The sequence below is a fragment of the Pelodiscus sinensis genome, chromosome 2 (genome assembly GCF_049634645.1).
Source record: "Pelodiscus sinensis isolate JC-2024 chromosome 2, ASM4963464v1, whole genome shotgun sequence".
NCBI lineage: Eukaryota > Metazoa > Chordata > Testudines > Trionychidae > Pelodiscus > Pelodiscus sinensis.
Genome location: NC_134712.1, coordinates 82,870,644 through 82,999,247, shown reverse-complemented (window position 1 = coordinate 82,999,247; position 128,604 = coordinate 82,870,644). Strand labels below are relative to the sequence as shown.

General features: G+C 42.0%; 2 protein-coding genes across 6 annotated transcripts; one reads left to right on the top strand and one right to left on the bottom strand.

Annotated features, from left to right (window-relative positions):
• Positions 1-47,263: 47,263 nt before the first annotated feature.
• On the top strand, positions 47,264-55,340 carry TMEM200C (transmembrane protein 200C). 3 transcript variants are annotated; one of them, XM_006138992.4, is made up of 3 exons: positions 47,265-47,811; positions 49,789-49,889; positions 50,685-55,340. In XM_006138992.4, the coding sequence occupies exon 3, from the start codon at positions 50,728-50,730 to the stop codon at positions 52,273-52,275; it is 1,548 nt and encodes a 515-aa protein (XP_006139054.1). In that variant the 5' UTR covers positions 47,265-47,811; positions 49,789-49,889; positions 50,685-50,727; the 3' UTR covers positions 52,276-55,340. The 3 variants fall into 3 exon arrangements, with proteins under 3 accessions (XP_075777060.1, XP_006139054.1, XP_006139053.1); XM_006138991.4 differs by having other exon boundaries at positions 49,785-49,889; XM_075920945.1 differs by lacking the exon at positions 49,789-49,889 and having other exon boundaries at positions 47,264-47,811.
• Positions 55,341-75,690: 20,350 nt separating this feature from the next.
• Positions 75,691-127,710, bottom strand: LOC142827113 (uncharacterized). Of its 3 annotated transcripts, none has more exons than XM_075920942.1 (7): positions 127,544-127,710; positions 110,428-110,505; positions 105,799-106,814; positions 99,268-99,404; positions 92,278-92,435; positions 87,039-87,151; positions 75,691-78,842 (listed from the first exon to the last, which is right to left on the bottom strand). In XM_075920942.1, the coding sequence occupies exons 1-7, from the start codon at positions 127,632-127,634 to the stop codon at positions 78,273-78,275; spliced, it is 2,163 nt and encodes a 720-aa protein (XP_075777057.1). In that variant the 5' UTR covers positions 127,635-127,710; the 3' UTR covers positions 75,691-78,272. The 3 variants fall into 3 exon arrangements, with proteins under 3 accessions (XP_075777057.1, XP_075777059.1, XP_075777058.1); XM_075920944.1 differs by having other exon boundaries at positions 75,691-76,744; positions 127,544-127,708; XM_075920943.1 differs by lacking the exon at positions 110,428-110,505.
• Positions 127,711-128,604: the final 894 nt, after the last annotated feature.

Here is a 128,604-nt window from a genome sequence, read left to right as displayed (position 1 = left end):
ATGAATGCCACAATATTGCCAATCCTCTTCTATTTCCCATCCCATTACATCTTCACCCAGATGGAGTCTGACCCATCCCTGTGGTACAGTTCATTCATGTTAGGACCACATCTTTAGTGAATCTCTAAGTTCAAGCTTCACCTCCACAAAAACCTTTTTCCTTTTATGTAGCTTCCTTTCCGTACCCTGCCTGTGCACATGCCTCACCTCACTAAAATTTTCCTGTAGCTGGACTTTTATTACATACCACTTTTCATACAGAACAGGAGAAATAATATCTGCTTGAGATGCTCGCAGTTTATATAGGATTGTTTGCAGAGAGTCAGTGATCCGCATGTACAGATATAAAATGTGGCATAAAATGGCTATATCTTTTTTTAATAGAATTGTGTTTTCTTTTAAGGATGTGAACATCCTTTCTGCTGTGAAATTATTCTGTGCTAGTCCTCAGTGGATTGATTCCAAAATATATTAGTTATAATCCAGGCATCAGTTCTTATAGACATTAGATGAAGTCACTAATTTGTTAAGATTTACATTTGGAGAAGGGCTGGAACATTCCAAATAAGTGAAGAAAGTGAATCACTGTCATTTATTCTGAAATCTTCCTTCATAACCCTGATTCCTTGTCCAGCCCTGTTTGCAGTGTGATGTAAATTAAAGGACAGATTAAGGAACATATTGCAACAGTTTTTACTCTCCTAGGGTGCGGTGCACTTAGAGTCAGCAGATTTAAGATAAAGCAATGGCTGAAAAGTCTCTTTTGAGGTGTGTCTATACTGCAGTGTAAGCCCAGGGTTAGTAGAATTTGAGCCAGCAGACCCTGAATTCATTAACACTGGCTTTGATACTCCTGGTTAGGAATCATTTAATCATGGGTACCAACCTGGGGTTCCAGCATATACATTGTATTATACAGGCCCAAGTCCAGCCACTCATAACCCAAATTTTCTAATGCTCTCCCCAAATGTCGCCTTCTCCTCACGGTGCAGTGCAGTGAAAATTTCACTGTCCACCAAATTTGACTGTGCAAAGGACAAATGACAGCTTGTGGGATGCTTTCAGAGGGTTCCTAGACTGAGTCAAGTGGAGCAGCATATACTCTGCAAAGCAACAGGGCTTGAATCCCGGGTCCCAGCTTAATTCAGGCTCAGACCCTCTACTCTCTGGGGTCCTGGGATACAGGATCTGAGCTCTAGTTTAATGTATAGATGGAAGCTCATACTGCAGTGTAGGCAAAGCCTCAGTCTTGGGGTGGTTATGTCAAGCTGTCTGAAGGCCTAACAGCCAAGTTACAGTCCACTATACCCTGGTGTTCCCACATCCCCCATTCAGGCAGAGGAGGGTGAAAAAGGGTAGGATGGCTCAGGGCCTCCCTCTATATTAGGGTCTTCTCAGGGCCCAAGGAGAAAGGGGCAAAGAGAGTCTCAGCCCCCTCTAATGGTACAACAGATCACTTCCCATAAGCCACTTCCTCCCTCCCCTGATCTCAATTCAGTCTGGAGCATGGACATGGCACTCCTTTCCCCTCTCAGCTGTAGATTGCTCCCCCAATCTCAAGAGTTCAACAGACAGTTGGGTCTTCTCAGCTCATGTCCAGCTTGTTCCCCTTTGCCAGGCAGAAAGGGGTCAGGCCTTTGGTCTCCTGATTGGGTCTCACCAAAGTCTGGTCTTTTTTTCTGTAGGCCCCTCTATCCCATATGCTGCTGCCACTCTCACCTTCACCCTCTCCCTGCTTGCCTGTCAGAGTCTCCCTTTATGCAGGCTCCCTGTTTAGACATTGTTCTGAGTAACATACTAGGGTATTGTACAAAAACCAGTGGGAGACTGTCTCACTCCTACCCTACAACCTTGGGTGCCTTTCAATGCCTTGCCAAAGAAGGTCATACCAGGATAGTCACAAACAGCTTTCCAGCATACAAGCCACACCCTGTGTATAACTGCAGCATGCTTTGCATTGTACTCTGGGTCTCACCAGCGTGGGTTATACTGGAAGGAGTCCCCAATACATCTCCAGGCTCAGATGACCCCTCCCTCTTCCCTGAAATGTATGTTGTGTACACAGCAACCCTCATGGGATAGTACAAAGAGTTTAAATCCCTTATTTTTTAAAGGGACTAATATTCCCCCTTACTTCAACCAGTTATTCAACTGCTTTTGCGGAAAAACTTGCCAGCTGTCTACGCTGGCCGCTTGAATTTGCGCAAGAACACTGATGATCTAATGTAAGATTGTCAGTGTTCTTGTGCAAATACTATGCTGCTCCCACTTGGGAAAAAGCCCTCTTGTGCAAATGCTTTTGTGCAAGAGGGCCTGTGTAGACAGCTAAAAACTGTTTTGTGCAAAAAAGCCCCAATGGCGAAAAAGGTGATCGGGGCTTTCTTGTGTAAAACCGCATCTAGATTGGCATGGACTCTTTTCCACAAAAAGTGCTTTTGCGCAAAAGCATCCATGCCAATCTAGATGCTTTTTTCCACAAATGCCTTTAACGGAAAAACTTTTCCGTTAAAAGCATTTACGGAAAATCATGCCAGTCTAGACGTAGCCTTTAGGTTAAGCACACTGGAACAGATACACAGTATTGTACATTTATTAACTGTGTTCTTCTTCATCCAGAATAGATAGATTCTAAGTGATTATAAATAATGAGGCATAAACATCTGAAATGGTTAAAGATAAGCCCTTTCTAATTCCTAACTTAAACTATGTTAGATTAAAGTTTCTCACCACATGTTCTAGCAGACAACTAAGCAAACTCAGGATCCCTCTGCTAGGGTCCAATGAATGCTTCCTTTATCTCTTTAGGTGCAGTGATTGTGCGAGGCAGGGAGAAGCCTTGGAGTGTTTGTCCCTCTTTTTTATAGTTTCAGTCCCCTTCTTGAAAAACATTTCCCGATGGGCACTAGGTGGCAGGTTGTCTGTGTGGAAGGATGCTCCCTGCTGGCTTTTTCTCACCTGCTTGAGTTTCCTTAGTTTCCCTCTCTCCTTGATGACTCTATAGCATGAATGCAAAGTAAGGCAAACATACATTCTTTGTTAAGGTCAGACCTCTTTGTCAACCTCTATTTGGGCATGGTTGTGGGTTTTGGAACAAGAGTTAACAACACCATACGGGAGAATCTTATAATTTCACATATGATGTTGCCACACATATTTCATCAGGACTATAGTAATCAGCAAATTATACATTTTAAAACGATAGCAAAAAAGGCATACTTCATCCAAAGATTATTACCTCATGTAGAGGATGTGAATACAGGAATATATTCTATCATACTCTGCAGCTGCTAAATGGTGGAATCTTCTTGGCCCAGTTATCCCTCCATTATCCCTTCCATTTTAGCGAGAGTTTGTAAACCATATCAAATCCCCACAAAAGCTAATGGGAAATTGTACTTAATAGTTAGTGGTAGTATATAGTGCTTTAATTACTGAAAGCCTGATCTTAAGTGCTCAGTTCCCATTGTTTCCAAGAGGCGCTGAAAGTGTTCCCTGCTTTATAGAACTCAGTCAGTACCGCACAGTGTTAGATTCTTCAACCAAAACTGTGTTAAATATTTTTAGACCATTCCTTTTGGTCATTGCAATTCAATCCAATAAATCACTCACTTCACTTTCCTAGAAGTGGAAACAGTATGCTGCAATTTAGGCAGAAATCTGCTGGTTTTGTTTTTCTCCCACAGAACAGGTAATGCTGACGTCGTTCTTTCCTTGGGTTTTTTAACACAATGTATCCTAGTCCTACAGGTATGGTTTTTAAGAGGAATCAATTGTGCTTGATGCTTGGGTGCTTTTCATGGGAATTACTACAGTTATGTTTCAGCTTCACTTTTTTATTTGCATCAGTATTCTGGAGTATCAGGGCATGTTATGAGGTTAATTAGATAGTTTAGGCTATTTTCCACTAAACTTGTTTATGTCCTCTTTGAATTTCCTCCACACGTAAATACATTTGAATCTAATAAAGGGAATGATCAGTATATACTGATATCTATCCTATTTACACATAGTGTATTTTTCATTTTCACACACATTAAATGAGAAAGTGCTAGAAATTTACTTTCTAGTTTGAATTATATGAATTCTGTATTCTGACATCTGAGTTTTCACAACATTATCAATGTATTTTATTTTGCAATAACTATTAATATAAAGCACACTTAAATGTTCCACTAGTTTAAGAACTTCTATTAATTCCAAAAATAATGTGAATCCAAAGCCCTCGAAGTCAATTTAGAGGTTCATGTTGAATTCAGTGGGATAGTATCAAAACCAGAGATCCTTGAAAATGGAAAATTCTGTGAGAACCAACAGAATCTTCCAAAGCAATGGAACATTTTAAGGACGTCCACTGTGCCTTTTTTCAGTGAATGCCAAAACCTTCCATTTATACATTCTGATATTCCTCAAATGTGGAAGTGCTCATTTCATACCTCATAATAAATATTCAATACAAATACATATATTTAAATACAAGCTATTCTATCACTCTATATATGTATACAGGCAGTCCCCGGGTTACATGGATCCGACTTGCATCAGATCCCTACTTACAAACGGGGTGAGGCAACCCCGCACTAGCTGCTTCCCCCCAGCAGACCGGGGAGACGCGGAGCGGCTTTTCTCAGCAGACACCTCAGCTTGAGAATAAAGGACTGAGGGAAGTGAGGTGTGGGAGAATAAAACTGAGCTCTGGAGAAATGTTTGGCTAGAGTTTCTCCTATAATATGTACCAGTTCCAACTTACATACAAATTCAACTTAAGAACAAACCTACAGTCCCTATCTTGTACGTAACACTACAACTTAAAATCCTCTTTTAAAACAAAGGACAAATACTGTGAAGCAAGGCAATACATGTAAATAATCATAATGGAAGGCTAATGGAAATATCCCAATACACTGGTTGCTTACTATAACTGGCAGGGTAATTTATGGGATTACAGAAGGCTCTTTTCTCTGTGTATCTCTCTTTTCCTCATTATCCCTTTGTTGCTGTAAAAAAGGCAATACTGAATATGTAGGAAAAAATAAGGGTGGAGAAGAGGAAATGAATGGTGATGAAACAATTTTAAAGTCCCCTTTCTTGGACATAAAATAGTTCCCTTTAGGCTGGTAATCATTAAGAGATGACAAAAGAATTTCTCAGCCTATTTTCAAGAATGTTGAAAAACCTCAGGATGATGCTGAGAGGCCAACAAGACTGGGGAAAGGGTACAAGGTATAAAGGACACTCATGTGTGCTTCTGTCTCTATCAATGAAGCTGACTGAACAGTGACATTAGTTTCACCAGTGATATGAAAACAAACTTCACGGAACAATTTCAGTGTCATTCAGTGAGATTTGCCAGAGGGCAAAGATACATGGGAAATAAAGTAGAAGAATGTTCTTAGACTCTTGTGTATATCTGCCAATGATGTAAATTCCACAGACATAATTTCAGACTGATATCATTTGGTCATAAAAAACAAAATGATTATGGCCTTATTTTATGCTGTACTGATGCCTGTATATATCCATGTACAATAAATGCATGTAATGGGATTAGAAGTTCCTTTTGACATTGCTTCACTCCAGACAAGTGGCAGCAAAGACTATATTTAGCTTGTTTAGGAACTAGAGGGCCTTGTCTGGACCCAATAGCCTGAACCAGCACTATTGTGTGTGTATGTCTGTCTACCACACATATCTGTGCATGTATTTTACTTCATACAGTATAATAGGCAGCATTAAAATCTTAACAATTATTAGAACCCCAACTGCAAAGTACTTCCAAAAGGAAAATATATAAACTAAAAAAGGGAAGGAAGGCCAAATTTTGGAAAGGGCAGCCAGCTTATGCTTTCTGGCAAATGTTAACATTTTGAAATATATGATATTCTAGTGCCCTAGGCATAAAGGGATCATTAGCTATTCTGATGTAAGAGTTTTAATTTACTGTTTAAAGCTCCTGTCCTCAAAATTGATACAAATGCACTTATGAGCAAGTAAATGTTATCAATAAAGATATAAAATCCATAATAATCCACTTAGAGAATACACAAGGTATTATGGGTAATGCTCAGATATAATGCATAGTACATTCTAATAGATTTCCCCAAAATGAAACTTAGTTTTTGCAAGCATCATGCAAAAGAGGATTGTGAAATTCACACTGTAATCATATGGAAACATTAGATTATGTGAGTGATAAAGAAGTTAAAATGTCCTATTGGTATGATGCAGTGGACGTTAGTATACCACAATGTAAACAATACATTCAGGCAGGAGAGCCAACCGCTTGTATGGGACCCGGGGTAAGGTGTGTGTGGGAGGCGGGAGGCTCGGCAATCCTGGAAGTTGTAGGGCCTAGGACAGAAGGGGTGGGGTGGGTGCAGCCAGCTTTCCATTCCACACAGAGCATGACACATCTCCCCCCACACACACACCCTCCCTCAGAGATGCACAGAGCGCACAGCGAAGTGCTCTGGCAGAGATTTAAAGGTCCCAGGGCTCTGTCCACTGGCATTGCCTTGATAGCAGTGGTGGCCCTGGGCTCCTTTGAATCAGCAGGCCCCAGAGAACCTGCCCCTTTGCCCCCTCACCCATCAGCGGGCCTGAAGTCAGGGGAATTTATCAATTAACAGGGACATACAACGAGCTAGTGAAGCCATTTACACCGCCACAAGCCAGTAGCAATTGATATTTCAATTTGAGGAGATACAAAGATAAAATGAAGCCTAATAGTGATGGCCAACCCTGCTGAGACTCTCCAAAAACCAATATCCATCAGAAGTATAAAATGAAAATAGAATTGCACTTGAATATTCTAGTAACAAAATAATAAACAATTTTTACTCTCAAATATGGCATGTTTACTAAGAAGGCCTTGTGCATTTACTAGGTCTTGTTCCATTGTCACTGAATGAAACAAAACTTTTCTACCAAAAATTCAACCCAGCTCTCATCCTGGTACATAATATTTTTGCAGTGAATATCCTTTGCAAATTGGAAAGAAAAAACAGAGGTTTTTTTCAGTGCATTAAAAAGAGCATGTATATTGTTTTATCATCAGCAATATAAATACCTGGTTCTTTTTTGTGTGTGTGAATTCTGCCCTTAGGATATTTTTGTTAAAGAGGTAAATATTGACTTTTTTCAGCTGTTTATTCCCATGTGGGTGACATTTTCTCTAGTGCCATTGCCACCGGAATTAATAGCAACACTGACTGCGCTGTTGTTATTTGTATCTGCTGTGTCTATATATGCTGAAAATACAATTGGAGAGGTCTTGTTCACTTGTAAAAAAGATAAGTGCAATAACCTGGCATTTGGTGAAACGATTCAGCTTCCTCAGTGCAAGGGCAGAGCTCCCATAATTGGCCATAAAGAACAATGCACAACATCTGGCTTTGAACATGAAGCATCTTGTAATTGCTAGAAAACTGGGGAAGGGGAAAGAGGATACAGCATGTATTGTCTTATAAACCATTATGCTTTACCTGCTAATAGCTTCTAACCTTTTTATTTTGAGGCTTTTAGGTTGGAACTATGGGTTTTTTACAGGATTGTTCTTCTCTTAAGAAATTAAAGAGGAATGTTTACTATAAAATCTGACTTGAAATAAAATCATGCTGTAGTGCCTAAGCTAGTATAGAATCATTGACAGAGTCATGTCTCCATTGCTTCTCCAAAAAGGCGCTAAATGCCCGTTTAGGAAATATTGGAGATTTTTGCTTTGTATTCTGGGTGTCCTATCTGGATTCTTTCCTTTGCTCTTGGAAAAACACTTATTAAGAAAATCATTCCAGTATAATTTCCCAAGAGACCAACCCTTATTGCCCAATTTCCCAAGAGGCAAACCCTTATTTCTAGACAAAGGCAGAGTATGGGATGCTCCAAGGAGAAAAAGAAACTTGTTCCCTATGCATATAGAGTACTAGCAGAGCTACTCTGCAGCTGATACTACAGCCCCAGTGGCTGTGGTAACCCTTCCATTTGTTGCACTCTCATTACCGTAGACAGAGAGATATCCTGAAACTCTCATTCACACACTTCTGCAAAGTCTTTAGGAATGGCAGGCTGGTCCCTTATCAAATATCTTTAAGGGTGGCTGTCTATTCCGACCCCACCCAATACCAGTTTGTTTGCCCTGAACAATTCTAATTGTGTCTCTCTCTGAAATGTCTAGCATTATTCATCTCCAAACCAATAATGGGAGTTGGGTCAAGCCTTTAGCCCCTTCATTTAATCTCACATCTTGCTACCTTCTCCCTATACCTCTGCATCATTCAGGTTTGCCCTATCCCCCATTGCCTCCATTTATTCCAAGATCTGTGATATAATCTCAGACCATGACATTCTTTTACCTCTAACCTCGGCTTCCTAGAAATCCTTCCTGTTCCTCAGTCCAAAACATTTGGTAGGAGATCTCAGATTTGTCAACCAAACGCATCATTTCCTAGAGACGTCTAAACACTATTTAGTATTACCAAATAATATGAAGAGTTTTAAATCATTTTGTTATCTCCAGAAGCTGGCATTTTAACTGCTTAACTTGTAAAGTCCTCCTAACTCTGTAGATATTAATACTCAAAAATCAAGAAGCTTGATTGCTTTCTCTTCATCATACTTAGGCGCTTACTGAAATTATTAAAATTAATGTAATTTTCAAAGTGATTAAAACAGTTTCACACCATAAGAGACACTGAAACTTCAGTTCTCTCTGTATACTTGTATATGTCATGATTGTAGGTTTATAATTCAGCATTTTCATTATGTTAAAACAGCTCATTTTTTTCTTTCTAGCTACTGTAATTGCCTAATTTACAGCATTTATTTTTACGTTTTAATTGCAAAGAGAAACCTGAGTAGGATTTAATGTGAGCTAATGTACTAAAGGCCCATTCCAAAGTCAGCTAGAAATCTGCTGCATCCTTTCCATTGTTTTAAATTGGCTTTAAATTAGGCGCTTATACCTCAAGGGGTTGAAACTAGCTGTGGTTTGTTTCAGACCAAATCCCGAATCACGTCTTACTTGTGACACAGTGGCTAAGCATTACATTCAAAACTTCTTCATCTATGGGGTTATTCTGCATATTCCAGGCCCAATATGGTATTTTTTTGAAGTAGCTATTTCAATATGATATCCCACTTGTACAATATGGAAATAACAGTAAGCGAACACATGTGGTTAGTGACTAGTCAACATCCCTTTCCTACACCCCACTCTTTACTTGCATTAGTCATCTTCACATATTGTAATTTCCTGACAGTACTGACCTCTTGAATCAGTACTTGAAGGTTTGTCTTCATATTGTTCTGAATGGCCATGAGATGGTTTTGCTCTACATGTTGGCTATTTTTCTCATTAGTAAGGAAGCTGTATAGTGTTATGAGAGCTTGGAGAACACTACAACAACAACAGTACTGTTAAAATTAAATGCTGTCTGCTTCTCAGTCTGGACTTATCTTTAGGAGGAATTTATGAAATTAAACCATGGACACTAATATCTTCTGCACTGAAAAGTGTCTCTGACCTCCTGTTTACAAAAAAACAAGGTGATCAAATAACCTCATGCTGTTGTTCCATGTTTCATCTGTTATAACGAGTATCTTCAATTTTTTTTCTTGGAACAAAATACTCACACAGGCTTTTGGAGAGTTTTATTTCTTGGAGGGTTACCCCATGCAGAGTCAGCTTCAGGTTTTGGAATCCTACATTTACTGTATGAGCTGTCAGATACTATGGGCTTAGTGCCTCTAGCCAGGGGAAGTCTATAAAATGGGTTGACTCAAGAATTTATGTCCTCCAAAAAAACCTCTCTTCTTTCTTCTTTCCACTCCTATCCCCATCAGATGCCATTCTTGTCAATATCATCTCAAGGATCCTCAGTGTCTCTGCTCGGTCCCTACTGGAGAGCTCTTTCATCTCACTGAACAGCCTTCCTTCCCACATATGACAGCATTCACAAAGCTTGCGGCTTTTCTAGGGAACTTGGAAGAACCTTCATCTAATTAAACAGATGGCACTAAGAAACTGAAACCCTGAATAAGAGGATTGATCCAATCCCCATCAATGTCATTAGCTTCTGTGGGTACTGTATCAGACTTTAAGCCCAGAGGAAAGTAAGGGTATGTCTACACTACAGCGTTATTTTGAAATATCTAATTTTGAAAGTTAATTTGAAATAGTTTATTTCGAAATAACACGTCTACACACAAAATGCATTTTGAAATAGCATTTTTCTACTTCAAAATAGCGCATCTACACTGAGTGGACGTTGAATCACATTTAAGGCTGGTTGGGACCAGTTCCAGCAGGGCACCAGGTCAGAAGTTACCTTGTGACCAGGGCGGCCAGCAGGGCACCCTGGGAAGGGCTGGAGGCTCCCTATTTCAAAATAAGCATCTACGCAGCGCTTATTTCGAAATAATAATTTTGAAATTGGCACTATTTCTTGTGGAATGAGGTTACCAATTTTGAAATAAGCCCTCTGCTATTTCAAATTAATTTTGAAATAACGGAATGGCTGTGTAGACACTAGAAAAGTTATTTCGAAATAACTGCTGTTATTTCAAAATAACTTTGCTGTGTAGACATACCCTAATACACCATAAAGTTACACATAGTGGCTAAGAATCTTAGAAATAGTTGCTACTTTGCTAAGCTAATAATGGTTACTCTGGGGAAATGGTGCAACACTGCATGTGCACAGAATGCATACCCTCCCCCCACACTGCAGATATCTTTGCTTCCTTACAGAAAAATGATTTTCTGAGGGGGAGGCTAAGAGAAGACACAAGAAAAATCCTGCATCCCTCCCCAGCAGTGCAGGCACATCATTATGGGTGCACCCCTCAGTGAGATAAGTCAGTGCAGGGAGGAGGGCTGAGGATGCACCAACCTATGTCTCCTTCCCTGTGCCCAGCTCAACTGCTGTTCTAAGCTGGGCTGGGGGAGGGAGAGGATGGGACTCCCTGCAAGAAGCAGCTGCAGCTGGGTCAGATCCAAACCCAGAAGTCACTCATGGCTGAAGGAAGGCCCATAAAGCACCCACACATTTCCTGCCTCTGTCAGTCCTCAGCCACTGGAGTAGTGTGCAGGGAGCTGCTCCCCCATCCACCCAACTCCCATACATCTGAACCTCCCATACCCAGAATCCCCCACAATCATCCCCCTGATTCTTGCCGAGCCTCAACCCCTGCATCTGGATCTCCCCTGCATCCAGATCCCCCCACTGAGCCCCAACCACCTTCACCAGGGACCTTCCCTCCCCCCCAAGTACCACTGCCCCAGTACCTGCACCCCCCTGCTGAACTCCCTAACCCAGACACTGCCCCCACTGAGCGCATCCGTCTACACCCAGGTCCCCAACCATCTTCACCTAGACTGCCCCACAGAGTCCTATTGCATCCAGATCCTCCCTGCTCACCCGTTTTCATGAGTCATTAAATCCTCTCAGTCTTTGCTCCTGGGCTGTGTCTACACTGGCCACTTATTCTGGAAAATTAGCCGCTTTTCCGGAATAACTTGCCAGCTGTCTACACTGGCCCCTTGAATTATGCTGCTCCCGTTCGGGCAAAAGTCCTTTTCTGGAAAACTGTTCCGGAAAAGGGCCAGTGTAGACAGCACAGATTTCTTTTCCGCAAAAAAGCCCCGATCGCGAAAATGACAATTGGGGCTTTTTTGCGGAAAAGCGCGTCTACATTGGCACGGACGCTTTTCCGGAAAAAGTGCTCTTCTGGAAAAGCATCCTTCCAATGTAGACGCGCTTTTTCCGGAAATACTTATAACGGAAAACTGTTCCATTTTAAGCATTTCCGGAAAACGGTGCCAGTGTAGACACAGCCCTGGAGTCATTTCTATGTTACACATAAGGATTATGCAACCCAACGGGGGAAGAAAGGTCTGATTTCTCAACATAAAAGAGTGCAGATTTTTTCCTCTTATGACTGGAAGTCAGTCAGAAAGCATCTGCATACAGTAAGCAAAGTCTTCATTAAATTGCATTTTATAATCCTATAACACTACTCTATTCTCTATGAAGAGATCATTATATGGAAACCGCAGCACTCCTTTAAAGGAAGATATTGGGGATACAGTAATAGTCTCTCTTTTCACAAATAAAATGCTCTAATACACCTACTTCTCTTCAATTATTTGGGTGGGTATATGTTTTGATTTGAAATATTGAAATCTAAAAATAGAAATAATTTATTTATAATCAAATATACCCTCCAGTAAGATTCACAGAAAGAGGCTAGATTTAGCTGGACATAAACTACAACATCAGTTATTCAAGAATCCCAAGCTGATGCAGGTTTGTTGTTCAGGAATGCTCAAGACACTATTGCATGAGTTTCTGCATCAGACAGAGAAGGCATTGACGAAATATGGTGTATTCCTAGTCATCCCGACACCAAGCATTTACATTAGCAAGTGATGAATAGACAGAATGCATATGCTTGAGTTTCTCCTCCAAGCTTTGGACATCCATACTTGCCTAAACAAAACCTCTGTCCTTTGTATACTTCAAGAAATTTTGCTGATCGAGTGCCAAGAATGAGTTAGGCCCATAAATATCAGTGGTCTTTGGTGGGGTCTTTTCTTTTTTGATGTATCACCATAAAAAGATGCGGAGGATTCCATATAGATGCGTATTTATTCCCTAGCCAAAGAAGATCTACCATAAAGGAAGTATTTTACATTTTACATGAGAAAACCCTCAGCTGGTTGAATAATAGAGGAGCAATGTTCATAAATATATTCTCCATGTTTTTATCAAGATGACATCTTTGCTTGGAATTGCCATCTGGACTGTGATGAATCTTTAGTCATGTAATGCAAAAGATAGGAAGGCCCTGTACTTTAAAAAGAAAGCATGTCAGATTTTTGTGTACTTAAAAAAAATAAAGGCATTCACACTTTCCTAAATAAAGCACATGCTTTCGTGATTCACTGATTCCCCTCAGTCTCTGCTCCTGGCGTCATTTATCTGTTACACACAAGGATTATTCTACCGAAAGGGGAGAAAGAGTCTGACTCTTTCCAACACAAAAGAGTGAAGCTATTTTCTCATAAGACTGAAAGTCAGTCGGAAAGCACGGGCACACAGGGAGCAAAGTATTCATTAAATTGCATTTTATAATCTGGTAACACTCATATCTCCACAAGGAGATATTTACATTATGGACACCACAGCATTCTGTGCACTATTTTAAAGGAAACAGTGAGGCTATGTCTACACTCGCAGCTTCTTGCGCGAGTAATATGCAAATGAGGCTAAGCGTGGAATATCGCCAAGCCTCATTTGCATACCTAATGAGCCACCATTTTTTTCAGAAGAGGCTCTTGAGCAAGAAGGAACGTCTACACTGCCCCTTCTTGCACAAGAAAAACCCTCTTGCACAATGCCGTTACACCTATTACTTTTCAGGAAGAACAGCATTGCGCAAGAGGGTGTTTCTTGTGCAAGAAGAGGCAGTGTAGAAGCTCCTTCTTGCACAAAAGCCTCTCCTGAAAAAAATGGTGGCTCATTAGGTATGCAAATGAGGTGCAGCAATATTCCACGCTTAGCCTCATTTGCATATTACTCGCGCAAGAAGTCATGAGTGTAGACATTGCCTAAAAGTCTCACATTTACCCAGATTCTAATGCTAATTACTGTTCACATCTACTTAGTTCTGTTTTTTTCCTTTCAGGTTTCATAATATTTGTTAGAAGCAAAATGAAGCCTAAGGCTATCTGTGGGCAGTCTATGGAGAATTAATCATGCTGCAGTTCATTTGGAACAAAATTTTCAGTTATGTATATCTGGTACATAAATAAATGGCTTCATTATCAGAGGGGTGGGATATCCACAGCTTCTTATGCTCATTGAGGCAATTGATAACTGATGGTCAAATCCTGCAAATACACAGTCCTTTCACTTCTGCAAGCAGCCCCTGGTTTGTCGTTTTAAATTGTGTTTGTCCAAAACACTAAGAACACTGCCATGTGTCATTGTGGATTAATCAATACAGGCTCAGCCCTGAAAACACATATGTATGTAACTCCACTTGTACAAACAGTCCCATTGACAAAGCAGTTGAATAGATCCACAACAGTTTAGCTTTTATGTACATCTTTGCTTTATATTTGTGTGCTGGTGCTTTAGCTACAGGAACCATCATCACATCACCATCATCCTTCCCACATCTGTAGGTGCATAATCATACCTATATAGGCTCTTTTCTTTTGGTCTTCTATATTCAGATGGTGCTTCAGCAGTTGTTATGCTACAGAATGTTCTGGTCATCTGCTCCATCTCTTGCCAGGGCATCACCAAAAAAATGCTAGTTTAAGCCCGTAATTCGGCATTCTGAAAAAGGTGTTTAGTTCTTCTGCTGTACTACTGGCATCCATTGCAGGAACTCTTTGCTACTTTTCTTGTAAAGCCATTTTACTTAGAATAAGAACTACATTTCTTCTCCCAAATACTTTGAAAGGTTGTTTTTTTAATGGTTATTCTTCTAGCAGGAAACAGTCCTAAGCATCCTCCTGTATAGCTCAGAATCTCAGGAACATAGTAAGTCAGTCCATTGCAAACTGAACAGCATTTGATGCAGGCGTCTATAGACTTTTCAAAATGAAGTGACAGATTGCACTGTCTTAAATGCTATGGTGAGGTAGCTATTAGCAAATCGATTTTTTCATGCTATCAATAATGTTTAAGGATGCTTGGGGTTTTCTTCCCCCTTACATGTTAAATATGAATGTGTTGTGCAGGGGGGAGATGAACGTGAACCAGTGAATGACAGAGGTACATTTTTACTGTGATCTTTGTGTTCTCTTGTGTTGGACACTTTAACTCATGGAAATGAGCTTTCTGTGTGCTACTTCTCACTAGATACCTATGTTGATGAAGGATTGGGAGGAAGGTCAGAACAGTGACTTGACTTCTGCAGGCATCACTGAATGTGGTGGGATTAGTAGTTGTAGAACTTTGACACTATTTTGTTTCTGATTGCTCAATTGCTAATCGCACAAGAAGGGCAGTGAGAGCACAGTGGGGCACTATGGCAAACACAAACCATGGCCATGTCAGTGCTAGAATTTGATTCCTTGCCATTCATCTATGCAGAGCACGTCTTAATATGGGGGAGATATGTTTTCTTTCTGACACATTAAAATTTGATTATTAGACTAGAAAAAGTTTAGGGCTTTTGACCATCACCTACTTCTATTATCACTCCAGGAGGAACATATATTATGACATTGCACTCTCCAGATATGTCTACACTGGGAAATTATTTTGAAATAACTCCCATCATTACTATTTCAAAATAGCACTTCCATACAACAGGGAAGCCTCAAAATTAATATGAGGCAGGCTCTCTTAATGTGGACATGCTACCTTAACTTAGAGCCCCAGAAAGCATTGGAGAGTAATTACTTTGAATGACTCTGGGGAGTAGTTATTTCGAAACAACAGCAGCTGAGCATCCACACTAACATTATTTTGAAATAATTTCATAATAAGCATTATTCCTCTTCACAAGCAGGAGGCATTATTTTGAAATAACAAGCCTGTTATTTTGAAATAATTTCACAGTAACTGGCTTGCTGTGCGGACACTAGCCTTGTTATTTCGAAATGTGGATGGACATGCTCTCCATGAATACAAAAGATTTGAAGAGAGGCAAAGCAGGCGCAATTCCCCTTGTACATATAAGGAGGAGTAATGATTTAGCTCCTTTACAAACTCCTATAAAGAACATGGATATACCTGGAAACTCCTAGTTAGGATTCTTCCTAATAAAACATTGTGGTCACATGACGTCCTCACCCTATGGTTGTAGGCAAATGCATGACACATAATACTGGATCAAGAAACATATTGAAAATGTCAATCTCATATTTCATTTTAATTTGTGACCATAGTAAGGTCACAACTATGACACCCTTCCGCTTTTTCTTCTGTAAATTAGGGCACTGAATGGAACATTAAAGGTAAAGAAATATGAGACCAGATCCTCACGTGCAAACTGACATAGTCCCATTGACTTCAACTTACACCTTAAACCAGCTGAGGATCTGGGTGATGATCTTTTGTTGGTGCACTAGGTGATGTTACAAGGACAAATCCTACTAATCAGGTAAAGTCCATATAAACAGGAGTATGCAGTGAGATGTATGCAATCCTTTTCCCTACCACGGACTATGGAGCAGTAACCACAGGACATGTTTATAAGCCTGCACTCCAGCTGGGGGTACAGAGACTCTGCAAGGCAGTCTCCAGCCAAGATGTGCTAGGCTGTAGTATCTGGACTTCAGAATGATCAAGCTTTGTTTGGAGAGTTTTACTCTTTTCTTTATAGGCGGTAAAGTGTGCATCAGATTTACCATTCCAGCCTCAAGTTTAAAAATCTTAGAAAAAGACAAATAAATTGTCTCCAGTTAGAGGGAGAATTTGATTGTTGGTTACAAACACTCTAAGAAGATGCCTCGCATTTTCAGTTGAAAATACAAGTACTCCCCACCCCATCTCCACTGCCAGTTTGGTGTAATTAATACTGGAGAAAGGGTGTGAACATGGAAGCCCTTTGCAGTTTGAACAATAGTTTCCATAGCCCGCATGTTGTCGCTGCTTGTTAGGTGACAGTGCTTTCAGAAGACATATCTATACTAGGATCTCTCTTTTCAAAAGTATTTCACAGTTAGCCAATCCAGAAGTATGCCAATTTCAAGAGGACATGCCCCGCTCAGGCTTTATGGCTAGACATTAAACACCTCCTAGCAGCAGATCAAAGGGACATAGGGAGGTGGGCAGAGGCAGTCAGAGTGGGCACTGCAAGGGAAGTGTAATGGAACACACCTCACTGGTGCCACAGGACTTCTAATTGTTTATGCAGATTCAGACTAATATGGCTACCCATCTGGTACAGAATATCAATATCTAAGGGTGGTCTACCCATTTAACAAACAGGTCCGAAACAGATGCGAAGAGCCGCACCAAGATTGTCAAGCAAAATAAAAAAATAAAAAAGGGAGGCTTCCCCTTTAAGAAACAAGTTTAGGCTTTTGGGCCATATCAGGCTCCCATCGACAGCCGCCATCTTGGGCGCCATTTTGAATTGCTACCCTGGTGAGCACAGGGGAGCCGGGGCGGGAGGGAGCTAGGGATGTGGGCCATTTGGGAAGGGCATAGGAGCGGCTTCGCGAGCCGATTATTAGGGGAGAAGAGCAGGATGTCGCTCGCAAGCCACGGGTTGGCCACCCTGCAATATCTATTCCCTTTCTTTGTGCTTGCATAGTTAGGATTATATTCTATACATAAGTGTGAGCACACATACACTCATCTAAACATCACATCATAATAGTGTTTTTGCCCATGTTGCATTTTCCTGTATAGATTTCAAAGCATTTTACAAAGACACACTAAAAACATCATACTGCAGAAGGTGAAACTCAGACATTGTGAGGTGATTTGGCAATCACCCAGCTAATGAGTGAGAGGGTTGAGAATAGGCCCCAGTTCTCCTTGCCTCTCACTCTAGTATCCTATGCACTGGACTACCTTACCACAGACCACACACATGCAGGAATACAAAGCAGCAGTCTCTGATCCCAGGAGAATCCCACCAGCTGGGAATCTGGCCATACCCAGGGATCATTTGGTATCTATTGCAAAATGTTAGTAACTGCAAAATTCAGAGTCTGTGCCCTAAGTACAAGAGCCAAGAAGGGTGGAAGTTGACATATGAAGTTCCCACTGAATTTATATCAGATTTGAAGTTCCCCCTCTCCCCTCCCAGCAGCATTCTTTCCCCTGCTGCGCTCTTTCCTCAATGTCTTTGACTTCCCACCACTCTTTATTTTTGCAGCCTTTCCTCTCCCTGCTTATCAGCTTTCTTGGGCAGGGTGGGTTATGTATGCTCCCCTTTTCCACTGCCAGCTCTTTACAGGGATTTTCACCATAGGTCCATACACTTCAGTTGCTAGATAAGAGGGGACTGGGGCAAGGTGTTTTGAGGGAATCACTAGCTTTGAGGCTGCTGTAGCTGCTATTTGAAACAGAAATATAAAAGAGACCCCCAAACACACACTTTATTTACAACAAGGCCATCAATAATGCCATTCTACTATTTTATCAGAGATATACATACACTCAAGAAAGGCATGGTCCCTGCCCAAAAAGTGCTTACAGTGTAAATTTTACTCATGACAAATCAAACCAGTGACAAACAGAAGGGAAGGAATGAGGTGGGGAAGCAGGATTGTTGCAGTCTGATCTATATTTTTATGTATAGGTATAAAGTCAACAGGATATATATAAAAACACACACAAAAATCCACATGACTAAATGAGTAACTGTGTGATTGAACTTCTACAGCCCCTTGTATTTCCCCACATTGTTGCTTCCTTCCATTTACTACTGGGACTTGATTTATCATGTGTAAAATTTAGATTGCGAGAAGTCTAGTGCAGGGACCAGGTCTTTCTATGTCATCCCAGTGGACCATAACACACTTTTGGCTGCCACAAAATAATAAATCTTTATTTCATGTGTAATAATTGAACCTGTTACATATTTACAGAGTCCAGCTGTATTCCTATTAACATCCATGGACCATTGCCTTCACTGAGAGCAGGAATGGACTCACTGAGGCTGATGAATGAGAACCTAGGTAAATAAATTCCATGTGTGTTTGCATCTCTGCCAGACTAGGAGAGAAGCACGTTTTACCATCAGTATGATGTCCACAGACCTATGTGCTTTGGTCATCTAGCACATATAATAATACCATATGACTCCTTCCCACTGTGTAGTAAGTAGGCAGCCTAAGTCCAAAGAACAGAACTAGGCCTTTAGGTCACTTTGTCTACAGGGATGAAGCTTCAAGAGACAGAACAAAGAACTCTCCAGATGCTTACCATCAATAGCAGATACTGGTACGAGCTCAGAAGGACTGGGGCATGACATGACAGCTCTTTAAGCACTGCAATATGTTTAACATCAGCATATAGTAATGTAATGCTGCCACAAACTTTAGTTTTTATTTCCTGAAGTGGAACGCCAATTAATTTCAGTTATTACTATGCAAACTATTGCCTGGGAGAGCAACTCTACTTCATTTTCTGTAAGAACCAATTAAGAAAGGGGTGATCAGAATTTTTTGTCTGTAACTGATTTAAATAATCAATAATACTTAACAGATTCATTAATGTTTATCTTAACAGTTCACCAATAAGAAGTATGTACAACTAGAGCTTTCTGCGTACATATATTTCGTGTTTAAAATCTGTTTGCAAAACTCTTTTCTGTTTACTTAAGGGCAGATTCTGATAACCTTACTCACTGTGAGTAGTGCCTTAGTTTTCAGATAGTTGCACTGAACTCACTGAGATCCTTTGAGATGTAAGCTTCTGCTCTGTCAAGTATGGTAGAAAATGCTCAGAGTTGACCCTAAGTTCAGAAGCAGCCTCTCCTAGGAGATCAGCACAGCATTGGGCACACATGTACAGTCACACAATTTGTTCCTGGGAGACGCCGCACTTTGTTTGGTTTTGACTTGCTTTCAGTTTGTATCCAGACTGAGCCCCACCCTAATGCAAATCAAGGGTAAACGAAAACTTTTTCATAAAAACCTTCCCCCAAAATGAATGCTGAAAAAGGAAGAAGGGGGTGGGGGTGGGGGGAGAAATGATCTACCGGCATAAGGTCACACGCTCCTGCCCACCCAGAAGGAACAGAGAGGGCTTTTGTGTTCTTTGTGTAGTGATTAGGTCTCTCAGGGACAGGAGATACAGGTAACAGGCAATTGATTTTTCAGCTCCAAATGGTATTTCACACATAAAATATTTGCCTCTAAATAGCTTATGGAAAATAAAAATTGTTATCTTTTCAATTTTTTTTACACAGTAAAATAGCATTTGTCACTAAACAAATGTGATTTAATCTTATATGTAATTTCTCTTCAGCCTTCTCAGCCACCTTCATTAAGAACCATTATTTCCCTTACAAGGCTACCTATTATCATCCCTTAGAAGTCATTTAAAACAAGTTTCACCATACATGTAGGCACTCAGTAAGCATACTGTCCACAGACTATTGAAAAGAAATAAAACATATTAAGGAACTAGCCAAAGTATTAGGAAACGTCATCCTAACATCATCCTTTATTTTGATTTCAAGTCATAATTATTCACTCACTTTCTCATAACATTAAATCTCTCCAAAATGACAAATTTCTGAGATCCTATTATGTCCTGTTTTCAACAAGCCATCCTTTAAAGATCTCATCCTATCCCTGTCAAATGATGCTGAGTTAAGTTCCATCATTCCCACTGATTTCCATAAACCTCCACCCCAGCCTGTACTTGCTACTTTTGCCAGACATTATCAAAGAACCCTGAACACCCGTGGAGTTGCTGAGTGTAGAAACTATGGTATGTTACCCAATCCTGCCAAAACATAACTATATATTTGTCACACTACATCCTTTCCATGTGCCACAGCAAACTGTACAGAAAGAAATGGTTAAGAGCAATGGAGTTCAAGGAGAAAGAATGTAAGGCAGTGCACTGGTGCACAAGGGATACAGGAAAAATGTGTATAGTGGGGGAAGGGGTGTGAACAGCTGCTGATACAAAGAGTAAACCCAGTGTATAATGAAGGTTACTTCAGGCCAGGGGATGTGACAGCACCCGTAGTTGTAGCACGGATGAAGGAGTATTGCTAATGGAGATCTGTGCCACTAAGGGTTGAGCTTCCCAGGAGCTGGGGTCTGAAAAGTTCTTTCAAGCAACATAAATGCTGACTAATCATTAACCATCTCTACCCCTTGTGATGTTCAAAACAACAACAACAGAAAGCCTACCCCCTTTCCTCCCTTGCACACATATCAAGCAAGATGGACAACCTGACACTGCCACCACACAAGGACCGATGAACTCTAGCACCCAGAATGGCACCATAATTTCTATAAGGCAGCCAGGACAGGGTGATGCCCATGGTCCATTCTTCTTCATATTGCCCAGAGGTGTCTACACTGCAGAGCTGAGTCGGAAAAACAGCCATTTTTCTGAAAAAACTTCAATTACATCCACACTGCAATCGTGTTCTTCCAAAAGAAAATCGAAAAAACAGAACGGTTTTTCTGGCATTGGTAATCCTCCTTCTAGGAGAAAGAAGCCTTTTCCTAAAAGAGTTCTTTTGGAAAAAGGCCCGTGTGGACAGGGAAAAGGGAGTCCTTTCGAAAGAAGAGGAAAGAGGAAAAAGCACAGGTGTCCTGGTGGCCACTCCATCCATAGTAATCACAGCTTAAATGCGAGATAGTGTCCATTCTGTGTGGACACTATCTTTCAAAAAAGCAGATCGCTTTTTCGATGCGCTTTTGTGTGTGGACGCTCTCTTAGGAAGAAGTTTTTTCGGAAGATCTCTTCTGAAAAAAGTTCTTCCGAAAGAAGCCTGCAGTCTAGACATAGCCCACGTGAATTGAGCCGGCATGGCGAGACTAATGCTGCACCCTGTAAAAAAGTGTAGCTACTACTGTGTGGCCTTTGCCAGAATTAGGCACAACTCTGGGGCGGATATAGGGCAGGGCGAACGGGGCGGCCGCCCCGGGCCCCGTGCTTCAAAGAGCCCCGCGCATGCACCGTGGTGCCGCTGCGCATGGCGTCACTGCGCATGCACCGTGGCAAAGGGGGGGCCCTACGGAATTACGCTGCCCAGGGCCCCGCAAAACTGTCATCTGCCCCTGGCACAATATTTCTGTGAGTTTCTGCCAAGGGCAAAGGTGTCTTGACAACTTTTCCCCTTACTCAGACACACACACACACAACAGGCTGCAGTTTAGATTGAGAACCAACAGCTAGCCTTTAAGTTTGAGCATAGTCATAAAAAATCCTCTGGTGTATCAAGAGAGAAGTCATACATTTTTAATGGAAAGAGCCTTTACCCAAATCATGGTGGATTTTCCATCACTGAAATTTTTAAATCACAATTAGATGGGGAAATTCTGTGGCCTGTGTTATCCCAAGTGTCAGAGTAGATCACAGTGGTTCCTTCTTGCCTTGGAAACTATTAATCTAATTACTCAAAGAAATACCTTATAGTTGAATTGCATTTCTACAGTACATTCCACTGAGCATCTCAGAGACCTCTTCAAATATGATTATGCTGACCCTCCTCCACCCCCCAAAAAAACTACTCTTGGTGCCGATAATCATAACTACATCACAGCTGTCATGTTGCTGATGAAGAAGTGAAGAAAAGCCATATGACTTGTTCCAAGATCACAGAAGAAATGCCAGCCATAGCTAGGAATAAAACCCATATTTGTCAGACCTCTGCCTTAACACCAAGAAAATCCTTCCTCAGCCCTTGACCGTCTCAGGCTCAGTCCTCCAAAGATGTACTACTGGCTGAACTAACAGTTTCAGATCCTTTATGTTTATTAAAAAATGGTCTTTATGAAAAATTAAAAGTTTCTATTTTTAAGAAACTTGAAAAATGTTCAGTTTTCATTTCTCCTCACTACTCATTTTTTTCTACTTCTTTAATTAGCAAAATGGAAAAAAAATAGAGAAAGAAGGGAAAAAGGAATGGGGGGAACTGAAACAATGAAAAATGGATTTTTATTGAAATTTCTCACAAAGTTTCAAGTTAAAGAAAAATATTCTTTTTTCAAAAATGGATTTTTTCATTTTCAATTTTTGTGACCTGTCTTTGCCAGTTTTCAACATAGCACAGTGCTTGCCACCTTGAGTAGTCTATGTAGCAAACTGTATGCCAAGCGAAAAATCTTTGCAGTCTCAGACCCTTATGCATTAAGTGAAGGGAGAAAATTGTGGTTATTATTAAATTGCTACCTGAAGCCTTTGTCACAATACTACTTGTAGAACTAAGTGATGCTCGTATACAAAGCAAAATTAGCTAAACTGAGGTTTGCTTTATACGAGGATGACAAATTCCTGTTCCGCAATGTTCCTAGTTTCTAATCCAAAGTGACTATTTTGGGTGAGTGAAAACAAAACTCACACAACAGCAGGGGAAGGGGGAAGCTGAAGATCAAAGAGCAAAATTCCTGTTGCTGTGTCACATTTTCAAAGGTTGCCTCATACTCACATGACTGAGAGTGTGCACAATGTACAAGCACTGAAGAGGAAGGGATCCTACACAGGCATCTTAAGGAGGACTGACAGCTACTGCTAAAATATTCCAGTAAATCTCTGGGTAGTTTAACTTTCTCTTTATGGTTTTCTAGACTAGCAGAGAAAATAAATGAGCACATTTTCCATTCTCTCGTAAAGACAAACCTTCCATGAGAGGAAGGATCTATTTATTTATCTGTTTGAATCCTTTATAATATCTTTATCAATGTGGTATGTGAGTACCTCAGTAGAAGCATCAACAAATAAAGGGAAAGGGAAGGGAATAATATATTCATTTAAAAGAGGCAGTATGAAAGACAGGAATGGTTCACTGCACTATACTTATTTAGATTTATAAAATCTTTTAAATGCACCCACCTTATACTCCAATATCCACCCCATGAGATAATATGAGGGAAAATAAGCTGAAGTTTGTTGTAACAAGATGCTGAATCAGGAGCTGACTGAATACCATATCACTCAAATTGCCACCAGTATAGGTTAATTAGGACCTAATTAGAAGATCAATTAATAAGTGGTGCTGCAGAATGATCAGCTAATTATGGGGGAAGCAACCCCAAGAGCTGGAAGCAATGAAATGGAGATAAGGAAAGCAGAGAACCTGAAGAGAGGCAGATCTAGGCACTGTTTTAATACTACTCTCTTCCCCCAGAAACAAGCTGCGGAATTTGGTGAGGATGTGTTAACTATGTAAATAGTGCTACCAGTGGTGTCCTGCTGGAACAGAATAAGAAAGCACTGTGGTGGCAAGGAGACCTGTTGTGGTGGAAGTCTATACCTAAAGTAAGAAAGGACTCCCAGTGGATGATCACTTAACACTTGTTCAACTCTCATCCCAGCAAACCTGGGAAAAGGCAGGCTTTTTAGCATACTCAACAGGTTAAAAAAAAACATTCCAGGTGCTCACATCCCAATGAGATGATGAGCATTCCAAGGTCAAAGTCCCCGCAGAGAGAGTGCATGTGTTAAACTGTGCTGGAACTGCACAGGGCACAGCTGGGTATGAGTCATGCAGATTCTTATCCTGTTGCATATTTCTGCTGAAGTCAGTCCCATGTCTGAAAAAAGAGGGTGCAACAAGCATTGAGGTGTTAGCTTGAAACAATTAACCCCATTACTGGATTTTAGAGTGGCTGACAATGAACATTATTGTTAATCTGCCTTGCATGACTATGGCCATTTCATCACAACATTAACATTAAATTTACAGAAACAAAAAATCTGATTGGCACTCAGTAGTAATGAATTGTTTGATAGTACTCCTCTAAAAGTATTTGCCATCTAAGGAAACATGGGAGGAACTTAGGAAGATAGGAACTGACAAACTGGATGAGTTCAGTAGCTCAGCTTCAGAGGAAGATGTTATAATCAAAGTAATGGACGGTTAGAGAAGTGGGAGCTTTATTCCTAATTCCAGGCAATTAACTTGTTTATACCCTGAATCAGAAGGAATTTTATTACTTATATTTTTATACTTAGGTAAATGTGGATGTTGTCATTACCAATATATACATCTAATCCTTTTGTGAATCCAGCTATGCTTGAAGAAAGGGGAATTATCCCATTTGTTGTTTCTTTCCAGTATTGGTTTCAATGCATTTTGAAAACTTGACCTCTAAATAGATGTAAATAAAGACTGGAGTCTCCTTGGTGTGCCTAGGTCTTGTCTGCCCCATCCATCATCAGCGTCTTGTGAATAGATATGACAAGCTAGAGGGTAAACACATAATTCACCACTTGGGGTGCTGGGTTTTGCTTTTCTCCCAATTTTCTTGCTTTGAAAGCATAACCACACCCCTCCTTGCACCATCCTCTCTTAAATACCTAGCTTCGCACTGTTCCACTCCTCAGAAAATTGAATATCTTTTTCATGTCATTCATGTTTATGAGCAACACTAAAATGCCATGAAAAGACTGAAATTCTCTCCAAATGAGGTAATATATACACATCAGAATATACAGCATGAGACGGCAAAAGCACCAGTTTCAATAAAGTACCCATCTTTCTGTTTAAAAAAAAGAACTTGATGATAAATGTGAGGAGGCTGATTCATAACTATTATGCAGTGTAAATCAAGAGTGACGCTAATGAACTCCCTTTGTGTCACTTGGAAAACTAGTGTAAGATGAAAGAGAATCAGATCTACCAAAGCTTGTACAGGAGGTGTAATTTATACCTCCCTGTACTATTCTGCATGGTAGGAGAATTCGATCCTGAAAGAGAGCAGGATTGGTACTGATTTGCTTCTACAAGGCTTTCCCCTGAAAGGAAGGATCAGTTTTCTGTTAGCATCATGGTTCCCTAGGCACTCTGCCCACAGAAGCTGCTGAAGGAATGTGCTGACATAGTGCATTTGCCAATTCCTGGCCATAATATATCCTTGTCCAGAAATGCCCACTTCGGGGGCTTTACTAGCTCTTATAGCGCTCCCAGCTCACTGTATGAAAGATTACAGCTGCTTTTTGGTGACATAAACTTCCTCCTTCAGGGAAATGTTTTGCTATCAGGTAACTCTATCTATAATAACATTGGAAGCTGGCGTAGCCACCATTCTGAATTCATCCCCCCTCCTTTTAAAGAGTATAAATATTTTTGTTCTAATGTCACTGGTATTCAAATACTGAGGCAGGTGATTTTGTCATACCTGAAGTTCTCACCACTGCTGCCTGAAAAAACGAAAACAGGTTAACAAAGGAAGACAACATTGAGTAAAATGTGGAGAATGCCGTCTTTTCTATTTTTGTCCCCCATTTTGAGCACTGAGTGTTACCAAACTCTGGGAAGAAAGCCAAAGTTCAGCATTGTGCTGATGGGAACATGAATTATGTATGAAGAGATGCTTCAAATAGTGTATAAATTCTGAAGCACAGTGATGTCTGAAGAGGCTACACTCAAGGCTCTGCAGAAGTTCTTACAGGAAAAAAATGGTTATGCTGAAAGGATTTCTAACCTTGTCCCACAACATTCTTCTTCAGAAAGAGCCAGCAAATGGCAATCTGAGATTCCTCCTTTAAAAACAAAAAAACATTGCTGCAGCAATCCACAGGACAACATGGGAGAACCTGATTTTAGACCTGCAAAGGGCCTCATCATAAGAGGGGAAAAGGAAAGAAGAATACCTACTTATTTCTACCGAAAGGAAGCTGTGCTATGCTGGTATACACTAAAGTGACACATAATGATGGCTAAAACTCTACCATTTAGAGGTTTTGTTCTGCAAAGCTCTCAACCATTAGGAAAAGTTTGAACTTAGATGAACCTTCCGAAGTCTCACATTATTCTCTTTCCTTTCTTCTTTCTTTTCCTGGCCACCTCCTGATAACTCTTCTCTTCTCTGACCCTCCATCCCAAGCTCTGACACCACTCAGCTACTCACTTCCAAAAGACTCCGGGTCCCTATCATCACAGGCTTCAGCTTCTAATTTTCCCCAGGAGTGCGCATCCCCACTCTGCTCCCTTCCCCCAAGCTCCCATTTCTACCCTGCCTCTGCTTGCCCCTGACCCACCCCCATTCCACACCTTCCCCCAATGCCCTACCTCTTCCCCACCTATTCCCACTCTACCCCATCCCCATTCCCACCCCATCTCTGCTCCTCCCCCTCCCTCCCAATGTCCCCTGCACACTGCTAATCAGCTGTTCTGTGGAGCACGGGAGGCACTGGAAAGGAGGAGGAGGAGTTAATCAGTAGGGGCTGCAGGCAGGCAAAAGTGGGGGAAAGGGACAGGAGCTTGGCTGTTGGTGGGTAAGAAGCATCAGCTATTTTTTTCTGTGGGAGCTCAAGTCCTAGAGTACCCACAGAGTCAATGCCAATGCCTGTCACAATTTTAGACCAACTGCACCTGTATCCCCACCTCTATGGTTTACTCGGGCAGTGCCCAGTCAAGTCTCAGGTCTCTAGCCAACATCTGTCTCTGGGCAGGGATCCTAACTCCACTCCCTTCTGACTGGGGACGAAAGAGGGGATTAAGATGCACAGGCCCCTGTCTTACCCTGTGATGTCCCCAGCAAGCTAGTTATGCATTGGCTTCTATCCATGGGTATGAATAGCATACTCTTTAGTAGAATCCAGAAGTTACAGGTCACAACACAGCTCTTTCTTAGCATGCATATTAACTCTTAAGGTAAAAGCATTATGGAGAAAACCTCATGAAAACCATAAACAGACCTATATGTACTAGGAGTCATCCATCCTACACATGGGGAATCTGATGGGCCAACATCCCTTCCCCCCTCCAAACAGAGTTGAGGCCTTCCTTGAGAAGGAGGATCATGCCCATAAGTCAGTTTAAACCCAGGCTTTTTATATCTAAAGTCTTTTCTTTTGTCAGTTGGTCCCTGAAAAATACAGTTTGAACCAGTACATGCAAGCCTTGTGAGGATGTGGTACCTCCCTGGAGGTGCTTATAACCTAAGTTATTCGCCTTCATTACTCCCCATTGTTTCTGGCTCCTGAAGGAATGTCCCCTTTGGAGTTGCACAGAAGACCTGGCCCACAGTGACACATAAACCATTCAGAAACTTAATACAATAAGGCCCCCAAACATATCACCTGGAGTTGCAATATCTGTCACAGTCCTCACCAAGCTCCTACGTTAGGTGATAAATTCCATCTGCTGGGCCCTAGGTAGCTACTCAATTTAATTCCTGTGACCTTCGGTGCTTCTGTGTCAAAAATACCAGAGCGCTTTTCCAGCCTCCTCCACATACCCTCAATCTCCCTGGAATATGTCAGATTTGAGGACAACAGCAAAGACTATCAGACCTGCTGAAAATCCCAGAAGGAAATCACAAAGGTAAGAGGCCTCTTGGGAGTTGAAATAAGGAGGAAAAAATCTTATAAGGAACTGACACTGATCTCAAAAAAGTCATGTCTGGTTGTTAAAGATTTGGCCTCAGTTATTCAAGCTAGTTATTGTTTCTGATTTATTTTTCATACCTGATATTTACTGACTAGCAATGAAAGTCTGTTCAGCACAGTATAGACAATAAAAGAAGACAAACTTCCCTTCCCTAAGGAGAATGCCACTTACTTCAGACACAGACATTACAGCTCAAACATATATAATTGATGTACATTAAAAGTCCAAATACGAGATGCTTATAAATATGCAGTATTGTGAAAGGACACGCAGGAAATGTGCCTGCTTGGACAGAAAAGTGTGAGCAGTGGAAGATAAAATCCAGAGTCAGAGTTTACACAGGTCTGTAAAACAACAAAAAACTCCAGGAAAGATTTGGAAAACCTGGGGGTGGAACCTCCCCCCAAAATCTAATTATTCTCCTGATTACTGCTGTGCTACTGTACTTCGTTACAAATGCTACATGTCGAGCTTGTGAGGTACAATGGTGACACTCAGACTTTGCATTGTGGGCACACTATTATACCAGATTTGACAGATTTCATCGGACTGCTCCTGACTGCATGTCATTGCTTCCTGGGGTAAAAGACTGATTTGTATTAACCACCCATGAAGGGAAATAAGAACCAGTACCTACTCCATGTCCCAGGCTAGCCACACCTTAGGCCCAGGTATGCAGGAATAAGCATAATAGAACATGTGGATGGGACATGGGAGGAGAGGGCAGGGAACTGACAACACTTTGGCTCATCCCCACAATCCATTAGCCAACACAGCTGATAGAACACAAGAGGAATTCTAGTTTGTTGCTCGATGGCCAACAGATCATTGCTACCGCCACTGGAGTAAGGGGGAAACATATTGGAAATTGTGCTTCAAAAAGGTATGTGGCTGGCACAACACGTGATGGAGTCATGCTTGGGATGATGCTTTGCACAGAGCATGATTTAGCTCTCTGGAAATAATTATAAGCAATGCTGTGGCCCTTTGCAAGATATGACACAGAGATGACAAAGGCAAACTTCATCACTGCCGCAAAGTGAGGCTTGGAAAATGTTCTGAAATCTGAGAAAGCAAATGTGTTTGGAACTCCCAAACCAATATTTGCGAGTCAGAATGAATACTGTCCAATGATACGGCATTGCGTTCACGGTGCTATAATTGAAAACCAGGAGCCATTTCCTTTATAAACAGCGCACTCCATCATATTGCTATTCAGCTGTTTGTGTTCACTTTGGAGGCTGAAACTTGGCATTCATACCTTCAGGCCCAATGCAAGTCTGTCTGTAAAGTGACTTAAATGTGTTAAGCCAAATTTAGTACTGAAGCAGTAAAAAAAAAAAAAAAAAAATGGTGCAGGTTTCATGTTGGCTCACAATAGCAATACTATTCTTTTGAAGATTTTAGAACTCTAAAAGACTGTAGCTGGAGAATGCCTAAGAGACACACTGTAGACCTTGCACATCACATGCTAACAAAGAAAAATAACAACAAAACAACATTAAAAATAACCTTAAGGGTCAAGCCAACTGCAATAAGGATCAGATTCTACTACCCTTACTTGATATATAGTACCTCACTTCGCAAGTGGCCCCATTAAAAAAGAACAGGATTACATGTAAAATAAGGCACTACTTAATATGATAACATTGGGTCCGAAAGCAAGAAAACAACTGCATCACATTCTTTGTGAATCCTTGCTTTTGTCATATGAATGGGTCCAATTGAACAAAATAGACACCCTGCTTCCAGTGTTGCAGAAACCTCTTGTCAGTTGCTTGTTTCTGCAATATAAAAGTAATGGGCCTGGCCTTTCTCTCATTTAAACTAATGTAAATCAGGCATAACAGCATTCAAGTTGTAGGAAAAAGCTGTGAGCATAGAATCACATCCAAGGGTTTTTTGTTTTTTTGTTTGTTTTTTTCTCAGCTAAGTTTATAGGAGGCCTCTTTTCCCTATGGTATGTTGAAAAGCATTTGCACTAACAAAAGACATACTATTAGGAGGCTTCTTATGAGATCCCTCCTTTACCGTCATTTTCAATACATTGCTGGAAAATAACAAGCTCCTGGAAACATTTATTAAATATTAATAAGATTTTAATCAGGCCTCCAACAAGGACATTTACATGAGAGGGAATCAACAGAATAATGTAAAGTACAATGCCGTACCTACTGAAAAACCACCACCTTTTAGTTCTGCTATCCAGGGATTTACTTTTATGGTCTTCATCTCCACAGCATCTGAGTGCTCCCTGACATACATAGATTTACGCTCACAACACTTTTGTGTGACAAAATGAGTGTTGTTATTATTTTCCCCATTATATAAAGGCCTAACTGAGACACAAAGAGATTAAGTGACTTGCGCTAGGTCATATAAGAAATCTGTGTCAAAGCTGGGACTTGATCCTGAATCTCCAGTGTCCTCTCCCCATGATTCTCAGTGTCAGTGAACTAACAATGTAGGATGGAGTCACTATAGAAAAACAGTTTCTGTAGAGAGGCTACACACCTCTCAGAATACAAAAATGGATTATTTTTTCCCTCTATAGCTACACAACCTGTGATAAACGACCTGCCTGACTGATTGCTCATTTTGAGTAAAGCATAAAATCTGAAACCTATTCTGTTCCATAGGAACAATTTAATATAATACCGTATATAGCACATTCAGCAGCTAAAAATATGTTTGTCAGTGTTAGAAACACCAGCCAACAGATTAGATTTCTAAATGTAAAGAAACTGAAAGGCAAATTTGCAAACTATCACATTGTCCTATTATCCAGGATGGCACACATATATCAACCACTAGCTCATTTGTAGATTGACAGGAGGTTAACTGTGGGCCAGATGTCAATTAATTTCCACAAGTAAGACCATATTCTATTAAAAGAGCAGCGTCAAACTTGTTACGATTTTTTTAAAAATGGCTTACCTTGGCAGTGTACCTCTTATTCAAGATCTGACCTTCAAGATTTGTTCCTTGTATCTTTTTTTTTTTTTTCAAATAGATCCACCTAGCCTCTGAAAGTATGTTTAGTTACCTGGTGGGCAATATAATGTTAGACACACATTTTTAAAAATAAATGGGTTCACTTAATTACTACTGTAGTGTGTTTATTGCGCATCAAATCAAGTAAACACACACAGAAGGGCAAAAGTGAGACAGATAATTGCACAGCCAAGACAGCAATCACCCTTTTGGGATGGGTGAGTTTGGGGCTCCGGGTCACACACAAACTAATCCTGTGAACTGTGTAAGGGAAATCATTCTTCTAACTTGCAAATGGCCCAAAGTCAACAAGGAAATCTCATGAATTTAGGGCATCTGTGGGGAATGGTACATTCATTCAAAAAGCCCCGTCACTCTGTGCTCTCCTTCCTTCATAGGAACACAGTTCCCTAACTGGATACAAAGGGTCTTTTTTCCACCCCCCACTCTTCACCACTTGCATTTGAAAGCATGCTGTATAACTCCATTTACATAACACTGGCATGGGTCAGAACTTGCATAATTAAATCCCCACAGAAATTCTAATACCTATGTCACTCCTCATCCTTCCTGCCATGGGTCCTAATATTGTAGAGCCCCAAAACTATAGTCAGAACTTCAGTAACTTTGCAGGGAGAGGAGATGCAATGCTTAGACTAAATCCCCTTTCTTCTGCAATACATTGGACCATTTCTGAGAGTTTCCTGCTGTCTTCTGTCCCTATACTTTAGTAGCAAATGTGGTTGTATATACACATGCAGAATATGGAAGGCACACAATGAAGAAGATAAGGGGCTGCAGGCAGAAAATTGACTGTCTTGCAGTCAAGGCAGGTGAATGTCACCTTGGTGAATTGGACTCTCTAAGAATGTGTGCAAGGGGACCAAACAGCAACTAATCACTCAAAGTCTCTCTTTAAACCTCGCTTTCCTTTACTCTTTGCCTAATGGTTGCCAATCTCTGTCTCAAGCATGTATTTAAGGAAATCATACAATGAAAATTATTTTATTTTATTATGCTGGGAAATTAAACAGCAAGGGGCAAAATTAGAAGAATTCTAGGTGCACTCCCTGATGTTTTAAAAAGAGCTCAGATACTTCTCATGGTGAATGGCCAGACTAAACACACATTCCCCCCCAAAACCAAATTCTAGCAGCTCAGTTCTGGCTGCGGGTAATTTAGTTAGCAATCTTCAGCTACATTCATCCTCCCTGAAAGTCATGTTGGTGATATTGACATTATACAGAATATATAGCAGCGAATGTGTAATGAAGTTATTAGGAACCACAGCACATCCGTACTGGATCTTTTGGTTGCTTTTTTCTTTTTACCATTCTTTGTAGTTTACAAAATACAAAATTGCAAGTGATTGAAAAGCTAGAGCAAGTTTCTGTTCAAAATCAACACTTAAATATTTTTTATTATTGATTTATATAAGATACAGGGCTCTCTGGGCTCCTCTTCTCTGAGTGGAAGGAGCTAAAAACAACAAAGTGGAAGGAGCTAAATAAAAACAACTGGCTTGAGACTGGAAGATGGAAAGTGCAAGTTTCATGACATGCTTCTCCAGTCCCCGTGTGAGATTCTTCACGGATGCTCTGAAGAGATCAGGTAGGTTGGGAAAGGGCAGGCTGGGGAAATAGTCCCTCATCATTGAACCCTCTACTGCTTCTCTGATAGCACCTGAATAAATGAATGGTGACCTAAATAGCATTAATTTACACAAATTCTTCCATGTGGCAGAGGGCTTGGGGCCAACAGAGACACAACTGGAGGACAAATATGCTCTCATGGAGTATTAGGAACTTTGTGCAAATGGATCTGTGGCTCACCAGAGACAAATCCCTTATTCATTCAACCTGGACATTGAGAAAGAAGCAGCAAGTCTAAGATGGGTTGTCTAGATAGACTCAAGAGTTTCCAGTCCCCTGTGTCCATACAGGGGAATTGTTTCACCCATTATTAATTTGTACTGCAGAATTATCTAAATTAAATTGACCTCGTTTTATTATTATCCCTATACCTATGTTGGTGTACATGTCACATGTGAGTTTAGAACTCTAATAAGGTGGTGTGCAAATTACACAATGACTGACATGCAGCCTTTTGAGCTATATTATGTGTCCGCTAGGTAAAGTAAAAGAGTGAAGCAGCTGTTGCAAGGAGTAAAACAAATGGCACCACAATCTGAGATTCATTCATCTTAGACACAAATTGCCTGATTTTGCCCTCAGTTACACCAGTTATATACAGCCCTTGAAAACTATCAAGTAACTCCAAATTTACACAGGTATAATCAAAAGCTGAATTTGCCCAATTATTTTCCACACAGAGTAGCCAAGAGTTAACATAAGAAATTCTACGTGTTTCATTACACAGTTCACCAACTCCTAAATCACCATTCTGTGAATGCTAGACATTTCATTTTTATCAGCAGCAATAAAATATTTACACAAAGCCCAAAAGGAGTGACTTCCATCATAGTATCTTGTCACCATAATGCTATGCTGTATGTTTTGTTTGTTCACACCACATCTTGGCTTCCTGGTTTTCTCAAAATAGACATTCACAAGAAAGATATTAGTCATGGCCACTCAAGGTTGGTAAATGAAGCACCCACACAGCTGCTGCTCTTTGCTTTTAATGAATCTGTGTAATGTTTAATGAACTGTTACATGTATTACATTCCCACTTCTGGAATCTAGCCATAAAACTTGTCCAGTGTAGCCCCATTGCTTTAGTTTCTGGCCAATTAAATGGGAACTTCAGCTAGCCCACAGACTAGTGGGATTTGGAATGGACCCTGCCTCTTTCGATGTGTGGAAACAAAAGAGTATCTCCTTGTACTCCATGTTAAAAATCCCTGTCCAAATACCACCTACACACCCTTGCCTCAATCTTTCCTAGACTTGTGCATTGGGTTGGGATAAGCAATGGCTTGTAATATTGAAAAAGAAGTGCATTGACTATCACTAGTCAAGAATTTTTTGGACAAACATTTTTTACCAGTGTGACGGCGTGTTGGGTTTTCCCGTCTCCTGCACCCCCGTAATGGCACAGACAGACTCCACCAGCCAGTAGAATATAGGGTGTTTATTGATTCTCCAGGATACAGCACAGCACAGATGTAATCTGATTACAGGGCAGGCCTAGGATGCCTCAGCCCCCCTTGAGATGGGGGAGACTGGGCCCCTAAATTCCAGCCCCTTTCCCTAGGCTGTCTCCTCCATGCTCCCAGACAGAAAAAAAAACTCTCTTCCAGCCCTGCCCCCCAGCCAGGGGTGGCATTCCACCTTCCTTTGTTTCTCTCCCTGGGGGGTAGCTGGTTGGACAGGTTGAGAGACCCTTGCCTAGTGACTCTTCCCCTGTCCTGCTGGGTCGTGCTACAGACAGTAGCCAGTGGGGGTCACCCACAGCCCCAGCATAGAAACCAGCAAGGTACCAACACTACGTCACAACCAGAAAATGCCACTTTGTTGAAACTGAAAGTGTTTGCAGGAAAGGATCATTTTACCTAAATTTCTCATTTTTAAAAGTTCTGGGGAGGGAGAATTTCAAAGTTATCAAAAACTCTCGCTTCAGAACAAAATAAAATCTCTGTGTGTGTTTTTTTCAAAAAGGAATAATAATAATAAAAAGGAAGAAACATTTCAAAGTTATCAAAAGTTGTCTCCTTTCAAAATTTTTGCTCAAAAACACGCTTGAGATGTGAACACTCTAAGAGTTTTTGCACAAAAACAGCCATTTTTGCACAAAAACTCTGCAGTCTAGACGTAGCCTGATTGACAAAATTCTTCCCAGCCCAAAAAGTGACTCAGCGGAAGCCAGAAGTTTATCAGGAAGCCTTGTACTATTGAAGCGCAGTTGTGCCAACCAAAATAGAGACAGGCTGTAATGTAGTTAAAGCAAATGAAAATACAAATTGTGGAAAGCAGAATGCACTCACAGCCCACACCAGGTTTTTTTTTATCCCTTATAACTAGTGGGAAGGAAGTAAAACTGTAACGTACAACTAGGGCCAGAGAAAAATCATACCAAGCTACTGTCTGTCAAAGACACTGTCTATATGCACTACGCATAGTTCAGGGTAGCAATGTTTGCTCCCCTGAAGGCATAAAAAGGCATTATCCCTATTATAGAGATGCAGATGGCCTATGCCTAGAACTTCATCACATTATCAATTGTATTTATTTTTTTGTGCAATCCTCACACATGCAACATTCCCACGGACCTCAATGGAAGTTACATCCTTACAAAGACTATAGGAGTGGGAGCCAGATCCTGAAATCCCGATTCACTCTTTATTCCAACCAAACTAATGTTGGTGTCAAGTTTCAAGAAGACTGGACATTTATATGGACCATCCTAAGACCATATATAGGAGAGCTCGCATAATTAATGATCAACATTTAGGAAGGGACATTACAACTCACACTTCAGGCTTAAACCAGTCTTTAACAATAACAGATCACAATGAAATTTTGTGTGTGTGAGCAGAAAGGAATGAGTACATTATCTCACAATGCCAACTGTGAGGTTCTTCCTCCTTCATTTCGAACAACTGGTACCAATCCCTGTTGAAGACAGATTGGACCTCAGTTCTGATCCAATATTGCAAAGTTCCTAATAGGAGTTTTCCCCCAGCTAGGAACTAAGAGCTTCCCCACTTTGTAAGCAGAGAGAAAAAGCAGAACTCCTCCCCTCCTAAATGTCTGGGCCACAGGAATTAGAGAAGGGACACACTCCCCGCTGTCCTTGGCAACATAAATGTTCAAAAATGTTCTTCTTTGGGGATCCAGTTCAATGGGTTTTGTGTATATGGGTTGGGGGAAGAAAAACTGGGCATCACAGGGCTGCTTTCCAAGGTATGTTTCTCCCAAGTTCCTATGCAAAACAGAGGACTCTGCAGTCAGCCAGTTCTCACTCTGTGCTATAGAATACCTCTCAGGAAGTTTCTGAGGCAGTTGCAACCACTCATGGGAGCCCTTGTAGCTGAACTATCAAGAGACATTGGTAGCAAGTGACTGTGCAGAGGCAGTGGGCTTTTGTATGGATTACCCTTACCTCCATCAGTCTCTCCATTCCTGGAAAACTGAATCCTTGCCTCTTCCAGGGAGAGACAAACCTTATCACTTGGCAGAAAAATGAGGGTACGTCTAGACTACATGGCTCCATCGACAGAGCCATGTAAAATAGCTTACTCGGCATAGTCAAAGAAGCGGGGATTTAAATAATCCCCGCTTCATTAAAATAAACATGGCCGCCGCTCTGTGCCGACGATCAGCTGCCGTCGACAGAGCCATGTAATCTAGACACACCCTGAGAGGAAAACTTCTTGGGTTTTACCCCCTTATGTGAAAATGATCCAAGTAGGGGACTTGGGGCCCTGAGTAAGGACTGCATGAAGATACTGAATTGGGTTTTTTTCCCCCTTGTGGTCTTCTTGGTTGATTGGCTTTATGTTAAACAGGCAATTCCTAGAGCCTCTTTCATGTTTACATTCCTGGTTATGTCTGTGTAATAAATGAGGGGGAAGGGAAGAGAGACCCTTTTTAACCCGTGTAAATGACATGCTTCATTGCATTCCCAAAGTGCCCAAACAAAAGGCGTATCTAGTAGCAGGAAAGGTCCTCACCTCTCTCCAGTGAGCAGGGCAATCTATTCACAAATAAAAGGCAGAAAAACAAAAAGGATGGCATGTTTGTTTTCAGAGCATGCCCTCCAGGGTACTTACTCTCTTTCAACCCACTGGTATCTGTAAATAAAACTAAATGAAGTGATTGTTTAAAAATATGGATATTTTAATATAGAATATGGATATAAAATCAAGTGGCTTCCACATAATGCTGTGCAGTATGCATTTGCCTTCCACTCACAAAATATATGCATCCCCCTTAAGAACCTGCTTAAGGCATTCTCAAGATTCTTAGGTTGCTTTATGAACTGTACTGGCTGGATTTTGCATTTGAGGCCAAATCCTGGGGTGCTTTATACATGCAGATATTGCCAGGATCATCAGCAGGCCAGGTTTTGCTTTCGGTATCACTAACAAAACTCTAGAGTGAGTAAATTAATAGACATCAGTGTAAATATACGGACGCAGCTGGGTCGTGACCTTCCCCTGTGGACTAGTCAGTTGATTAGTGCAAGCAGGATTTGGACCTTAATTATAAATCATTTTAGTCTGCACAATTTAAAGTCACTTATTTTTCTCTACTTAAATTTAAAGGAAGGAACACTGAGATTAGAAGAAACAGAAGGGCTGTGCATAGGGCTGGTCCTAACCAATTGGCGGCCCCGGGTAAATTTCTTTTTGCGGCCCTTACATCAATATGCCGTATTAGCCCGAATATTCAAAATATGTTCTTTGATCCTTAAGTTTGCATACATGGTAATGAAATATTTTAAAGAAGCATTTTCAAATTATTTTTATAGATATATTAATTATTAAAGGCAGTTAAGGTTTGGTCTCGGCCTGAGCAACAAAATTCCTTGCTACGGCAGCCTCAGTTCAGGGCAGAGCACTGGGCAGAGTGGGCGGGGAAGCTTGTGGTGCTGTGAGAATGCAGCCCAGGGCTGCAGTGACACAGAGACAGTCTGGAGCACACGCTGTGGGGAAGGTACTACCTAGTGCCAGGGGCTTTGCTGTAGCAGGGACACTGCTGATAGATGGAGACAGATGCTGGGTCCTGCTGCTGGGAGTGGGACTGGCTCTGTGGGGCAGCATCTATCAGGGCTGGATCCTGAACCGTCCTTCCTGCTGACTGAGAAAACCAGCCTTTGACTCCGCTTTGAGCTTCCCTGGCACCCTGTTTCATCTATTGATTGCTCATGCAATTTTTCCCATTATAAATACAATTCATTGTGTTACATTTCAGCGGCCCGTTGAAAATGGTGGCCCCAGGTGACTGCCTGGCTCACCCACCCCTAAGACTGGCTCTGGCTATGCAATGTTGCCATGAATCCCTTTTTAATTATTCTGTTTTTCTCTTTTGTGATAATATTTCTACATTAGTGAAAACTATTCCTGGTGACTTCCTGCTGTGAATGTATCCTAGCTTGGGCAAAGATAAAGTTTTTACTGTATGTCTATAGAGTTCCACAAATCCCACAGATATATCAGCACTGATAAGGAATGTAGAGAGCTATATTTATGTATTTATTTAAATCAAGGTCAGCCATATAACTTGATACCTTAATACATGGGAGCTGAATTAGAAGAATGATACAATACTGGGCATTTGACTAATGCTTCACTAGAAAGGAATTATTCCCTACAGTCATATTATAAAATAAATTACAATCACATGTATGTGTATCATGACTACCAAAGGAATAATGGTCACCTTCTTGACATGAAGTGTTGTAGTACATCTTCATTGTTTTAATTAAATGGCATATAGCTTAATTAAAGTATCCACTACCTAATTCTGGAAATGATTTAATTGTTTATTCGTTTTAGCTTTTACCAGCTATTGACAATTATTTGGTAACCATACTGAGACTTAAAACAAGTTTGACGGCTATTAAGTTCCGAGAAGAACTTTTGTTTATGTTTGTTAGAATCTGGTCACTTAAGAGATTCTTGTACACTTACAACATGCCTGCAATGCTGAGGAGATTGCAAAGGGGTGGTGCTTTAATTCAATGATTTATAAGATGACCCAGGAAGAAATATTCCCAGCTGCTTTACAGTGCTGAAATTGGATCATGGCCCAGATCTAGCCCTGTATTCTGAGCCAACCTTTGCATGTCTCAAAGATCTGACAACGAAATATGGAGCTTTTGAGCACTAGGGTGGCATGTATTATCCATCAGTAAATCAAATAAGAATTCACCAAAAACTGTCACCATGTAATTACTGTTATGTGAGTTAGTGGTCTTGATGCAGTTTCTAATGGGCGGGTGGGTCACATCACAAAAAACAACAACAAAATCAGCACAATAACAGGCAGCCTCACTAGAATGGCTGAGATTCTGAAAAAGACAAAACTACAGGTCAAAATACTGGGCTGACCCACCTTGACAACACATCAATATTGTATTTTAATAGAATCCATTTTATAATGCTGAATGACTCTTTTAAAAACTGAAGAGCACAAATACCTATAAAAATGCACAAGAACACAGTGATTGCTGTCTGAGAACACACTGCTTTTAGGGATGAAGATGCAGTTAGTGTCTTATTCTTTGTGCTGATAAAACAGGGTACAGTCTACACAATCTGTACTCTCTGCTCAATGCTCTTTTACATTGGTTGCCCAGATCACCTTTCATTGGGCATCATGATTATTATTGTAGTATCTAGACATCCCACTGTGGTAGGCTGTAAAAGTTCAGGTCACCACCTAAGTACCTTCTTGTTGCCTCAGGGGGACCCTACAAATTGCCCCACCCAAATTTCCCTCTTCTGGAGTTCCCAGTAACTCGTCCTAAGCTTTTAGAATAAAAATAGTTGTTTACAGGGTTAATTTAATACAAGGATCCCACAATCATAATCCAGAAGTCTCACCACAGTACAAACAGTACATTCACTTCTTTAAGTCCAGTAGTCCCTCAGCACATCAAATACAACTCCAGACTCTCATCCTCACTTTGACTGACAGGTCTGTGTCCAGCCTCTCTCCCCACACCTCCCTCTAGCCTAGCTAGCCAGGATGCTTCTCTTCCCTGTTTATGTCTCATATATAATTAATTCTATCTGTGTCCAGAGATATCACTCCCCCTTCATTCCCCAGCCTTCAACCCTCTCTGAGTTCAGAGAGCCAGCAGGCATCTATCTCCCTCTGTGGGTCTCAACTTTCAATCCTTGCCAGCTATGGCTCTTTGGCCTGGGGAAGTTTGTGGGTGACTCTCCACTGCTTTCAGCTTTTGACCACCTGCTCTGATTCCACTGTTCAACTAGGAAATGCTCACTGCTCTCTCACAGTCTACTCCTCTAAACCCCCTCAGCTCTTCTCCCTCCCTCTTTGAATTCTAGACTCTTCCTTACCTCAGGGCCCTGCCTTTCTCATTACACCAAAGGAGAACACATCTAGACTGGAACAGGAAACCTGGGCCCAATGTTTATTAAGAAGCTGGCTACCCTGTTACACAGGGACTGTACATAGTGCTTCTCCCAAAAAGTTTACAATCTAAGCATATGATGAGAGACAATAGGTGCATACAATAAACAAACAGGAAAACCACAGGGTAACAATGTGATAAATAAGATGAGTGTAATAAACAATGGTCATAGAATGTCAGCCACCTAGCCAGCCTTTCCCAGCTACACTCTCTTGTGACTATAGTTTGACTAACTTGACCATATTCTTTCACAACTTTATATAAAGTTTGTTAAAGAGGTTTGCCTCAAGATACAACATTTAGTGCTTCATGATTTAGCAGTGGTTCTCATTTGTCTCATCAAAACCCCTTTGATGTCAGTAGTTATGATGAGTTATGTGGAAAAGGGTCATGTACCTCTCCTTGTTGAAAAATTCATATATGATGCTGTTAATGATAGATTTTTTTTGTCTATATATAGAATTTTGCAGAGATACATTACATTATCAAGAGCAGGAGTTTTCCTAGTGTCTGTTCTGCAAGGGGAAAAGAGAGTGTGACATAAATGTTACTGCAGAACTATAATATTCACCTTCTATGGCAAGAGCTTATTCACTTCGGCTGTGTGTAGACTGGCAAGTTTTTCCGGAAAATCAGCAGCTTTTCCGGAAAAACTTGCCAGCTGTCTACACTAGCCGCTTGAATTTCCGGAAAAGCACTGACGATCTCATGTAAAATCATCAGTGCTTTTCCGGAAATACTTTTTCCGAAAGACTTTTGCGCAAAAGGGCCAGTGTAGACAGCATAGTACTGTTTTCCACAAAAAAGCCCCGATCGCGAAAATGCCCGATCGGGGCTTTTTTGCAGAAAAGCGCATCTAGATTGGCCACGGATGCTTTTCCACAAAAAGTGCTTTTGCGGAAAAGTGTCCTGCCAATCTAGATGCGCTTTTCCAAAAATGCTTTTAACGGAAAAGTTTTCTGTTAAAAGCATTTTCAGAAAATCATGCCAGTGTAGAGGTAGCCTTCCAGTTTCCAAAATGCAACTGAACATACTTTGCCATCACAACTTCCATACGCAAGCACCATCCTGCAAATGTCAGAGTATTTCTGAGTTTTAAAAATAAAATCGGCAATCCATAATTTACTGATTTTATAAATCATATGTTCATTATAATTTGTCTACATGCTGAAGAGTTCCAATAATCCAAATGTGGGCAATAACTATTATGTTTAGATACTAATGAGTGATTAAACCTATAGTTAATAAAACAAGAGTGCACACAAGCACTAATTAAGAGAGAACTCTCAATAGCTATACATTATTATGTATGTAGTATTACTATTATTATTTATTAAGAATTATTATTATTAATTGTTGTTATTTAGATTATGTTAGTGGGACTCAGTAAGAATTGGGGCCAATGTTCCCTCTAAGATGTGCAGCTGCACAGCTTCATATATGATTAATCACCCCACCCAGTCAGTCAGCTCCCCAAAGGTAGCCCTGAGCCTCTCACTGGATGAGGCTGATTAATTACCTGTGAGTTGGATGTGCCCAGCTTAGTGGGAACACTGATTGGGGCCCAATCAGAATTGGCCCAAGGGAGGGCATACACAATAGTGTTATGCCAACATCATTTTCGTTCTAGAATTTCTGGGGAGAAGGGAGAAGCTGTGGTTACTTAAATAATCAAGATTATTGTGTGTGTACAAAATGAGTAAATAAATTAAAATACACTGAAAAGGGAATTGGCAGTAGCAGTTCTGTTGTTTGGGCCAACAAATCAAAATGATTAACATGTGTGAAGAATCCCTCCTGAATACTACACAAGATGAGAAGTCAAGTGTAGGAGACTTAAAAGAATATGAATAGCACATTCCCTGAATGCTGCTTATAATCCTGGGATGTGATCTTCTTGCTGCATCTGACAACTAACCCAGGAGCTTCTAATGGTCAGTCCTTTTCACTTAAGCTTTCAGTAAAATGTCAATTTCAGAAATATACAAATTGTGCTAGGTGTCACTACATGCCTCAAAAAAAAATCAGAATCTATATACAGTGAATTTCAACCAAAAGGGACATACATAGAGGTGTAGCTCCTTCACTCTTATTGGAAAAGCCTGTCCATCTTAAAATGTTACGTGATTTTACTTTTCAATAGCCAGATTTGATGTGTTTCCTTCATCCTGCTCAGCTTTGCTAGCAGTGTGCATCAGAGCCATGATTTATTTTGAGAGGAGAACAGACATGTAAATTGCTATTCGCTCTCAGTGAATTATACCAAGGCTTCCTAGACAATGAAAAATAAAGTTACTTCTGATTCTAAACACTTCAGATAAGTACTGTCAGGTACAATGAGGGTGCTTTACAAGCATCTGATATAGGGCAATGAAGGCTTATACATATATTTTCTGTGAGGATGAAATTACTGGTATATAATTCACCCCTAGTTGTGCTTTGCTCCTTTGTATTTTAACTACCAGATCATCATAGTTTGTAATCATATCCATTACACCACACTCACCAGCATTATGCACTCTTGGTTTCCCCATTTATCTTAGCCTTTGTCTACATAGGAAGGTTTTCTCCATTTAAATTCACACCTTAAATTACATCAGTATAGTTCTCATATAGATACCCTTATTCCAGTAAGAGTGCCTCTTTTCTTTGTTGTTGTTGTTAATGTTCATTTTATGTAACATCAGAAGTGGCTTAAGCTAAACCCTGAAAGCCACTTTTATATTAGAATTAGAGTGTGAAGATGGAGGGTGGGGTGAATTACACCTCTATAGCTATACAGGCATAGCTATGTAAATATAATTGGGAAAATTTATCCAGGATAGACAAATCCTTAGATTTCAACAATACTTTGAATTATTAATTTATGTATCATTAAAGTGTGTGTACACTATGGATACAGCCTTTTTTTATAGTGCATATATCAAATATACCACCAATTATATTAACCATTACAGTGAGTTTTTAAGTGAACATAAGTGATGTGGCTAGAAGCTACCCAGAATTTCATTCCAGAGAAGTGGCATCCTTCCCGTACATCTGGCACTTTGCTAGTTTTGCAATCCAGGGCTTGAGTTAGGAATGGCCCTCTCCTAGTCAGGAGGTCTGTGTCTCAGGCTATGTCTACACAGCAGCATTATTTTGAAATAACTACTGTTATTTTGAAATAACATAGTCCGCGTCTACACAGCAGGCTGTTATTTTGAAATAATTTCGAAATACTGTCAAGCTTGAGGACTTCTTACTTCGACTCTTGTAACCCTCATTGTACGAGAAGTAAGGGAGGTCAGAGGAAGAGTGCTCTATTTCAAAGTAAGTGCTGTGTAGATGCTCCCAATTTCAAAATAAGCTATTTCAGAATAAGCTACGCAATTGACATAGCTCAAGTTGTGTAGCTTATTTCGAGTTAAGTCCTGCTGTGTAGACGCACCCTCAGAGACTGTAATTACACATGAGTTACTCTGGGGAAAGCTGAAGCCTGACATTTATCTCTCCATTCTATCTTTTTACTTTTACATTCATCTCATACAAAGAGTGTAAAGCATGTTATGAACAACTGTTTATTATGTCTTTGTACAGCTCCTGGCACAATGAGACCTTGATCCATAACTGGAGCCCATATCTGTTAGCCCAGTACAAATAAATATTCATATACATAAGAATGGCCATACTAGGCCCATCTAGCCCAGTATTCTGCCTTCCAGCATGGCCAATGCCAGGTGCCCTAGAAGGATGAATAGGACAAATAATCAAGTGGTCTCGCTCACTCAGGCTATGTCTAGACTGCAGACTTCTTTCGAAAGAACCTTTTTTCAGAAGAGATCTTCCAGAAAAACTTTTTCCAAAAGAGAGCGTCCATACTGCAAAAGCGCATCGAAAAAGCGATCTGCTTTTTCGAAAGATAGCATCCACATTGAATGGACGCTGTCTCGCAGTTCAGCTGTAATTACTAAGGATGGAGTGGCCACCAGGACACCTGTGCTTTTTCCTCTTTCCGCTTCTTTCAAAAGAACTCTCTTTTCTCTGTCCACTCGTGCCTTTTTCCCGAAAGAGCTCTTTCAGAAAACAGCTTCTTCCTCATAGAATGAGGATTACCAATGTCAGAAAAACCCCTCTGTTCTTTTGATTTTCTTTCGGAAGAACACGATTGCAGTATGGAAGTAATTGAAGTTTTTTTGGAAAAATTACCATTTTTCCAAAAAAAACAAAAACCCTGTAGTGTAGACATACCCTCATTCCCACATATGTGTTGAGTTAAAAGAATGCAAATGGGAGGAGTACATGCAAAATTTTGAAGAGGGACTATTTTTGCACATTCCCTGTGCAAAAACTACATTAAAAATGCAATTGTATTTGAAGAAAAAATGTGCCAAATATAAAAAAAAACACTTATTCAAGTATGAATCAAAAGATCTGCTATAGATGCAAATCCCAATGCAATCTTAACTGTGGAGTTACTATCAGTGCCTCCATAGTGTTAGACTGTCTGAAATAGTGGGCTTTAGATATCTGAATTAACCATTAAACATAATCCAAACAAACATATTTTAAATCAACCACATAGTCCCAAGAGCTGTATTTCTCATAGGTGTGTAAGGTTACAGAAATTTTTGCTGTTTTCTTTATGCTTCTTGAGTTTCATATATTTTAGCTGTACCTTAACGGGTTTATTTATTCAGATAAGCACAATAAAATATACTCATACTAAGGGCTCTAGGTTAATTAGTCTCATGACATAATGATCATCCAAAAGCATTAAATAATTGTATATGGATAACACACATGAGATCTGCTAGCAGCATTAAGCAATTAGTATGAACATTACACAGACAATTACAAATTCACTCAGCCAAATAGCAAACCAAATCAATAGAAAGTTTCCCATCCACCTCCACTGCTCATCCATCACTTCTGGGAGTACAAAAGCCACCTTCCCAAAAAACATCCAAATGAAATAAGAAAATGGAACAGTAAATGTTTGATCCATGTTTTAAATAAGTTTCTTAGGAAACCAGAAGGCACAGTAGTTTATTGGTTTATAACTCAGCATTGTAATTTGCCATAAGGAGCCAGGTTGGTGATTATAAGGATGGGCTGTATATAATGTGAGATCAAAGTCCAACTCTTGTGATTATACAGCTAGCATTTATATTATTGTATCACTTTATCAACTTTATTATAGTATTGTTGGGATCATCAAAAGCTTAGCTGCCTTTCTCGTCTCAGTCCCTGGACTAGATTACAATGCCCTTTGGTATCTTTTGAAAACCTTAAGTACCAAGGAGATGGCCTAGTGAATCAAAAATGTTGAAGCTATTGGGATAAGGTATAAATAAAATGGTTTGGCTTGACAGAAATAGAACAAGTGAATCAGGTAGGGAAAGGGTCTCTTTTCCCCATAAAAACTGTATTTTTCTCTATCTCAAGGGCTCATCAGGGAGAGTCTGGTGATGCTGTGTTATTGATGTGAGACAGGTCTCCAGTGGAAACAGATGTGATATGTTTGGTTTCCTCTGATATCCTGGGCTGAAAACAAAGCAAATTACTGAATGTCAGAAGACTCAGGTTCAATTAAATATTTCAAAGTGCAGTTTGAAATGCAGCCCTTGAATACCGAATGTTAGATTTAGGCCCTGTTTCAGAAGGAAAAGTTTAATGTGCACTGGGGGAAACTGCCCTAAGCTATTTTGGCAATACAGCTTTCAGCAGAGATTAAAATGCACATAGGAAGTATGCCCCTTCACAATGTGTTTATTCTCAAATCAGGCAATCATAGCTGGGTTCAAAAGAGAAAACCTGAAGAAATGCATATTTAACCTCTTCCTACCACTCTTCCATTCTGTGTAGAGCCTGAGATTCTTTAAATCCCAGTTTCAGATTCAACATTTTCCTTTTATTGTCCCACAGAGACTTGTACTTAGTTGAATGCAACATATTCATGCCTCACACTAGATCAAGCAGCAGTGGGGGAGAAAGAGCTGTTTGATCAGAGGCCAGAACCCTCTCTAACTTGAATAGGCATGCAGGCCACTTTCACAAAAAAGGCAGGTGCAATCTCTCAGTTCCAGAAGCCCTGCAACATAAAACATCAGTGAAATCCCAATTAGACACGGAGACTTCCACCTTCACTTGGCTGTTTGTTTAACCTGCCTTTCTAGCCAGCCATGAGCATCAAATAAAAAGTAAGTTCTCCCCTGATTTACACCCAGTGCAATCATCCAAGGGTCTATTACCTCATGGTAGGTGTCAGGAAAACACTGCAGTGAGACACAGTGGAATGTCTTCTGGGCCCTTCAGTCACACAGCTTTGTGTACCTTCAATTTAACAAATATCTTCCCAAAGATGCTCAAAGCTGAATTTTATTTCCTGGGCTCTATAAAGGCCGAGTCTCAAACTTGGTTATCACAATATTGCTTTCTTCCTTTTTTACATTCTCTCTCTTTTAATCTGTTTCTTGGATCACTTCTAGGGTTACAAAAAGAAGTCCTCTCGATCTCCCTGCGTCTGTCTCCCCTTTTCAAGCAGAATCATTTCATCTTGAAAACACCAGCTCTCTCCTGTTTCATGCACCAGGGGAGAGCATAGGAAGGGAGAAATGACCGCAAAGTTACTTGGATATTATTTCTAGTGCACATACACAAAAATCCTCCCACTTTTCCTTCTGCCTGCTGCTCAGGAAGGAAGCCCAAGGAATTGAGATTTATAAGGACTAAGGCGACAAAATTAGCCTGGGTCTGGAGACCGAACAAGAGCTGGCTGTTGACAAGAGGAGAGAAGAGACTACACCTCCACCCCACTGTCTTCAGCCACACTTCAGACCAAAAAAAATAAAGTGTTCAGACAACAAAAGGGAGCACGTTAGAAAATGATGCATTTGGTGCTTCCCTGATTCTCCCCCCTCCCAGTGAAATATTTGCTGGGAAGAAAGAGAAGGAACCAATGTCTGAGAGTGTCTTTAATCTCCCCTCGCCCCACGTCTATCAGACCAGGTAGTTCTGCAAGGAGAGCGCAGGAAAGCGAGCCAGCTGGGACCCTCCGCGGGGCTGGCAGCAGACGATGCCATGGCACCCTCCCTTTGCTTGTGGCGGCCAGGCCAGGGGATGGGGGCTAGCCAGCTCCCCTCGTTGCTGGCAGGTGGGCAGGGTGGAAGAGGCGGCAGCCATGGGAGGCTGGGGGAGGGGGGGAGAGCAAGGAAGCGCTGAGGGAAGAAGGGGGGGGGAGGGGACGGTTCCTAAAGAGGAGAGTTAGGAGGGTAATGATTGCCATCCTGCAGCAATTTCCCTGTGTCATGGCTCCTGTTTCCTAGCAACAGCACCGAGTCCGGCCAGCACAGCAGCAGCTGCTGCCTGAGCACCATTCAAGAGCAGCAGCAGCAGAAAGCAGCAACTCCGCCAGGCTGGCGAAGCCACCGGCAGCCACCACCACAGGCAGGAGGAGGAGGCGGCGGCGCCTGCCTCTGGCCGGGGGGGACGCGTAACGCCCGCGGGGAAGGATGAAGCATGGAGCCGGCTCCGCACTTCTAGGAAACTCCTGGGGATGGCTCCGTCCGCGGGAGCCGAGGCGGCTGACAGGAGCCGGGCGATCGCTGCCGCTTTCTTGCCCGGGATTATGAGCCCGCGCCAGCGGAAGGCTCCGGAGGGGCTGTGCCCGCGCTGAGATGCCCGCTCGGGCTGGAAAGTTTCTCCATGGTGTCTTCATGGTGCCGCAGCTCCTGGCGGCCAGCGTGGATTCCCCCCCAGCCTGCCTGGGTAAGTGAGGCGAGCCGCTCCGCTGCCACGCTGCCATTTTGAGCGCCCGAAAGGGTTTGCCACCCTAGTCTGGGGGGGAGGCGATTTTCACGTGGCTTCCCCCTGCCTTGGAGAAATTCAGGCGCCGCGTTGAATGGCCCCCTTACTTTCCCGGAGGCGGCACACACAGCCCCATCGCGGCCATGCGGCTAGAAAACGGGCACCCGGGTTTGGGAATTAACAACGGGCTTCTGGTTGGGTGCCAAAGCAAGTCATGGCTCTGGGGGTGGGGTAGGTGCCCAGCCGGCTTGGAGCCCCTGGCTGGCGTTTGCACACGCCCGGAGCCTTCAAGGGGCGAATCGACCAAAAGTTCAAAGACCTGGCAGCCCACCTGGCGAGCGGTGCTGTCAGAAGCTACCGAGCGGGCAGCTTGTTGGATAGGCAGACTGCCAGCCAGCCAGCCATGGATGCACTGGAAACTGCGTCGAAAAACTACACCCCAAATCAACTGGCAACTTTGCTAACTCCCTTATGGAGAAAGAAATACTGCCAAGCGTGGCAAGCCACCACACTTTAGTCCCTACTCAGCGTCGCCCAATCTATTGCATCTTGCCACGAGCTGGAAAAGCATATCCTAAGGGATGCTGAGCAAACGGTCAATCGATGCAATTGAATTCCCTTCCCAACACTTTATTGCCCTGCCGAACTGAGTGTATACTTCCATTTTCTATGCATACAACTAGTCTGAACAACGCTACATCTTGTACTGCTCAGTAACAGATAAGGGAGCATCTTAATCTCACTTATTAGTGACCAGGAAACAAAATGTTAATTCAGCCCCCAGCGTGTACGTTTGAAAACCTGTGACTGAGTGAGATTAACAATTCTATTTGGTCTTTGCAGAATATCCTTAAAATAGTCATTGAGATCCGGGTTAAAACATGCCATATCCTCGGGATTATTTAAATGGTGCTCACTATGACATAAGTACCAGTTTGTTGATGATTACAGACCACATCCAGTTTATACGGAATGTGATTATATATCATGTCTTTAGTCTGCTTGACTTTGGGCTGTTTTCTAATAATACAATCATTAATAATAGTTGGTGGTTTAAAATAAACCCCCTCCCACGCATCCACCCTTGTTTCTGCGTATTGAAACCGAAGTGTCAAGGCAATATTGATTGCAAACGTTGCTCAGGTCTGATTGCCATCTGTTTTTCCATCTTAACAGAGACAGAATCTTGTCTAGTGGTGGAGTGGAGAGTGTCAGATCACAAACTAAGCCACCGCTGACAAAGAAATCATGCTCGGATAATTACACTTTTGCATCAAACCATTCTAAAACAAAAGCAACTACAGGCTCTGACAATAGGAAAGAGAAAGCAAGACTCCATTCATTATTAATTCACTCTCAGATATATTGTAGATTCTCTTAAAACAATGCCCTCAGCGATACCTCCTCACTTTCAGGGGAAATACATTGAGAACCAATGGAATGTACAACTATCGGATTTGGGAATCGAACAGAAACGAAATTTAGAAGAAGCTGGGTAGGAGGAGATAGCTTTTAGATGCTGTTCACTAGCTTTCCAACCAAGGAATTTAACTTTAGAAAGCATGCTGCATTAATTGCTGTCATGTTTCCATCCTGGAAGATGCTTCCCCCCAAATGAGAGAAAAGCCCTTCTGCAGCATATCTAAGCTTTCCTGAATGGAAATACCGTGTAAATTGCTCATACTTAGTTGTCTCCGAGCAATTTGAATACTCAGATGATGAATCCTGATGATACCGTAAATAAAGTAATGTTAGTTCATTTGCCGGTTTCCAGACACATTCTTTTTTTAAAAATGGTGATTCACTCGTTTAATAAGATTGGACATGTTATCTTTATATACCAGCTACATTTTCTCATGAAGGGAGGAGGGGGAGGGGAGTCATTGTTGTTACATAACCAGTTACTTTGAACATCATACATGTTTCCAAATCAGGCAGCTGTCCAGATGATGTACCCATACCGTAAGCAGAAGAGGATGGGTTTCTGTATCACTGCAGCTAAAATACGAAGGAAATGATCTGGAAGAAGCTTTCAAAAGGTACTATTATCTGGGTATTCAAATGCTTCCCTTCTGCATTTCCAGTAATTAATTTCCCATTCACTGACCCAAAAAAGGATATAATCGGTTAAAATCCCTCAGCAGTGTAGAGCAGTGTAATGAAATCAATGGCATGGCTAAAACTATTCATATGGCCCTTTGGGCTTTATTTTCAGAGTAACCAGATCACTAAAAGGCACTAGCTCTGCGTACCAGTTCTGTTCACCCCCATAGGCTGCACTGTGCAGTGTCACCCTTTGACCTCATTAGAGGACCACGGCCCAGGACAGATCTCAGCAGCTCTTTCTCTTACAGGGGAGCAGGCTCCCCGCAGACCCATTCTGTGACCAGCCCGGCTTATCTTCCCTTTGTTTGCACTGGTTCAAGAGTGCTGGAACAGTGTGCCCACTGTTGATACTGAGAGCCACTGAACCAAACAGTAAATCCTGTGCATGATGGAAAGCCAGATCAAGCCAGAGGATGCTGCAGCCCCTGCGCACTGCTCACCACACTCCTTCCTTAACTCATTTGGAGTCTGCAGAAATCAATTAGCTGTATGCAAAGAAGTGAACTGAGCAACGTCATGGGAGAGACCCAGGGCTGCTTGTCTTCCCAGGTTACCTACCGTAGCTAGCTTGGCCATGGCGATCCGTGCGCCACTGAGCCCCTTCTCGCCTGGCCTTTAGCTCCAACCGGCTCGCCCTGCCTGGGTTGGGGGGGAGTGGGGTGTTGAGAAGCGCCCCCGGAGGAGCTGCTCCTTCAGCGCTGTCCCTTCTTCTCTCCCTTGTGCTGCAGGAGCCGGAGCCGCTCTAGGGAGCTGTGCCCTGGGGAGCCAGCCATGATCGCCACTGGAGGCCTCCTGCGGATCTCGGCCAGGAAACAGGACCCGCTGCGCCCCCAGAGCCAGGCCCCCAAGCGCAAACGCAAGGCCAAAAGGAAGCGCAAGAACGACGTGGTGGTGGTGAAGGGCAAGCTCAAGCTGTGCTCCCTCTCGGGGCTCATCGCCCTCTGCGGCATCCTGGTGCTGCTGGTGGGCATCGCCCTGGCCGTGGTGGGCTACTGGCCCAAGCCCAGCCCCGCCTACCGCGAGGGCAGCTTCGGGGGGAGCAGACACCTGCCGGCGCAGGGCGGCGCCGCCAAAAACCGCTCCAGGGGCCAGCCGGGGGCGCACGGGGGATCCCACCCGGACACCCCTCGGGCCAACGCCTCCTCCAGCAGCCGGGGCGCCCCCCGCGCCGCGCCGGCCCCTGTCTCGGCGGGTTTCCTCTTCCAGCTCTTCTCGGGCTACCTGCACTCGGACAAGCTCAAGGTGCTGGGGCCCCTCATCATGGGCATCGGCATCTTCCTCTTCATCTGCGCCAACGCCGTGCTGCACGAGAACCGCGACCGCAAGACCAAGGTCATCAACCTGCGGGACCTCTACTCCACCGTCATCGACGCGCACAGCCTGCGGGCCAAGGAGGCCGGGGGCCCGGCCGCCGCCCCGCTCAATGGCTTCGTCAGCTACGTGCAGGCCCGCGGGCTGGGCGGCGGGGAAGCCCTGGGCGCCGCGGCCCGGCTGGCCCAGAGCTCCTGGCCCCCGGCCCTGGGCGCCCCGCTCTCCCGCTGCGCCTCCTTCTCCGCCTCCCCGCCCAGCCTGGCCGAGGCCGTCTACAGCATCTACCGGGAGCGAGCCGCCCTGGCCGCCCGCCCGCCGGGCCCCGCCACCCCGCCCTGCAGCCCCGCCAGCTCCCTGGTGGGCTCCTCGCTCAGCGCCTTCACCCTGCTGCCCCTGGCCCAGGCCGAGGGGGCGGGCGGCTGGAGGCGGCCGTCCGGAGAGCCCAGGGCTGGGGCGAGCCTGCGGGGCGAGCTCGAGCTGAGCCTGAGCGAGCTCCGCGGTAGCAGCCCCCCGGGACGCAGGCCCAAGCGAGTACTGAGGCGCCAGAGCACCAGCTGCCTACCGGACACCAGGCGGCCCCTCTCCCCTGGTCCCCCCCAGACTCGGGCTCCCCGCAGGGAGCGAGACTCCAGCCTTCTAACCAAGGCTGCTTCTTCCACCTACTCCAAATCCCTGGATCTGGACGGTTCGCCTCCCTGCACTCCGCCTGCGGCCAGTAGAGGCTCCCAGGCCGAGCCATCCTGCAGCAATAAGGGCTACACCCCCGTGGAGGAGGCAGGCACCTCCTTGGAGTCTATTGCCAACACCCCAGCCAGTAAAACCCAAGACTGTGAGGAGGACCTACAAGGGGAGACCTGCCCCCTAGCGGGAGCCAGCACAGAAAAAACAGTGGCGCAACCTCAGCAACTTCAGAGACGATATACAAATAAAGAAAAGCTCTTCATGATTTCCAGATCGCACGCCACTGCGGAGCTGGAGGGTGGGGAACTAGAAAGCACAGGCGTTTGAACAAAGTATCAGGACAAGCCCTCTGCCTCCTTGTTGGATGGCACCCGGTCACTATCCAAAGAGCTGCAGTATGTTATCCTTGAATTGCATTCAATAAATTCCCGTTGATGACACCAGGAAACAACAACAACAAATCTTTCTGTCCGATTGTGATTGTATGTTTCATGCAATGCAAATTGTATTAAATATCAATAGTCCAACAAGTTCTTCAGAGCAAATGAATACAATTTTGGACAATCGTGCACTTTATAGTTTTTTTTCTAAGTGCCCCCCCCCCCCCCTTCCATGATTACTCTGATTCTGGTTTGTTACTAACTGCTTGGAAACCATCAGCTCTTGTCCTAGCTCTAGAGCAAGGTGGTCTTCTTTCAGCAAAACTCATCTCTCCCCCTTTGTTTTTTTGGGTAAATCACTCTAAAAATTTGCAGGGCCTTATGGATGAAGTTTCTTCACAAAGAACACTCTTACAAGCATTTGTTTAAGTATGGGAAAGGTGACAAGGGAAGAAAGTGGAGCTGGACGGAGCTCTAATAATCTATTGGAACTGTTACAGTTTTAAAATGAAGACCCTAACAAGACATGATACTTTTTGAAGTATTATCAAACTGTACTAATAGCATTAATAAACATTTTTAAATAAAAATGTTTAATTATATTAAAACAGTTCTCCCCCCTACAGTGCTGATAGAACAAAGAAGACTTTTGTTTCAAACTACTGTTAGAGACAAGGTATAAAGGACAATGAGTTGTTAGTGTTGCTTTTGATGTGGTAATAGTAATATTTTAAAAACAAAGATATCGGTTTAGTCTCTAAGCACATTGCACTTTAGTAAAAGCAGCAGATTCTGCCTCTATTTCTAACCCTTGTTTAACTGGAATTTTAGAAGGTAAGGAGTTAGAGATTTTGACATTTCTAGAGAGAACTATTCATTGAGGTTTCACTTTTCATTAAAATAAGATTTTTCACAATACATTAGTCTCAGAAACAGTGGCCCATATTTTGTAGATCTTTGACTTCACCTAAAACAGTCACTGTAAGATTAAGTTTTTCTACGATTAAGGCTCCAATCTTGCAAACACTTATGCGCATGCTTAACTTTAAGGATGTGAATAGTTCTATATACTAGTCCCACAGAACTATATAAGAGGTTTGCCATAGACTTCCATGGAGGCAGGATTTCACCTTGAGTGAGTAAAATAGTAGGTTTCCTGATGGTTGGACTATGTATAATATATGAATCATACAGCTATTTGGTAACTGAACTTATTTAACTTTAATAATAACAACAATAAGACTGGCATTTGCTTAATTTTCTAGAAAAATCTTTCAACTCTCAATTTCAGATACCAACAACATTTTCTATCTCAATTTTCAAATATATATTTAATACGCATATGATGTTTCATGATGTTAACCACAGAATTTGAAATTAAATAAATACATGTAGGTAATGCATTGATTCTCTCTCTCAGTTAAGGTTTCCATAATACATTAGTATTTAGTATACATCTAATCATTAACTATAGTACAATATAATATATATATATATATATATACTAATCAGCACATTTAATTGTGAAGTGTGAACAGCAACAATATTAAATATGAGATGAATAATTTTACAAAATATCAGATAAGAGACTGCCATCTTGAGGTTCTATCATTTTCCAATGCAGAAATTTCTCTTTTGCAACAGAAAGGCACAGGCATCACCGTTTCATGAACTGTCCATGGCAACCGAGTAAAGTAACCATATAAACTGCACAGCAGCTCATCTGAAGAAGTGAGTTTTGTCCATGAAAGCTCATGATACTATATGTACTTTTTGTTAGTCTCTAAGGTGCCACAGGACTACTCCTTACTTTTATAGTTACAGACTAACACAGCTATCTCCTGAGACAGATTAAACTCTGTTATACTGCTAATGTTTTTTAGCCAGCCAGTATGAAAGGGACCAAAATATGTTTTAAAACTCTGTGTGCAGGCTGCAGTGTGAATTTATAATTTACAAAAAGATAAACAAACATGGCTGGGGCACACAGCTTAACAGTGTAAGAAGGCAGTCTAATCAGAATTGATTTCAACATGATTACTACTGACTCAACATCAGGCCTAAGCCTTAGAAGGAAACTTCTCTTCTATGCTTTTTCCATGATTTCTAGCAGACATCTAATTTAATACCAGAAAAGCGTTATCAGGCATTGAGAGAAATGTTACAAAGTTATGGAGTTTTGTCTTGATACTGCTCTGGGAAGACACTTGTTCAAATTCACATTGGTGCAGAGCAGGAGTCTACCCACCAATCTCATTGCTGGGTTGGGTCCACAGTGGGAAAATGACTTCTTTTTTAATAAACCTGAAAAAATATCATACATACTGTTTCTACTCTCATTCAGTAAAATTGATCAGGCCATCTAAGCTCTAACAATCACTTTTATTTAAAGATAACACAAAATGCGACCCCAACTTTTCATGCAATTAGAAGGAAAGTACTTTCAAATTGCTGACTAGAGGTTGGAGGATTTTCCACAAATATTTTATTTAATTAAGATTATTAAATTTGTTATCTATATTTCAGTCTGTTAAATGTGTCAGAATATAAGGAGCCTTTTTGAATAGCCCAACTCAATTTAAATTATCACCCTTTTCAATAAGTAATTATTTAGACTTCTCCCATGTTTCCAGGGCCGGCTATAGGAAGTGTGGGGGTCCAATTCGAAAGCAGCCGGGATTTTTTTTGTTGACCAAAAAAAACCCAGCACACAAAGGAACAAGTCATAGCCCCTTTAAATCCCCAGCTACAGGGCAGAGTCCTGCCTTCCAGCCAAACCCAGGGGCCGACTCCCCCTCCTGCAGTGCACAGAAGCCGCTGCACTCCTCCTCCGGGGCCAACGCCCCCTCCCGCAGTGCGCCCGGCACACCAGCACACTTCTGGGTTTAGGGCACGGGGCCCTCTGGCTTTAGGGCGCAGAGCCCTTTTAAGCATGGAGCCCAATCTGGGGGAATCGGGCAAATCGGCCTAAAGCTGGCCCTGTATGTTTCTGAAAATATTAAATAACAAAATGTTGGTGACCAATGCAATTCCACTTCAGTGGCTAGTAGAGCTGAGTGAATAACTTGTAGCAATTAATTTAATACACAAATGGAGCTTTTTTTTTTCCTGTTTGCAAATTGCCTATGAGCCCCTTTGATTTTTGCAACTTTATTTGCTAATTACAATTAGTCACAGAATAATTTATGTGCAGACCTTGCATTCTGTAAAGTTTGTTCAGAACTCAAGCTGTTACTTTTGTTTGGAAATGCAGGTCAAAGGTTTTGTTTTCTGGTTGGATATGCTTAACTCTTAGCAGCAGGTTTCATGTGCAAACATTCATGATGGTAATATTACAGTGTCTGTGATGCTGTCAAATTGAGATTGATTGATAGAGAGGGATAACCTAATCCATTTTGATGGCATCTCGCCTGGTGACGTAACTCTAGGAATACCATCTCTTTTGGACATTCATCTCTTCCATTCAGCTCTTCCTGTTGCCTCCTGGACCCATCCCAACCCTATCACTTATGTCTGTCAATCAGACCTCACTTGTCCAGCCTTTCGTGACCTCTGTTTCACTCCTCTTTCTGTCCTTTCTTAACCCTGTATTCTCACCCATCGCCTCCTGGGCATTGCACTTCTTCCAACTTAGTCCCCACAATCTATGCCTAACTGCACAGCATAATGGGGGGCACAGCATAATGGGGGCTAAGGATCTGGACTCAGTGTATCTGTATCTCTTCCAAACCCTCTTTGAAAACAACAAATGTTATGTTATCAGGTGTGTTCACTAAGCTAATTTATTAAAAGCAAAAGACCTGCAGAGACCAACTATTCCAAGGTGCCAAGAAAAATTCTTTGAGAAAACGTTGTGTTTCTTCCTGAATTCCTCAAGGTAGTTATATCACTGGCCATAATGTTGCCACTTTCCTTTTGCAATACAGACACTTGTTTTAATCTAGTCTATAAAACACAAATGTTTTAACAAGTATGTTTTCAAGGCCACCATAGAAGTAGCAGCAATGTGTACTAAACCCAAAACAATTCACTTTAGCTTCAGTCACAAGAATTTTTACATTAAAAAATAATTAACGGGGCATAGTGTAGGTGCTCAATAATGATAATATACGTAGCTTGTTAGGACCATGAATCTTAAAGTATGAAAGAGAGCTCTTGATATGATTTTCTATTATTAATTTTAACAGTTTCCTTTATATTGGGGAAATAAATACAAATAGATGTTCTCTAATAGTGGTAGAGATGTAGCCGTGTTAGTCTTTAACGTGCTACATTGTCCTGCATTTTGGTTCTCTAATAGATTACTCTAAAATAGATCTTCAACTACCTTTCATTATTAATTTGACTCAAGCAGTAGTTTAATTTCAAAATGCAAAGCAGAACAGAACCTCTCCCAGGATTTAGGCATAAAAAATACAGAACAAAAATAAAAATCACATCCTACTCTGCACCCACCCATCCAGACAATCCATAAAAAGTTTTCAGTTGTGCCTGACGGTTAACAAGTAAGTGTATAGATGGGGAAGCGGGTTGGAAGGGACGAATGAGGGAACCTGCAAATATCAAATTGCTCACAAACTTTCACTCCAAAAACAGTTGAGTTTGTTTCTGGCTTCAGGTTGTCAAGAAAAATAACCCAAAGACTGCATCTAAACTTTTGTAACTATTTAAAAACCAAAACAAACCAACAATGAATCAGAGATTCAGACAGGGCCCTCAGACTAAGAGCAAGGCACAGAGTATTTGCAGACTAAATCTCTGGCATGAGACCTATATTAATCCTCAGCTACAGGGGGGAAAACTGCAATGGAAAAATTAACTCCCTATGTACTTTTTCAATGTTGAAACCTTCAACATAGTAGCATTTAAGTACATTAGAAAAACTCACATTTCAGGGGTTAGTGACAGAAGTGAAGAAACTAATGTGAGGCATAGGGGCTGAGTAAGGCCCAGGCCCAAGATAGGAAACAAGCAGGTGGGGGATAATTAGAAGTGATGTTGATGGAGAGTGTGAGTCTTATCCTTATTATGCATCACTCATTTTCTTATTTTATCTATCAGTCTTGATTTGACAGATGCTTGGGCACTACTGTACTCATATGTATGTGTTTCAAATTCAATTTCTGTTAATAGTCTTTAAAAATTTCACTATTTCTGCAAATATTCTGGTCAGTAAACTTATTTAATTTGAGAAACCAAATGCACAAGGGTACAAATATTGCTGAAGGGAATTCAATAGTTTATTCAACTAGAATAGATCTTAATAAAATAGTATTTGAGAGCTTCGACTACTTTTTTATATCTATCATAGGGGTTCCTTTTTATTATTTAAATTGTGCCCTTCACCAGTTTCTCAGTGCTCCTCAAGCAAAAAGGTCTGCATAGCCAGGTGCTTTATAGGCTAGATGGCCAAGATTTTCAAAGGGTGCCTTACATTTTGGGTGCCCAGCTAGAGATATTTACAAGTGGCCAGATATTCAGAGACTGGGCAGCCCAATATGGAGACATCTAAAATTACTAATTACTGCTGCAAATCTAGGCCTATCAACTTTCTGCTTTTCCCCTTCTCTGGCACAGAGGAGGCTTTCTCTTAGATGTATTTACTTGAGGGGTTTTCTTTTTTTCTCCTCTTCACATTCTCCTGCTATTTGTTCTAGAGAGAATGAACCTTAAATCCAACCAGCCGTTCCTGAGTTTTGAGAAAATGTGAGTCCAATTCCAAACCAAAATTTTCAGTTAAAGCTCAAAATGTAAGAAAGATATATTGTAGTAGGATTTTTAGATGATATTTTGGGCATTCAGCTTTTTTATGAAGGTAATATCTGTCCTCTGGGCTAAATAAACTCAGGTGCCAAAGGGAACTGAATCTGTTAATCCAGAATGCGGTTATGGCCAAGTAAAAGGAGGAACTATCGTGTGCTTTTACTGAACTGTTGAAGTACATCAAGGACAATTAGGTTGGGAGGGAGTAGTGAAGTTTTTTTAGTGTCAGCTGGAAGAAATAGGCACTGAGGTAGCCATGTTTATTGTAGGGTATAGATAGGCAGCTTGAATTACAGTAGAAAAAAACAAAGCACGGGGACTTATAGCCTGTATACTTATTGAAACCAGTGTTTTCAAGTGTACAATGGGTTCAATATCTGTGCAAAGCCACTGATGGCAGCTGACATTTTGCTGATACTTCTTTAAACTAGACCTCCTGCTAGGAAGAAGATGGAGACACAGGAAATGCAACTCACCTTTCAAAGCCATAGAAAAGGCACTGGCTTTGAAAGCTAATGTTAGATAAATTAGATGGTTTTAAAGGAGCAGAGTTTAAGAGCTTAACTAAACCTTCTTTTAAAAATGTAAAAAAGGTAGGGGAACCTTTTTTGAGTCAGGAGCTGCTGACCCACAGAAAAATCAGTCAGGAGCTGGGGACTGCGGGGAGGCGGTGTGTATGTGTATGTAGGGGAGGGGCTGAAGTGCCAGCGTGGGCTCTCCAATGCTAGGGAAGGCCCTAGCCTCGGGAGCCAGATCCAGGCAAGCCAGGGGCTGCATCTGGTCCACAAGTGTTAGATTCCCCACCTTTGACAATAAGTTTGACAGCATCTTCTCTGGGAAACTGGCCAATAAATTCTAAAGGCTGCTTAAGGATGGATCAGGAATACGTTAGCAGTGCAACCTACATGGACTTCCTTCCTGTCCCAAGGGGCATGTCTACACTAGGAAATTATTTCAAAATAACTATATTTGACATTATAGCACCTGATTGAACAAAGCTGAAATAGCATGTCCCCACTATGGGGAAGCACTAAAATTAGTCAGAATTATTTTGAAATAGGGCGTTCACACTGATTGGAGCCTGCCTCAGATTTAGAGCCCCCAGAAGCACTCTGGGAGGGTACCAGGGAGGGTGGAAGCTTCCTGTGGCTTCTCAGTCAGGCAAGCTGTGACGTGTGCTTTCAGAGGCTCCTATCTATGGTCACGTCTCACACGTCACTCCTCCACTGCCTCCCCCCTCGCAGGATACAAAAGGGACACAATGTGTTCTGGTTGCCCTTGTGGACACCATAGCACTCACAACATGGAGCTGCAGCTGCTGCAAAGCTGTGCTAGTCTCACAGGCCCCATGCTGCGCCCCATGTTGCTCCAGCCGGATGAGGATCAGCCTGAACTGCAGTACCTGATCACCCAAGTCCTGGTGCTCCTGCTGCTGCGCATGCCTCAATATCCTGGACACCACAGAACACCACTTCTAGTGGCAAGAGACCAGTTCGGACTGGTGGGACTGCATCGTCCTGCAGCGATGGGACAACCAGAAGAGGCTGCAGAAGTTCTGCATGCAGAAGGCCACCTTCCTGGAGCTCTGCGAGTGGCTCACCCCTGCCCTCAGGTGACAGGACACCCACATGTGACCCGCCATCCCTGTGCAGAAGCTCACCATGCCAAACAGCTACCTCTCCATCAGGAACTAGTTCAGCATGAAGAAATCCATAGTTGGGGCCATGCTCCTGCAGGAAGCCAAGGCCATGAACGACATGCTGCTACAGAGGGTGCTCACTCTGGGCAATGTGTCTACCATCATTGACAGCTTTACCGCCATGGACTTCCCCAATTGCGGGGGGTGGGGGCATAGATGGCACAGTCATCTCTATCCTGGCCCCGGACCTCCATGCCTCAGATTACATAAACAGGAAGGGGTACTTCTCCATGATGCTGCGGGCCCTTGTGGATTATAAAGGACATTTCACTGACATCAATGTCAGCTGGTAGAGAAAGGCGCATGATGACCGCATCTTCTGGAACTCATGCCTGTTCTAAAAGATGTGCGCCATCACTTTCATCCCCGATAGCACCTTCAGGTCGGGGAGCTGGACATGCCCATTGTGATCCTGGGCAATTCAGCCTACCTCTTGCTCTCCTGGCTTATGAAGCCCTACACATGCAGCCTGGACCCCAGTAAGGAGCACTTCAACACCAGGCTGAGCAGGTGTCATGTGGTGGTGGAGTGTGCATTAGGCCATATAAAAGGGAGGTTCAGGAGTCTCCTTACCTGCTCAGACCTCAGTGAGCTCAACATCCATTTCATGGTACAGTCTGCAAAGTACTCCACAACCTAGGTGAGAGCAAGGGGGAGGCTTTCCTGCCAGGTTGGGGGCACAGGCTGAACAGCTGGCAAGGGCATTTGAATAGCTGGACAGCAGCGCCATCAGAACACATCAAGGGGCTGCACTCATCAAGGAGGCCTTGAGGAAAAGTTTCATGCAAGGTCAACTATGAGACTCTCCCCTGTGCCTTTCCACAAGGAGCCTCTGCATTCCCTCTGTGTGACTTTCCTCCCACACCCCTCCCTTCCCCTGCCCTCCCTTCCCACCTTCCCCCATCCCCTGAAGAGCCTTCTGTAATAAAGCCTTTTTTGAAACAACAGGACTGTTTATTGGGGGAGGGGATTTACAACGAGGAAGGGACTGGGAAAAGAGCCTAAAATGGAGGAGAGGGGAGGAGGCTCAGGGATGGGGCTGGGACTGGTGCCTGCCTCCAGGTGGTCAGGAAGCTTCAGCTGCCTGAGAGGTCCCACTGCCTCAGGTCTGAGGCCCCCGCAGTTTCTGAGGGGAGCTGGGAGGGGAATCCATGGAGATGGAGAGGTGGCTGGTGGCCCACTCCATGGACAATGCCATGCACTCCATCACCGAGGTGAGAAAGGAGCACACGGCATCGTGCTGGCACACAAGCTGGTTCCAGGTGGCCTTCTGTTGTTCCCGGTCAGCCCAGTGCTCCACCCGGTTGGCAGTCCAGTCCTGGCACTCTTCATTGAGTCCCCGGATGAGGGACTGCAGGCAGGCCGTCTGCTCCCACATCAGGTCCTTGCAAGTTCTTTTCTTCCTGCGGATCCCATGGATCCAGAAAGACAGCATGGGAGGTGGTGGACGTGCCACCCTCCCAGCTGACCCAACTGTGAAGAAAAGTTACAGGGGCAGTCATCCCAGGAGACACTGTGTATGAAAACTAGCCCTAACCTCTGAGCCGACACCAAAGGTCTCAGCTCAGATGATGGCAATGTGCTTTGAGCAAGGTCACCTCTTGCCTAGACAGTGGGCACTTTCCAGCAGGGGCACAGATATCCCAAGGGAGCATTGCTATACCCATGGCCCAGGGACAAGCAGGCATGGGAAGGTGCCAGGCCAGGAGCCTGCTGGTGCGAGTGGGAACAGAGCAGCTCAGCTTCTTACTGTGTCCTGCACATGCTGGATCCAGCACTGCCAGCGTCCCACAGAGAGAGAAGGTGTATCCCTGCCTGCTGGAGAAGGAGAGGCTGTTGGGGGAACAGCAACACCACTTTCCAGAGAGAATGCTACAGGTTCCCCTCCTCTTCTTTCCTCCAGCTGGTTCCCATGCCCAGGATCAGTCTCCTCATCGCCATGCTCGATTGGGAGTGGATGTTGCCTGTGTACCGGCATGAGCCTGTGCCATATGCAACATGAGTGTGTTGTTCCATGACCTCAGACTCCTTAGTGGTGGCTTGTCGTGGGAAGGTGTCCCATCACAGAGGCTACTTCTCCAGGAACGTTGTGTGAAGTACTGATGGGTTTCTGTGAGAGTATCATGGGGCTGAGTGTTTCAGGCTGGCACTCAATGTGCACCCACCTGCACAGGCTGCTGTGCAGCCCCCAGGCTGAGTAGGCCAAGCATGGTGTGTGCAGCCCCTCGTAGCCCTTCAACTGCGCCCATGTGTAGATAGAGAAAGTTATAGAACTCACCTGAAGTGCCCTCTCCAGGTTTGTCTGAAGCCTGGGAGACATCGTGGAGTAGGGGAACTTGTTCCAGGGTGAGGAGCAGGTCCTGGCTGGCTGGTGAGCATGGTCACCTGGCTGGCCTCCTGCTCCACCTCATCCACAATCCCGCTCTCTTGGAGGCTAACGCCAGGCGTATCCTGGCCAGATTCCCCAACAATGTGGGGGGAGGTGACCAGCCCCGCTCCAGCCCCTGCTCTGCTACCTGGCATTGTGGTAGGCCTGTCCAAGCTCCTTGTTCTTCTTGCAGACCTGGTTGAGGGTCCAGTTGTGGCCTGTGTCAGCCAGGCTGGTGGCGATCTGGCTGAAGACATTGGCATTCCTCTTTCTGGTGTGGAGATCCTAGAGATTGGTCTCCTCCCCAACTCTTCAATGAGGTCCAGGATCTCCACACCAGTCCAGGCCTGAGCTCTCCTGTGTCCCTGGTCAGTGGCACCCAAGGGAGCAGCAGGCAGCCGTGGGAGGCTCAGAGGGAGTATTGGGTCCATCATGGCTCCTTTCCTTGCTGCAGTCTCACATGTGGCCCTCACTGCTCTCCAAGGTGTAAGAAGCCCTTCTCCTGTTGCCTGGAGTTTAAAGCTCCACAGGAGAAGGGGAGCAGCCAGGACTGCAGCTATGAGAGACCTCTGGAGACCAATTATTTTGAATTAGCAGAAGTGGAGCATCCACACTAAGGCTATTTCGAAATAACTATTTTGAAGTTAGCGTTATTCTCCGAGGAAAGCAGAAGTACAGATTTTTGAAATAACCAGCCCGTTATTTTGACATAACAGACTTGGTAGTTTGGATGTTCTGCTTATTAATTTGACCTAAGGGGGGTTATTTCAAAATAAGGCCCTAGTGTAGACCAGGACTAAGATGTTCCCAGTGACCCTGGCATGCGCAAGGATGCCAGAGATAGACTCCACAGTGTCTGCACTGAGGAAATCCCTTCTAGACAACTACAGGGTTTGTGTGGCCCACTTACCACAGTGTGATGCCCTCCAGGGACTGTAGGAGAGATAAGGAACACCTTATTTTTAAAATCTGCTTTAATACTATTAGGGCTATATAAAGTATAGTATGTTTTCAGTTTCAGTTCTACACCCCAGCGCATTTTAAAAGACATTTTGATCGCAGCTGTCAATAGCCATGAGTCTTCTATAGTTCCAATTATGCAATACCCAAGCATCTGACAGTCTTCGATGTATGTATCTCCTAAACATCCGAATGAGGTAGGAATGTGCTGTAAAGTGGGGCATACAGAAAAAGAGAACTACGTCACAAAGATACTAAAATCCAAATCCTCAAAGGTATTTAGCTGCTTAAATTCTACTGAAATCACTGGTACAGAATTGTTTGGTACACTAAAGGTACCAGAGAATTTATACATTCATTCTGGTTTAACTCCAAACTTTTGGTGGAGGATCGTGTTTTCCTTTTTAGTCTATACCTGACACTATTTATTAATGTACTATGGTAATAATACAGCAAGCAAATAATTATTTGTCAGATGATTAAATCTTGGACACTTTATGAGGACAAATTGTTGTTAGCTTGGCTTGTAGTGAAGAAAAAACATAATGCTTCAGAAAAGCAATAGAATTCTAAAGGCTCATTCAGTGACCTAAATGCTAATCCCTCTTCTGTTTATGTAACCACACAAGTCTCAGGCTAGAATGGTTTGGAAAATTCTGTGCTGAGGATCCTTGCATATTTGGTTACTCAGTTCTTTATCTCTCTGTTGCTAGTTTAATTCAATTTATCCTGCAGAAAATCTCCTGATTTATTGTCACTGTTAATTAACATTGGGTTAGGGATATCATGTGTTAATAAGAAAAATGTAAGATCTTTAAAGAAAAAGAATTGTTTGAGTGTTTCACTAGCAATGTGATAACTCTGTACTTCTGGGTTTTTATTATGTGCCAGAAGAGAATGCTGGTTGCATGGCTCCCTTGGGAAAAATAGGTGGAGGAAATATTAATACAAGCACACATTTAGAAACCCTTCAGTCTGCAAACAGCATGAATGCTAGAGTGAAGAAACATTTAAGGTGGCAGCAGCATTCCATTTTTACAGTTCATTTTGTGCTGAACACAGCAAATTACAGACAGATGTGGCATTTTACAGCAACACATAGACTAGAATGGGGAGAAGTAGATTTGAATAACAACATTGACCATGCATCAATGGCAAAATGCCAGTTGTAATCTCAAACTGACCCAAGTTTCAAACAACCCTATCATCTCTACTGAGATCATACGGTGTTCAAAGCATAGTTCAGCACCCTCCTCTCAAATAGGCCTTCTCTTAGTAATATATGTTTCTAAATAGCCAAGTAAATCTCTACATAATCCAAAATCAGTTCTCAGGAAGGCAGAGCATTCTAAGGGCCATTGGTAGTGTGGGAGGAGGGAAGAGACTGAAAATGAACCTATTTAGATGACAGTCATTTTGGAGGGAGTTTTGACTAGTATGATTCCTGGATACTGTGGTGATGGGTGCACTTGAATGCCACAAATGCCACTATATAGGTTAAATATTATTATTATTCGCAGCTGTAAGCATCATTTTAAAAAGGATGACAAGAACTAATGAATGAAATGCTTGAAAGTGTGAAAGTTTGAATGAAAATTGTGGTGCTTTATCATGGGCATGTTCCCTTTATGACATCATTTTGGAGAGATGGGGTAAATTAGCCAACCCAGTCTCATATGGTATGGCCACAGTTCCCAATATGACCCTCTGAAGCAGTGGCTCATGGAACACTTCCATATATGAACCACAACCCCCAGAGTTTCTCTAGGAAACTCCCTGAAGTTCCCAGATTATCGCTTCTCCACATGTGGTCTCTTGCAAAATGCCTCTGTTACTAACCGAGGCAGTTCCCAGAAACTTCCAGATACACTTTCACTTATGGTTAACCCATTCCACTTCTTATTCCCTACGCAGACCCCTTAACTATGATACTCTAAAACAATTCTTCTAAAGCACAGAAGTGAACACACTTCACTGAAATTAATTCTACCAACCTCTTGTCCAGTTCTTCAACTGAAACCTAAACTTCCTAATTAAAAGCAATTTCCTCCAGCTCCAGCATGAACATTTTTCTTCTGACATATTATTAAAGCTTCCCAATTGTTGCTTTCCTAAACTCCAAATCTCATCCCACTGATCACTCTGCCCTCCCAGAGCCAGAGGGATCTTGTGCTGGCACTGAATCCAACAGCATCCCCTCTAGCAGTGAAGAGGAGCTAACAGGGAGCAAACTATTAAAATCCCAGACGCTCGGGGATCCTTCCTCAAACTACCTGGTCTCTGCTTCAATTTTAGTGGGTATATGGGTGGGGGAGGATAAGTCTGGATTTTTAGCCTCCCTTCCTGTGACCCAACTGGGCCCAAAGCAATCTGCTCAAAATACTTGTCCCAGTAGCATCTCCCTCCTCTACCCATGAGGAGAAGCAGCAGCAGCCAGGAGTGGCTTCCACCGCCTTCTGATTTTCATTCAGCTCTGAAACGTGGACTCTGCTTTATTTTTTCTCTTTTGCTCTGTACAGATCAGTGGTCAGGCCCCATTTATCCCACCCCAACCCTACCTTCACCAATCTTTCAGCAGCCCAACCTCAATGTCTCTCCCCATTATGCATCTCACCCTCCTTCCTTCCCCTATCCTTCTTGCCTCTGCTCCCCGGACTGGCTCCCTTTCCTGAATACCTTCACATTCAATCCCAACAATCCCTTCCTCCTTGGCACTTCCACCAAGTTTCTCACTCACTTGTTCTTTAAAACCACATGAACTACAGTCATGGGATTTGAATATGATGTGACAAATAACACCATCATCTCTCACCCTAAAACTAATTCAGGGCTGGAATGAAAAAAAAATACAGCAAGCATTTTTGTATATGGTACTTCTCTCCCCATCCTTTGTCTTTGCCTAGATTGTAAACTCCTGATCACAGGTAAATCCCCCTTATTATGCCTTCATATCTACAATCAACTACTTAGGGTAATGTTGCCAAGCACTATCTCCATTGTCACAGTGCATTGTCTTTGCTATATATATTCTACACAGCCATTATTATAATACTTCTTCAGGCAGAGGCCTTTTTCTGGTGAATCTAGTGCAGAGGAAGAGATGCATAGCCCCACCCACCTTTGAATAATTTTACATTATACCTACCCCTTCCCTGAAAGCAATGCCATCAAGACATCAACGCCTCGTGTGCTGAAACAGGCATTTTCTTCAGGATTATTACTACACTTCTCTTTTGCCTATCCTTATTAGTGGATCCAAAGGGACTTTGTGGCCCAAAATTAAAAGTATTTGACACACATTAAATCATTACAGCTGAAGATATATACTAAGGTCAAATGCTTGCTGTACTTTTTTTTTTTCATTCCAGCCTTGAATTAGTTTAGCCTCTGTTCAAATAAGCATTGTATACAAAGATATTGGTTCACCAGCCAATTCTGTTAATTCTCACATAGGCAACATTTAAAGACAAATTTCTCAATGGCAAGATTTTCTGGCAAGCTCTTATAACTATGTAGCCAACTCTTCAGTGGAATGTCTTGTTTAACTTTGCAGTAGTAGATAAAAATCACACTGGCATTTTAGCCAATATGTGTTTTAAATAATTCAGCTACCATGAATAAGGGCTGCACTATCTTTTTTGTCAAATTTCCGTGGGACCAGCGAGAGGATTAGGTGCAGTTTCTCACAGAGCTGCCACCAGGACACATCCAGGTCACCCTAGAGAGGCTTCTTCAAGGCCTGGAAGGGGGGAGAGTGGAAATGGTTGAGCACACTTCTCCATTGAAAGGTGAGGAACCATTATAAGTGGCTGTTAGTTGACTCTCTATGCCCGAGATCAATTAAAGCTATGAATTACTGGTGGGCAACCTGCAACTCATTGGGGTTCTATATGTGGCCCACAAGACATTTTGTTTGCCGTTGGCCACACACAGAGTTGGATTCTGCTGGTTTCTGTCCAGGTAGGTTTTATCACTACTGGTATTACTAAATTGACATGCATGTAAAGCAAAGGCACATGCTGATTGCACACAATATGGGGGAGCAGTGCGACACCTCTGCATCCAATCAAAGCACTGCTGTGGTTCAAGCGGCACTCCCTGTAAATTCTAGGGACACAAATGCAGTTAGCAAAAATTACCCTACCGTGGGAGACTTCCTTGGTTCCAACAGTCTTGCAGCCCACTGACATGAAGGAGGACCACTCACACGGTCCACTCACTAACCTAAGCTCACCCCACCAGTTCACCCCCATCCCGGAAACCTGCCCCTTTTGCGGCGTGAGGGAAAATCTGGCGCACGCATATCTTGAATGCGCCAGGTTGCAGCCCCTATTCCGGCTCCTTCAGAGCCTCTTACTGAGGCTCTGGCTGCACTTTTCCCCTCACCTTTTCATTTATGCACACCCTATCCGTGGCCCCACAAAGTCATGAGACCTCCTCGTCAACCTCCTCCTGGCCTTGGCGAAAGCTGCTGCCTATAACACCAGTAGGAGGATGCTGGACGAGGGGGTTCTCTGAGACTGTGGGGTCTATTTCCGTTCCTCCCTAGCTTCACGTATCCGGGCAAAGTTCCTCTGGGCGGCATCCACTGGCTCCATCGACAGCTTTGAGGAGCAGTGGGCGCTGTCCGGGGTTCTCTGCTCGGTGTCCCCTTTAGGTTCCCTTATTTTAAACCTGTGACCCACACTTTTGTCATTATTTGTCCCCCAGAATTAGTTGAGCATGGGTCCAGCTGTCCCTCCCGAAAGGCTGGGGAGGGGCTTTTAGAACGTGGGCGGGCATCGCCCACCCACCTTCCCACGTTTTCAAATAGAAAAAAAAACTAACCTAAGCTGTCCATTGCTAATCCCTGCTGAACAAAGGTGTATACACCTCCAAAACTGAAATGATACACAATTAACACTACTGGAAAGGTTTCATTGTTGTCAGACAAGTAATGAAGGACACCAGTACATTTAGTACAGGTTGAAACGCTCTTAACTGGGACTCTGGTCTAGCAACTTCAGGACCGCGGATATTCCAGGACCAGAGAGTCCCAGTGGAGGGCTAGCACCAGGGAACCCGCAGCAGGGCTGCAGGAGCCCAGCCCAGAAGCTGCAGGGCTGCCTGGAGTGGCAGAAAGAGCTGGGCTGTGTAGCGGGAACCCGACTGTGGGGCTGCACAGCGCGGCCCTGAGAGCCCAGTGCGCAAAGGCAGTTGGACTGCCAGGTGCTACAGCAGGAGCCTGGTATGTGCTTGGGCAGCAGGGCTGCCTGGCACAGCAGTAGGGGCCCCCTGAGCAGAGCAGCAGGTGCTGAGTGCAACAGTAGGACCCCTGTGCATAACGGTGGTGGGGCTGCCCATTAGAGCTCCGGGAGCTGGCAGGGTAGCAGGGCCAGGGCAGGTAGGGCTGGTGGCAAGAGGGCCAGAAATGACCACTCCTGGTCCAGTAAAATCCCTCATTTGGGACAAATCAGGTCCTAAGGGTGCTGGACCAGGGAGGGCCAACCTGTACTTCTAAAATTCTAATCTTTAGGGTTTTCTTAATCATTTTTTAATTTTACAGTGGCTGCAAAGTTTAACTAACAGTATTTAAGGGTGTATTTAAGGTTTGGGCTGGCTTACCAAAGCTATCTCATGGAGTAAGGTTGCAGGTGCTCATTTTTTGGGGGTAGGGAGAAAGAGGTATTCACGAGTCTCTCACATAGATGCATAGCCTGGATATCATCTCTATCTGATAAATACATTTCTCTCATACATTTGGCTGCCCTTTAATGCATCTCCTCAAGACTTATTCTAATACTATAACCCCCTGATTAGTTTGAAACATCTGCCTCTAGGAGAATGAACCCAATAGGGAAAAAAAACACATTGCCTTCTCTCCCTCAAAACTACCACAGCCTAAAGTATAGGAAGGGTAGGATTCAACCCTGACCCAGTTTTGCTCAATAATATTTCTCTAAATGTGTAATTGTTTAAAAATCCTATATCCCTCATTTTTGCAAGGGCTAGACGATTTACCCTACTGGGATTTGAGATTACCAGATTGATTTGGAGGGATTTGAGATTTTCAATTTAAAAGCATGATGAATTTAAGGTACAGAAAAGCTATATTAAGTTTTTATGGATTCCTTTGGGTTTTATACAGTTGGACTCTTGGTAATTAAGGCATCTGGTTTTGCAGAAGGAGGAAAACAGAAATAAAGTACGTGAGTAACTGCAAAATATATATTTTATGAATATGGTATATGCCCCTGTGTTTGTTTATGGTGGGTTATTTGCTCTGAATTTGATCAAAAGGGATTGTTAAAGAAGTCAAGCTGGAGTGGTAAAACAAGAGCCCAGGTAAAGAGCATCTCTGCAAACAATCAGGCCATTTCTCACTCTTCTGAAGATTGACGCTCTCACAATTGAGCTTCCGGAGTTTGATTTAGCAGGTCTAGTTAAGACCCGCTAAATCAAACTCAGAGGGCACCCCAGCCAGTGGCCGCTACTCCTGCTCCTGACCTGTTGGCCTCCCATTGTGGGGACAGTGGGGAAACTTGAATCAAGGTACATCATCTGCAGCTATGTAATTAACATGGCTGGAGTTGTGTATCTCAATTTGACCTTTCCCTTTAGTGTAGAAATAGGCCTCAGAAATATGAGCAAGGCCTATAGCTGTGTTGGGAGAGAGGGAAATCAGACAGAGCAATAAATCATTACAAGACTGCAAGCTGTGAGAAGCTGCTCAGGCAAGACAGGGAAAAGCTGATAGGCTGGGGCTGACACTGACAGAAGAAGGTTTTAAGATTGCCAGGCACCCAGTTTTCAACTGGAAACCCAGTCAAAAAAAGAACCCTGTTGGCTCCGGTTGTCACTGCTGACTGGGTCTTTAGCAGTCCAGATGGTTGCATAGTAAGGGCCAGAGGCTAAGGCTAGTTCCCTGCTAGCCCTGGCTCTCCGTAGCTCCTGGAAGTAGGCACCAGGTCTCTGCAGCTCCTATGTCCAGAGAGGATTTGTGCACTGCCCCCACCCTCAATGCTGGCTCCCACAGCTCCCATTGTCCAGGAACTGTGACCAATGGGAGCTGTAGAGGCGCTGCCTGCAGGCATGTGGGCGGAGCTTCCTGGGTCGCAGGGACCTACCTAGCAGCTGCTTCCTGGGAGCGATAGTAAGTACAATCCCTCCTGCATCAGCGCAGATCCCTAAATGCCTCATCCCCAGCTCCCCAAAGCCCACATTCCCAGATGGAGCCTTCACCCTTCCACCTCCCCAACCTGGAATCCCAGCCTGACCACACCTCTCATCCCTGACCCCATCCCAGAGCCCCTAAACATTCCAACACACTGCTCCAGCCCCATGAACGTGAAGATGGGGGAGAGCGAGCAATGGGGTGTGGGGTGAGTCAGAGACAGCATGGGACTTTGTGGAAAGGGCAGGGCCTTGGGAATGGAGCAGAGGTGTTCAGTTTTGTGCAACTAAAGAGTTGGCAAGCCTAGCAGGTGTCTGCCTTCTAAGGTCGGGGTGACAGTTATGCATTTTGGGCGCTTTTCCCCCCTTTTTAACTGAATGCCCCTAAATACTGTATTCCTGTTGCCTAATGATGTCCTGTCCTGGATCACTGCAAACAGCTGCTGGTTGCGTAGCTCCAAGAGGGGAAGCCGCCAGAGGAATCCAGACTCATTTGCACAGTGAGGAAGAGGGGGTGAAGCCACAGAACCGACTAGCAGAGCCATGGGGCTCCCTTTGACAAAGGCAGCAACCTATTCAAGCGGGAGACATTCCACAGAAGCCTGTGTAAAGATCAGAGGTGGATCACACTCCATGGCAGCACATAAAAAGGGAGTTTTTAAACATTCTAAAAATAGTTTCTCTTTAACACAGTGAGCAAAGAGAGTACTTGCTAATTGCTTTTGACTGCACTACCAGCATGAGTTTGGAATGCCCTGTGCCACTCAATCAAGACTTTGACATTTGTGGCAATGTACCCAAGCTGATAAAACCTCTGTGCCCTACCCCATATCATTTATTGCATGTTTACTCATCTGCCCATTTATGGAATACATTTTGCTAATTGGGTAATCAAATCCTGTCTGACTTACAACTAAGCAGGTCAGGGCGCTTATTCAGTACTAAAGGCTCCAACATTTGTTTCACAAAATATACAAATGAGTCCTTTTTAACAATTTTGAACTAAACCTCTCGGCAGGAAGAATATTTTCACCCTCTTAAAACCCCTACACACTTTTGACAGCGCATGCATAATGAGACTAGTAAATTTCATCAGTGATAGAACCTGCATGGAATTGTTGGATTAAAATACCCTTTTCATGCCTGCAATAGTGCTAATGGTTAAAAGTCATTAGCGCCTGATTCCACAGCTCTCCCATCTACTGGATAGTTCTGGGCAATCGCAACAGGGCCCATGCTTTGAGGGGGGAGGGGTCCAGAGTGGCCTTTTAGATTACTGGGGAGCCTGGTGCTGGCAGCAGGAGTCAGGCCTGCCCCTGCCCACACCAGGGGTGACAGAAGTGGAACAACCTAGCCGCAGCCTACTCCACTCTGACATCTCCCAGCTAGGTCGCTCCACTTCACTGCAGCAGGGGAAGACAAAATGACCGGCTTCAGCCTGCTCTGCTTCCCTGTGCAACGCAGCTGGGAGCTGGGCTCATGGTAGTGCAGCAGGATGGGGTCAGATTACTCTGCTTCCCACCACCATGGAGATTACAGAGTGGGGACCCCTGCTGCTGGTGCCAGCCTCCCTCCCCCAGTAATAGCCTAGGGCATGGCACTCGGGGGAGGAGGTTTATGGATGGTGTTCAGTGGTGGCAGGAGGGGATGGCGGTAGGGCAGTGGCAGAACAGGGTGAGGTTTAGGACAGAAGAAGGGTTGTCCCAGACCCCTCACCCCAGGGCCAGCCCTGCCTGATCCCACCTCATTAGTACAGGGTAGTAGCATTACAGAAGTGTCCAAAGGCCTCAACCACATGTAGGACCCCATCGTGCCAGGAGATGTACAAACACCCAGGCTGTGTCTACATTGGCGCGATCTTGCGCCAAAGCGGCCAATTTTGCGCAAAAACATGCTGCCTGTCTACACTGGCGGGGAGTTCTTGCGCAAGAACACGGACGTTCTAATGTGTAAAATCAGGGCTTCTTGCGCAAGAATTATGATGCTCCTGCTCAGGAAAAAGCCCTCTTGTGCAACTGTTCTTGTGCAAGAGGCCAGTGTAGACAGGCAACATGAATTTCTTGCGCAAAAAAGCCTGATGGCTAAAATGGCCATCGGAGCTTTCTTGTGCAAGAGAGCGTCTACACTGGCATGCATGCTTTTGCGCAAAAGCACACGCCCGTGTAGACGCTCTCTTGTGCAAATACTTTAACGCAAAAACTCTTGTCTTAAAAGTATTTGCACAAAATCTTGCCAGTGTAGATGTAGCCCCAGGGAATACAAGGTCAGAAAACATCAGGGGCCAAATTTTCAGAGATCTCGCCCCCTGTGTAGGTGCAGAGGTGTGATTTTAATAATGGTGAATGCATTCTCCCACACTAACTTACAAGAGGAAAAAACAATTTGTGCTGAAATGTGCATGCTAAGGGAAAGCGTGTGTGTAAATCATCATGTTTATGCACAAGTGCTATGGAGTTTTTGCACACAACCAGCCACTGAGCCAAATCCTGAGAAACATACAAAACTGCAGCATAACATATGGTGTAACATATGCAGAAGAATATAAAACAGGCATCCTGGAATATGTAATGAGGCAATGACTGCTCCCATTATAGCAATGCTTTAAAAGCATAAGCATGGCAATTAGGAAACAGGACAGAAATAGTGGTGTATGGTGAACTTGGCAAGAATTACAGAAAAAGCAGTAACACTAAAGTCAAAATAAAGAATGCCCACAACTCCAGAATTCATAAAAGCAGTGGCAGTGCTCAGAAGAAGGGAGACCCCAAGCACCTGAAGTAAAAGTCTGTCATAGCAAACATCAAGACCACTGCATTGAGGTTGTACAAGAGGGATTGCCAGTCAACGTTATGGGGCAGCACATGACACACGCATAGGATGCAGGCACTAAGTCAACTTTTAAGCAGGCTGCAAAGTGTGACTGGCATGCTCCTTTGCCTAACCGCACTATACAGATTTCACTTTGCTTGTAAGCAGCATGCGCCTGCCACGTTGGAATAACAAATATGTTGCAGAATTATCAGTGGCTCATGTTTTGTGTCTGTCGCACCAAATTCTTACCAGCCCTTCCTTCTGTCATGTCTGTGATATCAGGGCCAGCCTGGCCTAGAAGGAAAGAACATAACACAATCTTGCTGCTGCTTCTGTATAATCTGCATAGTTGCTGCCACCAAGGATACCCATGTCCTTTTATTCATGCCACACATTAGGTGTAAGAGCAACTAGGCTGTGTAGTGCGAGTTTCTTTACTGCACAACCTTTTATAATTTTAGCTCTAGTCTGACACCAGATGCATGCATAGCATACATTTTGTCACAACCCTTCTTTGTGGTGGCTCTTTTATTCGCTGATACACCAGTGACACACCCATCAACTTCATGTCAACTCCCTAGGCACAGCTTTGAATACCTAGTCACCATTGCCTACTCTCAGCAGTGCATAGATCTTACTGATCATATTCTTTACTGGTTCTTTACTTACAAGTATAACCAACCACTCTACAGGATGTCAATTAGATGCTTAGTAGCATACTGTGTCTACCACCAGGTCACAGGTGAGCAGCACAGGTCCACCACAAGCTCACAGATGCTCCAAAACACTAGAATCTTCTGGATTCCCCAACCACTAGCAATGGCGTTGCCAAGCCTCACCCTATAGGGTTTTTTTCTTTGACTCTCAGCTCCTGGAGTCCTGGTATTAGGTGAGAATTTCAGCTTTTTTTGATTGGTTGGTTTTTAGATAAAGTTTCTGGCTCTCAGACTTGCAAAGGAAAACCTTACCGTGTGAACCAGCGAGGATTAAAACTCAGAAGAAAAATAAAAAACCCTCCAAAGATAACCATTTTAAATGTCATGATTTTGAAGGCACTCTCAATTTTTGGAGGTTTACCTAATTTTTCAGCTCTATGGTGTGCTGATTCTGTAGCACACTTCAAGAAAGAGAAAACTGCTTTACTAAGTCCATCAGCAAAAAAACCCAAATTGTCTTGCAGATACTCTTGCCAGAATCTTACTGCATATTTATGGTTTCCAAGTGACCATCGATTGAACTTTGGTCAGCTTACAGGTGGCAGACTTGTACATTTATTTAACAGAATTGCTTTAACTAGCAGCTTTCCCCACTCAGGTTGGATTGTTTCTGGTTCCTATGTCATTATTAGTAATACCTATTTTACAGTAGAGCTGGTAAAAAAGTTCTCCATAGAAAGTTTAGATTTTGGGCAGAAACTAGAATACCAAAATACTCTGAGTTGAAATGCTGCTGTGGTGTCTCATGGGAATTGCAGTTTGCAGAACTCAATTTTTCCCTCTATCCACCAAGGTCCCTAGTCAGACTATTACTCTCCATGTGAGTCTCAGGAAAGCTGCACAGGTAACTGCTCCCCCTTATTCAGACTCTGCACCTCCAGCCCACTACTGCACCCCCCTAGCTGCACTTTAGCTCCACCCAACACTCCCACCCCCAGCCTGCTCCTGCACCCCGTCCCACCCAGACCTCACACCCTCCCTTTGCTCCTTCAACCCCTCCCTCCCAACCTTCCCACTCCCAGCCCACTCCTGCGCCCTACTACCCTTCCAGTCCCCCCACTCAGACCCCACACCACAATCCTGCTTCCTGGCAGTCCCCTCCCATGCACTCAACCCCTTATTTTGGCCATGGCCCGGAGCCTGATTTACCGTCTGCCTATCCAGCAGCTGAACTCAGCTGACTCAGGCTTGTGGGGTTATAAAATTGCTGTGTAGATATTCAGGCTTTAGGTCCCCGAGCTCTGGCTTCAAGATGAGCCTGAATTTCTACATTGAAGTTTTCAGCCCCACAGCCCTAGACTCATGAGCTCAAGTCAGCTGACTGGGCCACTGTTGCTGTGCCATGGGTCTTTTATTTCAGTGTAGATGTACCCTCGGTCTGGGAAGGGAACCCAGGGTTTACCTTTTTAGGACAATAGCTTTGCAAAAACACAGTAATAGCATTTTGAAGCTTCTATGTCATTTCAGTCAGGCTTCTAGCTAGAATTCTAATCCAATCCCCAAGCCAGCGTTTTGTCCCTATGCTCTGTTCCTTCTGCAGTGGCTGCATGGCACAAAGGGTAGGGAAGTACACAATCTCCCCCTTTCAGTCCATTTTGGATTGCTCACGTTACTAAAGCTATTCCCAATTATGATCCCTCATTTAAATCCAGTTATAAGGGTTTAGAAATGTTTTCTTGTCTCTTCCACTCCTCTTTGTTAGAAGACCAGTTAGTTGAATGTATTTAAAATAAGAAAACGTCTAGCTCAAAGACCAGAAAAGGGAAGATGCAACAACCACTGTATTAGAAGCAGTCTCTCAGCTCATCAGGGGATTGCTTATCGTTTTAGCATAATTCAGCACATAACATTTTTCCTCAACAGAAAACAAAGCAAAAAGATGTCACGCAAGCCTTCTTTTTCTCCTTAAGTCATGCTAAATTCTTTTAATACAAATTAGAGGATAGTTTTTATTCTCCATATAACAAGTATTTATAAAGGAAATTGTCCATAAAGGGAAAACACAGGTGATCAAAGACCTAAAACAGAATGTTATGGGTACAGATAGAAGAGTAAACACATGGATCATGAAGAATGAGTCAAACTTGCTTCAAGATACAGATTTCACAATGTAACTTTCATACAGTTACCGCAAGGTACAGTAACTCAGTTTCTGCAGTACACAATTACTTTCATTTTAGAAGCCATCTCCCACCTGCCTTGCCCAAATCGTAAGTGTATAATAACCAAATGTGGTTCCAGTTAATTTGGATAGAAAACACAGAGATGGAAACAAGACCATGGATCCTCACATCTAAAACAAAAAAGTCAATCAGCACCAGCACCTGTAATAGCATATTTTCTGCCACAATTTGTAGAAAATGAAGAAATTTGAACAGCATTACATAGACTTGAAAGTTGAACATAATAAATATACTTAAAAGCGGTTCTGTATTATCAAGAATCACAGTAGCTGTACAACATAAATAGTATTTAACAATTTGCCAAAGTGCCCTTAATTTCCCCTTAATTTCATAATAAAATGTAATATTTCTCTTTTCACTTATGAATCTGTCTGCATCATATTTAGTGCAAATAGTTCTGAAAAGGGTTATCCAAGACACAAACTATGTATGTGGCTTTTATATACAAGAGTTAAACTTAAGAGTTTAAGACACCCAGAACTTAAAGCTCATGAAAATAATAATCCTTTTCTTACACTTTTACTTAAAAAAAAAAAAAAAAAAACACACACAAAACTTTTCATCTGTATTCCTACTAGTAGTGCACAGGTTTCTGAGACACCTACTGGCAGATGGTGTGAATGAAACAGTTAAAAATCCCTAAAGCTTAAACCAAATTCATCCTGGATATTTACTCCATTAGCTCCAGTGGAATTTCACCAGGGATGAAGCTGGTCCAATCTGCTTCAAGATATAGGACCTGTTCTTTACTCAGCACAGTGCATCTAAAATGAGAAAGCGCAAAATGGCTACTTTTCAGACCAAAGCTATCTTCTCTTCCAACAGACCTCCTCTCACAAGAAATGTAGAGGGTGATCGGTAAGAAAGTCTTGTAATGAGTTTTACAGATTTTCAAACAGCATTGTGCAAATTTGATGTATCAGGTCAGAAGCATTGAACTGCCTCAAGATTATTATTTCTGTACCACATATGAATTCCCAGCACTGTAGCTTTAAACAATTTTTTCAAAGCCTGCACCCACTGTTCATTCACTTGAAATAAGCATACAGTTAATGGTAACAATAGAGCTTTTAAATAGTATCTAAATATTTTGAATTTTAATGACATTTAGAGATTATTTAATGACCATTCAAAGCAGGTTGGGGAAGCATGCTAGTTTTTACATATTGCAGCTATCCTTCCTTTCAACATTTACTTTAGTCCTTTCTGGATTTTTAATCCTCCTGTAAGTAGGAGAGAAAGATCGGCAGGGTAACACTCCTTCACTTGCAAATTTTGCCCCTATTCATTTTCATGATGTTTCACTCGTTACATCAGTTTTTCCATGAGTGCCATCTACTGGTGTGACATTGCCACAAGCCTCTAAAGTCTCTGTGTTCATGTAAGCTAACAAATAGGTTTTCTATGGGCAAAACAGTGATTGCCTTATTCATGTAAGTTATTATTGTTTGAATAGACAACTTGCTTGAGTAACAAGCAGGATTTAGGTAAACCAACTTTCTGTAGCATCACAAAACACTTCCTCTCTACAAGGAAGAAAGTAATTCTCAATACTTTTTTTTGCATTCTTTATTTATATTTTAGTTCAGACTCAAACTCCAGATTTAAAAGGTTTCTATGCCTCAGCTCCATAAGTTAGGCATTGTACAAAATATAGTATGGATTTTGTTCTGTTCAATGCATTACTCCTTTGTGTGACACTATGTTAGTTTAAAGCCAAAGATCAACTACTTCATTTCAGTCTCAATTTAAAGTGACTTGTTTCTACTATTCAAGCAAAAATATTTTGTCATTAAATAGCTGTCATTCAAAAGAAATGTCAGACTTAACTATCATCATCCACCAAGTATGGGCATGAAAGTAAAGATTTTTTGTGTAATGGTTCTTTTGGAGTCATAAAGGAGTCAACTTTTAAGGACCCAACCCCTCAGACACAAGTTCACGAGTACACAGATCATTAGTCTCTTGAAAGTGCACATGTTTAGGGAGCATAAGTATTTACAGGATTGAGCTCTGGGTTCACATCAGAATCTGTTTTACATTTCTATCACTGTTTTATTCAGACATTTTCCCCCATGTAGAAATCTGTCCCACTTGTGACTTTAGAAAAGAGCTTCAATTTCTCCTGAAAAGTAATTAACCATCCAAACGGCATCCAAAATAAGTGACATTTCTCCATCTCTGTGAAGTATCCAAATATAACTGGATACTTTATAACCCAGTGGCTTTCCGTCACTGATCATCGATAATGGTTACAATGACATCTTGCTGTGGACTAGAACAGTTTGTCCTTTATGTTATAATGTTTAGCTCCTTGAATGCCACTTCTGTTACCTCAACTCTTTGCAAATTACCATCTGAAAGCTTTGCTTTTGCTTGTCTCTCATCTACACCTTTTAATGCATCTGGGCTTACTGGCAAGAGATCAGGAGCTGGCTGTGAGCAGACTTCTCCATCTGCAGTAAAAGTCTCATCCTTAGCTTCGGGCTGTACATCCTTCTCATCGATTTCTGTCTCTTTACTTGTGACTGAAGCTTCAGCAATATTTTCAGATGGGTTGTCATCTTTTGCTACATATGGTGCACAATTACAGCCTGCAGTAATGTCCCCAATTTTCACCTTTGCAGCATCATTTGGAAGAACCTCAGTGACCCTCTCACCCAAATATTGTGTATTCATGGTTTGCTCCTTATTCTCCTCTGCACTGCTACAATCTACATTAACTGAACACTCACAGTAATAGTAACCGGACTCCTGCTTCTTTTTATGCATGGCACAAAGATCAATTTGACTGAAGATCTCCGTGCCAAAAGGACTATCTTCATATTCCTTATATAGATCGGAACTAATCTTTCTGTAGCCCTAAACATTAAGGAAGGATTTTTGCATTATACATTTATTAAAAGATTAAAATGCTTCCTAGACTTTTAAAGTTTAGTAAAAACATTAAAAACTTTGATACAATATAAAAATAGAGATATTTCCCCTTCCCCCCACAGTGCAATGTTTATATGATACTAAACAAAAGGGCAGAGTGTAGAACTATTCTGGTTTTCAGTGTCAAACCATAAAGAGATGGTTGCCAAGAGTAAAATAAATACGTATACCACTATTTTTAATTTTTTTATATTTTTGGCTGAGCAAAAAATGCATACTTTTTCAAACAGATTTATTATGGGGTCATTTTCATTAGGACAATCAAAAAAAGCAGAGAAATTAGATGAAATCCAACCTACCGATAAGTTTTAAATGCTCTGTACCCTTTAAATATTTATCAAGCAATATTGCAACCACCACATTTACTAAGAGACTATTTCACAATCTCCATTATCACATTCAGGAAGGTTTCTCTCTTATTCTCCATAAAGTTCCTTTGGTCAATTTCATCCCATTACCACCTTGTACACACTGAATAATTCATCTCCCTCCTTGGTGTTTACACTTTACAATGGAAAGTAAATTGTACACTAGAGACAGGTTACAAACAGAGCTCAGACAGTTTCTTTCTCCTTTATTTAAAGGCAAAAAGTAGTAAAAAGACTCAACTCAGTGGCCTATTGTGAAAACAAGCTTATTTCAGCACACTAAAAGAAAGGAAAGGAAAAGCCCCAGAAGTATCAGCTCTCGGAGAGCTACTTATCGCTGTTGTTATCTTGGCAGCCAAGTTCTATTGTATAAATGGAAATGTCAATATATGAAAACACTTCAAAGAACAAACGTGTTCTCCTCAGATACATACTAATAACTGACATTCCATCATGAGCTAGGGGCATCTCAATGATCTTTGAGAAATTAAAAGTTGTAAACATTTAAAAAAAAACACCACACATTTTCACCAGTGTCCCTATAGCCCCACTGGCAAAAATATGGTCTGAGTAATTTCATTGAAATTCTCTTCATGAATGGATTCAAGTATCATGATGCTAGCTCCCCTTTACAGAAACTACTTAAGAGTGTTTGAACAATTACACAGCTAAGTTCTCCTTAAAGGTTCCAATTCACTTAGTAATAAGCTTCCAATATTTTAACCAGGATCTCCCACAAAAGTTTGTGCCTCAGCCTGTATCAAACCATATGCATCAGGGATTCATGAGCTGACAGACATGAAGGCTGGATGAACTGGTATAAAGCAGTGAGATCATCCCAACTGTCTCTTCAGCCTAATGGGGAAACTTTAATAGGGTTCCTGGGACCCCTTTGCAGAACACCAGAGAATTCCACTTACCAATATTGTACAGCCTAGCAGTCTGAAAATGCTTAAGATTAAGAGAGTGCAACATGTATGAAAATAAAGAATTCTTCAGTTTATTTTCTAAATCTACCGCAAATGGTAGCTCTGGTGCAGAAAATTTGCATCGCATGCAGCATAGGAGTGTCATGAGAATTGTAATAACAGTCTCAAAGTCACTTTGATACCAGAGCAGGAATTAGAAAGAGAGCTTCAAAATGCAGCGTTATGTTAAAAATTTGGACATTACAGGCCAGACATTACAAATAAGGAGATTATATATGCACTAGGGGGCTGTGCCCCTGCTCGCTGCACTCACCAACCCCCTTCTCACAGGAGGCAGGCAATCCCAGCTCTCTTCTCCCCCCTCCGCCCCCCAGCGACTGGGGAGGGTTTGGCTGAAGCCACACCAACCCAGGTCCCTTCTCTCCCACCCACCGAGCCAAGCCAGGCCCCTTCACTCTCCCCCACTGCATCAGCCCAGTCCCCCCTCCTCTCTCCGCCTCACCAGCCTGGACCCCTTCTCTCCCTTTAACCAGCTGTGGTGCATGCTAGGCTTGGCTCTAACCCTGGAGGCTGGGGAGGTGTGGGAGTGCCTGGCCGCCCCACATGGGGCACAGCAAGGTGCAGCTAGTGCCGTGCTCATGCATTGCTCTGGGGCACTATAGCCTGCTTAGGTGGGGAAAGCAGCAGCGCACAGGGCCGCTATCCCAACCTCTCCCCCGTGCGGTCCTGCATGAGCTGCTCACCATCCCAGCCCTGCCCACAGAGCCCAGGGCCACCCGCCTGCCAGGAATGGAAGGGAAGGAGCAGATAGGTTGGTACAGGGGCTTCCCTGGGCAGCTTGGGAGTGCTCTGGTAAGCCACCGTAAGTGCAGCCTCTGGGGAGGAGGTGAGTCTCTGCAAGGGCAGCTGGACTCTGCACGGTCAGACACCGCACTCTGGCTCCCCAAGAGACTGGTAGCAGGGGAGCCCCCAAGAGCTCACTGCTGGCACATAAGCCTGGGCAGGCGAGGCCCATCAAGTCATTTAGTGTAGATTATACTTATAGGAAAGTTCAAGAAATTAAATATATGTAATAGAATTTTTTATTAAAGTGCCTGGCAAGAGAGACGTAATAGAACAGTTTTAAATTTGTAGGATTTCACTTCAAAGATTATTCATTTTACTGAATAATAATCACCCATTGTAAGTTTGAATCAGAAACTCATAAAGCTTCCATTACTCTTTCCATAACTAATTTTAATTATTTTGATTTGTAACAGTAACATTTTTCTTTGCACTAAAATGATAGTTGAATAGATGACTCAATTTTAATTTTGTTTGCAAATGTTTTTTATGAACTATAATAATAATAATTAATAATAATAATAGTCATGACTTTTTTCAATAAAAAATAAAAAATTATTTAACCCTTTCATTCATCATATTCTGGTGTAAAAAGCAGTGCATTCAGCTAATTTAAGAGGCAGGATTACTTATGCACAATTTGGTATCTGTAGGTAATCATGAAGTATGACTATTTTGTATGAACAAACTCTTCAAAAGATATAAAATCAGTGTGCACAGTTACCATGATTAGTAAAATTTTAAGACTTTTCCTCTGTGCATTCAATTACCAAAAATACACGTGCAATCTTGATAACTGGACATGCATTCTATTTGCAAGTAGAATTTGTATTTGTGTGCGTACAGTAGCATGGACAGACTTCTAAGTTTCTGTATTTAAAATATATTTTTTTACATTGGGTATTCCCCTCCCTAAAAAAATTCTGTTCCCTCTAGAGGCACTTAGCCAGCTAGAGATTCATGAGTCTGCTACACCCTTGGGTAAGATGTTCATGCAGTAGCAGCTCATGCATTTAGCTTCAGAGATTCAATCCCACCTGCCAACGACCAGAGTCTTTAGGCATGATGATTGTATTTGAGAAATATGATTGTGGTGTTAAAGACTGCTTTATTGCATACCCAATCAGAGCAGAGTTAAGGTTGAAAGTGCAATCTCATGCTTTGCGTTCTTCTGAACTATAAGTGTTTGTCCCTGCTTTATTAAAGCCCTTTTATAATTTCTTTTATAAACTTCAGCCTCTTAAGACACAACGTTTCCTCAACTCCCGTCCCCTTTCACCCCTCCTCTACCTACGGTACATCGATGACATCTTTATGATCTGGACACATGGCCAAGAAACACTGGAGATATTCCACAGAGATTTCAACAACCTACACCCCACCATCAACCTCAGCCTGGACCATTCTACACGAGAGATCCACTTCCTGGACACCACCGTACAAATCAACAATGGAAAATTAGACACCACTCTCTACAGAAAACCCACTGACTCATACAGTTACCTACATGCATCCAGCTCCCATCCAGAACACACCACACGATCCATCGTCTATAGCCAAGCCCTTCGATACAACCGCATCTGCTCTAACCCCACTGACAGAGACCAGAAGCTTCAGGATCTCTACCAAGCATTTATAAATCTCAACTACCCACCCAGAGAAACAAAAAAGCAAATTGAAAGAGCCAGACGAATACCTAGAAACCATCTACTTCAAGACAGACCCAAGAAAACCAACAATAGAACACCACTTGTCATCACCTACAACCCCCAACTTAAACCTGTCCAACACATTATCAAGAAACTACAGCCTATATTGGAACAGGATACCATACTCAAAGAGGCTCTGGGAGACAGACCCATAGTCTCCTATAGACAACCACCTAACCTCAAGATGATTCTTACCAACCACCACAGGACATACCACACTAATACCAACCCTGGTACCTTCCCTTGCAACAAACCCCGTTGCCAGCTTTGTCCACATATTCATTCTGCTGATACCATTATTGGACCTAACCAAGTGAGTTATAAGATCAAGAACACATATTCCTGCGCATCCAGAAATATAATCTACGCTATCATGTGCCGAAAGTGTCCGTCTGCTATGTACATTGGACAAACATCTCAGACACTTCGCCAAAGGATTAATGCCCACAAAACAGATATTAGACAAGATCACAAAGAGAAAACAGTTTCTTGCCACTTTAACCAGAAAGGACACTCTCTAAATGACTTAGCCACCTGCATTCTGCTACAAAGACCTTTTACATCTGCACTTGAAAGGGAATCCTCTGAACTGTCATTCATGTTAAAATTCGACACTTACCACCAGGGACTTAACAAGTCTTTGAACTTTCTCACCCATTATCAAGACAGTTTCCCCAATTATCACCTGTAATACCATTAACTCACAAACATCCCACTCTCCCTACCTTTAATATCAGCAATTCACAGACACTTACCTTCCTTCCTCCCCCTTCCCACCCCCCCGCATCCTCCTTCTGTTCTGCAATGTGATTTGTCCTTTTCATATTTGTTCATTTTTTTAAATTGTATCCTTTGGTATATATGGTTGTGACTACTTTCTTCCACTATTTGATCTGAGGAAGTGGGTCTGGCCCACGAAAGCTCATCATCTAATAAACCATCTTGTTAGTCTTTAAAGTGCTACATTGTCCTGCATTTTGCTTCAACTACCCCAGACTAACACGGCTACATTTCTATCACTTAAGACACTAGGAACTAGCATCAGTTTAACTGCCTCACTCAAAGTGGAAAACAGCACTATGTTGATGGGAGAATTGCTCAGAAGGGGGAGTATCTGCACAGATGGGAGAAACCCTCCCATCAGCATAGGTAGCATCATGACAAAATGCTGCAGTGATTCCACAGCAGCAGAGTAGACAAGCCTTGAGATATCCTGGGATGTATTCTTTACTGCTCTGCCCTTTGTGAATCCACTTAACCCTTTACAAAGTAGGCGTGAAATGCTACCAAATCAGAATGGTAGCACCTAACATCAACTTTGCTCCCACATCAATCACTACATAAGGTGCTAGGCACTGTTAAAAAAAACCAAAACAGACTCACAGTAATGGAGGCACTTGCTGGATTGCTCAATATGTACTGAATGTACTAAATCAATAGCAAGACTCATTTTCTTCAGCAGAAATTACATCAGCCTTTAACATGTGAGGTGTCCCATTGACTCATTTCCTATCTACAGTTAAAGGGATTGTGATGAGAAAATGAGAGATATCTCCGTAATTTACATTAGCACAAAAATGCTGCCAACCAAATTTGCTCAGTTGACAGCCACTCATTTGGTAAGAGTTGGGTTGAATAGCATGCAGCCAACACACTCAGCCTGTGTCTTCAGTCTTTAGTTACACAACATACTATTTCCACAAGACGAGGGCTATTTGCCTGCAAAAGTGTTCAATTTAGAAAGGATAACTTTTTGATCCTCTTTCAGTGACAAAACCTTTGACAACTGCCTATGCCACAAATCTTTCTAGCCACTGGTAATATAAATATTCTTAGTTTATATGTATACTAGAGACAGAACTGGTTATAATTATTTTTCCAACTATACCTAAGAAGCACGTAAGAATCATTTGGTGTGATAGCAAAGTGGTGGTTTATTATATGAAAATTGTAATTGTAACCAGTAGATGGCATCATAATAGCTAAAACAAACTTTTGTCCTTTATTTCTTGACTTTGATATATATATATATATATATATATAAATATAAAGGTTGATTTCTTTCCTTCAGTCATTAGTAATGGATCAGTTCAAGATATTCTTCTCTCAGGCCCTGCTGTACCGTTACATTTTCATTCAAAAAAGGTTCTAAAAATCAGGTTAATTCTGAACATTCTCTTTCTCAGTTCTCAGATCAGAGATATTTCACATATAGAGGCCCTGATCCTCCAGTTTGAGCTGCCTATGCAAATATTTTCTTGCAGAGACTTATTGGCTTAATTGGGACTATGTTTAGGCATAAAGACGATGGGGATAAGTTGTTCTCCATGCCCACCAACAGTGGCTGCGGGTATGATAGGCAGGGGAAGGCATTGCCTTCCCAAACTGCCAGGCATGGCTACATCCACGTCGCCCCAGCATGTGTACTGTAGGCATATTGGAGGCAGAGTGTTGCTGCCCCTAGCGCCCGCCTTCCCTGGTGCTCCAGGGCCACAGGCCTTCCTCCCTCCCCATGGTGTGTGGGGCGGGGAGAGGCAGCGTTCCACTTTCCCCATGGTCCTCAGGGGCAGAACCTCGTCAGAAGAGGTGGGGTTGGGGGCTTGCCTTCCCCTCCCCCTACCTTCACCCACCACCCATATCCACTGAAAATATTGGTCTAACTTCAGGACAGGGGACTGAACTTGATGATTTCTCCAGGTTCCTTCCAGCTCTACCTTGCAATGATTCTATAACAGCAGGACTGAACGGAGGCCATCATATAGGTCCCAGGTACACTCTACATGGTGTTCCTGTGGCCAAGACCTGGTGCCATGGTCTCCGTTTTGGTTTCAGAGTTCTAGTAAATGGGACAGTTCACAACTCTCAGACTTCCTGTGTTTAAGGCTTAGATGAGCAGCATTTACACTGGTCACATTTTCAATCTTTTCTTTTAATCCATTAGGAACACTTCTGTAAATGAAATCTGAAATTCTGATCTCTGCTTGTGAGGAGCTAGGACCCTCAAGCATAGAACTACTGTGACTAGGTCTTAATCAGACCCTGAAAAAGGGACCATTCAGATAGATCAGATTATAGGATCAAGGCCTTAGATGTGTCCTACCACATGCTGAATACCATGAACTCTTCTCAGCACCTCAGGGGATTAGACCCTTAATAGACTTTCAAAACATTCATCCTACAATTGTCTTGAATTTTTTTTCTGTCGCATTACTACAGGAATGTCAACACAGATGGATGCACTAACATTCATGACTGCCAAAATAAATGTTCTATTTCTAGAAGACTTAAAAAAATCCTGAGAAATTCTGTGTCAAAAAATGAGAAGTATGTAGTAGAAAAAAATATTGTATGCTTATTAAGTTATTGAACACTAATCCTTTACAATGACATGTATATTTATTAGAATTCTTTTCCTTACTTCAAAGCTAAAGGTGCTGCTAAGCAAATTTCAGTTTTGAGATTGAAGTCCAATATGATGACTTCATATATATTCTATTTTTCTTTTGTATTAGACATCAATAGTGCCTGTATTTGTATAATTTCCCATAGAAAATTTAAAAAAACAATATTTCCAGCACACAACCATCTGTGCTAGCTTCTGATATTTTCTATCAAGCCTTGAGAGTATTTCATACACAAAAGGAAAATATCAAGTCAATCTGACATACCTGATGCAGACAAATACATGGCCACTTTTTTGTGCCATATAGCTTTTTCTGTTTTCTTTGCCCATGTACTTTTAGTATATTGGTTTGGGTTTATATAGACCTCATAAATATGAAAACTTTTCCTTGGAATTAGCAGGACAATATTCCATGGGGGTGGGGGGGGAGGATAAAATAATCAGTTATTTTTCACTTTAATTGTAACTAGTGAAAAAATATGCCATGTTGCAGTAAAGATTGATCAGCACATCATATATTTGCTTGCTTCCAATTTGACATTACCCATCCCAGACAAATGTTATTCATAAGCCATTCTGTTGGCATGGGTGCAGTTCAAACAGTGATATTGGCCATGGCAGCAAAAGCAAACTATACCTTCCACAAACTACATCCCTCCACAATGAAGGAAGGACAGACGAACTGTCTCAGTTGGTTATTAACATAAATGCATCCAATATTACTCTTTTGGCCAATTTTCAAAAGCTTACTCATATCTAGGAAATAATGTATTTCATGAGTTACAATGAAGACTATTTTTCCAGAAGAAAAATCCAGGAGACGCTTTAAAACGAAGCTTAATGGGAAGAATTTCAATCAGCTTACTTACCTTCCTTCTTAATGCTGGTGCTTTGGATAGCTTCAAAAATGTAAGGTGTGGTTTGAAGTCCTTACTCCCTGTAATATCAAGACCCATATCATTGAAAGATCCCTCCACAGCCTCTGGAAAGAGTAAAAAGAGACAGTTATCTGCAGAAGAAATAATCAAATATTATTGTTCTCTTATATAAAACACCAAATATGGGCCCTGCTAGCCAAACTGCCTGGGTTTACATTTCTTCTTTTGTCTCAGTATTCAAAATAAAAATGAAATGGTAAATTAGAAATGAGCCTGAGATAAAAGCTTAGCTCTGGAGCCAAACTTTCCCTAAGTCCAAGCAACCCTATTTCCTCTCCTCCTCCTCCTGCGTGCTGAGCAGTACAGGCAGTCCCCGGGTTACGTACAAGATAGGGACTGTAGGTTTGTTCTTAAGTTGAATTTGTATGTAAGTCGGAACTGGTACATAATGTAGGGGAAACTCTAGCCAAACATTTCTCCAGAGCTCAGTTTTATTCTCCCACACCTCACTTCCCTCAGTCCTTTATTCTCAAGCTGAGGTGTCTGCTGAGGAAAGCCGCTCCGCATCTCCCTGGTCTGCTGGGGGGGAAGCAGCTAGTGCGGGGTTGCCTCACCCCGTTTGTAAGTAGGGATCCGATGCAAGTTGGATCCATGTAACCCGGGGACTGCCTGTATTTAATTTTATTCTTATAAAAACACTTGTTTCCCCCCCCCCCCCCGCCCTCACTGCTAAGTTTCCTTTTGCCTCTTACTCACAAACCATAAAATGAACATGTAAGGAGTGGCTGGGCAAACACTTCCAGCGCGAACACGCTCAAGTGCAGGAGAATATGCAGGGTCATGTTCACTGAAGCCCCTCTCCAAATTTTCATAGGAACAAAACCTGTTCTCAAGAGATGCACGTGGAAATGGATATGAGAACATGAAACAGGCCCAAACAGAAATGCAGTTTGTGAACATGTTAGTAAATAGTTTCCTCCACTTTTCAACCAAAAACCAGTTCTTCCACCTAGTATGTTGCAACTGCCACAGCATCGTCTTTCAGGTTTATTTGGTGGCTTATGGATTGGGCTTTGTGCAGCTACATCACAAAGGGTTCTTCAAGTCTGATCACCTTGTTGCTAATTTCATCATGAAGGTCCATGACCGAATGACTGGATATTGAGACTGAGGCCCAGGCTGTGCTACGCAATTAGGTCAACATAAGTTGCCTTACATCAGTCTAACTTTTTAAGCATCTTTACCACAATCCAGTCAATGCAAGTCGATCACTAAACCAATGTAATAATGGCACCTCTGTGAGAAGCGTAGTGCTTAGGTTGACATGGTGTCAGTGTAAACATTGTATTGACTGTTCCGACTGTCAGCGCTCAGTGGCTGACAGCCCAGAGCCCTGCTGGTTGGGGCTAATTGATCAGGCTAGACCATTGCTATCATCTATAAGTCATTCTAACACTGAATTTCACAAACTCTAGGTTCAATTTTAAAGTGTGACAAAGCACATGTCGATTCCACTTCTGGGGAATAATCAAGATTTCTGACAAATTTAGACAACTCCACTTAACCTACTTTGAAGTAGGAGGAGTCAGTAGTTACAGAACCTTAGCTCCACTCAATTTTATTTTCCCTTGATACATGGAAGAGAATTATAACTTGTTTAAGTAGTGGCTTAATCGTGACAAAACTGAACACTTTTCTAATTTATTACCAATTAATCTTGATAGTTTCACTCTTGAGTATTACAAATTACTTGTGAAGTCTGGACAGAACAAGTACCAGTGATAAAAATTTCCTTAACAGAACCAGAGGTCTATGATTACAGATTTTTAGGGCTTCAAATTTCATGCCAGGTGACAGAGTAATGCCTCCCTAGAGGCAAACTCTAGCATAGTAGAATGAGAGCAGGGTAAAACAAATAGGAAAGGATTTGTGAAATCAAGTTCCTATGACTGAATTCCAATGAAAATTTCATTGAAAGTTCAAAATTCAAAATATTGAGCAACTCCCGTGAAAACATTCTTAAAGAAACGTGGCGTCAACAAGGACACATTGAAGCAGCTATAGCTGGTAAAAAGTCATTTGAACTTTGTATTTGAACTTTCCCACAGAGCAAGTTTTCCCTCATGCAGACTGGCCACATTCAAAGGCAGTGTATTTTTTTTTAAACAGGTGTAACTATGCAAAGAAGGGAACATCTTGTTTTTCATTTCTACAACAAATTGACCAACCAAAGTAGTCCAGCCAAATACCAGTTTTTGGTAGTATTTCTGAAAGAATATACAGATACACAACTAGCTCACTAACCCTGAGTATTCAAAATACAAAAGCCAAAAATAAATATCCAAAAACGCTGTTTCCTCTTCCATCAGTTGTTCAGTCAGTCCTTTGACTCTTTTCCTTTGCCCAGATGCTCTTCCTGCTTTTCCCCAAAACCACTATCTGCAAGATGCTCAAAATTGTGGATAAAAAAAGATAACACAAAATATTACATTTCTTGAGTATTTTCTCAGTAGCAAGAACATCAGTAGGGAGTGAATAGTACAAAACCTGGCAGGCTGTCTCATGGTCAGACAGTTTTGAAGTAGTGCAGACAATCAAAGTGCAATCAGATATTTGTAAAAAGCAAGCACTGAAAGCACATGCCTGGGGTTTGCAATCAAAAATATTCTCTTATCAAGGGGGTAGAGGAAGATTTCATATAGCTGGGACTAGGTGCCAAATTTCTAGAATCTCTGAAAATACTAAGTGACCCAGGCCGAGGCTAAATGCAGGAGTCTTTAAGCAGGCCCATAGGCGGGAAATTTCAGGGAAGGATGCTTTTTTTGTAAATGTGGACTGCAAGGGTGTGAATGCACCTCCCATGGCCCCCAAATAAGCTGGGAAATCAGCCCCAGTCTTCCCAGCTGGCCAGAGCATGGGGGAGAAAGACAGGCTTATGCAGCGCGCCACTCCTGCCCTTCCCCTGCCCATCCGGAGCATGTTTACTCAGAGGAGCTTTCGCAACCCTTTGTGCCTCCCCTGCATACAGGCCTGCTAAGTGTGCTATTTTAGCAATTGTTAAAGTCTTTACAATCTTTATCATTAAAAGGGAGAAGTTCCACAAAACATTCACTTGGAGCAGACCAAATTCAGTACATTTTTTCCTGTGCTAGAGCTATATGCTGGAGGTTAGTCTTGTGTAGAAGTCTTGATTGGCACCATAAATAACACTTGACCGGGGAGGAAAAAACCCCTTTGAGTGGTTTTGGGGGAAAAGCTGAAAGAGCATGTGGGCAAGGAAAAGGACTTACTGGACAACTGATGGGAAAGGGAACAGAGCATTTTTGGATATTTATTTTTGGCTTTTTGTATTTTGAGGTACTCAGGATCAGCGAGTTAGTCATTCCTTTGAAAAAAGTGGGGACTGGACAGACTGGTACATATGATTTCACCACAGGAAGCCCTTTCCCGGATACACATGTATTAATCTAAAATCAGAAGGGGATATAAGTCAGGAGGACTTTGCATAGAACAATATATGCAGTCCCTTTTCCAGTGACATTTCAAGAATATGCTATGTGCTCTGGGGAAGCAAAGGAGCATTAATTTAGATGGTGCCCAGATTGGTGGATGATTAAGTAAAAGGGGCACATGATGAGGATTTGTTGAACCCCAATCAGGATAATTTTGTCACAGATGAATGTGCCAGAAAGAGCATTACAAAAGAAACAGTTTAGATATGGTGAAATTCACTGAAGTTCTAATCCAAATGAGTGAGACAGTGTCATATTTTTAACAAAAGCACAGCTGGTTTGGTTCAAAATTATCCTCAGCTACGGCTGTATTGCAGATAATCAAGAAAGATGAAGACTACAGAGTCAGGCAAAAGGTAATGGAAAATAAAGTGGCTAATTTCATTCAGCAGAACTGCATAAAGACAGAGAAGCCAGGCTGCTTAACAGATACAGGCATTTCCCACATGTATGCAATACTGTCCACTCATTTCAGTCAGAAGAGAAAAATAATTAAAAGGGGGTAAGCAGAATTACTACCATCCAAGATTTCAGAGTGTCAAAAGAATCAGGGCATATCATTTGCTCCAAAGAATATCATAAGAAATGTACTGTGTTGCTAACTTGGTTGCCTCAACAACATAGAAAAGAACTTTTCAAAGCACATACAGCTGACATTTAGGTTAGTGGACTTGTATCCTCTAATTCTTCGCTAATTGTGGAATTTTACTTCTCTCCTAAAGGGGGAATATTTTGACAATCATTTGAGCACCAGGATTAATTCTGTTGCACACATTAGAAATAATTTGTTGAAAGAAGCGGGTTTTTTGGGGAATGGGGGGGGAGGGGAGGCTAAGTACAAGGTGGCCAAAATTAAAATAAAAGAATGCCATCATAAGTTGTTTTTCATTCTTTTAGAATTGGAAACATGGGATACTTAGACTAGACTCTGCATTGAACTTAAGAAACTTAAGGAAAGATTGAGGTCATTCTGAGTTTAGCAAACGATACTGTTTAAGTGCATCATATTACAACCCCGAAAATAAAGATTTTATACAGTTTACTAGTTTGACAAAAAATTCTAGCCAATTTTTAGACAGAAAATGTATTCAAATGTGTACATTGTATATGATCGGCTGTAAACAAATTACTATTATGAGTATTACACTTGATCTTAGCCTAAAGCACCTAGATACTACATTTCTTCACAAACTCCACCCATACACAGCCACTGAAATACATCCACCTAAGGAATGGTGAACAACTCTTACAAGCACGCTGCACTACTTGGAAGGAAAATATCAGTGTACTCCACAGGGGCAAACATCCACTCTTAAAAAAGAAATGTCATGTGATGTTTAAGGTCTGTTAAAGTGGATAGAGTGGATATATTGGAGGGCCACAGATGATAGAGCAGAATATCCAAAAGTCACTATAGTCAGGAGAACGGTTTCTGTTCCCTGTTGTTCCTTGGGCTTGCTATGTGACCTTGAAAAGTTAACTTCTCCATGACTCAGTTTCCCAATAGTACTGGACTGAAAAAAAACCAGTCTATCCAGCCATTTCTATGCAGACTGGAAATTCCAAATTTTATGCTTAGGTTCTTAAGAAAAGCCTCTGCATGGTACATTTTGCCACCCACCTTGTGAAGAAACCTGAAGCACAGAAGTGGGTCATAACCATCCTGGTCATTTAAACCAGCTATTTTAAACAAAGAGTAAATCTGTTTAGATACCCACCTGCAATTTTGTTGAATATGTGCTGTTGATCCTCTGACATTTTCACATAGATCACTTGGTTGTTAAATTGCCCAATCCCGTGAAAGGTCATGTTAAAAAGTTTACCCTGCAAAATGGCTTCCACTTTAGTTTTGCTTTGCTCGAGTGCCAAAATAGCCCTTAAAAATAAAATAAAGTGACTCAAAAAGGGAGATCATCTGACACCTAAATAATCATCTGGTGAGTATGACATTGGAAATGTGATTGATTGTTACAATGCATTGATTTTGGACATGGAGATCATTTCACAGAATTGCACAAAGCATGAAAGCACAACGTATTTTTACTGTAAATTTGGATACAATCACGGATTACAACTAGGAGACATGCAAGTGGTTTGTGCACCACATGATACATTACAGAATAAATTACTTTTTCAAATATTTACTGATTGATCCTATTCTAAAATTGTCTGACTTTGTTGAGAGTGCTCTATAGTGATCAAGTTAATATGTCAAACCTCTACTAAATTGCTGCTCAAGAGCTGGAAACCCCACAAAAGAATAAATGTCAACTTTTTGTGGTATGAAGGTAGATCCATACTGTTACAAAGTTTTGACTTAGTCTGTTTCCTTTCTTTCTTTTGTTAAACCAAAACAAATCCATTCTCTCACATGAAGTGCATTTTTTGAACATTGGCCCAACATTCTAAAAATCCAGGAAGGCATTCTTAAACTGCTACAAAGTCCAGTCAGTACAATTGTGGGAGCTTTTACAACCTGATTCAGCCAGGTTCAAGCACCTAAGCATGCGCAGCACCATCCAAATTAGATTACCTAATTATTTAAAATTTTGCACATGCCTAGGTACCTTGCACTGAGAAACCAACACACAGTTTACATGATACATCTTTTTAAAATAATAAAATAATTGGCTTTCATATTATTTGGCGGGGGGAGAAGGGGAAGAGGGTGTCTATAAGTTAGATATAAGCCACTGGATGAATGTGTCTTAAACATTCCCTTCTCTGTGCTTGAAATCAAAATGTGCTTCTGTGACTGGCCCTAACTATGAAGCCTGGCTCTAACTCAGCTGTAAAGCAGTGGTCACCAACCAGTAGATCTTGGAGCCTCTAACAGGTGATCCTGACTAGTTTGGTCAGGAAGTTATCGAGCGCTGGCACTTCAGTTGCCCGTCCACCCATTGCTCCTCCTGCCCTCTGACTTGATGCCCCTCTGGGAGCCTCCTGCTTGCTGTGCAGGCTGTGGGAGGGAGAAGAGGGGGATGCGGATGTCAGGGTGCCCCTCCTCCCCCCACTTCTGTACCCTATCACCATACAGAGAGAAAGGGAAGGGAGGGAGCTTGGCAATTCAAATCTCTCACTCTCACACCGTGTGTGTGTGTCTGTCATTCTCACAAACACACATTGTCCTTCACTCTCATCTCCTGAGCCAATACATCCATGGGTGGTTGTTGTTACTCCTCTTACTGCTTGCAAAGTGTTTTATTTTTTATATATGACTGGTCTGTGCATTTCATAGATTTCCTTTCTCGCTTTCTCTTAAATTTAATTATTTGAGTAGTGAGTTCTAAAATGCCTAACCTGCTGTGGCTGGAGCAATTTCCCTTGCAGTAATTGCTGCTCCTGGAAGTGGCTGGCATGTCCCTAAAGCCCCTGAGAAAGGCAGAGCAGGGAGGAGGGGGGTTTCCACTCACTGTCCTTGTCTGCAGACACTACTCCTGCAGCTTCCATTGATCAATACTGGGGAACTATGGCCAGTAGAAGCTGTGGGCTCAGTGCCTGTAGATGAGGGGCAGCACATGGTGCCATGCAGCCATTGCTGTTCATGCCAGCTGCTTTCAGGAGTGGTGCAGGGCCAGGGCCGGAGTAAGCCTGCCTTAACCTCACTGCTCCACCACCCAGAAGCCATCTCAATTAAGTAGTGCCCAACCAGAGCCTGCTTTCTGAACCCCTGTCCCAGTCCTGAACCCCCAATCTCCTGCACCATTTGTGAGTCCCCCTTCCCAGAGTTGGTACCCTAAAACCACTCCTGGACCCAATTCCCCATCCTGGGCTAAGCCCGGAGCCCCTCCCACACTCTGAAGCCTTTGGCCCAAGACCAGAGCCTGTATCCCTACTCCCTACACCAGCCTGGAGAAAGTGAGTGAGGTTCAGGGAGGAAGGGGGATGGAGTGAACAGGGTGAGGCCTCAGAGAAGAAGTAGAGCAGAGGCAGGGCCTAGAAGAAAGGGCGGTAAGGAAGTGGGGCAAGAGTATTTGGGTTTGAGGTAGATCTTACATTGCACTTAAATTGAAAAAGTGATCATGTGGTTAAAAAGGTTGGAGACCACTGCTGGATAGAATCAGGTTTTTAACTCTGGTGATCCCTGGTTCAATTCCTGATGTGTCAGCCAAGACAAAGCATTACATACTTACATTATGATTTCTGAGGAACATTTAATTATTGTTTACGGTGACTTATTATAGCCCCACTTAATATTAATATTATGGGACACTGCACCATATGCAAACACCACGTCAACCAAATTCATTTTATTGAATAAAAATTAGTTAAGTAACATTATACAAAGCTAGGATAGGCTGTGCAATCCATCGTACAGTGTGTCTGTGTGCACACTAAGCCCATTAGGAAAGCATTTTCTGTGCCTATATAAAGGCTACTTCAGTATTACTTTATGAATCTCAAAAGCCACTAATCCATATTATAGACAGTCTTCAATATTACATGAAGTCTATTTTCCCCAATCATAATGGCATAAAAGCTGCTTCTCTGTGGCTCATTAGGATCCAGCAGATCTTTTACAGGGGAGCAGCAAAAGCCCTTTGCAGAAGATTCTGCACCCTTATCAACCACCAGTATTGCAGTGACCCATCCTTCAGATTACATGATCTGCCCTTCACTAGCAATACAATGGGATTTGCTAGTGAGATTTCTGCAACAGAGCAAGACATGTCCTCTCCCAAGGACTGGGTTTGCTGCTTCAAATACATCATTTGGCATGAGGAGTGAAATACTAAACCTAGCAAATTAAACAGTCTTTTGTGCAACTAATGCAGAATATTTGCTGCAGGAATTGGACCTGCTTAGTCCATCTTTATAGACAAACAGACAAAGGATGGAGGGAACTAGGCAAGAAAGATAAGCTTTTCAATAGCAATGCATGTTATATTTATATTATGGGCACATGTCCATTCTATTCTAAGGTTCATTAGTACTACTTAACTCCAATCACTTCTGGAACTGTCTGATTCATATTTTCATTATCTCTTTCCACAACCCTCTTATCTTCTTGGAGAACAGCCTGCCCTGACAGCAGCAATAGCAGAAACTTGTTATTACTGATATATACTATGTAATCTATTCCCTTGCAATAATAGAGGAGCATTCACATCTCTCCTCTCAGTCTCCCTCCTTTCCCACTCTGCCAAAAAAACAAACAAACAATACTAATTAAGAAGCTCATTTCAGTGAAATAGATGCATGATGTGCCTTTGGGTCTGATACACCTTGGGGAAGCATAAAAAGCCTAATATGCTACATATAAATAGACAAAAAGACTGGTTTGATACAGAAGACCATTGGTGATTCACTACTCTGTGTCAGCAGCCCTTGTCAGGCCAGACATACTATACCTAATATATTGTCGTCTTAATCTGTATATAAAAGGTGGCATGCAAGATTTCACTGGAAAACTAATAACTCATTTGTCATTAACATTCTTGCATGATGTATGCACAGGGTGGTTGCAAAGAGTTAGCAAGATAGTGCTAGAATTAGGCTTTCAAAATGATCTTGGCAAGCAATGCAATATGCACAATCTGCCATAAACAAAGGAATGTCTGTCTGTGTCATCAGGCAGTGACAATGATGGTCCATTTACATATAAGGTAAACAGAGCCATTAAGCTTGGAGAAGTCAGAAAGCATCTTCTTTCCTGTAGGACAAACTTTATGTGGATTAGAAAAACAGGGAGACTGAACCTTAGATTATAAGCAATTGAATCAACTGATTGTATAAAATATTACTGTATTCTAAATATGTATCAAGTAAGGTCTTTTCTGAATGCTAGTGACAGAGTGGTAGCTAACATCTTTGCACAATGTATGTACAAGGAAATATGAATGCTTAATGTTACTCTGCTTTAAAGTCTGTGGCCAAACATAGGGAAAAACAGATTTTCTCTAAGAGAAGGAGGGAAGGCAGGTGTCTCTCCAGTCAAATTAAGCAAAACATGACCAAAAACAATAGAAGGCCCCTTTACATACAAATCAAAAGGTGGATGGGCAGTCCATGGGAAGAGAACAGCAGCATGAGATCAAACTGTTTTCTAGGTAGATTAATTAAGTTTGGGAAGACATGGGGAGAGAGAAGCCATCTTGGCATCTATTGCTAGACACACAGGAGCCAGAGGTTTTGCACGCTGAGAAAAATGGGCTTTATTATTTCTTTGAGTGCACCAAGAAAAAGCTGCACACTTCAGGTCAGATGATTTTGGGGAAATTCAGGATTATAGGCATGTCTACACTAGGAAACTATTTCAAAAGAATTGAAACAATGTAATAACTCCTGAAATAAAATTGAAATAGTGTTCCCCCACTATGGGAAAGCCTTGAAATTATTCCAAGGCAGGCCTTGTTAATGTGAACACGCTACCTTGACTCAGGAAGCACTGGAGAGGAATTAACTTGAATTACGCTGGGGAGTGGTGCTACGGGGTCCACAGGCCCACCCCGCCCTGGGCAGCCCCGTTGCCCCAGTTGCCATCCCGGACGGTCCCAGTCTCCGTGACGCGGCGCCTGGTCAACCCTCCCTTCGTTCACCCAGACGATCCCTCGAGTGAGGAGGTGAGGGGGGTCCGGGCCCTCCCTCTCTCCAGACCCCAGCCCAGGGCCCCAAGGCGGGAGAGACGCTCCTCTCTCCCCCAACCTGGCTGATGGGGCACGGAGCCGCAACGCATCAGCCCTCAGGCTCCAGTACACCCGCCCTGGGCTGCTTCCTCACGCCCTCACTCATCCGCTCACCGGCCGACTTGTCCCGCTGCCTCCTCGTGCCTCTCAGTCCCTTCCTCCGATGTCCTCCTCCTCCCCTCCCCCTCTTCCTCTGCCTCTGCTGGTTTTATACCTGGGGAGGGTGCCGCCCCCGCCCATCCAGAGCATCCACACCTGCATTCACCCGCAGTTCCAGCTTCTCCTCCCCAGCTGTTTCCACTCACCCCCGGCGTCCTCCTTGCCTCCAGCAGCAGTGGGGAATCGGGCAGGCTGGGAGCATCTGCGGGGCCGCCTGCCCCGAGGCTGGTAGGGTGGCGTTCCTCCCCCGTTACCCCTGCCGACTTTAGCGTGGGGGGTCCTTCTCCCGCGGTGCTCAGGACCGCGTTCGTGGAGCTGCCGGCCAGGTGGCGCGTCCCGGCTACCCCGCCAACCACATCCCCGGCGGCGGCGGGGCAAGCCGCGGCACTCCTTTCTGCCCTGCGGGGGGGGGCACCCTCGGTGCGGGGTTGCCTCACCTCGTCACCCCCCCCCCCCCCGCTGCTCGGGGCCGCACTGGCTAAACCGCCTGCTGAGTGGCGTGTCCCGGCTACCCCGCCGACCGCGTCCTCGGCAGCAGCGAGAAAAGCCGCGCCGCTTTTCTCTGCCTCACTGGGGGGGGGCACCTTTAGTGCGGGGTTGCCTCACCCCGTCACAAGTGGTTATTTCGAAATAGTGTGGATGCTCTGGTGCTGCCTACGTGATTTCAAAATAGCTATTTTGAAATTAGCGTTATTCCCCAAGGGAAGCAGGAGTAAAGATTTCAAAATAAGCAGCCCATTATTTCAAAATCATGGGCTTGGTAGTGTGAATGCTCTGCTTATAAATTCTACCTCAGGGGGGTTATTTCAAATAATGCCCCAGTGCAGACCAGGGCTATGAGTATGTTAGGGTCACCACTGCAAAAGTTCACTGGATAATAGAGAGGGACTGCTGTGTTGTAGTCAGGCTGCTGTGGTCAGGGAGGTGAATGAAAGCTGCATCGCACATGCCCATGAGGATACTGCCTATGTCCACTTCGTAGGATAAGAAAGCAGGTAGCGATACCACCTGTCACTGGTTTGGTTTGGATTAGATTATACCCCGGAACACAACACTGGGCTTTCAGGCACAATAGATGCGCTTCCAATCTTGTTTTGTCAACTGAGTTAGCTTAACTAGACTGAACATCCCCCCTTATGCCAATGTAGATCCTGTTTAACACCTTCTGGTTCATAAGAGTTAGTTATATCAAAGCCCTAATGTTCAAATTAGAGTAATTAACCTTGGCTTCCCTCAGGAAGCAAACAGGTAAGGACTTCCCTTTAGACCAGTTCCTACTTCCATCAAGCTCAAATCTTTCAGCTAGGTCTTAGATACCTGGGAGCTTGCCCCTACACAGCTTTTAACCTACAATTAGTTATTTTCCCCAACAATGCATGTTCAAAGTTGTCTTACAGCTAGTAAATATATAAAGCTAGTTCCTTTTAAGCTGCAATAACCGCATTTCAATTTTTTCTCTTCCTTTTCCAATGTTTTATAAAATACCAAGATATCCCAGTTGTCAAGGCTTTCCAGTTACTACAAGTATACACCTCTTTTCAACAGTCTGTGGTTGCTATACAACTTCCATGAGTTTTTCTGTACAAATAAATCTACATTCTTCCTTAATTTAACTCTATAGGAAAGGATAAAAAAAATAGTATGGTTAATACTGATGCGGCTTACTTTCTACCTCTTGATGACTGTGCATATTAACTATCATTAATTTTAAAAAATCTAGTCCAAATTCTCTTTGCACCTAGAGTTCATCTAAGAAGCTCTTGACCATGCATTCAATGAGATAGCAAGTTAGATATTGTTCCAAAAAAAAGTGGAAATGTCAAAGCTTATCTAAAAGTAGTTTTCCCCAGCTACAGTCCTGAATTAAGACAGTATCATCTTAAAAGTCAGCCTTACAATCACTTATTTTACAAGAATTCTTACTTTTTCACTTCCTCTTCTGTTCTCAGATGGGCTACAATAATGGTGAGATGCATTGTTTGGACAGGAATTAGAGCTCTCAACAAGTCAGGTTCTTTAGTGAATATTAGTTCTTGGACATCTTCAATTTTGTCCAAAATCTGCAATGCAATAAATAAAAAGGAAAAAACATTTTACATTTAAAAAAGGCTTACAGCTTACTGTAAGAATTTCCATAAAACTGTAGTTGGCGGTTTAATTCAGATTAATGCTGAACTTGGCAAGGGCCAGTTTTCTCCAGTTTTAGAAAATATTAACTTACAGTTCAAAAGCCCAAGTAAATGCATGATATCACTCAAAGGGCAAAATTCTGTCTTCCAATATATTTGTGCGGGCCATTAACTTCATGAAATTGCAGATGTAATAGTAGAATTTGTACCAAAGATTTTAATATCAAAATCAATTCAAAGGTCAAACTACTTTTCTTTACAGTCATGTGGGCTAAATTCAGTACCGGTGTAAGCAGGAGCCAATTTCATGGGCTTTATAACACCTCTGAATTTGACCTTATGTGCTCTGGAATAAAGTCACAGCACAGTGCAAATATTAATGTGATCATCATGCAGTTGTCAGTTTTAATAGACTGTGGAAATTGAATAGCATTTCCATAATTAATCTTATGCTACTTTCTGATTGCAAGTTTTATCACAGATGAAATTGATGTCTCTTACCAAAAGGAAACTAACAGCAAACAAAATAGTGCATCTGACTAAATGTGTTCTTCTTTGAGATAGCATTTGGTAGAGCTGCATGGCCAATGTCTAGCTCTTTTGGGTCTATTTGTATTAATGAAAAGTTGGAGTTCTTTTGAAACAATTTTGGTAAAGGGTTAGGAATAAGCAAGATGAATGAGAAAAAAAAGAAAGGGGGATTCTAGTACATAGAAAATATAGCACATAATGGAGCCATATTATAAAGAAAATCTTGGTAGATTTTTAAATTTCCAAATGGGTCCGTCAGAAAGAGAAAGAAAGAACACTTGTAAGGACTCCACTTAAATCTTGGATGGTGGAGCAGCTTTGCTTATTGTACAATTTAGTTACCAGTCATGTTAATTTTGAAATCTGGGTGCTATGTAGCAGTAGGCAAATATTAGCCTGTATGCCAGACCTGGTTCACCAGGGTTAGACCCTGGCAGGCTGCCACCTCTGTATCTACCTATGCCTTCACAAGTACTGACACTTGTAGCTCTCATTTGCAGCAGATCACCGTTCCCAGCCAATAGAAGCTGTGGGAAGTGATGTCCCAGTCTGCGCCACTTCCCGCAGCTCTGATTGGTCAGGAACAGGGATCTGTGGCCAATGGGAGCTGCAAAAACCCCTACTAGGGTTCCCTCTAAGGTGCCTGGCAGCACAGCTTCACAGGTGATTATTAGCCCCACCAAGTCAGTTCCCTGCACAGAGCCTCTGACTGGGTAGGGCTGATTAATTACCTGTGAAGCGGTGCTGCCCATCAGCTTAGTGGGAATACTGACCCCTATGTGCAGAAGCACAGATAAATATGGGGGCTAATCTTGGTGATCCACTGCCATTTTATTGCCCATTCCTGGTCTAATGGATATTTACAGAACATCCTGAGAAAAACCCACATATAACTAAAGACAACATACTTTATAACTATGAACAAAATATTGAATCACTTGAATCACAATTTTATGGCCACCTTCTGCCACCCTTTCAATGACACCTCTGGAATCCATCCTGCAGATACCTTAAAGTGGCCCATTACTTGTAGCATATTTTCAAAAATACCAATAAAAATCAAATATTTACAAGGGAATGGTTTTCCTTCAAAGAGAACTTCAGTGGTATGAAGAATGTCAAACCACACTGAGTGAATTCCATATAAAAGGGTACATGTAGATAGCGGTTGTATAAGACTCCTTTACACAGTCCAAACAATGTGTTTCAAGAATATTCTTGAGATGAGAGAGTAGACAAATCATTCCATCCATGCTATTCCAGTCTCTGTGAGACTGTCAAGGAGGCTAGTTATGATGCCATTTTCTGGTGCAGGCCCCTTCTCCTTTATGAAATGGACTTCAAATCTCTGCCCATTGCCAGAATGATGGGAAGAAGCTCCATTTAAAAAAAAAAAACCCAAAACAGAAATAAAAACAAAAAACAAACTTTGGAGCTTTCTTCCTCAAAGAGAGTGTGTCCAGTCTTACTCAATATCAGTATCTTTCCAACATCATCAGCAATCTTTCCAAAGCAAGCTGAGAGTGAAAGCTAATTTTTATGAACCTATTCTTGGTTTTGAAATTGAAAGTAATGACAACATACTGCAAGGCTCAAGTCAAGTCTGGGTTTGTAACTGCGTAATTGCCTCCCATAGATACAATGGTTTCTGGATCTTTCCTTCATACAGAGATGTATGCCTGCTCCATCATACTACAATATGCAATACCTTCTATGTTTTATCTGTCCAGAGAGAGGAAGGATGTTTGGCTAGCCCCAGACTGAATATCTCACTAAGGATATTAGTAAGGAGAACTTCTGTACAGGAGATAATTGTGCAAGTATACAGATGGATGGGGAAAAGGAAGTTCTTTGTGTTCCTTCTGCACTTGTTTTCACCCATTCAAGGGCCACACACAATCAATCAGTTTTCAGCAGCCACAAACTTATATGGAGACCTTCTACCAGCTCTCTTGATCACCTCCAAAGATTTTTCTAATCAATCTCGGTTAAAAACAGTAATCCAATAAGAGGATACATTTCAAATAAGCAGTGATCTAAATGAGTCATAAAAAACATCACGAGCAACCATGAAAATTAAGTGCAAAGAGGGGGATGCATTTTCATATACACACCTAAAAAAGTACAGACAGAGGTAAGAGGATGTGTTGCATCAAACCTAAATGTACATGCTGCTTTTTAGATGTTAATACACAATTATATGTGTTAATGCACAAGCAATATACACAGCTTTGGCCTGTGGCTTTAAAAATGATAACCCTGTAAGCTGAGACATCTCAACTAGTAACAGTTAAGGCAATTTTCCATAATCTTGCACACACCTCTCAACAAAAAGCCACTCTGTCTTTAATAGGTGGAGATTAATTTTTATCTCTTTCCCTCTGGACCACAGAGGTTTTCAGGATCCCAGTGCAATATCAGAAACTGAGGTCTTACCACCCTTCCAAAAATTACATGGAGATAAAAGAATTTAAGATGATAATAGAAAACTTTAAAGCTGATTTATCACCACAAAAGACACGTCATATCATTGGTGGCTCAATTGAACCCAAGGTGAAGTGGAAAGCTACAGCCTAACAAATTATAGTGTTGATACTGAAGTGGAAGTTTGACCATAAGATATGGAATTATACTCAGGACTGTGAAAGCTAACTAAAATATGTAATTTGCTTTATTGCTGTAGCTTCAAGAGGGTGACTGGATGAGGCTTTATCATGCAACTAAAATAAGAAACTATTAGTAGACAAGTAAAGTATGTCATATATTATTAAAATGCTTTGTATTTTTGCTGAATTGTCGAACTAAGAATTGCTCTCAGGTTAAGTTTATTGTGGGAAAATGCCAGTAACGAAGCTGTTGCAATCTCTGTCTTTGTAGAAGTAGCTCTGTTCTTTGCATGTGTACAGTCTGTCAGAAACCAAGATATAGGTTTTGGTGAGGCTTGTGAGATATGCGTCATCTGCCAGGAATGGAAAATTATCTGTGTTGGTTTAGGTGGGTACAGACACCTGGGTCTTGTACTACATGTATCCAACCAGATAAGAGAGAGGATGAAAGAGCTGTGTGGTAATATAGTGAAATTTGGGGATAGTCCATCTTTTCCTAAACAAGCAGAGTATAAAACAGGCAGTTTCTTTAATCATTGTAGGACAGACTGGATGCTGCTGGACTGTTTCACAGAGATTGGTAACATACTACCCTCTGTATTGCGCTGATTTATCTTTGATTAATAAACAGATTGACTGATAGGACATCAGATAACCCAGACTCAGAACTGAAATCATTCCTATCAATATCATTATCTTCAACAAAAAACAAAAACATACTACCATAATTTAGGTTCTTTACAAGTCTGAGCAGTACTGACAGCATCACTAAGGTTAGATAAGAGGCTGTTGTTGTTTTTTTAAATCAGGGCTAACCTACTTAAGGAGTGTTCAAATCCTGAAGCACATTATATTCCCTCTGCCCCCCCTCTGCCTTTTGCCCTACTGGCCATCACTATTTGGGATTTCAGTTTCCAAAACAACCAAGTTTAAAATGGCCACTGGGCTGACTGCAGAAAACCAGTTACTGCTTTATATTACAGGATTTAAACTGTGGATGTAGTAGAGGGCACTGGTTCAGCAAAAAGGCATCTGTCTAGCCTGGAGCCTGTCAGCTAGGTTTCCCCATTTTCTGAGGTAGCAGGGAAGGAGGGACCTGTGCGTGAGGAGAACCAGATAGTGCCCTTCTGCCATTCTATGGCAGACTGTTTTTATTCCCTGCAAGTGAACAATAGTCACCCAGAAGCAGAATGATTTAAGCCTAGCAAAAGGGGTTATTTTGATGATCGAAATGAAGAGAAATTCTAGTTCTATTGAAATATCATTTCCCTTGATCTGGTCAGAGATTCTTCCTACATTAGGTGTTATGAGGGCCACCAGACTTGCCAAAAATAATCAATCAGGCCAGAAAAATAATTCATTGGAAAATTCCTATGGACTTTAAAATAACAGGGAGAGAGATGATTTCTATGTGGGAATTAAGTATGCCTCTCCAGCACTGTTTTGAGAGGATGGAACATTTTTATTCGGGTCAGACAATTTGTGGGAGGAGCTCATTGCTAAGTGGATTCCTTTCCAGGTGGCCAGCAGGATAGAGGAGGACCTCTAAATTGATTGCCACTGTTTCCACTGTGGTTTGAGGTGTACATGGTCTAGCGAGTACTTGTAACTTAGCAGGCTGCTTGGAAAGTGTTTCTGAGCACAGTGGCTCTGCCAGCTTGTGGCTCCCCCCCATTTTTACTATCTCTGGTTTTGAGGAAGGAAGTAGGTCAGGATCCAGTGGCAGGCCTGAGATTGGACAGGGGACACCATCTTCACATTCACCCTCAATTTCAGAGTATACCGAGGCCAGTGACGCTCCATATTCGGAATTACCCTGCAAGGTATTTTGGAATGGTTTACACTAGTGCAATGGTGTGGCTAGAGCAGCTCCTCCCTGTGCATCTTCCTGGTGCCTCAGCTCAACCACAGGTCTCCCAATGGGAAGAAGTCTGTCTCCAGGGTCCATTGAGGTAGACTGTGGACTACTGGCAAACTGCCCCTTTGGTCCTATCCCTTTCTGGGTGACTAAAGGAGTTTAGCAAAATTAAAAATCAATATAATGCTGGGGTGCCCACCTGTCTTTGCATAGGATGTCCCTGCCTTTAGCTGCAGGCTTGGTTCCCAAGCAGTCTTTACTCAGGTATCACTTGCTGCTGGGCATCTAACTTTCTTCCAATTGTCTTCTCCGAATATCAGGCCTATCTTTCCTTAACTCTGAAGGCAAAAGTCCCTTTAGGCAAAGAAACAGAGCTCCGCCCTGGCCAATCAGCCAAGAACTAAGCCAGATTCTCTCCTTTATTCCCTCTACAGGCATGGCTGCAGATATAGCCAAGTGGCACTAGCTCCTGCTGGGGGGAGGGATCTGTCCTCATCACACCCAGTCATGTAATAACTTCTAAATTGTAATAAGTTTTAACTTATAAAATTATAACTTTCATAAGTTTTAATGAAGTTGTGTCTTCCACATTGAATCATAATATAATGTCTGTGTCTTAGTGTTTTTTTACCCACCATTGAGCACAGAACATACGAACTAATGTTAATTTAAAAAAAAAAAAAAAGCAGAACTGCACCAACTATCTCTGAGGAAAAATACAGGAATTGGGAACAGCGCATGCTTTTACTAATCCTGTTCAATTGATAATGATGTGCAAATAATTCCTCCACCACTGGCAGTTGAAATAAATCCTGTCCTTGACGCATCATCTAAAGAGGATTGATAGTAAAAAAAATCCTACCAGTTTCCTTAAAACAGAAAGGAAGTTCAGGCAATAGTGTTTTCTTAAACTTACAAAAGGTTCAAATCCAACTCTTGACGAAACCCAAAATTATTACAAAGTTATCTAGGATATCCCCCTCAAAAAATAAAAGCACTGTGGTGCATACGGTGTTTTCCAAACCACTTTTTAGTACAAACACATATACACAGGCTGAGCAAACTACCTCTACCTCTTCACAGGCTATAAATAGCAAATTCTGTCATAAGAATTGCAGATACTTGCTGGCATCATACCTGATCAAAAAGGAACAACAGATTTTAAAAAACCCTCCACATTTACCAATACAAAAAAAACCAAAATCAGGGCAGTAGTAGACTTTAAAAAAAATCCTGTGATGCCAACAGGCATGCCTTTACTGAAATTTTAGAATTGTCAGTTATGCGTATATAACACTTCTACTTAAGTGAATCAGCAAGTTGAAAATACCTGGTCATTTGTTATTGGGATAGACACAAAATAATTTGGCATCTCTCTCAGTTGTTTCTTACACATGGCTTGTTTATCTTGCCTCTGGCCCTCCTGCTGCTCCGTCTCCACAATCTTGAGTTCTTCTTCTTCTTGGCTTAGCTTTTGCAGACTTACTGCCTTTGACCCTTCCTCATCTTGGCTCTGGTTCTGTGGCTGCTCTATCACTTCTGTCCCTTTCTTATTTTGGCCTTGCTTCCCTTCCAGCTCCAGCTCTATTGGTTCTCTCTCATCTTTGGTCATCACCTGTGGCTCGCTCTCATCTTGGTTCAGCTGCTGTTCCACCTTTGGCCCTTCCACAAGTTGCCTCTGGTCCCACTGCTGCTCCACTGCTTCTGCCCCTTCCTTGTCTTGGCCATGTTTCCCTTCCAGCTCCAGCTCCTTTGGCTCTCTCTCATTTTTGGCCACTACTTGTGGCTCACTCTCATCTTGGTTCAGCTGCTGTTGCATGGCCTTTGACCCTTCCTCATCTTGGCCCTGGTGATGGGTTTGTGTTACCTGCGACTCTTGCCAGTCATGGCCCCTCTGTGGCTGCACCTCCACAGTCACCTGCAAGGCTGTTCCTCCTTGGCTCTGCTGCTGCGGCTGCACAAGCACAGTCACCTGTGGGGCCATCTGTCCTGGATCCTGTTGCTGCACCTGCACAATTACCTGTAGGGATGTGCCTCCTGGGCCCTGTGGCTGCACTTGCACAGTCACCTGGGGGACCACCCCTCCTTGGTCCTGCTGCTGAACCTGCACAGTCACCTGTGGGGCCATCTGTGCTTGGTTCTGCTGCTGCGGCTGCACCCGCACAGTCACCTTTTGACCTTTATCAGCAGGGGTCTGCTCCTGCACCACTTCTTGATTCTCCTCTCTGCCCTGCTGCTGCTCCATCACCTTCGGCCTACGGCACCAGAGTTTTCTTCTCCCAAGTTGGCTCCTCCTCCAAAATTGCTGCCTCCTCTTCCGGGGCTTGAAATCATTTTTTAAAGGAACTGAAAGAGAATGCAGAACACGTCCATCAGCTGCAAGACACAGAGATAGTTACGTGCCAGTCGTGCGCTATGGGCCGAGTTCTATAAACCTGACTCCCACTGAGCAGAACTCCATGGTGTTAATGGGATGACTCCCATGCCACCCCCGTGCCATGGATGAAGTTGTCATGGGAGAGGAGAGAAACAAAAGGCCTGTTTCACCAATGGTGTATTACCGCTTCTGCCAATGGAGAGACACCAAGCATGAATTTTATCTTTTTTACCCAGAGATGTAATATTTGAGGTCACATATACAAGAAGCAGCTTGGTTTAGTATGAGTAGCAGGGCTGGATTTAGAAAGGAGTTTTTGGAGCTGCAGTCCAGGGCCCCTTAGCCCAGAGCACTTGGCTGCAGCCAAAAAAGCCCTTGTCTTCCTGGCCAGCCCTCCCTGGTGGGTGTCTCTTCCAGTCTGCGCATTGCCGTTCCTCTGTCACCCCTCAGTTGGGGTCTGTAGACTGACATCTACAGTACAATTGTCTCACATTGTCCTCAACTCAGAGCAATGTGGCAAAGGGGATTTTTTTCTGTGTTTGATGAAAAAATGAGTTCCAGGTAGTCCTGTCCCCGTGCTGCCCTGGCCTGAAGGCTCCAAACCCACAGCTCCTACTGGCTGGAAATTGTAGCCAATGGGAGCTGCAGGGGCCAGTGATTGCTGGTGAGTGCAAGGCTGCCTGGGCCACATGGAGCCACCTGTTTTCCCCCCTCCCTTCCCCCAATCATATGGGAGCTGATCAGGTAAGCTCCCCAGATTCCAATCCCCTGCCCTGAGACCCTCACAGACTCCACAGCCCAGTCCCCAGCCCTGAGCCCTCTCCTATACCCTATATCCCTCACCTGCCTTCCAGACCCCACACCCCACTACTGAGCCTGTTTCAGCACCATAACTCCCTCCAGTCCCTGCACCACCACCCAACCTCCTCTCCAGCTCCATCCTGCACTCCAAACCTCCTGTCCCCAACCTGGAGATGCTTCCGGAACTCCCATGTCTCTTCCTCAGCCTCTCCCCAGAGCCCACACACCCAGTTGGAGCCCTCTCCCCCTTCCACACCCACTCTCCTGCCTCAACCTGCAGCCCCCTCCCACACACAGAACCCCTCATTTTGGCACCACCCTGGAAAGTAGGAAGCCCCCATGAAATCTAATAGCCCTGGGCCCTGAGAAGAGTTAATCCAGCTCTGGTGGGTAGGGTACTGGGCTAGGAGGCAGGAGACAAATTCTACATCCAGCTCTGCCACCGACCTGCTGTGTAGCCTTGGGCAAGTCATTTGTTTTCTGCCAGTTTCTCCTCCCATATTTTGCCTGTTTTGTCTACTTAGACTGCAATTTCTGCAGGACAGGGATGGGCTCCTACAGCACGTGTACACAATGTGATGGCAGCCAAATTTCATTTGAGGCCTGTAAACACAGTAATATAAATGACTATATGGAGGGGGACCTTAAAAGAAGGTTTTGGTTGTAAAATACTCAGAAACAGGGAAATACCAGAATTACGGTTGTCTGTGCAGCCTTAATTCTGCCCCTTGTGTGCATTATGATCGCCTTTAGCTACTTGATCATAACTCTCTTTTCTACGTAGCCCTCCTTTATCATTCCCCTCACTAGTACCATCTCCTGTCTTTTATCCCTTCCTCATCTTACCTACCCCTCTTTCACCCATCCCTCTGCATTCTTTCCTCTCTCCTGCGCCTGGACACCAGAAGGCTCAGAATTGACAGCACAAGAGAGATCGTCTCCCTGCTTTACGTTCAAGTGACAACCACAGCAGTCATTAAGAGCAATTTTAGGAAAAGTCCCGTTCAGTAATGGGATCTTCAAAATGTATCATACTCAATGCAGAAGGAATGTTCTGGGGATTACAAGGGATGAGAAACTGATACGAGTCAACAGCGTGCCCTTGTAGCCAAGAAGGCTAATGGAATATTAAGGTGCATTAGGAGGAGCATTTCCAGCAGATCTAGAGAAGTGATTATTCCCTTTTATTTGGCACTGGTGAGGCCACATCTAGGATACTGCATACAGTTCTGCCTCTGCCACTCCTCACTATAGAAAGGATGTGAACACATTAGAGAGGGTCCAGTGGGAAGGCAACTAAAATGATTAGGGGGCTAAAGCACGGGACCTACGAGGAAAGGCTGAGGATCTGGGCTTATTTAATCTGCAGAAGAGAAGAGTGAGGAGGAATTTGATAGCAGCCTTCAACTTCCTGAAGGTTCCAAAGAGAATGGAGCGAGATGGTTCTCAGTAGTGATGGATGGCAGAACGAGGAGCAATGGTCTCAAGTTACTGTGGGGTAGGTCTAGGTTGGATATTAGGGAAAACTATTTCACTAGGAGGTGGCCAAGTACTGGAATGGGTTACCTAGGGAGATGGAGGAATCTTCATCCCTAGAGGTTTTTTAATCCCCACTTGACAAAGCCCTGGCTGTGATGATTTAATTAGGGTTAGTTCTGTTTTGGGTAGGGGCTAGACTCGATGACCTCCTGAGGTCTCTTCCAGCCCTAGGATTCTATGATTCTAAGAGTTAGCTACCAGTTTCTAAATCTGCTTCTCATTAAATAGAAATTTCCAGAGGCTTATATCTTGGCTGCATTTGGTTGTACTTTCATGGGGACAGTAAAAAAAAAAAAAAAAAAAAAAAAAAAACCTGCTCTCTGTCCCTGTGGCCTGTCACTCTGGCATTTTCCCTATCCCAATTTCAAGCATTTGCTTCAGTACATTAAGATGCTGGAGCTTCTCAATAGAATATTCAAAAAATTAACCTTAGCAGAACAATGTATTTTTCCTTCCAACCTCTTTCTCCAAAACGGATGGTTTTTTTTCCTGAGGAGGGAAGAGATGTTTAAAACAAATCAGCCTGAGAAAGACACCTAGAATAGAATATTTCAACCTGAATGGTAAAAGTTTGGCAAAGATATGCCTGAATTGTATGACATTCTGGCCAACTCTTGCTATAAATAAGAAAAAAAAAACAGCATTTACTAGTATCTATGTGTTACACTGTTCCACAAGTGAGACACATTAAATTTGCCCTGGTTGGATATGAAAATATTGTCCTAATTTCCAAGAGTTCAAGAAGTGGAGGAGTTGTTCCATAGAATGGCTTCATTCCTTAATGGAAGAGAATTGAGAGGTCACAGACATCAACTATTCTGATTTATTTGCAAGAGGAACATAATTCCTTTTCACCTTGAATGAAGATGGATAAAAGAGCAAAAGCTCATACAGATAACTATACTTTCCAGAAGTGTGTTTATATAGTTTAAATGTTAAAACTAGCAGCCTGAGAAAAATGTATTCCTTAACCCTTCTAGCAGATATTTAAAAATGCAAGACAACACATTCTTCCAGGAATAAAAGAATAATGGTGCTTTCAGAGAGAGGACATATTGTGACCATAAACTCATTTCAAGTCAGGTTTTACCAATGACATTTGTGTCCGGTCTTTATCAAACAGTAAGGCTTTCTAAAAGAGTATTAAATCAAAGATGTGCTAAGCTGGATAGTAGATTGCTTATAATGAAAAGGCAAAGAACTAGCATGGTATCTCAGAGCTCAAGAAACCTGTTTACTTACTTTCAAATATTTCTCTGATGTCAACTTTAGAAAAGGGAAGCTCTGCCATTAGAATACACTCCTCATTTATGTGATTAACTGGAAGAGACACAAAACAATATTACAGCCTACAAAGCCAGAAACCTGCCAGTTATGTGCATGCAACTGCTGTATAATACACATATGCAGCCATGTAACAGGGCAAGGAAATGGTGAACTGTGTCAAACTATTACACCCCTTTTCTTCCTGTACCTCTGCTCAACAAGCCACAGTTCTATCTTAAAAAAAACAAAGTTCAGCCCTGAGTTTTTGTGTAAGTCAGTTTCAGGGAGAATAAACACACATGATGTACATACAAATATTTTGTAAACATTCCAAATTCTTTCATGAATAACTTCTTAAATAAAACTAAATAAAGCTATTAGGTAACAGATTTACCACGCCAGTAGAAACATCTTCTTATACAAATTTTCCCACTTTTTTGTTGTTTTACATACATATATTTTATATGTACAGAGAAAACTTTGTTATCTGGCACTCTGTTAATTAGAAAATTTTGTTAACCAGCAGTGCCCCCAGCCACAATATCGCGATGTCTTCAGGCATGCATGCCTGACTCTCACCTGTCAGGCCAGCTATTGCTGGGCTTCTGACAGCTAACACTGCCAGCTGATATTATCAGCAGGCACTTCCTTTCCCCTCAGCCTGCCTTGGGCTGCTGGGAACCTGATCTTCTGTTAGGGGTGGCAGGAGCAGAGCAATGAGCTTTGCTATCCAGCACATTCAATTAATCGATAAGCCCCATTCCCCTCGAGTGCTGTATAACAAAGCTGCCACTGTAGTTCCAATATAAAATTTACAATTCTGTATGTTAGCATATGTATAAAAAGCATTTCCCTGGAACCTTCCTTCAGAGATCATTTCTCAGTCTCTGTAGAGTGACCATAATTTGTTGTGTGCATCATCTGGACTCGCTAGAGCTTCAGAAGAAAGACAGCACCTCAATTCTTTTCTGAACACTTCCTGTTCCCTGTCAGCTCTTCAAGTTCTATAGGCTCAGCAGCCTTTAGTGAAAACACATGTTTATGTCTTGGATCTTCCTCTAGTTCCATCAAATTCACCACAGTGGATCAAACAGACCAATGGAGAGCTTCCCCAGTAAGTAAAGCTGGAATAGCACTCACTTGTATCCAACAGGCTGTAGGTACTGCTACCCAGCTTTCACAACAATCCAGCTGCTCAGTTCCTAAGGCTGCCTTTAATTCTTAAACCTCCCCCACACTTCATTTTGATAGGTTCTTCTCTCAGGGGGTGCATGAGTGGGACTGCTTGCCCTCAATGTAATCCCTTGCTTAACTTCAGAAACTGCTACACATTCTACTTCTGCTTCTGGGCCCTTCCAGCCAAGCCACCATGTTTGTGTGCACAGACACTGACTATTAACTAAAAAAAGTCTGTCTCCTCCCTACTGTTGCTCCCCATTTCTTTGGGCTTGAAAATAATCCAGTGCTTCAGTATAAATCATGTAGGTTAAATACATAGACTATTAAACTTTGCCACTCTGTGCTTAAGTTTGTTTAGTGCTAAATTCATCCCCATACTTTTGGCTGATTAACTACATCCACTGTGCCAGTAATGACGACATGTAGGAGGGAAGTCATCTCCAAGAAAGAAGGCAATGTGCACACTGACACCCTCCTGAGGGGTTCAGCCAGTGGTCAACTAAGACCCTTCCCCCCGTCAAAAAAGTTACAGCATCAACATGATATCTGCCACCATTGCATTGTTCTCTGTTTGCTTATTACACTCCTTTCTGCATTTGTATTGTCCATTTAGAATGTAAGAAAGGCAGGGACTGTCTGCTAGTCTGTGTTTATACAGCGCCTAACACAATAGGGCCTCATTTTTGGTTTGTCCTTAAGCACTGCTATACTAAACATGCTAGCGGCTGTGTCTAGACTGGCCGCTTTTCCGGAAAAAACTTGCCAGCTGTCTACACTGGCCGCTTGAATTTCCGCAAAAGCACTGACGATCTCATGTAAGATTGTCAGTGCTTTTGCAGAAATACTATACTGCTCCCGTTCAGGCAAAAGTCTTTTTCCGAAAAACTTTTGCACAAAAGGGCCAGTGTAGACAACAGAGATTTGTTTTCCGCAAAAAAGCCCCGATCGCGAAAACGGCGATCGGGGCTTTTTTGCGGAAAAGCTCCTCTAGATTGGCCACGGACGCTTTTCCGCAAAAAGTGCTTTTGTGGAAAAGCGTCCTGCCAATCTAGATGCTCTTTTCCGAAAATGCTTTTAATGGAAAACTTTTCCGTTAAAAGCATTTCCGGAAAATCATGCCAGTCTAGACGTAGCCAAGTAGTAATAGCCACCACTAGTGGAGCTGAAATAGTGAAAACAATTTGAGGACTCTTAGCAAAGCCCAAGACAGGAGATAATGAAATCATGGAATGCAGGAAAATAAGCCATCTTTGCTACACTGTGTCCCTTGTGGATGGTCCAAATCATGTAGCGTTGGTATGAATCATATGGTACTTACAGATGTTGGGGACATTAACACCAATTAATTTAAAATACTTTTTTCTGTATTTGTATAGATAGGCTGTAGTTTTTCAAATTTTAGTACAGTTTTACATTAGATTGGGAGTCTAGTAGCACCCACATAATATTACAATTTTGATGATCATATCCTCCTGTACTAAAAAGGTGAGGTGGGGGAGGGGGAAGGTTAACGGAACCAATTGTTAAAGGTTTTTTAAATTGCATGTATTCAGGATAGAGTTCTGTAGTCTTCTCTAAATCACCACAGTAGGTACAAAATATCTTCCATTTGGTTTCTATTTAAAACTAAATAGAAGGTCCATCAGCAGATGTGAATGTAGAACATTTGTGACAGCTGTTAATATTTACTAGTTTATTGCATCCTGCAAAGAGTGAGAATATGTCACTGATAAATAAGAGATGGTATAGGAGAGAGGAACTAGGGAATTAAGTTTACCAAAATAAGCTAGCAAGTCATTTATACATAATGGAAATTTAAAATTTGTTTTGCCACTCCTAATGCTTTCTAGTCCTTTGTCCCTGACAAATAACCACAATGAAAGAATCCAGCTCAATCTATGTAAAACTCAAGCTCCCAAATTTGTATCTAATAAAGAGATGTATTCAAGGTCTAAGCCAAACCATTTCAGTACAAAGACATTCCATCCAATGTCTTCTCTATGTACAGTTATGTGATAATCAGGAGATACTGCAAAGAGGTTCTTGACATTTTCATTTTAAGTTTAGTTTCATCTCACTGTAAGAGGAATAGTAACACATACTGACTTACTCTTATTCTCAAATCTATATTGTACTGGAGAACATCTATATTTGCCAGATTGTTACTTGGACTCGTAAATGCGTAATGTGTTCTAGGTTTCTATTTAATGTAAGGCCACCAATTCATTACAATGACAGCCAATTTATAAAGTTTGTTGTCTCCTGTTTAATAGGAGCCCAAATGAAAATGTGTTTTTAATATAAAGAAATAGAAGTGATACAGAATGAAGATTCTGTACAGTAATTAATTATGGTTGGTCAAAAAGTATTAAAATCAAATACATGGCCCACTGCAAGGGCAACAAGTACTTTACAAAGCCATTTTTTCCTCAGTGACATGCTATAATGCAATGCATTATTAGACCACACTGAATGAGCTGATCACTGAGTGCATTTTAAAGATATACAAAGCTTGACTTGTATTCAATAATGGACCATGTAACATATTAGGTGGGCAGAATTTTAGCAGTTTTATGTTGATACAGTGAACATAAAAAACCTGTTGTCATTATTATAATAAAGCAGAACATTTTATGACATGATGTGAAGAATATCCATATCCTCTTGAAGCTGGATGAGCAATTCAATTATTAGCTTTTAAGAGATGGCAACTTAGTTTGTCAACGATTTTTTCAACACAAAGAGTTGTTGGCTATATCAGAACACTTGTCTTGACTCAGCCTGTTCATACTCCTTTTTGACTTACAGTAAAACTATGTAGTTTAATTATATGTTTTTTGTCAGAGTTTCTTTCTACAAATTAAATCATGTAACCCAATGCCTATTGTGTTTCTCTTTTAGTAAAAGTGGTACCCCTTTCCACTGAAAAGCATAGTGCAGTGTAGGCACTAGCTCCCTTCATACAGGCCACTGAACAGCTATTACACAGCAATTATCTTTGGAACTAGGCTGGACTTTAAGGCATGACTAAGGCAAAGACTCTATATTTCATCACTGATCCTATGAACCATCTATTCCTTTGTTATTGCATTTTAAAAATAAAATGGCACTCCTTGGTTACAGTTATAACTGATATACTATTGTTCATCTGAGTTTTAGAAATATCTTTAGACATGCTCTAAGAGGACAGTCTTAGCCCAAGAGATATTTAGGACTATTTGCATAAGTCAGCTTATGCACACTTGAGATGACACTAATATTCTATATTTAAGACAATTATGTAACTCAGCATTATTCCGAGAAAGACACATTGAGATTTGAACACTTCTGATATTTTAAGGAATTAAAACAATAACTACATTCTGGAGATTTAAAAATCAGCTACCGAGCTCATATGATTAGAAGTCAACAGAACAGAACGCTCTTTCCTCAGAGTCAAAAAGCTTTACAGCATTGTACTGGTTTCCAGAAAACTTTTATCAAGAACATTTCTGGGCCCAGGGGAAAAAGACACACACACAAGATAGCTGTTTGGTTAGGGTACTTGCCTGAGAAGTGGAAAACACAGATGAACAGTCCTGCCCTGTCTGATTTGGTGTCATCAGAGATGAAAAACTGTTCTGAATAGGGCAGAGCAGAGACTTGAAACTGAGTGTGCTACATCCCAGGTCAGTATTTTAATCCCAGGCTATAAAACATAACTGACTGACACACACCTCTCACTTGAAACATCCCCATTTTCACGAGATGTGAAAGACTTGGATTTTGTTCCAATGCTAAATGAAAACAAATTCAAAATTCAGAAATTGCCAGAAAATGGAAATGTGATCCACTGTACAGAGGATACATTCTTCAGAGATTTCTGCCTTTATTTTATACTTGAAGATAAAAGCGAGCCCAGCACATAGTTCCACACCATAGAAAGCCTGTCTTTTTTAAGCAGGCAATGGTATAATCCAGACAACATCTGCTAGATGCTCTATTTCAGACACATATCTTACAATTTTAAGGATTCCATTATGTTTGTAGTTTTTCAAACCAATATTATTACTGCTATAGGTGCTTCATTTCATGCTGTCTTTTAAAGACATGACCTTAAAGCAGAAATAAAGCTTGAGTAGTAATTGAAGTGACACATTTATGGTCTATTTTTTTAACTGGCTGCAACAGTAATCTGCAATCTAAAGGATTTACTCTAATGGTTCCTCATAAGTACCAAATATCCTCTCTGCAAAGGATTACTTGTTCATTTTATATATTTAATTCTTCATATGTTATAAAAATGTCTAAGAATCCCCCATTTACTCTGGGTGCATATCGCCATATGTTAGAATGCACAGTATATTTAAACATGTAACAGCTAAGGAATCACTATGATTTAATAAATAGGTATTTCCAAAACTAGCATAAATACAAAGGTCCATGTATTGCAAACTGCTTCACAGACTGTACCTGCCTGGAAACTCATTAATTTCATTCAGGGTCCACCCACACTAATCTCATTGAAGGATTTGGAATTAAGCATAAAGAAATTCAGGGGCCAAAGTGCTAGTTACTTTTGAAACAGGACATGGACACTTTTGAAAATATTTCCCTAAATGTGTACTTAACTGGTTAAAGGATATCATTATCAGCTGCCAACAGAAAAAAGGCTGATGAAGTTTTCCTTGGATAATTTTCCTCGATATGTACATACTCAAAAGTCAACAAAAAGGCTACAAAGATGGAAAAGATTTATTAGGCAAAATTTCCTAAGAGGCCCTCAAACTGGCCTCCGATTCAGGTAGGTATAAATATTAAAATGTATTAGTTTAACTTTTGACTTACAAGAACCAACAGGTAGAACTCTGATTTCTAGCATGTGTGTCTGCAATTATCTGTGCCTCAAAAAGCATGCATTGCTTACAGTCAATCCAGCTGATACATCTAGTCCATTAACCTACTGCAGAGATGGGCAACTCACAGGCAGCAGAGGACGAAACAATCCACTAAAACCCTTTGGCGAGCTGTTGTGATTGAGGAAGAAGTGGCCCTGGCTATCCTGGAGCAGCTTGCCCGGCTGCCATTAAAAGAGCATACACGAGAGCAGCGAGATCCACACCAGTATCACCAAGCCACACCATGTCACATATACTTGCTCACTAGGTTCATCCGCCTAGTCTCCAGGAAGCAAGTGAGCCTGCACGCCTGGATACCACTCCTGCCCTGGTCTCCGCTGCTGGCATCACATTCCCCCCTTGGTAGATCATGGGCGTTGTCCACCAGGGCCATCACAGAGCAAATTGACAGGAAGCTGTCACCTCTTGCCCTTACATCTTCTGCACTGACAGAATTTCTCTCTCCTGTCCTTATTCCAGGGGCTTGCAGAACTGCCTCCTGCCCTCAGTGTCCTCTGGTTGATGCACCAGATAAAATGAATTTCCCAATTTGGATACAGTATTTAATCTTGTTTTGGGGAGAGAGCTAAAATGTGCAACATTTCTCTAGATTAATATCTGCCACTTCTAACAAAATGCAAGTGAACATTTCAAATCTTATTCTTGGGTCGTATCTGGCAAAGGGAGGAACTTGCAAGCAAAGAAAATAACTTACAACTTGTGATCTATGGGCACAATTAAAACAAGTGAGAAGTAAACAGAAGGGGGACTCTTGCCCAATGATTAGCATACATTATTTTCGTAGAGACAAGATTTTTTTTACTTATTTTATTACTTTGTATTAAAGTAGCACATAAACTATGTTGCATCGGGACCTCAACATGCTGAGTGTTGTACAAACACAATAGAAGTCAATCCTCACTCTAAAAAAAAGTTCACAGTCTTAGGTTCTAATCTTGCAAAGCTTTATATACATGTTTAAATTTACACATGGTGACTAAAAGGATTTTCTTTTTAAAGCATCTCTCTTCAGCCAATCCCGAGAGCTTTACAGATAACAGTGAAACTGCATGGAGTGTAGCTGATCCTTAGGGCCCTAGGGGTTCACTGAAGCTTCACTTTCATCTCCCTTTGTACATGTACTCAAGGGAAGAGTTGTGATGAAGGCAGATCGACACACAGAAAAGGGAAAACTCCTGATGTGGTAGACAGCTGTGCTCCCTAGCCAGGTGCCAAATGAGTCTCAGGATGGGCCAATTTCTTGATCAGCTTGTTTGTCTTTATTTATGCTGGTAACTGCAATTTTATTTCTGCAGAATTACCTCACTATCTTACGCATACCTAAAAAAGAATTATCCCTTCGGCCAACTCAAGTCCAATTTTGAAACCTGTATGTTTCTTAAATAAATCCTACAAAGTAAGAATTGTTTGTTTGAGGTATTAGGCATTTTCTCATCAGATAATCAAAGACATGTTAACTATTTGCCTAACCAAAAATAAAAATAATCCCAGATAAAAATTAATCATGCTGAATTTAAGAAGTTAGATTAGACATGAGATATCAAGGTAGCCAAGGGATAATGTTTATTAAAAAAAAAAAAAAAAAAAAAAGTCTGTACCTCAGATTTTTTTTTTTTTTTTTTGCAGAGAGCACAAAAGGAAGATTAAATATACATCAATGGATGCAACCCTTTAGAAACTTTGCATTCCACAGTCAGTAATCTAAACAGGGCAGAATATGCATCAACTAAAGCAAACATTCATAAAGACATGTTTCATCAGCACTGTGTATGCATTACACACACACACACACACACACACACTTCCTTGTGAATGTTTTAGACGTGTATGGAGAGATATTAGTTTGTAGCAGTGTAGAACATAGACACAAATTTAAGTCACTACTTGGACATTTTTTCCACACCATGTAAACAAAAGCTTCCACAGTGCCACACTTCTGCTGCAACTCATCCTGACCAGGCCAATGTCTCTCCAGTGGCAATTATGTAAGTTACTGCTTTCCTACAGAAACTGACAATCTCCCCAACCTTCATATGCCATCACCCATGCCCTGTGCTGCTAATAGAGACTAGAGAAATTAATGCAAAGATTTCTTATTTCAAATTTATGATTCAAGTAATTGCTTCTGGTTTGAGAAACAGGAATACTGTAGACACGGCTCAGTATTCATGGGTTGTGTTATTATTAAAGGAACAGAGCTCTTTTTCCAAATAAAAATATCTGCACTATGAGCAGAGAGTGATGGATATATCATGCGAAAGACAAATGCAGGTGAGGCAAAAAAAAACAATTGGTCTCTAACCATCAGCAAAAGCAACTGGGAAACTTTGCTTTGTTCAATTTCACATTTGTATCTATCAGGGTACAAAGAATACAACTAAAATTAAACACCAAAAGCTACTGTTTTATTCTCCTCTACAATGTGATGTTATTATAGTAGTATCTTTTAAAGACTGTGCAACACAATGAACGGTTTTCTATAGTAAACTAAAAATAAACCTTTCCATTTTTGGTGCAAAGCCAAAACAAGTGACAAAAGACTCCAGACTGCAATGAAAGTACATGATTATGTACTACAATTGTAGAACACCATAAGTGTAAATTAGAAGCTTTGATGTTCAATTTCAATGTAGTCTTTGTGCCCCATGATCATATAAATGGGGAAGTGAGCAAATAAAAGTGTTTTTTGACAATGGATACAAAAAATAAAGTGAGTTTCTTCTGACACCAAACAAGTAATGTTAGCAGAAATAAGGAAAACAGCATTATCCCTAAAGCTACTTTCTCTTTGCTTAACTGTGGAAAGCTGCTTAGAACATTTGTCAGACCTTCCTGTGTGGTTTCCTGCAAGAGATTTGGAGAGTATGTATTTACACATGAAGTTTGCCAGTAACTATGGCTGAAAAGGTTAAGATTCATTGTTCTTATTTCCCCACTGATTCTGTGCACATCATGTTTCCATTACACTGTCTGTTATGGGGGTTTTATCTGCTTTTATTTGGAAAAAGCAAGATAAAAGACACAAAAAACTATCTACCCCTCTTTATCAAAACAGAAGCAGTTACACTTCAATAATCCATCTGAAAACTTTGTATCAATATTTCTCATATGAGCAGCATTAGCTTGGGGGAAAAGAAGAGTGAGTGTGGGCTTATCTATTGAAAAGTAGTAGCCCCCACAATCTACACAGAAGATATTGAACTGTTCAAAATGACAGCAGTGCAGAATTGCATGTGTTTACATAATGGGAAATGATCCATATCTTATTTAGAATTTGTTGCATATAATTTTTTTATTCAGATACAAATAGTTTTACTACATAACCAAAATATGGACATAGGGAGACTGGTATGTGTGTATATGTACATGAGTGCTCTGAACACTGGGCCAGGTTTTCAGGAAGAGCTCAGCTCTTACTGAGACACCTAAATTGTTAGATTTTTTTCCAGGAGAATCAACACACATTGGGCACTGAGCTATTTTGAAAATGTAACCAGTTTCTTACAACCAGAACTTCTCTTCTCCCCGCCCCACCTCTCTACCAAAAAAAAATAGTTTCAGAAATTTGCATGGCATTTCCTAAACAAAATGTGCTCCAGCTGACAGTAATTGGCAGTCTCATTGCATCTATGATACAGTCACTAATGTCCAAGGTGGTGGTCTAGCTATGTTGGTCCCAGAACACTAGAAACACACCAGAAGTCCATCCAATAAGAGACAGTACCTCACCTACTTTGTGTGTCTAATATCCTAGGATCAACACAGCTGTAACCATATTAAATACAACCATATGAGATACTGAATTTTGCCATCTGAAATGGAAACTCCACAAAATGAAGAAAAGAGAAGCAAAATTTAGCAGCAGCAGCGACTCCCTGAACAAATGCAAGAAACAAATCTTCAGAGGTCTCACACCCATAACCCTCTGACCACTACATACAACCCTAAATATGCTGAAAAGCTCTGCAGCCAGGCTTCAGGAAAAAAATGAAGAATTACTTACTGCTCCTCAAATTCCAGAAGGGACCATCATTATGTGCTCCCACATACTAGAAGGGAAAAAATGTGGAAAGCTGTCTGGAAAACATGCAAGAAATCCAAAGAACAAAAAAACCAAATCTCATGACATCTATCCAGCTACAACTACTCCACAACCCATGGAATACCATCTCTGGGAGAAACCCTTGGCACCTGTATCCACCACATGATTACTACATGAGAATCTATCATCATCCATGTCTCAAGACTACTCATAACTAGAGTTGGATTACCTGTACTCCCTAAATGACTGAACTTCTGGTCCACCATAGAACCTGATACCCTAGTATTCCAAGAGTTAGATGAATTCTTCCACTAATGTCATTGCAAAGAATTCTTTCACAACACCACTCCCAATTATAATAGAAGATGGTCCAAAAAAAGATATTACTTCACCCATCTTGTCTTTGAAAGAATGTGGAGTCAGCCAGCAGTTTCTGGGGGTCCTGCCATGATGTCTGCTCCAAGACTCAGGACCTCCAGGCTTCCAGACTCATGGGCCAACTGGCTGCCCTGCCACAATTCACATGGTGGGGCTGCCCCAGAGCACCCGGTCCTGGAAACCAGCCTAAGACTTCCAGTATTCCAGGTCTGCAGCAGTGTACCAAGAAGCCAGGGGGAACTGGGCTACCTGCTATAACCTCAGGAGCTGAACCTCAGAGTCAGGGCTCCCAGGTTCCATGCTGAGGAGCTGGAAGCCTTGTGAACTCCACCTCTAACCTGGATTGTTGGTCTCCTAGCTCCATGGCAGGAATGCCCCAAGTCACGGGCTCTAGCAGTTAAGTCCTTGGCCAGGCAAAGACCACAACACACTCACCAGCAGCTTGCCAGCTGAACTGGCAGGGTTCCCACAGAACTCTGGCAGGTGGAATCCTGCCTTTGATTGGGTAAAAGTTCATCAAACCAACTCACTTTCAGGAGAAACTTTTGATTCAACTAATTGCCCTTGTTAGATGTGACTGAAAAATTTCTGATGGCAAACAGCCCTAGTGATGAGATCATTTTAAAATATGGCCCCACAGTATTGCTCATTGTTGTCCTCATTAGCCATATTAAGCTATAGTCCATACAAATTCTGCCTTCGGTGAAGCTTATTTCCTTTATAATCATTATGGATGTGTGTTGGAATTGAAAGTTTTATTTTTATATTCATATTTTAGGATTAATACTATAGCAATGTAAGGTAACATCACATTTAATATTTTATTAAACTAATCCCTTTAGTAAGATATATAAAGATATTTAAAATGTAGTAAGTAGAGAGACAGGATCTCATATTGTGACTATGTCAATGAGATTAGAGGAGTGTTGAAAGCCCGAGCCTTCAATGTGAATTTTTTCAATTACAAAATTTAGTAAGGCAATTTACAATGGGTTTTCTTGTGTTCAATATAAAACTTTGCTGTTTGTAACTCTGTGAAAGACTTTGTATGAATGAGATACAGCGTGAAGGTCATTGTTAGAGCCAGATGGTCAAGAGAAAAGGGGGAGAATGTGGCAGAAGACAAACTGTAAAAGACAGACTGTGAAGAAACATATCGGCATCAGAGAAACCATCAGCGTGTACCCACAGTCAAGAATTGAGCAGATTGGCAGATTGACAACTCTAAAGATGAAGGCATCCCTAAAAACAACTGATTAACAATCCAGGACAGGATGAGCCTCTTGGAGATGTTTTGGGACATCAACAAGATAACAGTAACCGGCCACAGACTGACACAGTGAAATCCATAGAAGAGAGGATTATTACAGCAGGGTGCCTTGCTATGGAACTTTGGATTCGTCCTGCCACCAACTCCAGGAGAGCATCGGATTGCAGCCGACAAAAGGCCCTGCCCTCCCCCTGTATTCGATCTAGCTGGCCACTAAATTGATTCAGATGCTGGACTGGTAACTATAACATCGTCTGGAGAGGGTGTGTGGGGGTGTGTGTGTGTAAAGCATATACAACTGTTGTATTCTCAATAAATGCGGCATACTGTCTTTTCCCCTATAAAAGATCTCATGTGCTTCATTTAAGTATAACACGTGTGCACTTTCTTTAAATCTATGAGAGGAAGGCCACGAAAGATCTGTACAGGAGCTCAGCAATGAAAAGGATGCCAAGTGGATTTAGGCTGACGGGCATCTGGCTGATGTCTTTGTTCATTTATTATTATTTGTTCACCATTAGACGAAAGCAGGTCTCTTTCTGAAAAGTTGTCAAAAGGACTTCACCACAACCAGAATCAGAGAAGATGCTCGGGGGGGGGAGGAGGAGGTACAGCACTTGGCCAAAGGACAATATTTATATATTTTTTCTCCACCATTGGTAACAGTCATAGTATGGGAAATATTTTCCACTCAGGATAACTGTGACGTTGACAAAGTTAGTTGAGTGCAGTTCAAAGGTAAGTTCAGGTCAATTTCAGCTATGGAAAAAGTTCTTTTGTGTCTGTTTATACAAGCAATTCATACATGTTTTGGCTTACAATGTACTTCTAGAATGCTCAGAGGCATTGGCCTGGATAAGCTTAGATAATAAAAGAAAGACATCATAGAGTTCTTTTTCCGTTTACTATGCCTAAAATCCTCCTAATGCAGTTGAAGAGGCAGATCAGAGAGCCGCATAAGAAAAATCCATTTGCACCTCAGCCAGCTCCTCCCCATCTGATATGAACTTCCATCCACATACACTGTTGGGTACACAAATGAGAATGCTATCAAAAGGAAAATATGGGAAGCTCCACCCTACTTGCAGAAGTGATTGCAGTGTAGGGATAACCAGTGGGCTATGAGAGTCATCTATTTTGGGTATTTTGACCTCTCCCTTTGGACGTGTGCCTGACAATGGCCTAGATCTTTGAAATAGAAAGCCAGGGTTTTTTTAATAAAAATTCTAGCAATACTTCCGAAGTGTCCAATTGAAGTGAAGTTTTGAATAGAATGCTCTCAACAAGTCACTCAAATGCATGACAAAAACAGTTACTTACAAAAATGTATATGGCCTTATTAGAAGATTTTTTTTTAAAGGCAGTGCATGCTTTAGGATATGGTAGGTAGAATTCAGCTTTCTGAGAGAATTTATCTGGGACACAATAGCATGGTCACATAAGGCTATTTGTGTTATTAATTGAAGAATATGGGATTAAAAGGAATAACCCATCCTGTCTCCGTTGTGACAATTATTAATTTGTGTAAATTTATTGAGATCGGAAAATTAAACCTTTCCATCAACAGCCTACCCTGGATTAGATCTGAGCTCTAAAGAAACCTCCATTGATTTTTGATGCAACTGAAGCATGAATTCAACAGATTATGGGCATGGAATAATCACGCAAACCCAGATGAAGGGCAGAACTACAAAGGATCAGCAGTTTCAGTAGCCCCCACAAGAGATCTACGACAGAGGCATTCATCACCTTGAGCTGAATTTTTAACGTGTGTGATAGGACTGGGAGACATGGAAAACTAAAAATACAAGAATACGAATTTGTTACATTGAAAAAACTGGGTGAGTCGTGTGTGGCATGTGTTCTGTATTCAACATTTCAAGGCAATGTTTTGATACCTCTGTGTATACAACCAACCAGTCCAATGCAAAGGGATCATAATGTTTTAATTAACCTAACATTTAATAAGGAAACCTTAAGTAATCGTGGAAGAAAAGTAAAAACTGCATTTCAACTAACACTTGAACAACAGATATGTTGAAATAAAGACAACTTGACTCGTAATAAGAGTATGGTTCAAAAATTATAAGTGCAGGCCTCAAAAGAGATTCATAGTAAATATTATTTACATCCATCAGCTGATGTGAGCCAAACTTTTCCATAGTACACTAAATTCACTGGTTCTGATAATGGTCAGAGAATTCCTCACACATTATCTCTTACATGAATTTTAGTAGAAAATGCACAAAGACTACCAACAAGGCAAAAGTTTTAAAGCCATATACAAAGATTAATACATTTTTCCACACATAAGATCTTCTGAAATCTCTCTAATCAGAATGATATAGTACAAGGGAAGAGCAGCTGGCAGTTGTAAGAAAAATGAAGCACCCAATCATAATTAAATTATAAACAGCTTCTGCTACTGCTGTTGGAAGAGACTGAAGAAAAGACATTGGCATTGACTAGGACTGTGTTCTAGAACTGATTGAATATGAACCCCAAAAAGATCATATGACGAATAGTCACTGAGATGGTGAAAAGCTAAGGTGAGAGTAGAGGTTTCATTTGCAATAACCAAAGAGCAGAACACTCAAATTAAATCTAGCAAAGGGCATGGGAGTGAGACAGACCAATTTAAAGCTTTCTACTATCATTAGGATAGCAACTTTTTAACAGTCAAAACTTTCAGAAACAATACACTGGCATACATCGCACAACCACTATACTCCTAAACATTTGAAGAACAGCCAAGAAAACAAAGGGATTTAGTGCATTAGTCCTTCAACTCTATAAAACTACGGGCACGTCTACATCGAGAAACTCAAGAAAATAAATGAGTGAAAACAAGGAGTGAATTCAAAGTGGATTCGTTAAACCACAATAAATCTGTTTGTGAGAAGTCATTCAAAATTGAAGTTGCCTTACTTCAGTGACATTTTAGAACTAGCCACTTGAATTCTGGAGCAGAACATCCACTCAGCGATGTAATGCTGTTCAACTAATCCACTTTAAATTCACACATTTAGTTATTTGAGATGAGCTTTCCTGAGTAAACCTTATATGAAGCAAGATCAGATGAGAACACAATTGTATGTGCAGACCACAAAACTATTGGAGAGTTTTGGGACAACTCAGCATAAGCAGTAACCTCTGCTTAATTTTTGCAGATGGATTTAAGTAACTCTATTTACTGTCTTCTTCTGTTTTGCTATGTCTCTTATCTCCCTCTATAAATAAAAAAAGTTTTTCCTGACAGGCGACAGAATATCATCATCATACTCTCAGCTCTCTGGCTGTGAAAGTGGCCAGAGAGGGGAGTTGGCAAGTGTAGCGAGCCCAAGGCACAGCCTGCTAGTTTTCCCTAAAATGTATTTTCAATCTAGCAAAAATATTAAGGACAATATGGGGAGGTTCATGCTGCTGCTGCTCTTCCTCTGTGAATGAAGACTGCTATAATATATTTAATTGAATGACTTCAACATATATCCTGAACTCACCTTTTACCATGTGGTGATAACCAGAAAGTTACCCTTAAGAAAAATATATCATCATTAATGGAATGGTCTTTGAACATTCAACACAGGATATATTTTGGTATCCACTTTACCCCAGGGGCAGGACAGTGTAAGGCAGAAGTAGCCTAAAACAATCTTTGCACATTTCCAACCATAGATCTGGGCTGTAGTTTGCTATATTAATGGGTAGCAGGTTTAAAACGAATAAAATAAACTTCTTCACACAGCGTGTAGTCAACCTGTGGAATTCCTTGCCAGAGAAGCCTGTGAAGGCTAGGACTATAACAAAGTTTAAAGAGAAGCTAGATAATTTCATGGAAGTTAGTTCCATAAAAGGCTATTAGCAAGGGGATAGAAATGGTGTCTCTGGTCTCAGTTTGTCAGAGGCTGGAGAAGGATGGCAGGAGACAAATTGCTTGATCATTGTCTTCGGTCCACCCTCTCTGGGGCACCTGTTGCTGGCCACTGTCAGCAGACAAGCTACTGGGCTAGATGGACCTTTGGTCTGACCCAGTACGGCTGTTCTTATGTTCTTATATTGCTATTCTGTTAGTATTGTACTGTAGAGATACTCTTTCTTTTCCCAGTTTGTATGACATTAAAGGTTACTTAAAATATTAATTTCATTAAAATTGTTCTAGAAACTATAAGTATACTTTATATCAGAGGCTTCAGTTAAATCATTGCTTTTTGAAGGTAGAGTCCTTCCTGAGATTTCCCCATTCATTGTTATCAGTGATAGATTTTATATCTTGGTTTGGAATCTGCTTAATGCCAACTTCATTGACACTCTATTGCAGGGGCTACAGTTGACAGTTTACAAGAAATTATTCAAGACTAAATAAAGTGCTGGTAATTGTCTGATCACCCTTGCTTTCTCCTGTGATGGTCTTAGCAGGAATGGTGATCCAATTTAGTGCAGGGCTTGCATGTGTATAGCAGACCATGATTTGACCAAAGGTAGATTTATCACATGAAGTGTCCCAAAATAAAGAGCACTTTCATCTACATTATCAGGAGCTCAGCACAAAGTATCTTTTCAAACAACTCACTTGCAGTATGTTTTGATACACTGAGTACAAGATTTGTTATTAGAGCTGGTAAAAGAAGTGATGGCAAAAAATGATGACTTATTTTTCAGTGAGCATTTCAAAGTTTAAGAGCATTGACCAATCTCTGTTTGCAAGTATAAATCAAGGTTCTAGACCCCTTTATAGCCACTTTTCCAAGCTACTTGCACAACTCCTATAATATCTGCTTTCCTATTTGCTGAGGAACAATTACTGTTTAACTAAAACACCTATTTCTACATTGCAGCCCTCTTCAAAAAGAGGCACTGCCTTAGCTCTGTGTATTCCAGTTGAATGGAGTGCTTAACCTCAGCAGAATTAAGCTCTATAAAAATCTACATTGGTAATACAAACACTGATTATTCCAATCTAGTTTAACACTAAAGGCCAGCATTACTATGTATTTCAGCTCTCAGGGGATCTGGAGAAGCACACCACATCATTTAGCATAGCTCACACTGCTGAACTCAAAACCAACCACTGACCAAATTATAAGAGCTTTCAGGTATAAAAGGTCCACTCGCTTCTAGATAGCATGTCAATTATTAGACCACACCATTTTTTCAATGAAATGGTAGCAATCTTGACCCTTTCCCAAATAATGAAAAAAGTAACTCATGTTGCAAGTTACAGGTTTTTTTCTACAGTATGTTTGTAAAACCACACAGCAATTCTCTAGGGATAAGGGCATAACACAGAGATTATAAAGCTAGCTAAGTGTTTGCTTAACTACCTACCTGCTAGTAGTGGTGTTATGTTTTCACTGCAGGAAGTCTTTGCACTGATGTGAACATTTCTGTCAATCACCCCAGCAGGGCACACAAACATTGCCTCAAGTTGGCAGATGACTCTTACAGTCACAAACAGGAAGAGTGGGTGCCAGGAGGTAAATTTTATACCAAGCACATTCCCACAGATGATCTCATCCTTCAGTAATCATAACCTATCTGCACCTGTAAGGAATGAACCACTCAGTCAGGGAAAGATTCTAGAACTGAGCAGGCTATCCTCTATTTGGATACTGAGGGAGAGCACAAATTACTGATTGACACATCTGGATCACTCTGAAGGCTATAGCATTCAGAACGCCCTGCACCAATTTATATACAAAAGACAGAACTATGTAGCACTTTAAAGACTAACAAAATGGTTTATTAGGTGATGAGCTTTCGTGGGCCAGACCCACTTCCTCAGATCAATATGTGGAAGAAAATCGGTACAACCATATATACCAAAGTGATACAATCAAAAAAAAGTGAACGCATGTGAAATTGACAAATCAAATTTTAGAACAGAGTAGGGGTGAGGGGGGAAGGTAAGTTTCTGTGAGGTAATGACATTAGGGGTGATAATTGGGGAAGTTATCCCCAATTATCACCCCTAATGTTATCACCCCTAATGTCATTACCTCACAGAAACTTCCCCTATTATCACCCCTATGTCACTACCTCACAGAAACTTACTTTCCTCTCTCACCCCCACTCTGTTCTATTATCACCCCTATGTCACTACCTCACAGAAACTTACCTTCCTCTCTCACCCCCACTCTGTTCTAAAATTTGATTTGTCAATTTCACATGCGTTCACCTTTTTTTTGATTGTATCACTTTGGTATATATGGTTGTGCTGATTTTCTTCTACATATTGATCTGAGGAAGTGGGTCTGGCCCATGAAAGCTCATCACCTAATAAACCATCTTGTTAGTCTTTAAAGTGCTACATAGTTCTGTCTTTTGTTTCAGCTACACCAGACTAACACAGCTGCATCTCTATCAATTTATATACAAGCTCTCATTAC

What these genes read in the sequence shown, in the direction of transcription:
- TMEM200C (XM_075920945.1), top strand. Translation starts at nt 50,728, where the DNA reads ATGATCGCCACTGGAGGCCTCCTGCGGATCTCGGCCAGGAAACAGGAC.
- LOC142827113 (XM_075920942.1), bottom strand. Translation starts at nt 127,634, where the DNA reads ATGTTTGTGTGCCCTGCTGGGGTGATTGACAGAAATGTTCACATCAGT. An exon ending in ACAGAAGAGGAAGTGAAAAA is followed by an intron (nt 92,436 to 99,267) that starts GTAAGAATTCTT and finishes TTTATTTTTAAG; the next exon opens with GGCTATTTTGGCACTCGAGC. An exon ending in CATATTCAACAAAATTGCAG is followed by an intron (nt 87,152 to 92,277) that starts GTGGGTATCTAA and finishes TACTCTTTCCAG; the next exon opens with AGGCTGTGGAGGGATCTTTC.